General features: G+C 45.1%; 1 protein-coding gene across 1 annotated transcript; it reads right to left on the bottom strand.

The window, feature by feature from the left end:
• Nucleotides 1–46938: 46938 nt before the first annotated feature.
• MACO1 (macoilin 1) lies at nucleotides 46939–118829 on the bottom strand. The gene is made up of 11 exons (XM_056123277.1): nucleotides 118500–118829; nucleotides 97235–97376; nucleotides 93970–94096; nucleotides 89087–89210; nucleotides 85951–86129; nucleotides 83816–84317; nucleotides 59988–60146; nucleotides 58097–58279; nucleotides 54632–54752; nucleotides 52419–52593; nucleotides 46939–48093 (listed from the first exon to the last, which is right to left on the bottom strand). The coding sequence occupies exons 1-11, from the start codon at nucleotides 118577–118579 to the stop codon at nucleotides 47891–47893; spliced, it is 1995 nt and encodes a 664-aa protein (XP_055979252.1). The 5' UTR covers nucleotides 118580–118829; the 3' UTR covers nucleotides 46939–47890.
• Nucleotides 118830–128301: the final 9472 nt, after the last annotated feature.

Genomic DNA, 128301 nt, shown 5'->3' with positions numbered 1-128301 from the left:
CAGGGGGCTCCTGACGAACCAGGGAAGCAGGCAGCGCTGGGAAAATTGTGCCTGTGACTATGGTAGTCCTCACCAGGCCAGTGCCTGGATCTGGAGGCTCCTGCTGGGAGCTGTCAGCCATGCATACCCTGCAGAGGAGCTTGCTGGGGCCCCTTCTGTCAGTTCCAGAAACAGAAGCAGAAACAGAAGGTCAGCCCTATGAGGTGAGGGTGAAGTTACAGATAAGGAGCCAGAGGCTCAGAGAAGGGTGAAAACTTGCCCAAGGTCACACAGCAAGCCAGGACCAGAGCCAAGTTTCATGCTTACAAAAACAGAGCAGAGAATCTTTAAAATATGCTGGTATTCGAGAAGGATTTCTTTCTTTCTTTCTTTTTGTATTTGATCTTTGTAAAAATGTCTACAATGATCATATATTCTTTAGTAATCAGAAAAATAATAATAATGAGGGGCTAGAGTGATAGCACAGCGGTAGGGCGTTTGCCTTGCACGCAGCCAACATGGCCAACCCAAGTTCGATTCCTCCGCCCCTCTCGGAGAGCCCGGCAAGCTACCGAGAGTATCTCGCCCGCACGGCAGAGCCTGGCAAGCTCCCCGTGATGTATTCGATATGCCAAACACAGCAACAACAAAAGTCTCCAATGGAGACATTACTGGGCCCGCTCGAGCAAATCGATGAACAACGGGAGGACAGTGACAGTGACTTATGGTATTAACTGGGTTTTGTCCTAGGAAACTGTGTCAGAAGCGTCACTGCTTTCTCCCTCTCACCCCACATGGTTCCACTGAGGCAGTGGGAGAATCAGGGCTCAGGGCAGCAACTATCTGGCCTTTCAGATCCAAAATCCTGGTTTTCTCAAGTGATGGGTCCTCACTACTTTCTGAGGTTGTCCCAGCTCCTGGGTAGGCCTCAGATTTTTCATCTGTAAGGAATTTTCAGGAGCCAGAAAGACAGTTCAAAGTTCTGGAGCACGTGCTTGACAAAGGGTCCATCCCTGGTTCCTCATACATAGTCCCCCTGGGACCGCCAGAAGTGACCTACCTCAGAGTATCACACTGGGAGTAGTAGTGTGGACCCAAAACCAAAAAAAGAATGAAGAGGAAGAGGAGGAAGTCAGGGGAGCAGGAAAGAGAGAGAGAAGGAAGTAGTGTAGTTTTTACAGCAACTATATTCTCACTCTGCTAGCAGAGCACAGTGTTTAAAAACATCACGCCCAGTTCTTAACTTCATGACCATAGGCAAGTATTTCAGTTACAAAGGCCTCTATCAAAAAGACTTGCCTTGGGCCCAGAGCAGAGGGTAGGGCGTTTGCCTTGCACGCAGCCAACCCAAGTTCGATTCCCAGCATCCCATATGGTCCCCTGAGCACCGCCAGGAGTAATTCTTGAGTGTAGAGCCAGGAGTAACCCCTGTGCATTGCCGGATGTGACCAAAAAAAAAAAAAAAAAAAGACTTGCCTTGGCAAGGCTCTAGGGAAAAAGCACATTGTGAGGTGGGGCTGTAAATCAGTGCAGCCCCAATAAAAAGAGCGTGGCCATCTGTCTATAAGCAGAACTGGGGCCAGAAAGGTGGCTCAGTGGACAGAGCACATACTTTGCACGTGTGAGGTCCTGGGTTCAAGTTCTAGCATCAAAACAAACAAATCCTAAAAATAAACAATACCACTTCTAAGCATTCATCCAAAGGAGATGAAAATGCTATTTTTTTTCTCTTTTGTTTTTAATGCCATATTCGACTGTGCTCAGGAATTACTCCGGTCTCTGTGCTCAGAGATCATTCCTAGTGGGACTCTGGGACCAGTTGTAGTTCTGAGGATCAAATCCAGACTATCGTTTCAGTCTTATTTTAATTTAAGTTTTTTGAATCACCATGAGATACACAGTTACAAAGTTGTTCATGACTGGGTTTCAGTCATACAATGTTCCACCACTCCTCTCTTCACCAGTGCACATTTATTGCCACCAATATCCCCAGTTTCTCCACCACCATCCCATCCCCCAGCCTGCCTCTAAGACAGGTAATTTTCTTTCTTTCTTTTTCCTCCTCTCTCTCTCTCTCCTCTCTCTCTCTTTCTCTCTCTCTCTCCCCTTCTACCTCTCCCTCTCCCTCTCCCCCCACCATTATGGTTTGCAATATAGGTACTGAAAGGTTACCTTGTACATCACTATACCTCCTTTCACTACTCAGTTCATGTTCACTTAGTCAGAGTGATCATTTCCAACTATCACTGTCATAGTGGTCCCTTCTCTGCCCTAACTGCCCTCTCTCACACCCCCACTTGTGGCAGACTTCCAACTGTGGACCAGTTCTCCCTGCCTTAATTTCTATTGCGCTTGGGTATTAGACTCATACTATGCAAAAATACTAATTTTAAAAGATGTTTTTGTCCCCATGTTCATAGCAACAATATTTATTTCTAATCGTCAAAACATAGAAATAGCTTAAATGCCCATTGACAGATGATTGGATAAAGTAGGTATGGTATCTATGGGATATCTATGGAATATGCAATAAAGGAATAAATCAGCATTTTTTTATTATTTTAATGTAGGAATATTGCTATTTATTCAGTCATTGATTAAGCTGACTGAATTGGGCATAAACTCCACCTTACATATATATATGTATATATATATTGAATCACTGACTGTGAGAGCAGTTACAAAGCTTTTGGGTTTAAGCCTCAGTCGTACAATGATGAAACACCTGTCCCTTCACCAGTGCCCATTTTCCACCACCAAAATCCCAGTATACCCTCATCCCCTACCCTCCCCCTACCTGTGGGGCAGATGCTTTCCACATTACTCTCTCTCTACTTTGATTACACTCAATATTTTGACACAGGACCCACCATTATTATTTGGGCCTTTGTGTCTTGTCACTGTGGGCCCAAGCCTGACTGTCCAATGGCCTCTGGAGGATGGTGGCCACCGAGCCGCCAGGGGGAACAAGCCAAGGCACGAAATCTAGTCCCACCTGGGGTGGCCCGGCGCCGGTAACCTACTGTGAGGACCAGACACATTTCTGCCAAAAGCTGCTGGGTTCCTAGTAAATCAGCAATTTAAAAGGTGAATTCTTGAGCTGGAGAGATAGTATAGAGGATGAGGCACTTATATTGCATGTGACCAACTCAGATTTGATTCTAGGCACCTCACATGATTCCTCCCCACCCCAAGAACCTCTGGGAGTAGCCTCTGAGCACAGTGTCATGAGTGGTCCTTGAGCACCGCCAGATGTGGCCCAAATCTCTCCCAAACCCTGGCCACAAAATAATAATAGTGAAATCTTGCCTTTAGTGACAACATGGGTGAAACTGGATATGATTATGTTGAGTGAAGTAAGTCAGAAAGTGGAAGACAATTACCAGATGGCTTTACTCCTATGTGGAATATAAATAAACAGAGCAAACAAAACAACAGAAAATAACTCTTAGTCCCTGAAAACAATCTACAAGGTACCAGAGTGAGAAGGAAGGTAGAGGGAGAGGTAGAGGAAGTCAACAGTGTGAATGGTATTAGAATTTTGGTGGTGGTTCAGTGAAGTAAATATACATATGAAGGAGTACACATACCAAGTACTCCCCCATCCTATTTGATTTTTAAAACAATGGTAAGTCTATAAAATTTTATTAAATACATTAATTCCACGGTCCTCGGTTTTCTCATCTATGAAATGGGAAATTCCTTCTGGGTGGTTATGAGGAGTAACATTTCATATTTGTGATGCCTTTAGAACTAAATCTGGCATAGAGTAAGTGCTAGAAATGCTGCCTATACAATTTCAATCACCCCCCACACACACACACACACACACTCACCACTCACACACTCTGGATGAAGAGTGAAGAGGAGAGGTTATTCTGCTCTAGTCCCCAGGAAAAGGGGCTCTTAGAATTGGAGCCACCTGGCCCATCCTCCTGAGCCCAGCTCACTCAACACCCCCTTTTTTACTCCTGACTGTCGTAGGGCTGCCCACACCCACGCACACGTCAGCCCTGGGGAACCAGAGAGAGCTGCACTAGGCTGGGTTCCTAATGAGTCAGAAGCTCCAGGAATTCCTGCTTAGACTTGGTCCTGACCTTTCACCCAAGCTTCCGGCCCTACAGCCCAAGAAGTTGCCTCAAAACTCTTCCCTCCTCACTCTTTTCAGGCTACTTCCTCTTCCCGAAATAGCCAGCCAGACTGCTTCTCTCCCACCTTTGACCAGACCCCCACCCTACACCCCTCTGACCCTCTCCAGCTCGCTCTACCACTCTCTCCAACTGTTTCAACTTGGATTTGGAGTATCTATGCCTGGGTTCTAAAACCAAATCATCCATTTATGATGTCATCTGAGCCTCCGTTTCCTCATCCACACAATGGGGTCAACACCTGCCTTAGAAGGCTTTGTGGGGAGCGAGTGTGGGAACCAACTTCTTAACCCTATTGCTGGTCAGTGGTGACTGTTTACCATTTCTGGTGAACCAGACCACTTGCCTCCCCACACTGGAGCTGGACACCACTCCCTCCTGTGCTCTGTCCCTGGTTGTCAGGGTGCCCAGCAAGCTGACGCCCCTCTGTCTAGCTAATGGGGCTGGAACAGCATGGGCAGCGCAGACAGTTCCACCCCTCAACGGTCACTGTCTGCTCTAGCAGCAGTTGAGCTAATTAGGAATGACAAAGCACCGTGTAATTGCCAGTTATGAATGGGTCCAGGACTCTTCCTGCCCCTCCTTCCTTTGCCCTCCTTAGCCTAGAGGCCTTGAGGTCAGCTGAGCACAGCCTGGTCAGGAGACCCCAGAAGCTCTCTGCCTCTGGCACCTTCCTGCCTGGGGACCTTGTGTAAGGAAGTTCCCTGTATTTTTGACTTCATTTCCCCTTATCAAGACCTTTGACTTTGTTTTGCTTTTAGGTTGTGGGGTCACACCCTGTAGTGCTCAGGGCCTTACTTCTGGAGGGACTCTAGGATGCCAGGTCTAGGGCTCAGCAACTTGCAAGGCAAGCACGCTAACCACAGTACTACCTTTGCAGCTCCTCCCCTGAGCTTGTGCAAAGGTGAGTAACAAGGCTAAGGGCCAGGCACAGGGTGCTCTGCTGAAGGACATCAGGTTTTCAGGTTTGAGCCCCAGGCTGCGGCTCTCCTGTGTGATCTTGGGTAAACCACTTATCTGAGCATCAGGTTTCTTATCTCTCAAACAGGATTGAGGTGCTGGAGCAAGCTCAAAGGCCTGGAGTGCATCCTTTCCGATATGGGAGGTCCAGGTTTGAGTCCCAGGATTGCTTGGTCCTCAAAGCACTGAGCTGGGGTAAGAGCCCCTAGTGCTGCTAGGTGAGGCCCCAGAAACAAACACCAAAAAGGACAGCGGATTTGAAGAGAGAGAGAGAAAGAGAGAGACACAGACACAGACACAGAGAGAGAGAGAGAGAGAGAGAGAGAATATCATGCAATTCGCATTCGCAGCAATATGGATAGAACAAGAAGATGTCATGAGTGAAGCCAGAAGAAAAGTGATAGATACAGAATGATCTCTAACATGTGTGGGACTTAAAGACACACAGCGAGGTAACAAGAGGTCAAAGGCAACATAATAGGAGAATCGATCCACATAACCGAGTTAATAGGGGTGAGGGCGATTTGAAAGGAAGGGATTCTTCAGGGAGGGTTGAAAGGAAGGGTTCTTCAGGGAGGGATGTGGGTACACTGGTGATGGGTGTGGTGTTTGGAATTAGTGCATGAGAAACTACCACAGAATATCAAATCAATCAAAAATAAAATAAAGAATCAATAGGGGCCATACCCAGTGGTGCTAGGATGGATGATAACAGGGAGCAAAGGCCACCCCTAGTAATTCTGGGCGTTGCGGCTGGACCAACAGGTGGTGTGAGAGGGTCAGACACACAATAATCCAATTGAACACCTTAGGAATGTGTTCTGCCACTTGAACTCTCCCTCCTACCCCTAATTTTGAATTTTCTTTACTTTTTTTTTTTTTTTTTTTTTGGTTTTGGGTCATACCCAATGCTGCTCAGGGATTGCTCCTGGTTCTGCACTCAGAGATCACTTCTGGCAGAGCTCAGGGAACCATGAAAGGTACTGGGGATTGAACCCAGGTTGGCTATGTGCAAAGCAAGAACACTACCCACTACTATCTCTCCAACCCCCTGGTTTTGATTTTAGAAGGCCACACCCAGCAATATCCAGGGACTACTCCCAGGTCAGTGGTTGGGGGTATCATGCATTGCCAGGGATCAAGCCAGTTCCTGAGTGCAAAATATATCCGCCAGCCCCAGACACATCTCTTGGTCCTAAAATGGGAGTTGTATGTTTGCTTGTTTGTTTGTTTAAAGAGCACTTAGCTTTCATTGGATAGCACCTAGAGTATTTGTCTTAGAGTGTACCTGTAACAGAACTTGGGACAAACTCATTTATCTATTTTTTTTGGGGGGGATGGGGGGGAGTGTGGAGGGCGCTTGCGCCACGCACTTGGGCAGTGCTTAGGGCTTACTCCTGGCTCTGAGCTCAGGGATCATTCTTGATGGGTTCAGGATGCTAGATGATGTTAGGGATTGAACTCCCATCAGTCACATGCAAGGCATAGGCCTTACCTGCTGTACTTTCCTAGCCCTAAGATTCAAATTTTTGGAAAACAGATCCTTCCCCACAGAGAGTTGAGAACCTTTAGGGGATTTTTCAGACAAACAGGGGTGCTATCATTTATTTTGTTTTGGGGGTCACAGCAACAGGTGCTCAGGCTTACTGTTGACTCAGTGCTGAGGGGACCTTATTTGCTGTGGGGATTAAACCAGGCTTGTAGTGTGAACGGTATATGCCTTAGACCCTGTCTCTCCAGCCCCAAATCTGTACAGCCATCTTTCCACACCCAAATTTGCATAGTTTTAGGATGTGAGTTTCAGGAATTTCAACTTCCCTAGTTCTCAAAATTTGCAGGATAAAAACCAAATCTCCTAGCCTGGCTGGCAAGGACCTTTTCACCATAACTCTTGCCTCTTTCCCCATTCCAACCCTCCCATGCTAATCAACTCCTTCTGCTCTATCTTCTCCTCCTCCTGGGCACCTCTGGAGACTTCACTGTCTTTTCCTAGGCTTTCCCTTCCAACTGCACTTTTTCTGCACTTTGCACTCAAAGTGGCTAACTTCTCTTCATCCTCCCCAGTAGACTGCCCCTGGGAAACTAAGGATAACTGGCCTTCACTTGGATAGGCCTTGCTCCTGCTCAAAGCTGCACTCTGCAGCCCAGGATGCGGAGGTGGGATACTTCAGTTTCCATCACATCAGCTCAGGAGTCAGAATGATGTAAGTTTAGTAACTGAATCTGCCAACGGTGTGATCGTGGGCTAGGGACTTTCTCCAGTCACTCTCCGTTCTTCCCATCTGTGCAGTGGGGGCTCCTGGGAGGAGCAGAGAAGCTATGGAAAGTCAGTCTGAGAGACACGCAGCTGGGTGGCTGTCCTGAGTAACAGCCTCTGGCTGATGAGTCCCCAGGATACTTTCTCTGTCTCCCAGGGTAGCTCCTGGGAATCGGGGGCATCTGCTGTACCCGGTGCTTGAGGTGCTCCATGCAGGACTTACAGAGCTGAGTGGTCCTGGAGGAGGGTTTCTGGCTACCCGCTGCTTCAGGGAGCTGGTGCTAGGGCTCCCTTTTCAATGGGCAGCTGATTAACCCACCTCTGGAAGAAGAAAAAAAAATTCCTGATTATTTCCACAGCATAAAGATATCCATCATGGCTGATTCCAAGTTACCAAAAGTTTAAGGATCAGATTCCCAAATAGTTAACACCTTCCCTGCCAGCACCCATGAGTGGGACAGCTCTAAGCAGAAACAACCAGGGCTGACTCAGGCCCCACCCCCACACTCAGAGCCAGGCCTTTCCCCTGCCCTTGCCCAGGGCACATGAAGGACAGAGGTCAGCCTTGGCCCACAAACAGGTCCTCCCCCAAGCTGCAAGTTCTTTTCCTTTGAAATAAAAGCAAAACAATTTATCTACTTTTCCTCAAAGGAAGAATAGAAGAAACTGGGTCCAGGCCCCCATGACTTCATCCATGGCTGCATAAGGTTGAGGTGGTCAACCCCCATAGCCAGTAGAAGCCAATTGGTTGTTTTTTTGTTTTGTTTTGTTTTGTTTTTAACCTTTTGGGTCACACCCCGCGATGCACAGGTGTTATTTCTGGCTCACACACTCAGGAATTACTCCTGGCCGTGCTTGGGGGACCATATGGAATGCTGGGAATCAAACCTGGGTCGGCCACGTGCAAGGCAAATGCCCTACCCAGTGTGCTATCGCTCCAACCCCAGTAGAGGCCAATTGGCAATAGTTCTGTTTCCACAGCACCATGGGCTGGTACATGCCGGGGTCTCTTTGGGTTCAGTGAGGACCAGAAGAGCTGGTGAGCAGCCCTCTTTACTTCTCTTCTCCTTGAGTCATGCCTGGCCTCTGATTCTCACCTACTCAGCCCCTTACCCCTCCCATTCTCCACCTTGCCAATCTGTGTGTGCCCAGTGATGTCCAACTGAAAGGCCACTTCCTCCTGGGAGCTATTTAGTCACATCCTGTAAGCCTCTGACACCCCTTCTGCACCCCAGGGGCTCCTGTTTTCAGCTGCTTGTCCAGCCGCCTCACCCCTGCGCTACATAAAGCATGGTTCCGGTAGGATTGCTGGTTGAAAATGCAGAGTCCTAGGATGTACGGTCAGAACTTCTATCTCTAAAAAATCTGTACCTCAGAAGATTTGAGTGGAGGAACCAGGAGAGACCCTATCCTCATTCATACAGGACCCTGGATTCACCAGGTATTGAATAAGCCTCCCTGGACAGAACTCAGAGCTGGCTCTCCAGACTCTCCTGGGCAGAGCACTCCCTCCTGGGAATGCCCTTAGGTTGCTTGATATTCATCCCCTCCGGGCCTGAGCAGGTAGGTAGTTCCTTACTCCATACCTGCTGTTCAGAATAATTTTCTTACCTGTACCATTGGGCTGAAGTGATATGGAATGCTGGGAATCAAACCTGGGTCGCCTTACAGCAGTAAGGCGTTTGTCTTGCACGCGGCTGACCGGACCGACCCGGGTTCAATTCCTCCGCCCTCTCGGAGAGCCTGGCAAGCTACCGAGAGTATCTCGCCCTCCCAGCAAAGCCTGGCAAGCTACCCGTGACATATTCGATATGCCAAACACAGTAACAACAAGTCTCAAAATGGAGACGTTACTGGGTCCGCTCAAGCAAATTGATGAACAACGGGAGGACAGTGACAGTGACCATTGATCAATACAATAGCTGTGTGGCAGGAAATAACGTCAAGCCCTGTGAGCAATTAGCAGGTGCCTCCCCGTGGGATGCATGGCAGAGTCAGCAGGTAGACTTGATGTAGGCATGTAGACAGGGAAAGGCCCTCGGCTATAAAACTTAGGTCAACAGAACTTCTGGGAGAAAAATCCTAAAACTGATCCACCCTGTGGATACAGAAAACAGACCTGATAAGACCTTTAGCAGACCCTGAGGAGGTTGGACCCCTTCCCATGAAGTTCCTCAAACACTCGGACCTCTCTCTTAATCTGATTAAAATGTGATCCAGCCCCGAGAAGACTCCAGAATTTACGGACCAAGACAACCTGAGAAGAGCCTATGAAAGACACCTTAAACAAAGCGAGAGCGCGCATATGCTGCCCAAGCCCATGTGCTTCTTGCGCCCATGTGGCCGAGCACATGTGGTGCTGGAGCACGTGTGTTGCCCGCATCTCCCCTTGAGATGTGTACTTTTTTTTTCTTTTTGTCATACCCAGCGATGCACAGGGATTACTCCTGGCTCATGCACTCAGAAATTATTCCTAGTGGTGCTCGGGGGACTGTATGGGATGCTGGGAATTGAACCCCGGTCGGCCGCGTGCAAAGGAAATGCCCTACCCACTGTGCTATCGCTCCAGCCCCGAGATGTGTACTTTCATGCTTTTGTGTCTAATGCTGGAATGTGTCTAGGGGCTCTCTCTGCCCTTGGAGAAGACCGTGTTCTCTCTTGAGCGCATTACTCTCTCTCTCTCTGTGTCTCTCTGTCTCTGTCCCTCTCTCTCTCTCTCCCTCCGTCCCTCTCTCCCTCCCTCCCTCACACCTTCAAAAAGCCTCCAAATAAAATCTATTTACTTCACTGCTTGTCTACTCCTGAAATTCCTTTCTGCAAGCAAGACAAGAACCCAAGAACCCTGGGTACCGGGTGGCAGAGGTGGATTGGGAGAAAGTGACTGTCTTCTCCTCCCCACTCCACATGAGCCACCCGTGGGGCCCACGGACATCAGACTAAAGCTCAACCTTCCTAGTCTGCTTGGACAGAACGATGGCGCTGACCTGCCTGCCGAAAGCAAAAGCCTTCCCCTTACCTGCTGACCTTCTCTTGGTCTCACCTGGGATTGGCCAAGATGGTTTCTAAATTGAACCTCCCCCCTCCACTCCCCCAGTCCTTTTGTTGTTGATTTTGGGGTTCATCTAGTGGTGCTCAGGGGATACTCCTGGTTTGGTGCTCTTGGGGGGATATGTGGACCAGGGGACAGAACCCAGACTTTCTGCACTGAGTTATCTCTCTGGCACCCCAATTCTTATTCTTATGGCAGGGGACCTTGCTGGAGATTGAAACTGGGCCTTCCCCTGCACAGTGCTCTAGTCCTTTACAGTCTCTGCAGGTCCTCCTCAAAATGATTATATTGAAACAACCCCCTACTAAGGTGATTGATGTGGAGATGGGGCTTTTAGGAGATGAAGCTAAATGAAAGAGAGAGCGTAGGGTGCTAATTGCATGTGCGAAGAAAGAGATGTGTGAAACTATCACAGAGAGGGAGCCAGGCAGCTCTCAGCAGGAACCGAGTCAGAGCTGCCCGTCCTGGAATGCACCTCCCTGGTCCCGCGGTGGCCCCTTGTCTCGAATTTCAGCTTAACTGTCACCTGAGCGGGCACTCCCTGGCCAACCTTCTCAAGAAGCCTTCCAGTCACCTGACTGCAACTCTTGGCTGAGACTCTGGGATGTTTTTCTTGTTCTGCCTCTCTTTGCTTTTCACTTCCCTCTGCCTCACAAAAAAAAAAAAAAAAAAAAGTCAGCAGGGGGCTGGGAACATAGCTCAAAGGGTCAAGCACAGGCTTTGCATGCTGGAAGCTGGGATCCCATTCCTATCAACGGCCCCAGCAACTCTGAACACCTTTCTGGAAGTAAGCCCTGAGTAAACCATGAGATGGTCACGGTCACGGTCCTTCCATTGTTCATCGATTTGCTCGAGCGGGCCCAGTAACATCTCCATCATGAGACCTGTTGTTACTGTGTTTTGGCATATCGAATACGTCATGGGTAGCTTGCCAGGCTCTGCCGTGCGGGCAAGATACTCTCGGTAGCTTGCTGGGCTCTCCGAGAGGGGCAGAGGAATCGAACTCAGGTCGGCCATGTTGGCTACTTGTAAGGAAAACGCCCTACCGCTGTGCTATCGCTCCAGCCATGAGATGTGACCCTAAAAAAAGAATGAAGCTGAGTGTCAGCAGGCATTTTGTCTTTCCTGCTTAACACTCCAGCTTTGAACCATGGGTGGCAGGTATTGGCCCAATATTCCTTAGACTGATTGTCATTATTAACTTCTCCTTCCACCTGTCACCCTGTTTGTCCTCCTGCCCCTATAGTTTTTTCTCAACACAGCAGAAATCCTTGGAAACCTGAGTCTGAGTCTGCATGTCACTTCTTTTTTCTTTTTTTTTTTTCTTTTTGGGTCACACCCAGCGATGCACAGGGGTTACTCCTGGCTCATGCACTCAGGAATTGCTCCTGGCCGTCCTTGGGGGACCATATGGATGATGCTGGGAATCAAACCTGGGTCAGCTGCATGCAAGGCAAACGCTCTACCTGCTGTGCTTTCGCTTCAGTCCCTGCATGTCACTTCTTCGCTGCACATTTTTCTCTTCTCTCAGACTTAAAGCCTCAACCCTGAGACTGTCCTCCTGGCCTGCACAGCTGCCTCATCTATCCACTGCAGCTACAAAGTACCTGGCTGCCCTCAGCACAGCCGGCTCGGAGCCCGCACCAATTGTTGGCCCCGCTCTCCTGTCTATAACTCCACAACCGTGCTTGCTCCTTCTTCAAATTTTGCTCAATGACCACCTTAGCTAACAAGCCTTCTCAGAACACACACACATAGAACATATGGCGAGCAAGGCTAAGGCCCTGAGTATGGTGTGTGTGTGTGTGGGGGGGGGGGGGGGGGGGGAGCTGCAAACAACACTTGGCCTAAACACCAAACCACATTGGGTGCCCCTCCCACTGTCGCACCCCTGACAAACTAAAATAAAAAAACCTTTCTTCCCAGGACTGGAGCAATAGCACAGAGGCAGTATATTTGCCTTGCACATGGCCGACCCTGGTTCAACCTCCCGCATCCCATATGGTCCCTTATGCCTGCCAGGAGTGATTCCTGACTGCAGAGCCAGGTGTAACCCCCGAGCATCAATGGGTGTGACCCAAAACTGAAAAAAAAACCCAAAAAACATAAAACAAAAGACCTTTTTCTTTAGAGTTTTGATTTTGGCTTCATGAATGGACCCCTTCCCACATGTGCATGTCGTACCCTGCCAGTGCTCCCTGGAAACTCTGAATAGCTTTTGTTAGTGATGCCTGATAGGAAAAAGGTGCACACTTGAAGAACTTGGCGTCAGCTGCCCCTTGTCCTGGCTCCAGAACCTCCAGGTCCTGCTCAGACTCTCAGCTACCACCATGGTCACAACCGATTCTGTTGCTGGCAGGGCCTTGGAGCAGGCAGGGGGCTAGCTGCAGTCACACGGGCTCTGAGCAGAGCAAGGCAATGGCCACCTGCTTCCTGGGCCAGCAGCTTCACAGCATAGTTGGTGCACAACAACAGGAGACCACATCTTATGGGACCAGATTCCCATCCAGGTATTGACCATGTCTAGTATGAAGGATTAAAAACCTCTGGAGGTTGCCTGTCTGCCAAGATCCTGCTGTGACCTGAGGAAGGACATGCCTGATTTGAACTTCCCCAGCACTGCTGCACCCTGTGGGTGCTATCCAGAACCCCCAGCCCACCATTCACTAGCAGGATCACTGGGTATGTGGAAGTCTTCACCCAGGATCTCCAGTGCCTGGGTGCTTTGTCAAACTGGCTGCACCAACCATCCTGTTTCTCTCTGGCAGGATTAGGGGATCCGTGGGGACAAATAAGGAAATGCACATTGTGTCATTTCTGTGCTTCCATCTATGAGTTGTGTTCTGATTTTGCATTTAAAGCACACTGTTAGGGAGCTGGAGCAATAGCACAGCGGGTAGGGCATTTGTCTTGCATGCGGCCAACCCAGGTTCGATTCAATTCCCAGCATCCCATATGGTCCCCTGAGCACTGCCAGGAGTAATTCCTTAGTTGCAGAGCCAGGAGTAACTCCTGTGCGTAGCCGGGTGTGACTCAAAAAGCAATCAATCAATCAATCAATCAATCAAACACATTGTTAGGGGTCCAGAGAGAGTGAAGAGTAGATGGGCGCTTGCCTTGCACACAGCTGACCCTTGTTCAATTCCCAGCATGGAATAGAGGCCCCGGAGCACCGCCTGGATTGACCCCTGAGCACAGCTGAGTATGACCAGCCCCTACCCCCAGAAGAACAGTTGACATTACACAACATAAAGATGAATGGTAAAATTCCTGCTATTTATTTATTCATTCATTTCTTCTCAGATCTGGGAATAGTGTTTGCCACCCGGCTGACCACTGGCCTCTGGGTGCTGGAACTTTGGTCCCGGTAAGCAGGTGGGGCTTCGTGTGGTTACATGGAGCTTCTGGCGCCTGGCCTGTGCGCCTCTCAGGCCCGGGTGGGTCAGAGAGCAGGACAGTGGCCCAGCCCTTTGGGGAGTCCAGGACCAGCAGGTCACTGGCTGCAGGATCTTTCCCCTATCCGAGGATGCGGCCATAGTGCACCCACCAGGGGCACTTCCTGGGCACACACCATCTTCATGTCCCTCCAACTCCTTCCTTATCCGAACATCCAGGCCTGGAAACTGCTTCTTCTGGGTCCTCTGAGAAAAAGGGCAGAGGTGGCCACTGGAGTCCCTCAGGATCAACCTCTTCAGCACAACTGAGCGCGCGAGTGGATGCAGTTGTTCAGCCAGTAAGTAGTCTGTCCCTCATGAGCACCGTCTTGGTGGCAGCTCAGGCTCCTCGCAGTCTCCTGTGTCAGGATGATCCTGTTGGGACCCTCTGCTCAGAGAGAGCCCCGAGAAGAATATAAGTTTGAGCTGGTCTTTGTGTACACAGACCCTGAAGAGCAACTAAAACACAGTGCCGAGTGGCAAGAGAGACCTGTGCTTTCTCTTTATTCTGGGTCCTACAGCCTCGCGGGGCCCCACCTCTCAGTGACGGTTGCTTGTGGTGCTCTGGGCACCTTCATGTACAGTTGCTCCCCCAACTAGATTGGGAGCTTCTAGAAATCAGGGCTCAATATATCTGGGGTGGGCTGGAGGTGGCCCGTGTTGATGGTGGAGCACAGTAAGTTCCGGAAACAAAGAAGGAGTGGATGTTTTCTGGAAAGAGTGGCCTACAGGCTCTCCCCTGCTGTCTGGGCTCCCAGCCCACCCATTGTCTGTGCTGTCCACTCAGGCGCAGACAATCCACGTGAGAACGTGGTGGTTCCGGCATTTCTTTTCCACACCTCAGTGGTGCTGGGGCTGCAGGGAGCCACCAGGTGCTGGGCCTCAGCTTCTTCCCTTCCTGCAGCCCCTTAGGTCATTTCCATCCATTGTCTTGAGCTGGAGCTTCTTGAGTTAATCTTTCCACCTCCTAAGGGGTCTCTGCTGGTTTCTCCATCTGCTTCCAGCTTCAAATCCTTTTTGGCTCCAAATCCTCTCTTGGGTTTTCCTTGGCCCTTCCGCCTCTAATGGACAGGGTGACTTGGGCAAGCTAGCCGCTCTCTTTGGGGAAGACCTGGTGAACGCTTTTGCCTTCACCCCAGGGAGGGCAAAGGGGCATGAGCTCTTTATTTATTTATTTTTTCTTTTTGGCTTACACCCAGCGATGCTCAGGGTTGCTCCTGGCTCTGTACTCAGGAATTACTCCTGGCAGTGCTTGGGAATTACTCCTGGCAGTGCTTGGGGACCATACAGGATGCCAGGGATTGAACCTGGGTGGCCTACCCACTGTACTATGGCTCTGGCCCCAGGGGCACGAGCTCTTTAGGAGAATAATGCTGAATAGGGACTCAGGAGATAGCACGGGGATCAGTGTGCATGCCATGCCCTGGGTCCATTCCAGCACTGTCTCCCCTACACACCACCCATCTGCTGGTTGTCGCCTTAGAGCACAAGGTCCAAACAGTGCTTCATCCTTTTTTTTTTTCTTTTTGAGTCACAGTCAGTGATGCACAGGGGTTACTCCTGGCTTTGCACTCAAATTACTCCTGGCGGTGCTCAGGGGACCATATGGGATGCTGGGAGTTGAACCCAGGTCGGCCGCGTGCAAGGCAAATGCCCTATCCGCTGCACTATAGCTCCAGCCCCAAGTGCTGCGTGCTTGGTCCCTCACTTTGAACTGACCCAAGTGACCAAGGAGTTTCTTCACCTTGGCCATTTGAGTTCCACACCTCTGAAAAAATAAAATAAACAAACAAAAAAAAACCCCCATAAAACCCAATGCTGGGTCTAGTGAAGTTTGCTCCATTGTGCTGAACTTGTTGTCTGCTCTGCTCTCCTGATACCTCAAGACCGTCAGCCCTCCCCCTTGGTTTCATAAGAAATTATGCTTCTTTACAACCACAACATACACAGTCATCTCCACAAGTTCACAGCGTGGGCGTACCCGAACTCTGCCCCCCACCCTTTCTCCTTAAGAGAATTCTGGTTTGATGACTCAGCCAGCTGTGTCTTTGATGTCAGGGGGAAGACTAAATTGTTCAGGCAAAGACACCCCCCAAATACAGCAGCTTAAAGAATACAAAAGTGTGTTCCCGGCCTGGAGGCACTTCCGCTCCAAGGTTATTCAGAAACCTGGTCCTGTTTCCTCCCAGAACCTTCCACCCACATGGTGTTTTTGTCATCTCAGTGGACTGTCACTTTGTCTTATTTCAGCCAGCAGAGAGGAACTAGAGGGCCTGTGTGTGAGACGGCTTCCTCACTTGCATTTATAGCAGAGTCTAGGCTGTAGACCACAGCCACGCTGCAAGGGAGGCTGGGAAATGTCACCGAGTGGAGCAGCCACCTTCCAGAGGACGGTTCGTGGAAGACAGACAGCTGACTGGGCACACCTGTCCTCCCTCTAGAAGAGGAGGCTGCGTTTGGGGCTATCTGCCTTCCCAGTTCTGTGTGGCAAGCAGTGGATGAAGAGGGAAGCAAGGGGGAAAGGGATGGGGCACAGGACATGAAGGAAAGAGGACTTTTTGTTTTGTTTGGGAGGTACACCTAGCAGTGCCCAGAGACCGTTTGTGGGGCCAGGATCAAACCAGGTCAGCCATGTGCAAGGGGGAAAGAGGATTTTTTTTTTTTAAGAGTACAAGATTAACAAAACATAGTTGGGATTAAAGAAACAAACCTGGGGGCCAGAAAGATACCTCAATAGGTTGGGCACATGTTTCTCATGCCAGAGGCCCAGATTCAATCCCTGATACTGCAAGATCCCTTCGGCACTGCCAGGGATGGATTCCTGAGCACAGAGCCAGGGGTAGCCCTTGAGTCCTCCTGCAAAACAAACAAAAACAACCAACTATTTATACTTTTTTTTTTTTTTTGCTTTTTTGGGTCACACCCGGCAATACACTGGTGTCACTTCTGGCTCATGGACTCAGAAATTACTCCTGGCGGTGCTCAGGGGACCATATGGGATGCTGGGAATCGAGCCCGATCGGCCGTGTGCAAGGCAAACACTCTACCCCCTGTGCTATCGCAGTGCCAACTATTTATACTTTTTACCTTTAAAAAATCTTATAGGACCCACCCCCCGAGGGGCTGGGTCTGGGGCAGGTTTATGTTCTGCCTAGTAGTGGCAGCTTGAAAGCTCAGTGCCACTGGGGCCACATCAAGCAGTGCGCACGGGACTCTGAGATGCTGGGGATCTAACTCAGGGCTTCCTCTGTGCTCTACCACTTAAATCACCTCCCTTAGAACTGTTTCTAAATTACCCCTGGTTAATGGTCTGTGTCTTATTAAGTGTGCTGCCCTTGAGCAGCTGAGCCTGGCATCCAGGTTATGTGGGCTATACTCATACAGCACATTTAAGATTGCAGACTGACACTCCCAGAAATGGTCTCTGCCCACCAGGAATGCACAGTCCAGTTCCAGAGAGACACCGGATTAGGGCAAGAGGCAAGTGGAGCAGCAGGAGATGGCTGAGGGGATTAGCCCTGCTGGGCAGGCTGGGGGGAGGGGCAGCGCAGAAAGGGCATGGAAAGGGTTGACAAAACCAAATTTTATCTCTGCTTGCGGGAATCTCTCCCGCACCTGTTGGACTGGAGTGGTAAATAACAGAAGAGGGGGCTGGAGGATAGTACAGCAGGTAGGGCGTTTGCCTTGCATGCGGCCAACCCATGTTTAATCCCCAGGATCCCTTATGGTTCCCTGAGCACCACCAGAAGTGATTCTTGAGTACATAGCCAGGAGGAACCCCTGTGCATCACCAGGTATGACCCAAAAAGCCTAAATAAATAAATAATTTTAAAAAGAAACAGAAGGTACAAGATTAGACCAAGAAGTGAGAAATATGGGTCCTGGCATGCTAGTCTTTGTGCTGGGCTCTTTCCTGGTCCCAAATGCTGTCCCTTATCTCCGCTCCCTGGTAGGAAGTGCTGAAAGTCTCCATCAGTAGACAGAATATCAAAAAAGTATCGCTTCCAGGAGCTGGAGTGATAGCACAGCGGGTAGGGCGTTTGCCTTGCACATGACCAACGGGGTTCGATTCCCAGCATCCTATATGGTCCCCTGAGCACCGCCAGGAGTAATTCCTGAGTGCATGAGCCAGGAGTAACCCCTGTGCATTGTTGGGTGTGACCCAAAAAGCCAAAAAAAAAAAAGCATCATTTCCTCCCGGCACGGTGCTGCACCCATGCTCCAACAGGAAGTGGGCCAATATCTCAGGCCTCTTTCTCCTGGACAGCTGCCCTTGTGCAGCGCACACCCTACCTAGCAGTGCTTAGCCAGCAGTGCTGAGGGACTGTCTCAGAATCCCAAAGGTGCCTGAGAAAAGTTCTTCCCTGACTCCCCGAGGATGGCTGCTGGAAAGGTTCAGGGGCAGTAGTCTCAGTGGAGATATTTTCTGAGGGGTTTTAGCAAAAGCCCCCTATGCTTAGCTTAAGGCCCATTTCAAATGGCCTGGTGGGTCATACAACAAGCCGTGATCAGTATACCACACCTCACCACCTTAGAACCGACTTAGGCTCCCTCCGGCCTTATCAGTTTGGCCCAGCAAGACATACATTCTATACCTTTGCCTTCCAAATTCCTAGAATTGACTCCACTACTTCATTCCCAGTCTTTATTTTATTATCTTTTTTTTTTTTGGTGGGGGGGGAGTCACACCCGGCAATGCACAGGGGTTACTCCTGGCTCATGCACTCAAGAATTAATCGGTGCTCAGGAGACCATATGGGATGCTGGGAATTGAATCCGGGTTGATTGCGTGCAAGGCAAATGCCCTACCCGCTGTGCTATCACTATAGCCCCAAGCATAAGGTTTTTTTTAAATTTTCTTTTGAGGTCAACCCAGCAATGCTCAGGAGTTACTCCTGGCTCTGCACTCAGGAATTACTCCTGGCGGTGCTTGGGGGACCATATGGGATGCTGGGAATCGAACCCAGGTTGGCCGTGGGCAAGGCAAACGCCCTCCTCACTGTACTATCACTCCGACCCTTATTTTATTTTCTTTATAGAACGATAGCACAGTGGTAGAGCATTTGCCTTGCACATGGCCAGCCCGGCTGAGCCAGGTTTGGTTCCTCCACCCCTCTCGGAGAGCCCAGCAAGCTACTGAGAGTATCTTACCCGCACGGCAAAGCCTGGCAAGCTACCCGTGATGTATTCAATATGCCAAACGTAGTAACAAGTCTCACAATGGAGACGTTACTGGGCCCGCTCGAGCAAATCGATGAGCAACGGGAGGACAGTGCTACACAAATTGGTTCAGAACATGTCATGGTTGATCCAAATCACTATACGTATTTCTTACTGTTTTTGTAATTAGCCTAAAATATTTTTTTATATAATTTACATTTTTCCCGAAAATGGCTGCATATCTCCTGCTTGCCCCTCCTAGCACTAAGTAATCTATAAAAAGTAGAATTTTCCCATCTGAAACCCTCCAGATAAAAAGATGCTAGGTGAGTCTCTCTCTCTCTCTCTCTCTCTCTCTCCGGAAGCCTTGCTGTGTCTGTCTGACCATTGAACTTTGTTCAATAAATTGCCTTTGCTCTGCCTACGCTATCTTGCTCCCCATCAATCCTTTTACTGCCCCACAACTTGGACCCAGCGGCTCTGGTCTGAATCCCTCTCCTCCGAAGCCTTCACTCTGTATGTGGTGTTTAAAGAAAGGGGAGCTAAATAGTTTTGTTGAAAAGCAGGGGTAGGCCAAATCACTTGGGGTCCCTCTGCTGTAGAGCATCCACATGGCCCGCTTCCTTTCTCTGCTTGGTTGCAGCCTGAAGCTGGTGTGGAGCAGGTGAGCAGCCAGGGAAATGTAAGTTAAAGGTGCACTCCCTCGGTGCAGAGGTCACTGAGAATGGGGGCCCTGCAAGCTTCACCCTGGCCTTGGCTCTGTTCTGAGGGATCCCCCAGATATAGGTGATGGTGATGGACTGATTTTATTTATTGCATTTGCAGAGGGAGAGGGGAGTTAAGCCATCCTCAGAGGTACTCAGGGCTCATTCCTGGCTGTGCTCACGGGACCAAATGTGGTACCAGGGATTCAAACTAAGGTCAGTTGCCAGCAAGACAAATGCCATATGTCCTGTGTTATATCTCTGACCTCAGCGGGGATATTTTAAAATAAAAGTACCAGGAAACCTTTCAGAATTGCTAAAGCAGGGGCTAGAGCCATAGTACAGTAGGTCGGGCACTTGCTTTGCACTTGGCTGACCCAGGTTGGATTCCTCGCAACTCAGGTTCTCCAGCCTACCAGGAGTGATCCCTGAACATAGAACCAGGAGTTAGCCCTGAACACTGCTAGGTGTGTCCCCGCCTCGCCCCCCCCCCCATACCACCCCCCAAAAAAAGACTCACTAAAGCAATCTCTGGAGCTGAGTGCATATGGGTCAGGTGGGGCTGAATCTGTAAGAGGGGCCTTGGGGTCAGGACAGACTCTGGGCAGGTAACCTCAGCTTTCTCTAGAACAGGTGTCATGCAAGGGTGGGGAGGGGTGGACCAGGTAACCGGCCTCCTGGTTTGTGAGCTGAAGGTTTCCAGGAAAAGCTTAGGAGAAGGGAGGGGAAAAAGAACAGGAGTGGGGCTCTGGGGTGTGGGCTGGAGGAGGCCCTGCATCAGCTGCTCGGGCTGGCCAGACCTCCACTGCCGAGGGAGCACTGAGGCTGGGCAGAGGCCCCCCACTGTGAAGGAGGGTACACTGGGGGAGAGCAGAGGCCTGGCCTCCCAGGTCCTCCCCCAGGTGCCTCAGGTGACCATGAGTCAGCGATGGTGCATTCAGGTCCAGATCTTTGCAGCAGGAGAAGGTCAGGGTTCGGCCCCTGTGTGCCCATTCCCTAAAATCTTGTTCGGTGTCCCCCTTATTCTTGTTTTTCTGTCTTGGGGAAAAAGAAGTGCTGGGGTAAGGTGGAGGGTGGCTGCCTCTGGAACTCAGGAGACAGTGGGGTGCTGAGCATTGGACCCAGGGCCTCCTGCATAAAGAAATGTCTCCTGGAGCTGGTTTCTTTCACTTTCACCTTTACAGAGAGGAATTTCATGAATTGATGGGGAAAGGCCACTCATCTTTACTTAAATCATTTCTTGTCAGAGGAAAGTATAGAAATGAACAGCTGTGGGGCTGCCCTAACGAGTTGCTCCGTGACGGCATGTAGACCACAGAAACCAAGGGCTGAGCCTCTCGCTGGCTGCTGGTCCGGAGCCTGACGGAGGTTCAGAGCAGAGAGAAGTGGGCAGTGACCCACGATGGGACCACTGTTTCCCTCTGAGAGTCTGTCTCCACACACGTGGCACGTCTGCCTGCCACTGCAGCTATGAGCAGGGCCCCTTTTGGTCAAAAACTGCACCTGGGGGCCTTGGGCACGAGGCAGCGAGAGCCGACTTTGCTGTCAGCAAGTGGGGATTTGCGGCTCTGCTTCTGTGGCCAGGTTATATACACATATTTGTCTCAAGTGACTGTCAGCAAGGACTGGGAGCTTGCAGGACAGGAGGGTGTCCGAGGCCTTTTCAGAGAAGTTCTTGTGTCTACCAGGTTTTCCTGAGATACCCCTGCAGGGGCTTCTCCACATGGAGGGTCATGAGGACTCTGAGCAGGAGTGAGGCTGGAGGGCTGGCAGGGGGAGGGAAGGGAGGCACAAGGGAGGAGACTGGTGAGGGCACCCTGGGGAGCAGAGAGCAGAGACAGGCCTGAGGGTCTCGAGGCAAGAGAACCATCTGGGCTAAACATGGTCAGGGCACTGATAGGGACAAAAGAACGAACAGTCTTGGACTCAGCTGCTCTGCTTCCTGTGCCCCGCCTGGAACACCACCCTCTGTCATCTGCCCCCATCTGCCCAGGGGTCCTGGTCACCACTTTCTGAGGGAGGGACAGCCATGTGCAGTCACACCGACAGGCAGAGGAGAGGGGTCTGTCTTTGAACTTGAGTTGGACACAAGTGCCCAGCAGCACTGGAACAGACCTGGGGAGCCCTGCAGCTGGAGGGCAGCCCCCTGCCCGCTGTGGATGGGAGGCACATGCCTGTGTGTGCATGCGCCTCTGTGCAGGGTGGGCGGGCTCCCCGCAGCTCCCCTGGCCCTTGGTCAAATCCACTTCCCCTTCTGAGAAGGAAGAGGAGGGTGCTGTTCTGCTAAAATACAAACTCTACCTCACCCATGCTCACACACAGCACCCAGGCACACCAAGTACTCAAGACACACACAAGCACTTGCGCATCAAAAATCAGTGAGCCTGCATGGGGCCGTGCTCAGGAACTTGCCCAAGGAGGGGAGGCAGTAGACACGGGGAGCCTAGAAAGGGGGTGCCCATGGTCACCTTCAGTTCCACTTGCTCAGAGTTGCCCTCTGAGCCACAGTGAGGCCAGGCCCTGTGCCCATCTCAGGCGGGGCTCCCTGCAGGCCCTTCCTCACCCATCAGGAAGGCTGGAAGAGGACCCACCTGTGGGATTGTAGGGTCCCTCCCCCACTGTATCCTTCGTGAGGCAGGCGCTGTTGGATTTGCCTTCCTGAGTCTGAACTAGGAGCTGGCAGGTAGGAGGTGCGAAGTTTTTGGAAGGTGAAGTCTTTGCTTGCTTGTTTTGTTTGGGGGCCACACCTGCAGTGTTCAGGGGCTACCGGCAGCTCAGTGCTCAGTGGTAACTCCCAGTTGTGCTTGGGGGCACCATATGGTGCTACTGAGTCGACACCAGGGCTCCCACGTGCAATGCATGGGCTCGGCACCATCCATCTCTAGGGGCAAAAGGTGCAGAGTCTCGGGGAGCTGCAAGCTGACCCCTTTGAGGTGGGGGACTGGCAGTGCATCTCAGTGATGTGGGCAGGGGAGTTTGTGCATCTCATTTGTGCATCCCAATGAGGGTTCCACCCTCATTCTGGACATGGTGCCCCAGTTCTGTGGGCTTGGAGGTTCTGTGGGCAAGTGAGCCCAGAGAGGGGCTGATAATAAGAGAAGGAAGCAAGTGGTTCAGGGTTTCAATTATGTGGTGACAACTGTCTTCCATGACTTAAAACAATGCTAAAAACAGGAAGTCACAGTCGGGACCTTCCTGCCAGGCTTCAGCCGCGGGGGTCCCCCTCCCTGTCTCCTTTACATCCTCACACAGCAGGTGCTCTTACCTATCTGGCCGGGTTCATGAGACGCTGTTGCAGCGCCCCCTGTGGTTGTGGTCTCACAGAACAGCTGCAGGGTCTGGTGTGTGTGGAACCTCCCAGCTCTCCTGATTACTGAATAGAAGGGACTGGGGCTGGGGCTGGGGGCATCGCATAGGACACTGGGAGGAGCAGGGCCAGATCCCAGACAGCAGAAGGGAAGCAGCCTCGGGTGAGAAGGATAGGATGGCGGTGGATGGTGTCTATGTGTGTGTGTGCACACATGCACACAAGCTCACAAGCTTCCACTGAACAACACATGGACACACATGCTCATGCATGCACATGTGTACACTCACATGTACATACATGTGCACACATGTGCACATACGCACATGCACTCACACAGTGTGGGCACAGCTTTGTGACCAAGAGCAGCAGAATGCTTGGGTCCTCAACATTGGCTGCTGGGGACAGGGGCTGCAGAGGGCCTACAAAAGGCCCCCACAGAGGCTTCAAAGGGCTCTTGGGCAGGGAGGCAGACCAATGTATGAGAGGTGACACTGGAAATGTAAGAACTAAAACAGGGTCACCATTTTGAATAGGAGGTGAATAACTGTAGGGGGAGGGAGTATTTCTTACCTACTTGTTATTGTCATTTTAACTAAATTAAATTAAATTAATTTTAATTTTTATTATTCATTTTATTTCTTACTCATTTGTTGTTGTTATTTAAATTTATTTTTATTATGCATTTTAACTATATTTGTTAATATATAGCACAGCAGGTAGGGCGTTTACCTTGCAAGCAGCCAACATGGCCGACCCGAGTTCAATTCCTCCGCCCCTCTTGGAGAGCCCAGCAAGCTACCGAAAGTATCTCACCCACACGGCAAAGCCTGGCAAGCTACCCGTGACGTAGTCGATATGCCAAACACAGTAACAAGATGTCTCACAATGGAGACTTTACTGGGCCCGCTCAAGCAAATCAATGAACAATGGGAGGACAGTGACAGTGACAACTATATTTAATGAGATATGATTTCCATCAACTTTGCCATTTTATTTTTGTTTTGGGAGCCACAGCCAGTGCCACTCAGGGGATATTCCCAATTCAGTGCTAGGGGAATCATGTGGCACCAGGGGTCAAACCTGAGGCTCCCACATATGAATCTTGTGTACTATCCCTTTGAGCATCTCTCTAGCCCAACAAAACACACCTTTTGGGGGGAGGGGTTAGGAGGCACACCCGGCAGTGCTCAGGGCTTATTTCTGGCTCTGTGTTCAGGGATCACTCCTGGTGAGGCTCAGGGGACTATATGGGGTGCCAGGGATTGAACGTGGTTTGGTCACATGCAAGGCAAGCATACTCTGGCTCCCAAACTCACCATTTTAACCTGTACAATTTAGTGGGTCTAAGTCTAATCTCAATGCTGAGCAACCGTCCCCACCATCTATTTCCAGAGCATTTCTTACTCCCTCAAATGAACTCCAGAGCAGTCCCTCCTAATTCCTTCCTCCACTCACTCCAACCCCTAGCAACCACTAATCTGCTTTCTGTCTCTATGGCTATGCCTGAGCTGGACATTTCATATAAATAGAACATTCCCCGGGTGGTCTTTCATGACTGGCTTTTTTGCTTAGCATAAGTGGTTTATTTTTTAGATTTTTATTAGTGAAACACCATGATGTACAGTTGTAGATTTACAAATTTTTGTGCTTGGGTTTCAGTTACACAATGATCGAATACCCATCCCTCCACCAGTGCCCATTCTCCACCACCACTGATTCCAGTATCCCTCCCATGCCCCGTCCCCCCATCCCACCCTGCCTCCTTTGCAAACCACAGCACCCAAAAGGAGAGAGAGAACAAGGGGGAATGCCCTGCCACAGCATCAGTGTTTTTTAAGGTCCATCTGCGGTGTAGCAGCTATCCGCTCACCCTTCCTCAGCCGTTGGATTCCTCTCTGTCTGTCCAGAGGACACAGCACGTCATTGCCAGGCTGAGACCCTCCAGAACCACTTTTCCTCAACCCCAAGACACAGTCACCTAGGAGCACACAGCTTCCCCTTTAGTCTGTGAGACGGTGCCTTCCAGAGGCAGAAGTCATGCCACAGTGGCTGAAGACAGAGATGGAAACTTCACTATCCAAAGCCTCTGAGATGTAGCAGGCACTAGTTACTGCAGCTGAGCGTGGCCTTCCTTAACGAACCCAGGCCTGTTCATGCACATATAGTTTGGGCATCTACTTTATTATCTTTCTAAACTTTGGTTTATTAATTATGGGGTGTCAGAAATTGAACCCAGGTGGGCCATGTGCAAGGCTAACGCTCTACCTACTGTACTATTGCTCCAGCCCCCTGGACCTATCACTTGACTTGAACACTTGACTTCCCGTTAATCATCGATTTGCTCGAGCGGGCGCCAGTAATGTCTCCATTTGTCCCTGTCATGTGCTAGTGTAGCCCAATGGCATCTGTTTGTTCTAGGAACACAAAGAGCCTCAAATCGATTGTTCAGGGTCTTGACGAAGAAGTCTGACCATCTTGTAGGTGGGTGGCCACGCAGTCTTTTGATGTCCCGTGGAATCCAGTCAGTAATGGCACTAGTCCAGCGGTCGTCTCCAAATCTCATTACGTGTCCCGCCCATCTGATTTTCGACACCTTGGCAAACGAGTAATTAGAATGGTTCCTGGACTTATACTTTTTTTTTTTTTTGCCACACCTGGTGATGATCAGGGGTCATTCCTGCCTCTGCAATCAGGAATCATTCTTGGCAGTGCTCAGGGGACTATATTGGATGCCAAGGATTGAACCCAGATCGGCTGCATGCAAGACAAATGTCCTTCCCGCTGGACTATCCCTCTGGCCCTGGGCATGCACTTTAAACAGTGATGTGCAAAGCTGAATTACAAACCTAAGATAAAGACCAGCAGAGCTAAGAGTTTTACTTGGGAACTTACTAACTACTTCACTGGGCACTTTTTATGCATTTATCCTTCTAACCACACAATAGACTGTGATCACACCTGTTTTCTTTGATCTGAAGCTCAAAGAGGTTGGCACCTGTCCAGAGACTCACTCAAGGGTCCACAACAGACAAAAGAGGTAGAATTTGAATCCTGCCTTCCTCTAGAGGTATTTTTTTTTTTTTTCCCCTTTGGGTCACACCCGGCGATGCACAGGAGTTCCTCCTGGTTAATGCACTCAGGAATTACTCCTGCCGGTGCTCAGGGGACTATATGGGATGCTAGGAATCGAACCTAGGTCGGCTGCGTGCAAGGCAAATGCCCTACCCGCTGTGTGATTGCTCCAGCCCCCCTAGAGGTATCTTTTAAAAAACTATTTTTAATTTTTTTTATTGAGTCACTGTGACATACAGTTACAAATCTGTTCATGATCAGGTTTCAGTCATACAGTGTTCCAACACCCATCCCTCCATCAGTGTACGTTTCTCACCACCAATGACCCCAGTTTGCTTCCCAATACCACCTGAACCCACCCCCAACTTGTCTCTATGACAAGCACTTTCCTTCTCACTCTCTTTCTCTCTCTCTGTATATGTCTTTCTATCTGTCTGTCTGTCTCTCTCTCTCTCAGAGGTATCTTTTGATGTTGAAGTTTATATTGATAAAACATGAAGACTTTGCACTGTCTTGTTCTCAAGTTTGAAGTTAGGTTTATTTACTTATTTGGATTTTGGGGTCACACCCAGTGATAATCAGGGGTTCACCTGGATCCGTTACTCCTGGAGGTGCTCAGGGGGTGGTATGGGATGCTGGGGATTGAACTCAGGACAGACACGTGCAAGGCAAGAGCCCTGCCTGCTGTACTGTCTCTCCAGTCCCATGCAGTTAGTTCTTTTAGTTGAGACACACAATGATGGAGAAAGTACAGGACTAAACGTCAGGAGTTTTAGGTTCAAGTGTCAGGTCTAGCTTTATTTTTTATTTAAAAATTTTTGTTTTTGTTTTGGGGCCACACCCAGCACTGCTCAGGCTTACTCCTGGTTCTGCACTCAGGGATCACTCCTGGAAGGCTTGGGGGACCAAGTGGGGTTCCAGGGATCGAACCTAGATTGTCCGTGAGGAAGGCAAAGACCCTATCCACTATACAATCACTCCGGCCCTAATTGCCAGGTTTAGCTTTAACTTAGGGCAAATTTTTCTCCCTCTCTGAGGCTTACTGTACACTACACATGAAACATCCCACAAAATGGAAAGTTTGGGATTTTTGTTTGTTTGTTTTGCATTTTGGGTCATACCCGGTGATGTTCAGGTGTTACTCCTGGCTCTGTGTTCAGGAATTACTCCTGGCAGTGCCTGGGGACCATATGGGATGCCAGAGGTTGAATCCAGGTCGGCCACGTGCAAGGCAAACACCCTACCCTCTGTACTATCGCTTCAGCCCCTGAAATGGTAGGCTAGGACTAGACTAAAGGATCCAATGTCAGCTGTGCATCTTGACTAACACTGTCACTGTCCTCCCATTGTTCATCGATTTGCTTGAGCGGGCACCAGTAACATCTCCATTGTGAGACTTGTTGTTGCTATGTCTGGGATATTGAATACACCACGGGGAGTTTGCCAGGCTCTACTGTGTGGGTGGGATATCTCGGTATCTCGCCAGGCTCTCCGAGAGGGATGGAGGAATCGAACCCGGGTTGGCTGAGTGCAAGGCAAACGCCCTACCTGCTGTGCTATTGCTCTAACAAGTTGATTAAAAATACTGATTGCTGGTCCTTTTCCTAGACAGACAATGTCAGCCCTAATAATTCAGAATCCAACCCAAATCAAGCTTTGGGAACCCTAATTTTAGCATATTTTCCAGAGCTCATCATCTGAGGTTATCGAGGCAGAAAATACCAACTCTGCCAGGCAGTCTGAGTGCCAGACCAATGCAATAAATTTGCAGAATGAGCCACAACTGTGTGACTGACTGAGGTTGTGGAGTTGTTTATTACAGCTGCTAGTAGAATTTATCTTGACTAATACAATCTGGCACCCTGGCACTACTCGAGGTCTGCAGTTACCAGAAGTCCACCGAGCTGCTTATCCACAAGCTACCGTTCCAGCAGCTGGTGCACGAGATTGAGTAGGACTTCAAGACCAACCTGCGCTCCCAGAGCTTGGCAGTCGTGGTGCTGCAGGAGGCGTGTGAGGCCTACCTGGTGGGGCTCTTCGAGGACACCAACCTCTGCGCATCCCCTGCCAAGCATTATGCCACCATTATGTCACCATTATGCCCAAGGACATCCAGCCGGCGTGCCACATCCGCGGAAAGAGAGCATTTTTACAATGCTAAAACTTTAGGGTTGGGACAAGTGGAGATGCTACTGGTGCCCGCTCGAGCAAATCAATGATTAACGGGATGGCAGTGACAGTGACAGTGAATACAATCTGGACAATGGAAGCAGCACCAGAAAAGACTCTTCCTAGGTAAGATTTGGGCACATGGAGAGGGGAAAGAGCATTTTGGAGGGGAGGAAATGTTAGATCAAAGGGGTAGGAGCCAGAACATGGTGATGCATTTGCACCTGAGTTCAGTCTGAGCTGGGCTGAGTATCCGGGTAGGGACGAGGGCAGTGCTGGGGAGGAGATGAAACCAGACACATTGCAGACAGTCATGTGCTAGAGCCAGCTCAGACCAGCTCAGACCAGCTCATAGCTCAGGAGACCTATGAGCATCTTTGCCCAAACCATGCTCTGTGGGAGGCATCATTTGGTAGCTTGAAATCAGTCATGTTGGGGAGGGGGAAGTGGGAGGGATACTGGGAACAATGGTGGTGGAGAATGGGCACTGGTGGAGGGATGGGATTGAATGTTGTATGACTGAAACGTAAGCACGAAAGTGTGTAGGTCTGTAACTGAATCTCATGGTGATTCATTAAAAAATTCAAAAAATTACAAAAAACAAATCAGCCAGGTTAGGAGTAATTGCACGATGGAGCTGCCAGCACTCCAGGGAGGACTCTTTCCATGGTGAAACAGCGCTCTGCACACCCACTCGAAATGATCCTCCCTGTGCAGAGGGAAGAACAAAGACCCACCAGCACACCTGAGCTTAGTCTACCCCTCCTGAGCCCTATGGCCTTGGACAAGTGAACAAAACTCTTTGAGCCTCTGGTTCCCCATCTGCAAGAGGGGGTTCATTCCTGCAGCTCCCTCATCCCTCTGAGGTCAGTGTCAGACTCCATGTCAGCACCCCCTAAATCTCCCTCCTCCCCACCGAGGCCTCCCCACATGTCCCGCTGCCCTAGGCAGATGGGTGGCATTCTATTTTGCTGATGGAGAAACTGAGGCTCAGAGAAAAGCAGGTATTTTGCTCAAAAACATACCAGCATCAAGGATGACTGAAACTAGGTGTTTGTGTCCCGGGTCACAAATTGTTTGTTTCGAACCTACTCAAGGATCCCAGAAGGTGCTGAGCTGGCTGGCAGGGTGGTCCTCATCCCTCTGACTGTTCTGCCCTGATGGACAAGCTGACTCAGGACCCTCAATGAGCCTAGGACAGTGAAGGGGAAGTGGGAGGTGGTTGGAGTGGTTGGTTATTAAAACCATCTCTCACTCAGTGGGCCTGACCCCGTTCTGTCCAGATGAGCCTGTTTGGTCCAGAGGAGGCGGGCAGCTGACCCTGCAGAAAAGGGTAGGCAGAGCCCTGCAGGGCTGAGTAGTGGCTCAGGAGGATCAGAGCAGCGCCTCCTGCTGACCGTAGCCCTCAATACAAGGGTAGCCGGGCCCCAGGTGAGGGACAGGAGAGAGCACTTGGTCAGTGGCATGAATGGGCCTGTTTGAAGGTCCCTGCCTCTCACTCCTCCATCACATCTGAGCCACACACATTCTGAAAGCACCTAGTCCAGATTCCCAGAGCCCAGGAGCCATGGCATCCCCCTGCCCCCCACCCATGAGCACCAGCACCTTGTGGGGAACATGACATCTCCTCAGGTGATGGAGGGAACAGGCAAGCAACCGGATTCTGTTGGCGCCAGACCCAGACTGGCCCCAGGCCGTTGCTGTCTGCACTTCAGGACCACTGTGCCTTGCTGACACCTCAGTGCCTGCCTCTGTGCGGGGCTTGGTTGTTGTCTGTTTGGGGCCACAACCTGGCTGTGCTCAGGGCTTGACTCTGCCCTCAGGAATCACTCCTGACAGTGCTTAGGAGATCAAAACCCAGTCAGCCGCGGGCGAGGCAAACACCCTACCTGCTGTGCTCTCTCGGCCCTAGTGTCGGCCTCTGAAAGCCAGGGTTCATTAGCAGCCGACGTAGGGCTGGGGAGCCAGTGTGGGCATCAGCGGAGGAGACAGAGCTACAGGAGGCAGTGAGGCTCAGAGCCTGTGTCCGACTCCGGTTTGCTCCCTGGCACCACAAGGCTGCTAGACCACCGTGGGCGTGGTGCTGAGGCGTCTGGGACTCAGAGTGCAGCCCCAGTAACTGCATACTGCTTGGAGTGGCCCCCGGGATCCCTGAACGCCGCCTGGAAGTCCCGTAGCATGGGCAGAACAGGGCAGATGGTGTCTAACTTGCCCAATTTCAACTGGCCTATGAGAGGCGCAGCAGCAGTGCCAAGGATGACACTCAGGCAGGTCGCACCTCGCTGGCACTTGGTACTGTCCTGGACACTTGCCACTGGTCACCTTATTTACACTTTCAACCACCTGATGAGAGGAGCTATCAGTCCCTCTTGCACATAGGTAAGGAAGTCAGTGCTCAGGGGTGTGATGTGTTCAGCCCAGGCCACGCAACTGCTGGGACTGAGGGAGACTTGAACCTGGGTCTCTACCTCGGAGGCCTGAGAAACAACCTCCTTGTTCTCCTCGCAGCCCCCCTAAACAGCTCATCTCTGGTCCTTGGATGGATCAGCAAACTGGAACCCGCCTGGGGCTGCAACAGAAGGGGCGGAACTGGGCCTCAAACCTGTGGTGTCTGGTCAGGCCCCATTCCAGGCCAGGCTCAGCTCTACTGTAGCCTCTCAAGGCCTGGGCTCAGATCACCCACCTCACCTGCTCTGGGAGAAATTTGTAGGCCCCACAGGAGCTTCTGGGGTTTTCTCTCCCTAGCAACTGGGGTATGAAGTTCAGGGTTCCGTCTTTTCTCTTCCACTGAGAGGTAATTTGCCTGGAACATGTCAAGCACTTAAAAATTTTGGTCACATTGCAACCGTCTGGGTTGCCATGGTGACCTCACTTTGAGTTTGCTTCTAGGGGGAGTCGGTAATAATTAATCGAGCATTTAGCGCCGGCTGCCCGCAGCGAGTGTGGGGGAGCAGCAAGGTCCCAGGGGATCTCCCTCCAGAAGCAGTGCCCTCTCGAAGCAGAGCCCTGGAGCTCCCCCAAGGAGGCGGGAAGGAGGGGAGAAGACGCCCCCACCCCCTTTCAGCCGCTCCAGCAGCTGGTCACTGGAGCTGGGCAAGTCTGGAGCTGTCCCCCCTCAGATGGGGACTTCAAAGCTGGGTGGGGTGGAACTTCCCATGGCCACACAGGAGCCAGACAGCACAGGGCTCAGGGCTAAGCCCAGCCCCCAAACCAGCACCTTCTAAGTGCCCGCCTGGAGTGCTCTAGGGAGAAGGAGACGGGCCCTCTATTATTATATTATATTATATTATATTATATTATATTATATTATAATATGGGTCATTACCAGGTGGCGTCTAAGAGAGTGGGTGCAGGGCGTGGAGTGCCCCATCCTGAGCTGAAAAGCAAGGCAGGGAGCCTGGGGGCAGGCCTTGGCCATCTCTTAACAGGGGTATGGGGAGGGAAGCGCAGAAAAGGGGCTTCCGATCTCCCTGACCTTCCCCAACCCCACCCTGTTCAGCTCTACCCACTCCAGCTCCTACAGAACAAGGAGGAAAAGGAGAAAGAACTCCGCTGACTCCAGACTCCATCCCTTTGTCTAGAGAGGGAAACTGAGGCTCCAGAGGTCTTAGAAAGGTTCAGAGACACCCAGGAAAAGTCAGGTGGGCTCTTTACTTTGTTTGCTTGGGGGTGCTCCCAAGCATTGCTCAAGGAGGCCCAGGGCTGGTGGTTCATTGCCAGGCCCCAAGGTGCTGGGAGGATGGGCACCCCTCCAGGGCTTCCTGGCCCACACCCAGAGGGTGCAGTGAGAATGTGAGCCCATATAAATGCCTGATTGGGCTCTTTTCTTCTGTCCTTTGTTTTCAAGGAAGGGTGGGCCTCACCCAACCATGCTTGGGATCACTCCTGGTAGTGCTGGGGGCAGGGGAAGGGAAGCATATGGTGTACTGTATTCGGCAAACAAAATGTGTGTCACAGTCCTTTGAGCCATGGCCCGGTGGCTGGCACCCATCAACCTTCCCCTTTTATTTGTTTGCTTCTGAGACACACATCGGTGGTCCCGTCATTGCCAAGAGGTGCTCTGGAACCACAAGGCTGTGTTAGGGATCAAGTGGCACCTCCGGCACACCAAGCATGAGCTCCAGCCCCTTTCCTCTTCCCAGCTTTCCCCTGAGACCTTGGTTGCAGCCTGGGAAAGTGTTAGCACCAGCTGCAAAGCAGAGTGGCCAGGAGCAGGGATGGGAGTCCAGGAGAGAAGCTGATGGTCTTGATGGCTGGGACTCCCCGGCAGCTGTGGCCCAAAGAGAAGTCTGGGGATCTGGGAGCTTGAACTGTGAATCTGGGTTTTTTTCTTTTTTTTTTTACCTATCAAAACTTTGAAGGCACTGCTTATTATACTTACTAGTGTATATCTATCATCACAAAAAAAATCACTAAAAAAATGCAAGCATTATGTCTCTCAGAGTTCTTGAAAACCCTGATCACTGCCTACTATTTAAAAATATGAAAAGCATGAACTCTATTTTATTTCAGTTATTCTTGTTTTCTTTTTTCATTTTTTTTTTATAATTTTATTTATTGAATCACCATGAGAGCAGTTGCAAAGCTTTCGGGTTTAAGTCTCGGTCATACAATGAAACACCCGTACCTTCACCAGTGCCCATTCTCCACCACCAAAACCCCCAGTATACTCACATCTCACACCCTCCCCCTACTTGTGGGGCAGATGATTTCCACATTACTCACTCTCTACTTTGATTACATTCAATGTTTTGACACGAGACCCATCATTATTATTTGGGATTTTACCCCAACACTCAGATCTGCTGAAAAGGCAACAGTAGACAATTTGTTTTCTATTGCTGGTTATGAATAACATATGTCGCATGGCTGCAGTAGTGGCTGCATGGTTTTGAAATTTCGAAATTTTAACAATTAAATCTGAAGGGATTTCTGCCAAAACCTGCTGGGTTCGAAGATTTGTTCTTGAGTGTCTTGGATCATGGTCGTTAAGCAACTTGATCAGGAGCCAGAAAGGCTGTTCATGGGCGTCAACTCGGGGTCTCATTGGGGTGGGGAGGAAAGGGCCAGCTCTATCCCCATACTGTGAAGCCCTGCTTGTCTCATCACTGAGGGCCCAAACCTGACTGTCCAATGGCCTCTGGAGGATGGTGGCCACTGAGCCTCCTATGGGGAGCAGGCGGAGGGACAGCATCCTTCCCCCCTGGAATGGCCCAGCAACAGTAACCTACTGTGGGGTCCAGATGCATTTCTGCCAAGAGCCACTGGGTTCCGAGATTTGTTTCTGAGTCTCTGGGATCATGGCCGTTAAGCAGCTTGATCAGGAGCCAGAGAGGCTGTTCGTGGTCGATGACTCGGGGTCTTGTTGGGATGGGGAGGAAAGGGCTTGCTCCACCCCCATCCCGTGAGGGCCTGCGTGTCTCGTCACTGACTGTCCAGTGGCCTCTGGAGGATGGCATCCACTGGGTTGCCAGGGGGAACAGGCCAAGGCACAAAACCTATTCCCACCTGGGGTGGCCCAGCACCGGTAACCTACTGCAGGGACCGGACGCATTTCTGCCAAAAGCCCCTGGGTTCCTCGATTTGTTTGAGTCTCTGAGATCATGGCCATTAAATGGCTTGATCAGGAGCCAGAGAGGCCGTTCATTGGCGGCGACTCGGGTCTCGTTGGGATGGGCAGGAAAGGGCCGGTTCCACACCCATCCCGTGAGACCCCACGTGTCTTGTCACTGTGGGCCCAAACCTGACTGTCCAATTGCCTCTGGCGGATGGTGGCCACTGAGTCGCCAAGGGAAAGCAGGCAGAGGGACATCACCCTTTCCCCCCTGGGGTGGCCTGGCAACAGTAACCTACTGCATGGTCCGGACACATTTCTGTCAAAAGTTGCTGGGTTTTGAGATTTGTTACTGAGTCTCTGGGATCATGGCCCTTAAGCAACTTGATCAGGAGGCAGAGAGGCCCCCTGGTGGTCTGGTGACCACCATCCTCTGGAGGCCACTGGACAGTCAGGTTTGGGCCCACAGTGATGAGACACGTGGGGCCTCATGGGATGGGTGTGGAGCCAGCCCTTTCCTCCCCGTTCCAATGAGACCCTGAGTCGCTGTCCACGAATCTGGGGTTTTAAAAAAGGGGTGGGGTGAGGGGCAGAGGTTGAGATTGACTCTGGAGTCTCAGGTCACTCCTAGAAGTTGAATTCGGTGTTTTGCTCACTTCAAACAATAAAACGAAACCATGCTTTTAGTATGCTGCCACCAGGGGGCGGTGTGATTTGTCCGCTGATAGAAACCTCCATCAAATTTAAACGATGTTTTTCAAAAAAGGTAAACATCTAAAGAATTACTTAACTTCATACAAGTTTTAAAGATTAAGAAAATATTTCAGGGACTGTAGCGAGCATAGTGGGTAGGGTGCTTGCTTCTCATGTGGCCGACCTGCGTTGGATCCCTGGCGCGGGATAAGGTTCCCCAGGACTGCCAGGAGTGAGCCCTGAGCACTGCTGGCTGTGGCCCCAAAACAAAAAACAAAACAAAATCGGAAAACACTCCAGGTGAAAGTACCTGAATACAAGTTGGTTTGTTCTTCCCAAATCCTTAAATCTTTTTACTATCTTGAACTTTGGGTTCTCCCATGGTCTGTATATCCTTTTCTGTTTAACTTGCATCCATGCTGGCATTCACCCCAAATCTTTTCACACCAAAATGATACACTGCGAAAAGCAGGAACTTATCTGCTCCCACTTTGCTTCAATGACCTCAGCTCTCCTAAACTACAGCCTCCTTCAACTGGGTTTGAACTCTTGACTGCCAACCACACTAGAATGCATATTCCTCTGATTGTGGCCCTTGGTCTCTGCAAATGTTCCAGAGCTGTGCACAAAGCTGATGATGCACAGTTTATTGAATTTAGTAGTAAATTCCCATTTCCCAGCAGAGGAAACAGACTTTCAGAGGGAGATGATGGTGATGATGATGAAAATTGATATTTCTGTTGTACCAGTGCCAGACATATTTCTATTCTGGGGCCACACACTGTGAGCACTCAGGGCTTCTGGCTCAGTGCTCAGGGATCACCCCCGGAGATTCTTGGGGAACAGGATGTGGTGACTGAGATCAAACAGGGTCGGTTATGTTCAAGGCAAGAACTTTACCGGTGTACTGTCTCTTCGGCCCCACTAAATAGACTAACTCATTTAGTGCCTCCAGTAAAGCTAGGAGATAGGTTCTATTAGTACATTACTGAGAGAATCAGGAATGGAAGCGGAGATATTTGGGATGGCGAACAGCTGAAGGAGAAAGAAGGGGTTGGAGGTGAGGGTATGCGTCATCATCCCTTTCACCTGCTCAGGAATTAACGGTGGGTAGATGCTCAGTATTTGTGGGATCCCTGTATTAAAGCTCCATAATCACCAGGAGGTAGGCCAGGGGAGCAAGCGCCCCCTGGTCACCCCTCTCCACTCTGATGGGCAGTAGGAGGTTAATTGGCACGGCATATGGCACCTCACTCCCACCTTCTCTTCCAGTTAGAGAATTCCTAAAAGAAAGGCAAGTTCCGGTGGAAGACTAGTGGATGCCAAGAGGCATTTGTCCATTCATTCTTTTTGCCCAGGGTTGAGAATTTGCAGAGAAATGCCCCTTCCTCCCAAATCCTCCAAGGACCCAGGGCCACACATGTCCTGCCTCCCCAAACATCATCTCTGGTTGGCTGTGCAAGCTCGAACAGGACCCCCATCTGCTCACCTACAGAACTGTAGTGAGGGTCCCACTGAGAGAAGCCCTGGGAGCACCTGTCCCAAGCTCCTCCTCCTTGAGCTCATGTGCTTCGCCCTTCCCTGCTGGCCTGGGCTACAAAGTGGGTCTCGGGGTGGTTGGTTGCTGGAAGGAGTCAAAGGCTCCTCAATTCCCGCCACTCTGAGCCTCTGAGACTCTACCACCTGCCATGTTTGTTGTGGGTGTAGATGAGCCGAGATGGACCCCAGGCCTGGCTGGAGGGAAGTGTCCAAGTTTTGTGTCTTGTTACCATGGGAAATCAGAAGATGGTCTTAGAGCCCAAGGCTGACCTTCAAATTCTAGTGCCCCCACCTATTTTTTTATCCCCTAATTTAAAGGATTTTCATCTTTTCTTTCTGGTTCCTAAAATGCACTCTTCAAAACTGGCACATACTTTTATCTTTTTAAGTGAAACAGTTTTATTTAGGGCTGGAGAGACAGAACAGTGGGTAAGGTGTCTGCATTGCATGCGCTGACCTGGGTTTGATCCCTGGAATCCCATATGGCCTCTGAGTCCCACCAGGAGTAATTTCTTAGTGCAGAGTCAAGAGCAACCCCTGTGTATAGCCAGGTGTAGCTCAACACCGCCCCCCCCACCCCCCAAATAGTTTTATTTAAAGAAATTTGCTTAAGGAAACGTAAGAGGAAAGTGGTAAGAGAGAATGTGCTCAAGAGAGACTGCGGGCCTTACCAGCGGGGAGGCTGGGAACACACCTCAGGCAGGTCTGTCTACAGAGCCAACACTGGCACTCGATCGCTGAACAGTCTCTAGTGCCCGTTCTCTCAGCCTGCAAACATTTATTGAGCACCATGTGCCAGGCGCAACCCTCCATTCTAGAGGCCTAGCACTGAACAGGACAGACAACATTCCCTGCCCTCCTGGGACTGGTTACTTCTCTCAGGGGAGACAGACACAAAAGAGTGAACTGGGGCTGGAGCGGGCAGGGGGTTTGCCTAGCACGTGGCTGCCTAGGCACGATCTGCGGCATCCCACAGGGTCCCCTGAGCACCGCCAGGAGTAGTTTCTGAGCGCAGAGCCAGGAGTGACCCCTGAGCATCGCTGGGTGTGACCAAAAAAGCAAAATACTAAAGAGTAAAACTGGAAAACGCAGCAAACGGCAACTTTGCAGAAAAGGGGGACAGAGACTATTTGGTGAGCTGGTCTGGGAGGGACTCCTGGGGTTACATTTGAATAAAGATCAGAGGGAGGTGAGGATATGAGTCAGACATTCTAAAAAGAGAAAACAATGATCACAGCTAAAGGAGCCTAACAGGACAGAAGGGCCAAATGTGATGTGGGAGCCTTGAAGTCTCTGGAAAGGGAAAAAGACCATCAGGTAAGAGCTGAGGGACCCTGGGTTACCTACGCACTTAGTTCAGATCCGTCTTTACTGGTAACAAACCAACCACGTTAACGGAAGCTGGTAATAATTGGGGAAACTGGGTCTGGGCTTTATGGGAACTTCCATACCATCCAATCAATTATTCTATAAATTGAAACTGGTTTCTGTTTATTTTCTTTGAATTGGGGGGAGGCATGTATTTGACCACCACCTGCAGTGCTCAGGGGCTATTCCCAACTCTGTGTTCAGGAGTAACCCCTGGCAGTGCTCAGAGAACCATATATGGTGCCAGGGATCTGAACCAGGATGATGGCCATATGCAATTGCCTTACCTCCTTGACTATCTGCTTATTTTTTGTTTGGGGGGTGCAGCAGTGCTCTAGGACTATTTCTGGCTCTGTGTTAAGGGGTGGCCCCTAGTGGGGTACGCTGGGCCCATCTGCAGTACCAGGGTTGAACTGGGATAGCCACATGCAAGACAAGTACCTACCTTAATTGCAGTACTCCCTGGGGTAAATATTTGGATATTCTTCTGGATAAATACTGGGGTAAATATTCTTTTGGATGAACATTTAGTTTTTCAACATTTAGACAAGAAGTGCAGCCACCCAAGGCAGGTGTGTGCCATCATGAGCTTGGCAAGGAGGCACCGCTTAATGGAGGGGAGGAGAGGTGGTGAGAGAGGAGGTGAGGAAGCTGAGCCTGCGTCCTGCTCTGAGGCAAGGGACAGGGGACAGTCTGGAGCACAGGAGGGATGCCCTTGGGCGCGTGCTCGGACAGCACCTCAGGGCTGTGTTAAAACCGGACCATGTGGGATAAGGGCTTGAAGAAGGAGACCAGTGAGGAAGGTCTGCAGAGTCTAGGCTGGAAAGGGAGCGACTCGAGAGACAGAGGCTGCTAGCCTAGGTGTGGGGAGAAGGGAGATCACTGTGCCTGCTGTGGGGAGAGGCCAAGAGAACACAGGGCATGTCTGGAGCCGAGGACAGGGCTAAGCGGGGCTCTGAGTGTTGCAGTCATCCCCAAAGAAGCCAATCATTTATCCTTTTTTTTTTTTTTTGCTTTTTTTGGGTCACACCCTGCGATGCACAGGGGTCACTCCTGGCTCTGCACTCAGGAATTATCCCTGGCGGTGCTCAGGGAACCATATGGGATGCTGGGAATTGAATCTGGGTTGGCCGCATGCAAGGCAAATGCCCTACCTGCTGTGCTATCACTCCAGCCCCTATTCTTTTTTTTTTTAAATTTAGTTTTGGGGCCTCTCTCAAGTGTGTGCAGGACCTATTTCCAGCTTAGCGCTTGGGGGTCACTTCCAGTGGTGCTCCTACTAGGTGCAGGGTATGTGCACCAAGGAGATGCCCTCCAGGCATCTCCTTGTCCTAGAAACTGAATTTAATGTTAGATGTCTAGAGAGGTGAGATTACTTGGAGGTCAAGGGGACAGGGCAAGCCGCCTCCCCCCCACACCCACACACGCGCACACACGCACACACTCAGATCATCTCTTTAGGCAGATTAGACAGATATTCCCAGGGAGAGGGAGGGGAAAGGGGGCATCTGTTAGGAGCTGGCCATATCTATAGACAACTCTGGGCTGGCATGAGGGAGAGAAGGGGTTGCTTTCCAGATACCTGAAGCTGACAGGAAGAGACTGTTCACAGCCACCCAGGGAGAGAACGGATGCTAAGCCACCTGCCAACCAGGGCAGGGGCTGGCTTCAGAGTGTCTTTCTCTGCAGTCCCCAGAAGAACTGGTCTAACAGCTTATTCCATTCCAAGAAAAATCCACCTTTTTCCAAGAAAAACGAAGATAAGGGGCAGTGAGGGGGCTGGGACTACAAAAATCAGGAATGAAGTAGAATATAAAAAAAGGAAACTCGAGACTACACAGGTGATCCACGCAGACCCACCCTCCTGCCCTAGGGCCCTTTGTCACTGTTAATGCATGCAGCACTTTCTTGCTTGCCCCCTGGTCCTCATGTTCTCTTTTCTCAGGAATAAAATGGTACCAGGACTGCTTCCAGCTGTGCTAATGCATGAGTTTGGCAACTTGCATGCATTCATTTCTTCCTTCCTTGCAATAAGCCCCACCAGCCCACTTCCTGTTCCTCCTGGAACAACTCAGACCAGTGAAGGGGGGAGAGTGAGAGCTTTCTAGCGCAACACCTACAGGCTCCAATCTACCCAGTCAGCACAATCCTTGACCTGGGGGCTGTTCTCATCATCTCCATTTGAGAAAGTAAGGTTCAAAGGACTGTGGTACCATGGCTATGTTGCATCCAACAGAAAGCACCCTGGGTGTCAGGGGAGGCTTCACAGGACACTCTTCAACTCTTCTACAGAATTCTGTTGAATAAAACCAGGGCTGTGATCTTCAGAGCACCCTTGCCCATAGCCCCACTGCGAGAGGCCTGGGGCACTTCCCCTGTAATGCCCTTCCTGGGCCTTTTGCTTTGGTTCCTTGGGACACTGATGTTCAGCATGTGCCTGCTGCTGGGACAATGCCCTCTGAGGTGGGGGAGCCCACCTGAGAGGGCCCAGAGACCCAAGAAGCTGGAACATGCACCCCCCCCTCCCCAAGCTAACTCTTTCAATATTTCAAAAAGGCTGCACAAGTGGACTGAATTCGCTTGCTTTTCACCACTCCTGGGGTCGACCCAAAGTTCTATGACCCAAAGTTTTATAAGAATTTCTGCTGTGGACACATTTAAAGTTGGTAGTAATGAGTTCACATTTGCAGTTACTTTTGTTTGTTGTCAAAAATCCTTAGAGATGGAACTCATGTAAGAAGAAGACAATGAACGGGGCCTGGGGGAGGCAAGGCCTCATCGTTGCTTTGCCTTTGGCCCCAGAACTGCAAGTGGCTGGGCCAGCCACAAACCCACTCTTTTTTGTAACAACCTGTTTGCAGCCTGGGAGCAGGGGCTGGGATAGTGAAGCCGAGGGCACTCAGCGCCTCTTTCCCCACATCCTGCTTTCTACCACAGGATTTAGCCAAGGGAAAGGCCTATGAATCCAGTTTGAACTCCTTTTATCTTCTGCTGTGCTAACAAACTGCGCTCAAATCCTAGCAGCTTATGCCTGTATCGTGGACTGTCTGGTTACGGGCCTGAACGCTGGTTTCGACTGTAAATTCTCAGCCGCGTTGGGTCTCAGCCAGAGGACAGGTTCCCCGCAGAGAGCAAGAGGCCAAGTCTCCTGGTGACATTTCAAGCTGTCAGAGTTGGCGCATGTTGTCCACGCACATTCCATTAGTCAATTCTGGAACTCAGGAGGAGGCGGAATGCATCTCCCTCTCAGAGGACAAAGTGAGTGATGGAGAACGATAACACACATCTCTCAAGAGACTTGGGGCTCATTCACCCCAGGGGCAGGCCAGGGCGCCTGAGCTGCTCGGCTTCAAGCTTCAGAGAGCCCAAGGCAGCTGACTCATCTTTCCCACTGACTTCTTCAGCTTCAGTTGTCTCACCCTGGTTGTGCCCCATCCCTTTCCACTCAATTCCTTTTTGGGCTTATACAGGCCACACACTCCCTTCCACTGGCTTGCAACATAAAGAAGAGAACAACAATAACAAACTGAGATGTGCTAATGAAATTCTTTTTTTGGAAACCAAAGAGCAATTTGAATTGGTAGAGATCAGAGTGTGAAGGTGGTTGGCAAGGAGAATCCAGGGCCCAGGGTGGGGGCAGGGGTGGGAGTGGGAAGCTCAGGTGAAGGAAGAGAGAGGAGGGAAGGCCCGCTTCACCACTCCCATCAGCCAAAAGCAAAGCTCTGAAGTCCTGGTCCCAGCCCCAGGCTCAGAACACATCCCCAGCCAGGATTCAGCCTGCCTCTTACTCTCTCCCTTCCCAATTGCTCCATGCTGGTTTTACTTGAGAGACCCCTGGGAGGGGGCTTTAAAGAAATATAGGGCTGCAGCGATAGTACAGTGGGTAGGGCACTTGCAATGCATATGGCTGACCCAGGTATAATTTCTGGCACCCTGCTTGGTCCCCTGAGCACCGCCAAGGATCCAGGAAGCCTGCTCTTCCCAAGCATGTTGCAAACGGTTCCCACCCTCATGCTAAGGCAGAGACCTAGGCAGATAGGCAGCAGGTACCAACAAGGGGTCTTTTCGCTCTCTCTTCAAACTGCTCATCCCAAATTTCTCCTGACTGGTGAGTGTGGGTTTCTTGTTTGTTTTTTAGTTACATTTAAATTGTTCTTATTTTTTTAGGGTGCACTGGGGTCACACCCAGCAGCACTCAGAATGTGCTCTTCCTGGCTCTGTGCTCAGGGATCACTCCTGGCAGTGCTCAGGGGATCATGCAGTGCCAGGAGTGGGAATGAGGGTGCGCCATCTGCAAGGCAAGCACTTTATCCCATTTGCGCTCTCTCCAGTCCTTGAACTGTTCTATTATTTGCTGATATTTGGGTCATTCCCATTTATGCTTGGGGGTTACTCCCAGAAGAGCTTGGAAGACCATGCAGGGACCAAGGGCCTCCTACATGCAAAGCATGTACTCAGTACATGAGCCCTAAAATGTGCTTTTATTTTTAGCTTTTGGGTCATACCAGCAGAGCTCAGGGGATCATACTGTGTGTGGGGATCAAACCCCAGTTGGTCATATACAAGGCAATTGCCCTACTTGCTTTACTATAGCTCTGTCCCTAAACTATGTCTTTAAAAACCATTATTATAAAACAAATATTCTATTTATCATAAAAATCTTGGAACCTAAGTAATAAACAGAAGATGGGAATCATTCTGAATACAGAATCATGATGCCAAGACGTTCTGGAGGTCCAGCTGTGCACAGAGGGAGGAGGGCTCCCATAGTCTCCTTTTTTTTTTTTTTTTTTTTGCTTTTTGGGTCACACCCGGTGATGCACAGGGGTTATTCCTGGCTCTGCACTCAGGAATCACTCCCGAAGGAGCTCCGGGGACCATATGGGATGCTGGGGATCAAACCCAGGTCGACCGCAGGCCAGGCAAACGCTCTATCACTGTGCTATAGCTCTGGCCCCCTCCTTTCATTTCTTGAGGACTGGAAGGAACATTCAATGCTTTCAAAAGGCTTATCTTTAATTCTTATAGGACGACCTTAAGAACCCACCCTTTAAATTTCAAGCTCCATCTCTTATTCCTAATACATGTTAACAATTACTGTCAGGGAAAAAGTCATCTTTGGGGAAGAGCTGCTGTCCAGCAGATCTGGCAAAAGGAGGTGAAACAAGGCCTCTGCCTCAGGGGGCATGTGCCCTCTGGTGGCAGCTGGGAAGGATGGCTTTAGGGAGGGCCAAGCAGCCGCACCCCTCTCCTCTCCTCCGGCCTCCCCTACTCTGCTCTAGCAACTAAAGATGCTGATGGGGCAAACAGGCTACAGCTGCCTCACCAAGGTCCCTCTCAACCCTAATGGGGTCTGGTAGTGGGAATGAGGAAAACAAACCTTATCTTCCCGAGTCGACCAGCCCGGGCCTCCAAACAGCATGTTGTGTAAAGCTCGGGATGCTTAGACTAAATCAGAGGGATGGCAAGAGGGTGATTCCAGAAGTGATTCCTAAGTCCTGAGAGGCTGTAAGACGTGAACCTCAGGTACAAGCAGAGAAAGAAGGAAAAGCAGACACTGAGGTTGGAATAAGACAGAAATACTCATTAGAAGGTGCCAGGGAGGAGAAAGCATGGTCCAGATCAGGGAGCAGACCTTTGTGCATGCATGGGATGCATCCCTTCCTGGAACTGCTTTCTAAGTCGATCCCTGTCCAAACTCCAAGGGAAGAATCTCCACTCCGACTCTGACAGGGGTCCCCACACTGGGTAGGGATGGAAAGACCGCAAACGAGCTCCCTGCAGGGAAGTGGTGCCCGGCTGTTAGGGAATCTGCACCTGGCCGAGTCAAGCAGGAGTTTTGTAAGGGAAATTGTCAAGGAAAACAAGTCTTCAACAGAAACCAGACACAGGCAGATGGAACCTGCCACTCCGAGGGGCCTCCTTGCCTAGAAGTCGCGTTCATGCTGAATAGTACAGCACTTGCCAGAGACACTCCGTCTGATTCAGTCAGCAAAAGCTATTTCAGGTACACGGCCAATCTGCCAATTAACCCATCCATTCAATCAATACTGGGCACCTAACTATACAGACGTCACTGTTAGAGGTTCTCGGGTTTCAGCTGTAAAAAAAAAGAAAACAGACGAAATTATCCCTGACAGATATGTAATTATTAAATCAGCAAAATATAGAAAGCTTACACTCTGAATTTTCTTACTGAATGTTGACTCTTTCTGACCTGGGTGACAGTGGTTAGTCTTCAGGTTGGAAAGTCCACTCGGTCTCTTCAACAACTAATATGCAACGAAATCATTTGGGTTAAAGTGCAGATTCAGAGTCAGGCTGGAGAAAAGCCTTTCCCAGGGACTGCTGCTGCTTTTGGCCTGCAGAGATGAACCACACTTGGGGAGCGGAGGGAAAAAGGTTCCTCAGACAGTGCTCGGGATGCATAGGGCCACCACCCAGCTGATTAGGCCTAATGGTTTGATGTACAGTTCCGTTCCTGTGACCCACCAGCGCCACACCTGGTGGTGCCAAGATGGAGTGATTCGGGGATAAAACTTGGGACCTCATGTGTATCAGACATTCGCCCCACCCTTTAAGATATCTCCTTGACCCCCGAAATACCCTTTTGAGCAGAACTCCGGAGTCAGGCTCTGTGAAAGATAGAGCTAGCCTGGAACAAAAATTCTTAGCTAGGTCCCATCCTGCTGACTCCTGGCAGGTATTGCAAAGTTCTGAGTAATTTGAAGAGCACTCTTGTGTCATTCCACCTAGCACCCACTGCAACCTGTGCAAGAAGGCCACGCAGCAAGAAATAACAGGTCTGAGAGATGAGGAAATGGCACTCAGAAGAGGGGAAAGGCACTCAGGGGACCGATGGAGGCAGGCTAGAAGCTGAAGCTCATCAGAAGTGCTTACCTCTGTCACAGGGCTTTGCATGGCCCAGAGCACATCAGAACCATCAGACAGCAGAGGACTGCACTTGGCTAAGAGCAACTCCGCCCGGGAAGCAGTCAGCTCAGCTGTGCCCATCACGGAGAGAAGCCAGGAGCAGAGGGGTCTCAAAGGCCCTTTCACTAACCTAATAGAGCAGCTTCTCGGGCCCACCTGAGACAGTTCCGAATCACTGGTTAGGTTTTCCTTCAGATTCCTTCAGGAGTGAACATCTCAAGAAGCAATGACTGCAGCTGTCAGAAATGAGAAATGTGACACATATGCTGCCCGAACCTATGTGCTGCTTGCACCCACGTGCCCGAGCGCTTGTGGTGCCCAAGTACATGTGTCGCCCGCATCTCCCCTCTTGAGATGTGTACTTTCATGCTTTAAGGTCTAATGTTGGGATGTGTGTAAGGGCTCTCTCTGCCCTTGGAGAAGCCCGGGTTTTCTTGAAGCCCATTCTCCCACTTTCTCTCCCACCTCTCCTTCAAAACCTCCAAATAATGTTTTACTTTGAAAAAAAAAAAGAAAAAGAAAAATATTCACCCCACAAGGTGGTATGTCAGTCATTTTTGTTTTGAGACACACCCAGCAGTGCTGAGGAGTGACCCCAGGTGGTGCTCAGGGACCGTCTGTGATGCTGGAGATTCAAACCAGGGTCATGGCCTAGCTGGATGCCTGGGGAAGTGTTTTCCCTCCTGCACTATCTCCCTGCCCCAGTCTGACTGATGTATCTGGGGAAGTATGGGAAACCGGCAAGGTGGGGAAAAAGAGTAAGGCCCTTCCTTCAGGTGGGAGTCATGGGAAATTCTTCCTTCTCATTTTAGAGAGAATCTCTTGGGAAGATTATCAGAGAGAATGAAAACGCAACAGCTATTTCCTTATGTCAAGTTGGGCGGTATCAATAAAGAAAAGTTATTTGGCCAGTCAAAACATACTGAACCCTCTTTTTCTGTAAATATTTAACCAGCCAGCATGGCAAACACTGCTTTAACAGCTTGTAATAAATGATAAAATACGAAGTTGTGGAACTATTGTAAGATAGTTCGGAAATAACAAATACAACAGGAGATTCCCCTGGTGGAAAAGAACGTGCTAAGGAGAATGCTGTAAGCAGATCCTTCCTGTAGAAAAGGCGAAGGCAAAAGCCAAGCCATGGTGCTTTCCCCAGGGGAAGTCAGCTCGTGGTATTAAATGTGGTGTGTCTGCAAGAGTCGAAATACCCAAGACTCTGGAAAGTTATCCAGCAACAGGGACAGAGGCTGAGGTGCCAAGAGTAGAATTTTCCAAAACAGGAGCCAAAATCAATTGTAACAATGGCCAAGGGAGGAAAACAGGGGCCAAGGGAGGCAGCTGGTTCTCAGAATATGAAATGAGACCAAACTCTAGAAACAAAGAAGGATGGCAGACGTGATTACCTTGAAGTCAGTCCAGGTTCAGTAGCAGAAAGGAAGGAACCCCAACAGGATACTGGTCACAGAGTGGCCCCAGTAAGATTCTGGAAAATGATTAGAAGGAAATTTGCTCTCTTTCTCATCCACTATCCTCCAACCTCAACCCGAACTTGCTTTTCTAAGAAGGGTTTACCAGAAAACAAGTCAGCCTTGCTTCTAATCAGATGCCAGAAAGATGAGGGAGGCGCAGAGTAAGGAAGGCGGGTAGGGAAAGAGAATGAGAGGGATTGTGTCAGAAGACTAGAACTAAAACCAGCGAGAAGCTGGAGATTCCTCCCAAATTCTGTGTCTGCTCCCCACCACACGAGGCAATATCACTTGACAGGGTGCTCTGATAAGAGAATAAGAACAATAATCCAAGGCCCATATGGAACAATCTACCTTGTTGTGCCCTCTTGAAAAGTTAAAAAGGCAGAAAACTAGTTTCATCTGTAAGAAAATGTTTATTCTTTTGAACCCCACAGGAAAAATAAAATGCAGCCAAGACCAAGTTTTAAAACGAAAATGGTATTCCAAAAGGCAGCAGAATGGGGGAAACCTCAACAAAGTCAGTGACAATTTTTCATGTTTTTGCACAAAGATGAAAAAAAAAACTATGACAATTCTGGTAACACTTTCATGGTGACAAATTACACAAGATGATTCAAAAATGCAAAATGGCAGCAACATGCACACCTGGCTAAAGCTAGAAGTTTCTTTTTTTAAATCCCAAAATAAGATTTGTGATTAAAAAGGATGAGTCTTTTTTAATACTTCTATTTTACTGACTTCCTTTGTTCTACACTTAATTTGCTTTATATGAGACGTATATTCCAATTTTTAGAACTATACCTTTCCAGAATCCATGGCAAGAAAGCAAAACCAATCTATTTTCTTTTTCTAGTTTTCAATTACAATTTCGCTTTGTCCCTCCCTTTCCCAGCCCCTCCCCCCACCCCCACCCTGATTCTTAAACACTTCCAAAAGTTGCCAGTGCAAACACTTTTCTACCAATGTATAATATACACCTGGAACTGAAATCTTTGTGCAGCTTTGAGTTTAAAACTCTTTAAAAAAAAAAACAAAAACAAAACACCTCCTTGGCACAAGAGCTGAAGAATAGTCAAGTTTCTTTTAAATAGTCAAACACAAGATGAAGAAGAGTGAAAAAACACAGCTAAATGAAATGAATTTAAAAAAAAACCCAGAACCGCAGCTTTTATTAGCCATCATTACAGTCTCTCGTACACACACGCCACCCCGCTCCCTCACTGTGTGTGATCCTCGAAACAAGTCCAGATCCCTGTGATGCTTCTACTGAAGGAAACAGAAGGGAGAGCCTTAGTGTCACAACAGCCCAGCTCCCCACCAGTTTTACAGCAGGATCCGCAGTGAGCTTGAAACAGATAGAAGATAGATGATGGTATTGGGGGAAATAGTTTAAAATCGTTTCCTTTCGAAATGTCTTTTCCCAAGGCACTGTGAACAAGACTGCTGCTAGCAATTTCTCAGGGCTAAACACACTGGATGGGAAAATGAACATTGCAAACACAACCTCTGTGACAACCTCACAGCTGGTCTCATCACCTGAGTCTCCCCTCAGCTTAAATGACACCTCTTGAATTTGGCTGGTCCTAGGAGGGGATATGGATTTTTGTTTTCTCTAATACCAGTCACATCTTCTTTTAGTTATAAAATCAAAGCTGTATTAGGTTACTTAATCCTTTTTATCTAAAAACTAAGTTTCATCATAAGCCCACGTGAATCCAATCTGCAGGTTTTTCTAATTTAAAAAACAACGGAAAGGGTTGAGGAGCAAAAGACCTGACTTTTTTTTTTTCTTCAAGAGGAAACTGTAAGAATACATAAAAGGCAAAATTGGCTACTTGAAATCCAAGAATGGTTTTAATGTATTGGCCAAGAAAAATAAACTGCAAAGTTCTGTGAGGTCTTCTAAAAATTTACAAGAAAAACTGATGGGCAGTTCTAATCAGACCTGGATGTTATCTTCCCCCCCTTTTTAAAAATGACAACATATACAGTCCCACAAATACAATATAAACTTTTTTATCTTGACTGCCAGAGACGTTCCTTTGTGATGCCTTTTGGTAACCAAATGGTTGGGCTACACACAAAGTTGGCTTCATTTCTTCAGAGGTTGGTAAACAGAGGCATTGGGATCAAGTCCAGAGGGGCTGGTCTCCACAAATTTGGAAGAGTAGTGGGGGGAAACGGGGCTCAGGGGGCTGGTGGCAGCACTGTATGTTATGCTGGGCATGACGGCCATGACTTCAGCTATCTTCTGTTTTAGGTCCTTGATTTCCTGGTCTTTCTGAAGAATTTGTCCTGAAAGATCAAAGACCCACCATTAGTAAGAAGGGAGGAGTCCCCCAACACGATACCCACTTGGGTCAATCCTAAGTGGGCTCTGTTCAGAATAAAAAAACTCCGGCTTTGACAGTTTCTAAGGCAGACAAACTTATCCTGAAAAGGGCCAAGCAGTACATTGTTTTGGAATTGTGAGCCACATACTGGTCTTTAGAAAGCTTTTTTTTTTTTTTTTAAATTTATTTATTTTTAAAAAGGTAAAAACCATTGAGTGGAGTGCTATATGAATAGGCAGCAGGTCAGATCTGGACCCTGGTTAAGTGGGTGTGATGAGGATGAGGAAATTCAAAGACGTCAAAATCCAGGAGCCATGCTTTGCGCATAGAAGTCACCTACAGCAGTCTTGAGAGGGTGCTCATTTGTTTGGTATTTGTGTGTGTGTGTGTGTGGGGGGGGGGAACGCGTGATGGGGTTTTCATCTGACAGTGCTCAGGGGATCATACGCAGTACTGGAGATCAAATCAGGATCAGCTGCAGGTAAGCGAAGTGCCTGAACACTCATACCAAATCTCTCTGGCCCACTGATTTTGAACTATGGCTTCACTTCTTGAGCCGTAATACTTTTGGTTGTCGTCGGTGTTTGGGTCACATTTGGCAGTGTTTGGGAATCATTCCGGGTATTAGGGGACCATGCTATATTGGAGTTAAATCCAGGCCTTCTGCATAAAAATCATGCAGTCAGTCTGTGGAACGATCTTCCTAGCCCCAGCAGAAGTGCTTTTCTGGGAGCATACCTACCCCAAGCGTCAAACCAAGAAATACAGAACTGAGGCCCCAGGATCAATCACGGCAATTCACTCTCCTAAGGTTCTCTCCCAGCAAATGGGACTCTGGCTGTCGCACTGGGGTTCTTACTGACTTAACACTGCTCGCCCGGACTCTTGGCAGTGTCCCTCAGCCTGCACTTGGCTGTGATTTTAACATTCTCAGCCTCAGGCACACCCTCCCCATGATATTTAGTTTCTAGGTCCAACTGGCTCCTACCTGCCACTTCCCTATTGGTGCTTCCCTTGCTCTCCCTGCACTAACAGCTGAGAAAGGTTCCCCAACCTTCATGAAGCCACCCCTGATTTTTCCTGTGGTTTTTCAAATTCTCTGCCTTGACCACTAGCAACAGACCTTTCTACCTCTTTTACCCTAGGTGTAGCAATTCTCAAAACTCAGTAACAGGTGCCAGAGAGATAGCATAGTAGATAAGGTGCTTGCCTTGCATGCACTGACCCAAGATCGATCCCCAGCAGCCCATTGAGTCTCTTGCACCCTGCCAGGAGTGATTCCTGAGTGCAGAGCCGGAAGTAATCGCTAAGCATCACCAGGTGTGACCCCAAAACAAAACAAAAACACAGTAGTGGAGTCCAGAGTCAAGCTACCTTCATAATAACAAAGTATCTTTTTTCACACTTCTCTCCTCATGAGTTCGAATCTTTCAGAAAATACATGACATGTAAAAGTCTTTAACAATTTGGGTATAGAAACAGATGAGGATTAAATATATTCTGTTGAGTCTGTCACTGTCACTGTCCTGCCGTTGTTCATCGATTTTCTCGAGCGGCCCAGTAACGTCTCCATTGTGAGACTCTGTTGTTACTGTGTTTGTTATGAGTAGCTTGCCAGGCTTACCACGGGTAGCTTGTTGAGTCTAAAGTTTAAAAATTTGCTATGTAGTAAACAAAAATCTACTTTTTTCTATTTTTTGAAGTTAGCACAGCAGTAGGGCGTTTGCCTTGCACGCAGCCAACATGGCCGACCCGAGTTCGATTCCTCCGCCCCTCCGGAGAGCCCGGCAAGCTACCAAGAGTATTCGATATGCCAGACACAGTAACAACAAAGTCTCCAATGGAGACGTTACTGGGCCCGCTCGAGCAAATCGATGAACAACGGGAGGGCCTTTACCTTTACCTTATACAAAATAAAAGGATATATTATTTGCTAAGAGTATGTTTATGACTTTTTAAATAAACATGTTTGTGTTTCCTTTTTGTTGTTGTTTTCTAGGCTACACCCGGCTGTGCTCAATTGTGCTCAAGGTTTACTCCGGTGAGAGTTGGTGGCAAGGAGGTTTGTGTGTGGTGAATGGTGCCAGTCAGCCAAATGCCGGGCAAGTACCGTATCCACTGTAACTATCTCTCTGGCCGTTTCAAATTATAATGGATAAATACTGGTAGATGTAACTCACCTGAAAATGAAGCATTCTGTAACTTTATGAGTGTCAACACCAGAAAGTGAGTATCACTGTCATAACTGATCCCCCACCTCCATGGACTTACATATCTTATAAAAGACAATATAAGAGACATAATCTTGGGGCTAAAGAGAACAGAAGGTGGGATGCTTGCCTTGTATGTGGCTGACCTGGGCTTGATTCCTAGCACTTCAAATGGTCCCCTAAGGAGACAATTTGTAATCATGTACTCTAGCTCTTTGGGGGCAGGAGTAATCCGTGAGTGCAGAGCCAAGAGTATGCTCTGAGCATCACTGGGTGTGGCCCAAAGACCAGGGGGAAAAATCATACTCTTAAATTTTGTATCCCCTTTAACTTCTAATCAAAGTCTTGCACAGAATTAGTATGGATACTCTGGAAGTAAAACCTGAAATATTCCTTTCCTTCTATTACATGAACTATTTTAAAAATACTTTTGGGGTCTGAGAAATAGTACAGCAGGTAGAGGGCTGGAGCGATAGTAGAGCAGAGGTAAGGCAAATGCCTTGCATGTGACCGAACCAGGTTTTGATCCCTGGCATCTCATATGGTTCCCTAAACTTTGCCAAGAGTAATTCTTGAGTCCAGAGCCAGGAGTACCCCTGAGCATCGCTGAGTGTGGCCTCAAAAAAAAAAAAAAAAGAACACAAAGTACAGAGGGTAGGAGGTTTGCTGTGCCATGTGGTCAACCTGGGTTCAATCTTCAGCACCATTTATGGTGCCCCAAGCCCCACCAGGAGTAATCCTGAATGCAGAGCCAAAAGTAAGCCATGACCACTGCTATGTGTGGCCCCAAAACAAAAATTTCATCAGTAATTTATTGGTGGCTAATCAATTTCTTGACCAAAATCCAAATTTCTTTTGATCAGATCATGTCATATCTCTGTTCAGAAGCTGTCTGAACTATGTACATGCCATTTAAAGAGTAAAGTCCAAGTTCATTCCATGGGTACAAGGTTCAGCGGAGAGACTCCTGCTACATCTGACTCTGAGGTTCTCCCTGTCACTCAGACCTGGCTGTCCATACACTTGGTCCCTTAGCCTGAACTCCCAGATAAAATGGCTCTCCTCACCCTCTTCCCTTCTGTCCCAGCTCAAATGCTATGTTTTCAAAGTATCATTCATGTCACTCTACCAGCCCAACCCACACAATGCACACAGCCTTCCTTGCCATTGCTTTATCAGTTTCACTGCATCTCTAACCACCCGACATTTTATGAATTTGTCTATCACCTCAGAGATTCTCTCAGTGGCTGGCACATAGAAGGTCCCAGTAAATATATGCGGAAAGAATAGCCTGCCTCCTTTTAGTTAGTCTTCATTTGCAACCTTCACTATGCCAAGCAGAGCCAGCTGTAGCTCTGAATACACTGGGGCCCTTTTGGCATCGCTCATCTTGATCAAGCTTTCTTCTTCTTGGCACATCTCTACCTCTTACCATCCCCTACTTTGCTTCTTCAATGGGCTAATCCCTTCTCATCATTCAAAACCCAGGTCGGATATAAACTCCCTGGAGAAAGGGCCATTTCCAACTCTCCAGACTGGCTTAATTGCCGTTTCTTTATGCTTCTTGAAGATTCTGTACAGTTACATCAGCACCCTTTGGTGACTTGGCAGTCCTGTTTCCTCAACTCTGCAACCTCCTTAAGCATAGAAACTCAGAACTTGTTTTCTGTATGCACTGCATTTGATATCTCATCTCAAACTGTACCTTCAGAATGAATCAATGTGATGATTCCTACATGTCATTCCTTGGTAAGAGTGCATTTGATTTTTTTTTTTTTTTTGCTTTTTTTGCTTTCTGGGTCATACCCGGTGTGGCACAGGGGTTACTTCCAGCTCATGCACTCAGAAATTATCCCTGGCTGTGCTTGGGGGACCATATGGGATGCTGGGAATCAAACCTGGCTCAGCTGCATGCAAGGCAAACGCCCTACCCACTGTGATATCGCTCCAGCCCCTTTGATAATTTTAATAAACCATTGGAAAACTTTGTCTTTGGTTTTGAGTTTTACAGGAACTACCTCTGCATCCCCGTTCATTCTCAGACATATACCACAACTGGGACCCTCTATTTTCCTACCTTGGGCAATTTCGAGCTGTCGCTTTGCATCCCCCAGTGCAGAGAACAGGTCCAGTTTGATTCTTGTCTCTGCGCTCAGGCTGTTCTCCAGATGCTGTGTTTTATCTTGCATGGCTGAGAGGGCTGACATTAACACTTCGGTATCCTTCTCATTTTCCTTATACTTCCGAAGTTCCTATCAATATGACCAAAGTATGTTATAAGATAGTTTGATATGAATGTTTATAAATCAGTCTGAAATCACAAATTTTTACTATAATTGACTAGTCACAGAACAAAGAATCCTGCTGTTTCATAGATTTAGAACTTGTATTATTTATAGCAAGTACAAAATATATTTACATGATGATCTGCACATACAAAAACACATAACAGATAAATTGGCTTTATTAAGACTCTATAGAGATGACAATGGACTCTTTCTCCAAATAAAACACTTTCTTGGAGCTGGAAGATAATACAATTGGTAAGGCACTTGCTTTGCATGCAGCTGACCCAAATTTAATCCCTGTCACCCCAAGTGGTCCCCTGAACTCTTTCAGGACTGATCTGCGAGTACAGAGCCTGTAATAAGTTCTAAGCATAGTCAGGTATGGCTCTAAGACCAAAACAAAACATAACAAAAACCAAAGCCCCCAAAACACTTTCTTTACTATAAGCCTAACCCAGAACCACAAAAAACTTTCTTGCTGCTACACAGGGCCAGGGCGGGAGCTCAAAGAGCAAGTACATGATTTTCATACAAGCATCTCAGATTTGGTCCCTGGCCTGACAAGGGCCTTGGAGCACCACCTGGAGCAACTCCTGAGCAGTACTGGGTGTAGGCCTAAAACAATACTAAAGCATACAAAAAGGACAGTATGATTTTAGTTATGATTAAGAACACAAACAATTTTTTCCATGGTGTTGGGATTGTGAGGTTTTCTTTTTCTTTTTCAAACTTTAATATACTTTAACATTATTTGCAGTAAGAAATACATTTCTCTTCAGAAACATTCAGGGGTCAGGGAGGTAGCTGAAAGGGCAGGAGTGTATATTTCTAATGCTGGAACCCCAGGTCTGAACCCAGTACCATGTGGTTCCCTTAGCAAAGAAGCTGTGTGCAGTCCTCAAATATTTCTGGGTATGGCCCAAAATACCACAACAAAAAGATAAATTTAGGGGGCCAGAGCGAAATACAGCGAAGTGGGTAGGGTACCCCATATGGTCCCTTGAGCAATGCCAGGAGTGGCCCCAAAATAAAAAACTATGTAACATTTGGGTGTTGTATATGCAAACATACACACACACACAGCTATCGGTTGCTTTACCAGGTTCCTTTTTCCTTTGTGGGGGTTGTTAGGCCAAACCTGTGGCTCTGTGCTCAGTGTTTACTCCTGACTGTGCTCAGGGAACAATATGTTGTGTCAGGGAGAGAATGGGAGTTGTCTGCATGCAAGACAACCATTACTGGATATTTTAATAAGCTTTATTCTGCAGGATGCCATACTCAAATAATGAATTAATTGTTTATCATGTTTGCATTTTTCTAATGCAATTTATATTATGTACTTTATAATTAGGATGTTTACATTTTCCCCCTAAAATTTCTTTATTTATTGTTTGGGCTTTTATTTTTTGGAGGGGTTGTCACACCAGGTGATGCTCAGGGATTACTCCTGGCTCTGCACTCAGGAATTATTGCTGGGGGCACCTGGGGGACCATATGGGATGCTAGAAATCAAACAGATCAAATCCTGGTCTGTCGCGTGCAAGGCAAGCACCCTCCCCACTGTCCTTAGGCTTGGCCCACATGTTCACATTTTCAGTACAGGCAGAGATGCAAAACTTTTGCAAATTTGTTCCCATCTTTATCTGTTGTCTGCTTTACTACACACTTCAGGATCTGTCTCTAGGTCATCTATTCTATTCTACTGACCAATAATTTTTTTTTAATCTGTCTGTTCCACATGGTTAAATCACTGTAACCTTGAAATACATAGCATTAGTTTTAAATATCTCCTTGAACAGCCAAAGTCAAGTACTTAAGTAGACATAGCACCCCCGAGCCACTACAAGCTACCTACTCTATAGAAATGGCAGTTTTCCTTATCGTGCGCTGCTCCAAAGCACAAAGCTAGAGACACACCAAATGGCACCAGCTCCATGCAGATAGCGCACAAACCTAATGTAGGCAAGAGATTCAGTTGTAAGAGTCTTTTATTCCCACCTACCTGAACTTTCACTTCTAGGTCTCTGATCTGATCTTCTTTCACCTTCATGTCCATTGTGAGCTTCTTGCCCTCTGCTTCTAATTCTCTGATCCGATTCCGCAAGGTTTCAGTACACTCTCCCCTGTTGGAAAGGAAGAGAAGGACAGAAAGGGATTTTTATATTGCTGGACTAGTATTTCTCTTCAATTCCTGTGTCAGCTGGGTTTTAGTTTTTTACTCCGTCTTCTCATTCCTTCTGTTCTCTAAACTCTACAACGATGATCTAAAATAATCTTATTAATTAGGTGTCTAATATGAGCCAGGTACCAAGCTAGGTACTCTACTGATATCTCTCCTTTAAGATCATAGGGTAGGGAGCTGGAGAGCTAGTACAGTAAGTAGAGCATTTGCCTCTCATGCGCCTGACTCAGGTTTGATCCCCAGTATTCCATGTGGTCCCCCGAGCACTGCCAGGAGTGATCTACAAGCTCAAAGCAAGAGTAAGTCCTGAGTTCAGCAGAGTATGGTCCAATATCACCCCTCTCCCCACAAAAAAAGAGAAAAAAGTATATTGGACATATGATCCTGTTTTCCAGATAGAAAACAGACTAGAGAGATATCAAGGTCACATGTTTGTAGGTTAAAGAACTGGGATAAGAACTGAGGTTTGGGGAGCTAAGCAGCAGTACAGTGGTTGAGGATGCATGCCTGGTTTTGATTCCCAGCATCACATGGACCCTGAGCAGCATCTTATCTTTGAGACTTTGTGCTGAACCAATGGTCTGCACCAATGGCTGGGAATCTCCACTGGGGTCCCTGGACCTTCTGAGCATCACATGAAGCCCCCCATCAAAAATATAAAGATACCCCTCACCCACCCACTCACCCAATTTTGAAGGGCTATGCATTGTAAATTGTCACATACTTGGAGTAAGAAAAAAAATGTAGGGTGCCATGGTAGGCTGCTTCAAGACTATGGTTAGGACAAACTAAAAGAAGATGACAGCAATGGGTTAGTCTAAAGTTAATTATTTAGGTTTCAGAAAAAACCTACTGGAGCACATTGATGTCCTTTGCCTACCAAAAAGGAAGGTCTAGTGAGGGACTTACAAGTTAAAAATAATGAGACTCAAACTTAAACGGCGGGATCAGTGATGGAACACTTTATGTCAAAAACCTAACTATGAATAACTTTGTAACTCACGGTGCTTTAATAAAATAAAATTTGAGGGTGGGGGGAAGTTACTTAAAAATAAAAAGAGCTTCTACATAAGTGATGACAAACAGGGATCATCCAAGGATAAGATCAAAACAAACAAGCTTAAATGGAAGCGAAGGGTAAGATTCAGGGTAGATGCTAAAACTAATTTGCTGACTCTCAGTCACAGGAGACACTCAATAATGTGGTTAATAATCTGCCATATGTGTTTTTTAAAAAAGGGTGGATAGTGGAAGGATTAGGGACAGCACAAACTACACTAGATGACTGTTATGGAAAATCTGCAAGTAGGGTTCAGAAATTCCTTTAATGCTTTACAAATAAATAAACTATAATCCTTACATCCTAGAAGGGCGAGTACAGGGTAATATGAGCATATATATATATATATATATATATATAGATGCTGGTGGTCCAAGTGAGTTCAGCCATTTATGGTTTAGAATCTGCTGGGGGAAGGCAGAATCACACAGGGGAGGAGTTCTCTCTATTAATTTCTAAAAGGTGAAACGTTTCTCAATAATCATGCCATGCCAAACCTAAAAATTACTGAAATGACAAATACAAAAAAAGTCAAAGCAAGAAAGAATTACAATAGAATTTTTATGTTTTTTGGCTTGTTTTATAGTGCTGGGTCTTACCACTGAGTGGCATTCCCCAGCCCACAGATTAGATCACAAAATAATAAATCAGGAAACTTTAAAATGAAACAAATTATAATAATTTACCCTCACTCTGGGCTGGAGCAATAGCACAGCAGTAGGGCATTTTCCTTGCATGCAGCCAACATGGCCGACCCAAGTTCGATTCCTCTGCCCCTCTCGGAGAGCTCGGGAAGCTACCGAGAGTATCTCGCCCGCACGGCAGAGCCTGGTAAGCCACCCGTGATGTATTCGATATGCCAAACACAGTAACAACAAAGTCTCCAATGGAGACGTTACTGGGCCCGCTCGAGCAAATTGATGAACGGGAGGACAGTGACAGTGACCCTCACTCTGTGTCTGTAAACTCCAAAGTTACCTTACCATGGAGATGTAATTAAAAAAAAAAATGAAAGAAAGAAAAGAAAAGAAAAGAAAGAAGGGGCTTTGCACCCACAACTGGCCCTGGTTTGACCAACCCCTGGCACATATGGTCCTCCAAGCACTGCCAGGAGTAAATCGTGAACAGTCAGGTATGACAAAACAAAAAACAAAAAACAAAAGAAAAGGGGGGGGCTGGGGAAGAGGCCTGCTCTTCAAGTCTATGTTCTCCCTTGAACACATATCTTATTTGCGTGTCTGTCTCTTTGCTTATGTCTGCTCTGAAGAAGTCTGTGTTCTCTTTCTCTCCTATCATATCTAATATATGCTTCGCTTAAAAAAAAAAATGAAAGGAAAAACTGAAGTAGAAATTTAAAAAACTTTTAAATGCCAAAAACCAAATAGTACTTGCCTACTTTTCACTGGTGGAGAAACAGTCCACTTTTCATCACTCCAAAAATTCAATGATACTAATAGCAACTATTTATTTTTCATCCTTTTCCTGCTCATCTGTCATCTTTCTGACATTTAACAAAAACATGAGCAGGCAGTAGTTACACAGTCCTGAGCGAACCAGGATTTTACCTATATTTAAGTTAAAAAAAAAAAACACCTCTTTAACAGGGCAAGAGAAATAACTCAAAAGGGTGATGAGCACTGCTTTGTGTGTCGGAGGACCAGTTTACTGCCTCCTACGCTTGGTCCTCCAAGCACTGCCAGCACTCCCAGGAGTTACCTCAGAGTATACAACAGGTGTGTATATCCATGAGCATCATCAGGTGTGGCCCCGAAACACCCCCTTCAAAACAAACCAAAAAAAACCTCCCACAGACAGACACACCCAACAATAAAAAGTAATGACAGTTCTATAAAGGGAACAAAATTTCAAGGAATCGCTCTCAAAAAGAGTTGTAATCCTCAGTCTTATATAGAAAGTGACTGAAACCCTTTACCTGAAGCACTTTGTCCACAGACAGTAATTCCCTAATCTCACTTTAGATGATGAGATCACTGAAGGATGAAGTTGTTCTAACAGAGTTCAAGCTTCCACTGGAGGGGGTTTGAACTAGTTAATAAAACTTTATTTAAAAGCAATCCATCTGTGCAGAACTGCAGTATTTTCAATCCTGTCCAAGGAATCAAATGTCCCATGTGTGTCTTGGTACAAGGAAAGTCAATCCTGGAATAAGCAGGTGGCAAGGACATACCTAGATGCAGCAGCAAATGCAGGTGGCAAGGACATACCTAGATGCAGCAGCAAACGCAACAGCCCGGGCGGCAGTAGCTTCTTCTAACTTCTTCCTTTTTTTCTCCTCCATTAACTGTTTTTCTACAAAACTTCGAGCTTCCTGTTCAGCTTTTAGTTTTTTCTCCAACTGACTGATGTTCTGTTTGTCTTTTTGCTTCATTTGCACAGCATTATGCAATCTATATGAAAATGATTGTCATAAAGTCTTCATTAGAAATGCCCACTAGACACCTTTGGGGAAACCAGGATTCCTACCAACAGGAAGCTAGAACAGCAAATCATAAATATAATCTTGAAGGGTATCTAAGAAAACAAATGATTCACAAAAGGTAATCCACAGTAGGTTAAAGCAATGCTAATCAGAAGGGAAGATAATTGCAGAACTAATTTTAGTGCCAAAGCATCCTGAGAGAACTTGAATCCGACCAGTAAACCACAGATGCAACCAATGGCCCTGGAACTTATATGAAGGGTGAAGGGGGAAAAATACTAAAAATTGTATTTTTTAGTCTCAATACAATTAAATGCTGCAGCCTTTTCTTTACAACTGTGAGATGTTTGTGAGAGTATCAGATAGTTGGAGTCAGTATGTCTTAATTTCAAACAGAAATTTCATTTTTCTACCACTACTCCAGCTTTCCACATCAGTATAAGGCAAATTTATCCTGCTACATTTTTAAAATATGAGATGTTCTCTAAGCATCAATGCTAGAATCATCACACAGGTAAGAAGGATTGGTGAGATTATTTTTCTATAATGCTCTTGCTTTTGAGTTATATTCCTTAAAAAACGTCAAAGAAATCCTCTTCTGACGGGGAAAGCACAGAATGCTACCACAAACACACACTGCTCAGAGAGGATTTACAAAAAAAATTTAAAAAAGCACAAATCCACACTTATAGCACAGTGGTAGGGCGTTTGCCTTGCACGCAGCCAGCCAGTCCGACCCGTGTTCGATTCCTCCGCCCCTCTCAGAGAGCCCGGCAAGCTACCGAGAGTATCTCGCCCGCACGGCAGAGCCTGGCAAGCTCCCCGTGATGTATTCGATATACCAAACACAGTAACAACAAAGTCTCCAATGGAGACGTTACTGGGCCCGCTCGAGCAAATCGATGATCAACAGGAGGGCCTTTACCTTTACCTTTACTTTTATTACAAGTCAAGTAATTCCAGAATGACTTAACAGCATAAAAAAAAGAGAGAAGACTTCTTGTTTTTGACTACTTCTTCAAATAAAATCAAAGGTCAGTCTCAACTTTCAGTTCCAGAAATCAAGTAAGCAGTGTATAATTCCTACGGAATGGAAACTTTCACTAAAAAGAGCAAGATTTCAAATAGTGGTAACACTGTCTTGATTACAGTTTAAAAATGTAATTTTTACTTACATTTATAAAAAAAATTCTGTGTTAGAAGTATTACTATTAACTCAAAAGCTCTATTTTTAGCTGAGTAGTATTAAATGAGAAAAAACAAAATAGTATACTAAACTATTTCTAAGTAATGTGAATATAAACAGATTTTATAATACGCTGCGTATCTAGTATTAAAACTAAAAACAACCTCTGCAAGAGAGAGAAAGGCACCTACCACTGAAATAGGCAGGGGGTGGGGGTCGGGGGGTGATCGGAAGGAACCTCTGGTGCTGGGAAATGTACAGTGGTGGAGGGATGGGTGTTGGAATACTGTATGACTGAAGTCCAACCATAAGCAGCTCTGTAAGGGTCTATCTCACAGTGATTCAATAAAAAATAGTTAAAACAAAACTGAAACAAAATAAAACAACCTCTGCTAGGTCTGTCACTGTGAATCTTGTGTTCCAATCCCTGGAAATAGGAGAAACAGTGAGGTCACCTGGCTCACGACAAAGGCCTGAAAGGTACACATACTTGTTCTGTAGCAGCTCGTTCTCCTGCCGGAGCTGGCCCATTTCTGAGCGGATCCCTCGCTCAGTGCTTGAGAGGGAGCTGATCTGACTGCGGAGTTCTTGTTCCACTTGCCTGCTGGCTTGCAGGTCAGCCTTTAACTTTTTAATGTCTTGTTCCAGCCTAAGAGAAGGAGAGATGCAGCATATTTATTAGGTAAAGACACTGGGAGAGCCTGGCTGAAGTCCTGGGCTGCTGAACAGATATCAGAGGACTCCTCTGGCAGCTCTCGTGATTACCAGGATTCCAGCACACAATTTGCTATTTTTGTTTTTTGGGGCCACATCCAGTGGTGCTCAGGGGCTACTTCCAGCACTTTGTTCAGGAGTAGCTCCAGGTGGTGCTGAGATGGATAAGGGGAAGCTAGGTGCTGGAGATAGAACGCAGGTCTCCAGCAAAGTACTGCAGAAGCTCTCGGAGTCATCGATGATGACTGCAGTTTGCCCTTTGTTGATTGCTTCTGCCTGAATTCCATCTCTTCCCACCAGTGGATACCTTCCGACTTTGTCCCAAATTTTATGAATATTGATAGATGAATTGAGTGCTTGTATCTAAGTTGCTAATAAAGGAGAAAGGGAAAGCAGAGAGAAGGTAGCTGATAGGTAAGGAGACCTTTTCCTGCTGATGAGTTTCCCATGCCCCCTAGAAAGGGAAGTAAGTTCCTAACTGGCTCCCAGCCCACCAGGTTTTAAGACAGTTCAGTATTTCCTGAAGCAGGCAATACTTTAAATACTTAAAAAATAAAACCAGGGACAGAAAGAATAGTACAGAAGGTAACGCGCTTGCTGGACACACAGCCACTCACCAGGATTTGATCCCAGCATCCCATATGGTCCCCTGAGCACCACCAAGAGTGAATCCTGAATGCAGTCAGGAGTAACCCCTAGCCACTGTCAGATGTGAGTCAAAAATGAAAAAGCAAAAACAAAAAATAAAACCACCACGCACAAAAAAGAGTGAGGGAAGGGGCATAGCAGTTTTGGATGCAGGTGCTTTCTTTCAGAGTAGGTAGATTTCCGGGGGGGTGGGGGGTGGGGCGGAAATCTTTTTTTTTTTTCTTCCTGAAAAAAGGGCAATAGATCAAGTAAGTCTGGCAACCTCTGTGACAGATCAGTATCTACTACCAGAGGTTCCCTCCCACCATGGGCCTAGAAAAAAGTGTCTGGAACAAACTCCAAAAATTGCTAGCATCCACACTAAATGATATTCACACTTCTGGTGATTGTGAGAGGAGAGAGCTTATTAGACTTGGCAACAATCTGAAAAGGGAACAAATTACATGCTCTTAGAATCAGAAAACTCCATCTATGAGCCAAAGATAATCATTTCAATTCCTTCTATTCTATTTTTCTCTTCCTTTTTTGGTGCTGGGGATCAAACCCAGGCCTCACACCTATAAGGCAAACACTCTCTCACTGAGCTACATCCCCAGGCCCAACTATTTTCTTTAAAACAATAATATCTGCTCTGCATGATATGTATAAAGGATCTATTATTTGTACATGAAAGTCTGAAAAGATCAACATAAAGTGTAAAACCTCTGTCTCTTTCAAACTTCTTCCTCATGAGAGGGACTTAGTTTTATTAGGACCAATAAATATTTTAAATGATTACACAATAGCACAAGAAAAGCTATAAATACAAGGTAGAAAAAGTAACAGATATTTAATAAGAACTATGTGCCTGGCACTATTTTATAGGTCTTAGTGGTATTAGCTCATTTAATTGCACAACTATAGACTGGGCTTAATTATCATTCCCATTCTTATAGATGAAGAAATCTAAGCCAGAAAAGTTCTAGCCTGAGGTTATACAGTCTAGCTCCCCAGTGCACACTTCACTGCTCATATGTCTGAACCTATACACATCATCCCTAGCATGGTCTGGATGAGACTGTCAATCACTTGAGTTCTAAAGAGCAAGTAGGGGAACTGAACTGGCCTACAAGGTCGTACCAGGTTTGGAGAAGTAGGAAGTGAGGAGGTGACATTCTAAATGAGGGGGGAAGCAGTCTCAAAGACAGAATAGCCATAAGGTACCTGGGGCTACAGCAATCAGGCCAGTCTGAAGAAGACTTGTACTGAGAAGACAGTGAGAAAGGACAGAAGGAACCTGGAAGATGAGAGACTGTGAAGAGTGGCACTGACGGTCATGCCAGGGATAGCTTCCACATGAGACTTAGTTACCTTTCCTATCATGACACAAACTTTCAGGCAGGCAAGTCAGTTTTCTCTAATGAGACACTGCATCTCATTAATCCATCATACTAAGAAAGACAGTATTTCCGGAGGGCAATGTTGATCTCTTTTTGGAATTGTTAGCCCCACCGGACTAAGTCCTCACATCCTCACATACACATTTTATTAAGCACTAAATCCCCAAGGCCCAACACTTTGATTAATACCCATTTAATAATGTTGTCTGGTCTCCCTAAGAAAACCAAGAGCTGTTTCCTTTACCTATCATTAGCCAACTAGCAAGATCTCAAAATCTAAAAGTTATAAAACATTTCCATGGCACAGGAACTAGTTCTGCTATGCCTGGGAGCACAGACTTGAGACCATGTGCTCCAGAGCGATGTCTGGTGTCCGGTCTCTTGACACAGCTCATTCCCCAAGGAAGGGTCACAAGTCAACATCAAACCACACTTTCCCCAATTGCCAGATTCATTCCAGTTGAATCCACTCCCAGAGACATTCTAAACAATTACAGACTGGCAATATACCACCCCCAGACCATAACTAATTCACCTGAAGTACTCCAAGGAATATTTTCCAAAACAGATAGATGCTGTCAGGCTATCTCCAGAAAGTTTGGCTAAAAATATGTTACATAATTTATCTTTCTTCAGTAGTTAATTTCACAATTTCTGATTGTTGTTTTTAGTCAAAGGGGTGAATTTAATGATGATTAGCATGACTCAGTTATTGGTGTTTGTGATCAAGATTCCAGACTCAAGAGCTCTGGCCCACTACGCACCCTGCCAGGACTCAGTTTCTCCATCGGAAGCTAGTGATTCTAAAGTTCCTTCCAGTTTGGTCTAGGATTTCTAGACCTGACACACTTAGCAATGGCTGCTGATCTTCTGATTAGCAACCTAAGATGCATCATATGCTGAGGCACAGGAATCAAGTTCCACATAACCATCCAATTAGGACAAAGCATGTGCCATAGTGGGGATGAAAGAATTAAATCCCAGAGGCCAGATCTTAATAACTTAGCACTTATTTACTTTTCTACCTTTTAAAATTTAAAATAGCTAATTTTCTGGGCCAGAGAGATAGTACAGTGGGTTGAGCCTTGCCTTGCATGCAGTCAAATGGAGTATGACCCCTGGCACTACAAAGGGTCCTTTGAAACTCACCAGGAGTGATTCCTGAGTGCAGAGCCAGGAGTAAGCCCTGAACACAGCCAAGTATGACCACCCCCAAACCCCCCGAACCCCAAATGGTTCCTTGAGTCTCAATCGAAGTTATCCCTAAGAACAAACAAACTCAGACCAACTTGTATGCAAGGCAAATACCTTACACACTATGCTCTCTCCCAAACCCAGGTAAATTTTTTAAAGTGGCAGGCCAGAGAGAGGGACAGTACAGGAGGTAAAGTGTTTTCCTTTCATGTAGTCAACCCCAGTTCAAACCCCTCACTCCATATATGATCTCCCAAGCACTGCCACAGGACACCCCTGAGCACAGAGCCAGGAGCAGCTTCTGAGCACCACAGTTATACTTAAATAGTAAATTTTAAAAATTTTATATTTAACTTTTATTTGTTTGGGGCCATATGCAGCAGTGCTTGGGAGTTACTCCTGGCTGTGAACTCAGGGATCACTCCTGGTGGTATTCAAGGGACCAGACGAGGTGTCAAGGCTTGAACCTGAGTTCGTTGTATCTAAGAGGCCTGCCCAATTACTATCTCTCCGGCCCTTAATTTTTAAGAGAAAAAAATTTAACAGAGGGTAATCTAACTACAAAAAGAATTAAACTCAAGGATCTAAGAGATGGTACAAAGGTTCAGGCACTTGCCTAACATGAGGTTGCAACCAAGACACTGGTTCAAATCCCAGTACCACATATCCCTCATCATCGCTGCATGTGGGATTCCCCCCTACACACACACACACACACACACACAACTCCATTCACCTTCAAATAATTAAGTTTATGCTTTAAGGGCCAGAGAGATTGTATAGTTAAGTAGGGCACATGGCAGACCTGGGTTCAAACCCCAGCACCCCATAAGGCCCCCCAGCACCACCAGGAGTGATCCCTGAGTGCAGAGCCATGAATAAGCCCTAAGTAATGGCAGGTATAGTCCCAAAACCAAAAACAAGAAAAGTTCACATATTCGTCTTAGGAAGTTAAGTAGGAAACATATCTGTATCCTGAAGCATACCTGGTAATAAAACAAAAATACAGCATTCAAGTGTCAGCTTTTAGTTTAAAGGGATATTCTAAAGTATCTAAAAAGGTAAGGAGATAATATCTAAAGATGTAGTAATCATTATCTTTTGTGAATTACTTAAATTATAGATTATAGTGAATGACTTCACTTGAAAGTTTTAAATTCTCCAATGGGTACTGCCAAAAACTTCATGGATTTACAAAACTGAAGGCTTTACAGCATAGGAAATATAAGGCACTGGGCAGTATGCAAGCCCTTCAGGACTTCACCAAGTGATGATTTAGGCACCCCAAATACTCTGAGTCACGCATCATTACTGACCTCACCGGGGCCCCTTGGAGGCCCCTTGGAGGAGGGTGGGTTTGAGTTTCCCTCCCCACCACGAGCAGAGCCCCGGCAGCTGAAGACCTCCGGTTCCAGCCACAGCCATGCTTAAGACCACTCTCCACACATTCGGACGAGCCTCATGCATGAAGGAACCAGTCGAGGAACCCAGGTGTGCGGGACCCAGGGCGTAGATTTCCAAGCCTGCTCAGACTGGGACTGGGGCCTCCTTCACCCAGATCCTCCATCTTCCAGTATGTAGGTGTTACACCCACCAACTTCCCCTGGCGCCTTGTAATCCCATCAACGGCCAAGACCCAGAGACTACAAAACCCTGCTCCCGGACATCTTATCATCTAGTTCTTACTCTGGAGAACCTGGCAAGCTACCAAAAGTATCCTGCCCACACGGCAGAGTCTGGCAACTCCTCATGGTGTATTCAATATGCCAAAAACCAGTAACAATTATGGGTCTCATTCTCCTGACCCTGAAAGAGCCTCGAATGTGGCAGCTTTTGAAATCTCAGGGCTAGGACGAAGAAGATGTTACTGGGGTATGCTCGAGGCAATCGAAGAACAACAGGAAGACAGTGATACAGTGATATGCATCATTACTACTCCTGAAAACCACCTGTGTATCGCTATGGGAGCTGTCTTGAACTCATGGCCCATCAGGAAGATAAGAAGCTTCAGCTGCAAACATGATGTCCTTTTATTATCTTTACTGCAAATCATAATGCCCATAAGTAGAGAGAGTAAGAGGGAAACTGTCTGCCATAGAGGAAGGGGGAGGTGTTGGATGGGGGCAGGCGGAGGGATACTGGGGACACTGGTGGTGGAAAATGTACATTGGTGGAGGGATGGGTGTTCGATCATTGTATGATTGAAACTCAAACATGGAAGTTTTGTAACTGTAGCTCACAGTGATTCAATTAAAAAAAAAGTTTCAGCTGATTCTCTCTCTCTAAATTCTAGAGTCAGCAGTGATCAAGATGCTGCAGGCCTTGCATGACAATGTATGGAGATTACAATTTAGCTATATAAGAAAAGAGGTTTTTATAAGTGCTTTATAAGAAAAGAGGTTTCAGGGGGCTGAAGAGAGAGTACAGCAATAGCAAGGAGCAGACCCAGGAGTAACCTCTGAGTATTGCTGGGGTGGCCCAAAAATATGAGAAAGAGAGAGAGAGAGACAGAGAGAGAGAGAGAGACAGAGACAGAGACAGAGAGAGAGACAGAGACAGAGACACAGAGAGATTTCAGAAGATCATCTCCAAAGTATAGTCAAAGTAACTGGAAAAAATGGGTTTCTATAACCTGTCACACCTGACAAAATGACCCACTATTTTATTTTTTAGACATTTTCTCCTTTTAATTATACTATTCCTCCAGGAGGAATGGCCTTCAGTTTTCAAATTTCCTCCATTCCTCAGTTAACAGAAAAGGGGCCAAAGTACTAGTACAGTACTAGGATGCTTGGTTAGCATGTGGCTGAGCAGGTTTTGTTCCCTGGCCCCACATAAAATCCCCCAAGCACCGCCAGGAGCGATCCCTGGGTGCAGAGCACAGTCAGGTGAAGCCCCAAAACGAACAAGAAAGAATAAAATGAACTAAACTCTCCAACATGAAGCACTGACCATGGGTCTGAAGTACCCTTTCCTTCTGAAATTCGAAAGCCCTGGTGCTTCTTATCTGGCACACTAAACTACTACACTGTTGCTTTTTATTTTGTTCTGATTTTTAATCTTTGCCTGTGCATGCATCTTATTTATAAAAAGGCAACTAAGTTCAACCAGGAACTAACTGTGCTAAAGATTAGAAGCTGGGATTATTTTCAGAGTTTCTTCCAATAGTTATAGACTAGTGTGGTCCCTGAGTCTGTGTCCACCTCTCAGTTCTTAGAATAGAACAGGACCAATGTTACGACTTACAAGGCTCTGGAAACAACTTTTATACAGCAGGTGTCAGATATTTAAATAATGACTGAAGGAGACAGGAGTAAATGAGTTTTTGCTTATCAAGAGGGCAGGTGCACATGAAAAGAATGAATGAAGAGCAACTGCTTCATCTTGGTAAGTACCTAATTCCATTAGGAGATCCCCTGGTACACATTAATCATACAAGACAAGACTTGTTTACAGACCACACAGCTGTCGAAGTGGAGAGCTGAACTCATTAATCAAAGCTTGGTCCCCAGAAGAAGAAATATCATTTACCATCTCCAACAACTCTTCCCCTCCCCTTTTTAGGTCATTCGCACCAAGAGGATGGATGCACAGATCTTTCATATGAAAATGTGAGTGTAGGGCCAGAGAGATAGCATAGAGATTAGGTGCATGCAGTCAGCCCCATTATACTACATTGTCCCCTGACTATTGCTGGGAATAGCCCTGGAGGACCCTAGCATGCTGGGTAGCTTGGGTAATCCCTGGCACACGGTGCCCAAGGATATGAATGTACTAAGGCCCTCAGGTTGAATTGCCAGCCCAGTGGCTAATTCTGACCAGGAGTGGCGTCTGGGCCTACCCCTCCCCACAAAATGTAAATATATTTCATCTTTTTTTGAGAGATGAGGGGTGGGAAGCACTCCTAGCAAAGCTCAGGGGTTACTACTCCTGGCTCTGCACTCAGGAATTATTCCTACTGTGTTCAAGGGACCATATGAGATGCCAGGAATTGAACTCGGGATGGTCATGTGCACCTTCCCTGCTGTACTATGGCTCCAGCCCCAAATGTATTTCATCTTGAGGCCTACACTAACTCCAGGCTGCTTCAGTAAATTTTATAAACTACAGCTTTAGAAATGATTAAAAAAAAAAAAAAGCTGACTACTGAGTCTCAATGTGGCTACAACTGCTTACCAGGAACAAGAATGGTGACTAAGTGAAACCATATTACAGTGTACCTTATGTTTCCACTCGCTAATCTGTCAAACCCAAAAGGCAAACACATTCATTTTCATTAAAGAGAGCAAACAGCGACAGAAAAGGAATTCTAGAGGCTTTCAACCAACAGGTCAGTTAGAAAATATGAAGTAATTTCCCTTCAAAAATAAAGCTCTGAGTGCCAATAAGTAGTATTTTAGCAAGGTTCTTAAATAAGGCACATTGATTAGGTTCGAAAACTTGTACCAAAAGTACTTTAAAATGTTCAACTAATTTTGAAGTAATGCCAAGCCGCTGAACTGTCCCAGGTAGACTGGTGTCTGGGCTAAGAACTCTGGGACTGGGTATTCCCAGCCTTATCAACAGGCCCTGAGACCCCCCCCCCCCCACACACACACACACACACATCCTCCAGCATATAAATGGCACAGCTCCACAATTATCTCAAAGAGACACCAGGCCTCTGAATCATCCCAGCCCCACAGAGACTCCTCTGAATTTCACAGTACTAACAGCCTCGTAGAGACACAGCAAATTTGATGAGAAAGTTGTGTAGACGCCCACAAAGCTCAACAAGTGAAAACAATACAAAAGGCTCCTCAGGCAATGTCTTTATTAAAAGAATTGTGAGAGAGAGCAACTTTCACAGATTTTCTTTCACTGGGCCTTAGTGATACTGCAGCGGGCAGGGTGTCTGCTTTGTACAAGGCCAACATAGGTTTCATCCTCAGCAGCCCGTATGCTCCCCTGAGCACTGCCAGGAGCGAACTCAGAGCCAGGAGTAACACCTGAGCACCACCAGGGGTAGACCCCCCCCAAAAAACCCCAAAATTTTCTGTAACTGAACCTTAAAAAATTTTTTTTCATTAGCCATTTTGTTCTAACAAGCAATAAAAAAATAAATCATTTTGTGCCTGCTAAGGGGGCAAGCTTGGGGAATAGGTGGGGAATAGGTGGAGATACTGGTGGTAGGAAGGTCACACTGATGGCAGCATTGGTGTTGGAACACCGCCTGAAACAACCATATTATGAACAACTTTGCAAATCATGGTGTTCAGATAAGTTTCAAAGATCAAAAAAATAGTGTAGAGACACAACAAAGAATCTTGGAACCGAGCAGTTCGCTGCAGAGATGCCTCCAGACTTTGCAACAGGCCACTTCTGCCAGGCTACTCCAGATGGGAGCAGGTGTCCCTTGGCCTGCCTCCTAGGAATCCCAGGGCTGGCATCTTCCAGAACTCAATGAGAAGGCCAGGTACATGGGAGAAAACACCAGGCCTCATGGATAGGGGAGGAGCCGGTCCCTCTCATCCGCCCACCCCGATAGGACCCTGAGATGACGCCCATGAATTTCATCCAGTTACTATTTAAGTTCTGTAATGGCCATGATGCAGAGACACACAAAAGAAATCTCGGAACTGAGCAGCTTGCTGCAGAGATTTCTCCAGACCCCATTTATTAAGACTTTAGAATTCCAAGAGCGTGTGGCCATCAGAGACATCACATGCTATTCATAACAAGCAATACAAAATAAATTGTCTAGCATTGCCTTTTTGGCAGGTTTAAATGGTGGCGGGAAAAATCCAAATAATAATGGTGGGACTGGTGTTGAAATATTGAATGTAATCAAAGTAGAGAGATTCTGTAAACCGCCACACAGGCAGGAGAAGGGTTGGGATGGGGGGGATACTGGGGATTTTGGTGGTGGAAAATATGCTCTGGTGAAGGGATGGGTATTTTGATCATTGAATGACTGAAACTCAAACATGAAAGCTTTGTGACTGTATCTCATGGTGATTCAATTTAAAAAAAGGGGGGGAATAGTGTACTTAAAAAAATATTCATATCTATTTATAAAGTGCCCCAATTTCAGACATTTATTTATAAAAACTGGAGGTACAATAAAAGCTTTAAAGCACATTGCAACATTATTTATAATTTTTTTTATGTTTTGGGCAAATCCCAAAGCATCATTTTTTAAATATAATTTATTTATTTTATTGAATCACTGTGGGAAAAGTTACAAAGCTTTCAGGTTTAGGTCTCGGTCATGCAAATATCAAACACATTTCCCTTTACCAATACTTATTTTTAAAAAAATAACTACTGGGGCTGGAGCAATAGCACAGTGCGTAGGGCGTTTGCCTTGCACGCAGCCAACATGGTCGACACAGTTTCGATTCCCAGCATCCCCGAGCACCACCAGGTCCAATTCCTGAGTGCATGAGCCAGGAGTAACCCCTGAGCATCGTCAGGTGTGACCCAAAAAGCAAAAAAAAAAAAAAAAAAAAAAAACCCCAAAAACCTACTTAACAGAAACTGGCTAATTATATATTTTTGTATCTGACTGGCATGCAACCATTTAAAAAATTGATGAAAAATATTCAGTGACACAGGATATTTTTTATGATAGTAAACGAGACAAGTTCTGAAACATTTTACAGAGTGTAAGCTCCACTTTGTAAAAAGGCTATGTATGCAACAGAAAAAGATTGGGAGGATATATATCAAGAGAACGATTATTTTTTTTTTACTCACCTCAAAGTTGATTAACACGCATAACATATTTTCAATATTTTATTATTTTATAATTGGAGAAAGACTTTTTATTTTATTTTGCAGTGCCAGGGATCTAACCCAAGGTCTCATTACATAAAAGGTAATCTACATCCTTGACCAAGAAAGATTATTTTTAAAAGAGGCCATTAATCTGTTTCTGTGACATTTCAATGTTCACTGTTATTTTTAGATTTTCCCATGTCACAAATCAGTTTCAGAATGATCTGGAAGTCTTAGGAAAAATCCACTTTATGAACACTTACTTTATAAATGGTTTATCTCATGCCATAAAAAAGGAATCATAACTTTCAGAAGTAGGCAATACCTCAGTTCCACATCTTCCTGGTCATCAGTTCTTATCTAAACAAAGTCCTTCTGAAACTAAGTCTGAAAGCTAAAGTTTCTTACCCTGTCTGAGTCCCCTTCAAAAGATCTCTCTGTGATGTCACTGGCCAAAGGAAAGCAGACACTGCTCCTACACCACACCTCAAGGTACCACATGTTACAAGGAATCGTGTTGGGAAGTTCATATTCAAAACCAGCTGCCCTGTGAAACCTGATAAATGAGTGTTCATGTCTTGAGTTTGGGTGTCATTTGTGATCCAAGAATATAGAAGAAAAACATTTTGGCATAGAAGTCACCAGGCCTAAGCTGTTCTGTACCATTTAAGGTTGAAGGCAGATCACAGGTCCAAATAATCCTTATCAACAATGCTGTTCCTTCTTAAAACGCTTATGGTCAGGTGTGGGGTTTCAATCAGAGGGAGGCTCAGCAAATCAACGTTTTCCAGTAGCACAAAGAATTTTTAAAAATCCAAAAGATCACAAAATGCACGGTATTTTCATGGGATTTATCAAATAGTGACGAACAGAAAAGGTCTCTTATAAGACTTATGCTTCGACTACTGGGGCCTGGGTATGGGAGAGCACAAAAAAGAAAGTGACAAGAAAAGTTCCTTGAAGAAGTAAGCCATATCGGGCCCATAAACACCTCCTCTTCCCTTTTTTCGGAGCAGGGGAAGATGCCTTACAAGTTCCTCAGGGATCCCGGAGCCACTCCCAGTTAATGTGCTGCCTGGCTCTGTGAACCTGAGAGTCAGGACTCAGACACAAATATGCAGTGCTTCAGGTCCAGTGTTTATAAGCCATTAGCCAGGTCTATGCCCAGTGGTACTCAGGGACCACCAACGCTATACCTGGTGGTGCAGGGGGGTGGAACTTGGGGAAGGCAGGAGGAGAAGGCAGTGCCAGGGACTGAACTCAGGACCAAGTGCATACAAGGCTTGTTCCAGCTATCTCTCTGGCCCCCAAAATAAGTTTTTTCCACTAGGAGATTTCACATAAAGATATCTATTTTTTGGCATCTTCTCAAAATACTAGATTTAGCAAGACTGAGCCTATAATAACCAAGGCAACAACTGGCTGTCCCATTCTAAAGGGCACATACTCCCAAACTTCCAGCTGCAATATGAAATAGGAATGATGCCAACCCAAACCTGTCCCCTCATGCTGTGCTGTCCTTCTGTAGATATCTGAGTCCACAATGCCTGAATTGAGTCACGGGAGGGAGTAGGGCAATGAGTAGTCCTTTCCATTTCATTATTCAGAGTTTCTGTTTCAAGTCTATTATGACATTCACCCAACAAAGGTGAGATGTATCTTAGGAGAGAGAGAAATTGTTACTCTTCCCTTAAAAATGAAACTACATTTGTTTTAGTCCCAAGAGACCCAATTGGTTTGAAAAAAAGGTCTAAGAGATCCCCTTGAGATTTACACAGACTGACTATACCCACAGCCGCTGTCAAAGTATTCCAATAGTCAGTTTCTAAACGATAGCACAAGTAACATTTAAAAATATATACTTCCCATTCCTTGGAGTACCTCCCCTCAAGGAATTCACCTCCAACTGACTCTTTTAGTGAAAATTTCAATTCATTATATGCGGCTGGTTAACTGGTTTAGAAATTAACGCAAAGGTTGCAGTAAGTAGTTTCTTCTGAATTGCAGTGAGGAAACCTTCACATTATTTAAGGAGAAATTTCTTGTTTTAATAAGTCCATAACACGTTTCCAATTTGGGTTTTTTTTTGTTTTGTTTTGGTTTCATTTTTGGTGGGTGTACACCCAGCGATACCCAAAGGGGTTAATCCTGGCTCTGCACTCAGGATCACTCCAGGCTGGATCACATATGGGATGCCAGGGATTGTACCTGGGTTGGCTACATGCAAAGTAAATGCCCTATCTACTATACTATAACTCTAGCCCCACACGTTTTCCAATTTGTATTTTCACCAAATAATGTTATTTTATAATTTATTTATATTCAAAGCACAAATGATTATCTTCTTTGATCACCTGTATGGATTAAGCTCGTGAATTCCTAGTTTCTAAAATGCTGGAGAAACAGCAGAGGCTAAAATACACTTGGTGTGGCCACAACGATGGTTTGAATCCTGGCATCGCATATGGGTGGGTCCCTGAGCACAGTTCCAGGTCTAGCTCCTGAGCAATGCTGGGTGCTGCTCGGGAGTCACAAAATAAAGTGCTACACAGGTTCTAAGCACAAAAGAGCTACGAATAAAATTATTATGCTCCCATTCATTTAGAATATCACTGTTTAATTCACTGTAATGGTTAAAATAAACTCATACTATACTGTGAATTAATTAGCTCTATTAATAAGCAGAGCTCACCAAGTAAAACCTGTAAGTGCCTAAAATATTACAAGCATAGAAGGCAAGGCACACTGGGAAAGATGATGAGACAAGGAAAATGAAGATTTCCTTCATATTCTTGGCTGGCAAGTGACCTGTACCTAAGTTCCTTGGCTCTGAAGTACAAGAAACCCCACTACTACAGCAAATGGCTTTTTTGACAGCAGTCCTTTAAGGATTTTTGTTCCTTGTAACTTCCAAAAAGATTTTTGGGGGGAGCCACACCAAGCAATGCTCAGGGGTTATTCTGGGCTTTGAACTCTAGAATCACTCCTGGCAGTGCTGGGGGACATATGGAATATCAGGGATCAAACCCGGATCAGCCACTGTACTATTGCTCTGGCCCCGAAAGTCTACCCTTTTTTTGACTCTCTTTCACTGTTGCTGAGAATGCCAACTGGTACAGCCCTTTTGGAAAACAATATGGGCATTCCTTAAAAAACTAGAAATTGAGCTTCCATATGACCCCACAATACCACTTCTGGGAATATATCCCGAGGGTGCAAAAAAAGCACAGTAGAAATGACATCTGTACCTGTATATTCATTGCAGCACTGTTCACAATAGCCAGGATCTGGAAACAACCTGAGTACCCGAGAACAGACGACTGGTTAAAGAAACTTTGTTATATCTACACAATGGAATACTATGCAGCAGTTAGAAAAGATGAAGTCATGAAATTTGCTTATAAGTGGATGGTCATGGAGAGTATCATGCTAAGTGAAATGAGTCAGAAGGAGAGGGACAGACATAGAATGACTGCTCTCATTTGTGGAATATAAAATAACATGAGACTGACACCCAAGGACAGTAGAGACAAGGGCCAGGAATGTTGCTCCATAGTTTGAAGCCTACCACTTGAGCTGGGGGAGAAGGCAGCTGGAATAGAGAAGGAATCACTAAGTTAATGATGGTTGGAGGGATTGTTTGGGATGGGAGATGTATGCTGAAAGTAGATAAAGGACCAAACGTGATAGCCTCTCAGTATCTGTATTGCAAACCATAATGCCCAATAGTAAAGAGAGAGAGAATAGGGGAAATTATCTGCCATAGAGGCAGGGGGAGGGTTTGTATGCAGGGAGGGGGGAGAGAAATATTGAAATATTGGGGACACTGGTAGTGGAAGATGTGCACTGGTGGAGGGATCAGTGTTCAATCACTGTTATGACTGAAACTCAAACATGAAAGCTCTGTAACAAAAAAAAAGTCTGCCTTTTTTTAAGAAACAAAATTCATAACCTATTCAAAATTAACAAAAGTTTGACAATAGAAGTCTGGTCTTTGGCCCAGCTGAATATAAGCTTTCTACTTCAGAAGCCTTTCAGTTGGGGGGGGGGGGGGGAAGAGGCAGACAGATACAGGGGGTAGGGCATTTGCCTTGCATGTGGCTGACCCAGGTCTGATTCCTAGCATCCCATATGGTTCCGTGAGCAATGACTGGAGTAATTCCCGAAAGCAGAACCAGAAATATCCCCTGAGCATCGCCAGATATGACCCCAAAAGCAGAAAAAAAAAAGCCTTTCAATTGGGTCAAAGTGACCCAACAGTGGGTAAGGCACTTGCCTTGCACACATAAGACATGGTTTTGATCCCTGTACCACATAAGCCTGTATCCCTGTGCCACTTCTGAGCCCATACAGAAGTGATCTCTGAGTACAAGAGGTAGGAAATGTCCTGAGCATCTTTAGGTGTAACGTCACCTCCCGTCTCCAAATCTATAGACCCAATAAGCTGTGATGAAGCCAACCCTTGCCTGAAATCTACAGTCACTTGTGCAGTGAGAACATCTCTTACATTAAACTCTAAAAAAATTTCAAAGGCATATTTACAGGTAGAACAGATCTTATCTAAAGCATAATTTCCTTAAATAATGTATTGTTTCAGTTATATATGTGTGTGTATAATATATATTATATAAAAATTTGGAATTTCTTTTTTGTAAATTAAAAAAATCAGATCCCCAAAACAACAAATGTTTGTCAGTATTGAAAGATGTGTTTATATATATATATAACATATAACTATATATAACTATATATAATATATATAGTCACTTGAATATATATTATATATATATGTTATATATATAATATATATAGAGTCACTATATATAATATATATATATAGTCACATCTTTATATACATTCACAGTTTTTCCTGAAGAGCCCGGCCTCTTGGAGAGCCTGGCAAGCTACCGAGAGTATCCCACCTGCAGGGCAGAGCCTGGCAACCTACCCATGGCATATTTGATATGCCAAAAACAGTAACAATAATGGGTCTCATTCCCCTGACCCTGAAAGAGCCTCCAATACGGTAGCATTGGGAAAGATGAGTAAGGAGAGGTTGCTAAAATCTCAGGGCTGGGACGAATGGAGACGTTACTGGTGCCCACTCGAGTAAGTAAAGTAAAGGCCCTCCCGTTGTTCATCGATTTGCTCGAGCGGGCCCAGTAACGTCTCCATTGGAGACTTTGTTGTTACTGTGTCTGGCATATCGAATACGTCACGGGGAGCTTGCAGGCTCTGCCATGCGGGCGAGATACTCTTGGTAGCTTGCCGGGCTCTCCAAGAGGGGCGGAGGAATCGAACTCGGGTCGGTCATGTTGGTTGCGTGCAAGGCAAACGCCCTACAGCTGTGCTATCGCTCCAGCCCACTTGAGTAAATCGAACAATGGGATGACAGTGATACAGTGGTGTGTGTGTGTGTCTGTTTGTATGTTGGCTTTCTGGGTCACACTCAGTGATGCTCCTGGCTCTGCACTCAGGAATTACTCCTGGTAGTGCTGGGCGGGGGGGGGGGGGGGGGGGGGGGGGGGAACCATACAGGATGCTGGGGGATGGAACCTAGGTCAGCCATGTGCAAGGGAAGTGCTTCCCCACTGCACTATTGCTTCAACCCTGAGAGCTTATATTTTATATTTTATCAAAGCAATAAGTACTCCCACACGTCAATGGTTTTTTCTGCCTTTCTTTCCTTTTGTTTCTAACCCTGGTTTCTGTCATATTAATCACTGTACTATCTCTCTGGCTTAGAAACTGATAGGAAAGTCCTGGAAAATGTTTTCTCCTTTACCCTCAGACTCTCAAGGCTCCAAACGCAGAATTATATGAATTAAGTTATAAGTAGTATTTTGGGTGTACCTAAAATAAACAAAATGCATTTAGAGAGAAACAAGAGAATGAACATTTCGCATACTGCAATTTGATTCAGATTTCCATTTTTTTTCTGGAGAAGAAAATAAAAAAGCTCTTCCCCTCATTTATGGCTTCAAGCTTTCTCAGAATTTGTTTCAGGCAGTGTCCACACTCCAGGGTCCTCCAAGTTGCAGTGAGTTTCCCACGTGGTTTTACGCCTTAGATTACATGAAGGGTGGCTCTAAGCTATCTGAACTGGACCAACCTAGTGAGCCCTAACCAGAGTTGAAGTCTCAGAGACTTAAGACAAGTTTTGATTGGTAAGGGCTAATGAGGTGGGAGGAAACGAAACAAAAATTAACTGTAAGAGTCAGGTGCACAGGCTGCAAGCTGGTGAGCCAATTTGGCTCATGAATACACCCTGCTTGAATATTCTACATATGATGTAAAACAGTATTCTGGAGGATCAGTGCTTCTAAGTAATGCTCCCGGGGACCCAGGGGCCACTTCCAGTAATACTCTGCCTGGCTGTTTGGGCCTGACAGTTCAGGACTCAGGTCCAGGCATGCAGTGCTGCTCAGATTTAATGCTGTAAGGCCACCAGCCCAGGACTCTACCCAGTGGTTCTCAGGAGTCACCAGGGCTGTACTTGGTTGTACTGGCAGGGGACATTAGGTACCAGGGATTGAACTCAGGGTCTAGTGCATGCGAGGCTGAATTCCAGCCCTTTATGCCATTTCGTTGGGCCCCAGCTGGTCCCCTCTATTTGAAGATAGGAATGCCCTTATAACTTTGACGAGCGTTTTTTTTTTTTGTCGGTGAGAGTTTCTTATAGTAGTCTTTTTTACATGTCAAATCATTGTAATATATACCTAAAAACTAGCATATCAATTATATCTCAATAAAAATTTTAAAAAGCGCCGGAGTAACAGTACGGTGGGTGGGGAGTTTGCTTTGCATGCAGCTACCCTGTGTTCGATCCCTGGCATCCCATATGGTCCCCTACCACTGCAGGAATAATTCCTGAGCAGAGTAAAGAGTAATCCCTGAGCATTGCCAGGCGTGACCCCAAAACAAGTAAATAAAATTTAAAAAATTTGAAAATAAAAATAATTTAAAAAACACTTAAAACAGCATCTTACTGAAGAAAGTAAATTGATTTTAAACTACAAGCATATCTTCTATAGTAGTTATCTAGTTCTAATGCCAATCCTTGAGTCAATCATAAAAATGGTTTAAAACCATAAAAACAAAAATATAATACAGTAAAATCACTGTCACTGTCCTGTCCTGTCCTGTTGTTTATTGATTTGCTAGAGCGGACCCAGTAACATCTCCATTGTGACAATTGTTACTGTGTTTGGCATATCGAATACGTCACAGGGAGCTTGCCAGGCTTTGCTGTGCGGGTGAGATACTCTTGGTAGCTCGTCAGGCTCTCCAAAAAGCAGGATAAAAAAAAAATCAGCATGGCAAAACAGAAAGAACAGAAGGTATGAAACTTCAGTTCTGGTCCTGGCACTTAAACTCTAGCTGGTTCATTTGTACTAGTCATTTAATCTTTTAGGGTTCATTTACCTCACAATAAAATGACAGGGTGGGAGGACAGCTGGTCTATATGTCTATGTCTCTTAGATCTCTTGCCATTCAAAAAAAGAATCATACTAAATTCAACACAGTTTTATGACATGCTCCTCTACCAAGCAAACCGGTATATTCCTTTTTTTCTTGGGGGCGGGGCAGCAGGAGAGTGCCAAACTGTGCTCAGAAGGTCTTGGGGTGGGGGTGGGGGGAGAGGTAGAGTTGATTTCTTTTTTCTTTTTGGGTCACACCCAGCAATGCAGAGGGGTTACTCCTGGCTCACGCATCAGGAGCTACTCCTGGTGGTGCTCAGGGGATCATATGGGATGCTGGGAACCGAACCCGGGTTGGCTGCATGCAAGGCAAACGTCCTACCCACTGTGCTATTGCTCCAGCCCCGCAGAGTTGATTTTTACCAATCAGGAAATTAAATGTAAGGGCCTGAGGATATGATGTTGACCAGTCCTGAGGTGCTTGGGGGCTCCAGGGCTATACCAGGAGATGTTCAAGGGACACTGTGGTTCTGGGAATGGAACCACCTGGGAATCTATTTGCTATATAATCTGCCAGCCCCTAAATTTTCTTTATGACTCTTCTTCACACCAGGCAATATTCACCTTTTTAAATAAGTCCTAAAAATTACTTTAAAACAAATCTTCTTAGATGCAAAAAAGTAGAACGGAAATAAACCAAGATGAGATTTTAACTTCAACGTCTCTACAGAATAAGGATCCCTTTACATTTCGTACTCAAAGTTTTAAATTCTCTCCCTTAACCAGGAAACTGAAAACAAGTTAACAATCACCAACAAGAAACCTCACAGTCTTGGACTATATTTGAGAGGGAGCTTTGTGCCAAGTGCAAACAAAACTGTTGGCTCTTTTGCTCACAGGCCTTGAAACTGCAGGAAAGTGGCTTAGGTATCACGCCCTGAGCTGCTTGATCTTAAGACTATTAAATGATTGTACAGACCAACTATGGAATATTCCACACCAAATGTAAAGTTGGGGAAATTATTTTGATAGAATTTACATTAAAAAAAACAAAACAAAACAAAACCAGGGCTTGAGGCTAGAGAGACAATATAGCTGCTAAGGTACTTGCCCTGCACATGGCCGACCTAGATTTGGTCTCCAGATTCACACAGGGTCCCTGGAGTCCCACCATGAATGATCCCTGGGCACAGACCCAGGAATAAACCTTGAGCACTGCCAGGTATGGTCCCAAAACAAAGAAAAGAAAAAAGTAAAATACAAAAAATACACAAACGCTATGACCACAGCTACATAGTTAGTGAATATGAAGGGGGAGGGGATTCAGTAATGAATTTCAGGAAATCATAAAACCAATATATGATCTAAAAGATAGTTTCTGTTTCCAGCCCTAAACTGAAAACTAGAGATCCAGCTCAAATTCTAAGGCCAGGACCCATCAAGAAACATTCAGCAGGAACAAAGGTCCTGTTAAGACTGAACAAAGACCACCAGAATTAGAAGTCCTTTCTTGTTTTACAATGTCCTAGCAACAGACTATTATATACACAGAAAGCCCTGATCAAGGCAGCTTGAAGAGGCCTATACATACAGATTTGCAAAAGCAACTCCTGCAAACTCCATTCCAGAGTCCCTCCTACTCCCCTAGTTTGTCTGAATATGTAGAACTGTAGCACTGTCCTGTTGCTCATCAATTTGCTCAAGCGGGCACCAGTAACATCTCCATTGTGAGACTTGTTGTTACTGTCTTTGGCATATTGAACATGCCACAAGGAGCCTGCCAGGCTCTGCCGTGCGGGCTCCCTCTCGGTAGCTTGCCGGGCTCTCCGAGAGGGACTGAGGAATCAAACCTGGGTCAGCCTTGTGCAAGACAAACGCCCTACCCACTGTGGTATCGCTCCAGCCCGTCTGAATATGCAACAGATTTATTTACCTTAGGGTACTCCTCTTCTCTCTCTCCCTGTCCCCCTCTCTCCTCTACCATGTTTCCCAAATAAAACTAATTCACTACTCATCCTCTCCTGTAACTCCTTTCTGCAATACTGGACAAAGAAGTAAGGAAACTCAGGTGATTAGGCCTCAACTTTCCTTTTCTCATAAAGAGCATAAACTTGCTTCAGCCCAAGAATCACGGCTCTCTGAAAACCTACGTGGTAGGGACAAATCCCAAGCTGTGCCAATCAAGTGGATCTTGAGAAGCAGCTTGATGGATGCTTCAGAGAGGTTGGCGTACTATCATATCCTCACCATGCACAAGCTCTCCTGCCAGTCCTGATCTCCCAGGGCACGTCACCAACAAGGATCTGGCAGGCCAAGAAGGGGTGCATACTATGGCTTCCCACATACTCCACCCGCAACAAAAAGGAAATACAACACAATTTTAACAGCTAATTGTGTAAGATTAGTTTTTCTTTTCTCAACCTCAATTATTATTTTTCGCCTTTTTTTCACACCCTGCAATGCTCGGGGTATACTACTGACAGTGCTCAGAGAACCACATGAGTTGCTGGGGATCCAATCCAGGTTGGCTGCATGTAAGGCTCTCTCCAGCCCCAATTTTTCACACTTCCATTATTTTTAAATTGACCAATGAGGAAAAACACTAAGTACACATCATTTCAATTTATAATATTTTTTTCTAGCCCAGCATTTAGTTACAATAATTGATGTTCCTCATTGCATTTTTTTCTTCTTGTCAGAATTTTTCCCATGTCAGGATGTGAGGGTGAGTTGGCTGTGACATCTGTCACCACACTGATTGCCAGGGTTGATTCAGCTGATCTGGCTGGCAGGGGTTGGGGAGTGTCCCCTTCCTCCCTCACTCCTCCAATGTGTGTCCCACCTAAAGTTACATCCACAGTCCCTTGATAGAAGAGGATGGCCTTCCCCGAATAGAGATGAACCATTCTTCAGCCAAGGACATATGAGTAGCTGTGCTTCACTGCTAGAACCTCCAAACATGCTCTCAGAATTTTCTCATGTCAGAAGAAAAAAATTTTTTGGCCAAAAATCATGTCTGTTTTTAAACATCTTGGGTAAAAAAGTCAAAAATCTAGTGCCTAAATATGATAATTGTTAGTTATGTATTTCTCAAATCAAAAGAGAACTTGCAAATTCCAGAATCTGTCCTGGAAAGGATCCTACTGAAAATAATTGTTATAGGTTCCCCTCTTCCTCCATTTTTCCTTAACTATTACGGAGCGATAGCACAGCGGGTAGGGCGTTTGCCTTGCAAGTGGCCAACATGGCCGACCCGAGTTCGATTCCTCCGCCCCTCTCGGAGAGCCCGGCAAGCTACCAAGAGTATCTCGCCCGCACAGCAGAGCCTGGCAAGCTATCCGTGACGTATTCTATATGCCAAACACAGTAACAACAAAGTCTCACAATGGAGATGTTACTGGGCCCGCTCGAGCAAATTGATGAACAACGGGAGGACAGTGCCTATTGCAATCTATCCAGCACCTCTTCCTGCCCACCCACTCACCCTTTGGATATTCGGGGAAATCAGACCCTTCTCCACTCGGTTCTTTGCCTGCAAGTCATTCATTAATTTAACAAACACCAAACACTTAAATTTCCACATTCAGATATAAAAGCAAAAAAGATTCAGCTTCCGCCCACTGCCTTTAAAGTCTAGTTAGAGGGAAAAAAAAAACCCTCAAACCAGATTGGCCATGTGCAAAGCAAGTGCCCTACCCTCTGTACCATCTCTCCAGCCCATAGGTTTTTTTTCTGTTTAAATTAAATTTCTATATATATTAGGGGAAAAATTGTTTTCTATTTTCCTCATGAAACATCATGAACACTTTGCTACACTGTTTGATATGGTCCAAAACCATGATTTTAAGAGCTTGTCTTGAAGTTCAAACAAGGGTGTATAGCTACCTGAATACCCTCCACCTAAAGGATGGTCTGTCTCTAGTCAGGAAAGGCCATCTTCTTCAACTGAGGTCACAGCTTCTGCAGGGAAGCACAGGAAGGAAAGAGGGAGTATGGGGACAGTCACCTAATCAGCCATATCAGCCAAATCACCCTGATAATCAGTGGGACAACATATTGCAGTCATTCTCACATCCTCAAAAAATGATTATTTGAGGTTGGAGAGCAAGTATGGCAGATAAGGTAATTGCCTTGCACACAGTGACCTGGGTTCAACCCCAGCACCACATATGGTGAACTCCACCAGGAGTGAACCTTGAGTGCAGAGCCAGGAATAAGCTTTGAACACTGCTATATGTGGGCCAAAAACCAAAAAGAAAATTTAAAAATCTGTATTAATTTACTAACTGGAACTACTAATTTACAACTAATGGAACAATTTATTTAAAATGTCTCCCCTGGGGCTGGAGCAATAGCACAGCGAGTAAGGCGTTTACGCCTTGCATGCGGCCAACCCAGATTCAATTCCCAGCATCCCATATGGTCCCGAGCACTGCCAGGGTAATTCCTGAGTGCAGAGCCAGGAGTAAGCCCTGTGCATCGCCGGGTGTGACCCAAAAAGGAAAAAAAAGTCTCCCCTGCATTAACATTAATACTACTGTATGCATGTTGTGTAAACTACCATAATAATGAAAAACATATATATAAAAGAACAAAAAAATTATTCACCATTTATTTTTCTTTGTTGTTTTATTTTTGGTGGGACCAAACCCAGCAGTGCTGAGAACTCAATTAAGGCTCTGTACTCAGGGATCACTCCTGACAGGGCTGAGAGACCCATACAGGGTGTCAGATGGGCCTGGGCCAGATGCACAGAAAGCAAGCACCTTACTCACTATACTATCTCTCCAGTATCCTTATTTTTTATAATATTATAAGTGGAAAATAATCCTATGGGAATTTATGAAGCTATTAAATATTTTAAATTTACATATTTAACCATAAGTATTTCCCTAAAACAGTGTGATACTTTGTGGCCCTTCAGATCAAGGCAGAGTAAGACATCAGAGAAGAGGCATTCCATCAGAAGTAGGCACAAGGATAATGGACTCACATCATCACCCTAAAGTACCAGAAAACTGTCCATTTAAGTCCCGGAACTTCTCTAAAGGCAGACCTGGTAAAAGAGTCAATTAACATTACCTCTGGCACATCTTATGAAACATCTGAGATTGTGTCAAAAGACCTAGACTTGTGCTGGACAGAGAGTATGGGTTTGCCTAACAGGCAGCTAACTCTGGTCCCAACCATAGCACTGCAAATGATACCCAAAGCACTGCCAGGAGTGATCCATAAAATAACAGAATTAACTCAAAGCAAGTCAAGTGACATATAATGATATTCTTTCAAGTTAAAAATGAGAAAAGGAATATCTGTGATGAAAATCCATGTCTAATACTGCATGGATAACATCATGCATAATAGGCACAACACCAACGTAAAATTTTTTAAACAAAAGATTACCCTTTTTTTCCTTTTGTTTTTTGACCACACTGGCTTTGCTCAGGCTTATGCCTAGGCTCAGGAGACCATATAGGGTGAAGGGGATCGAACCCAGGTTGGCCGTTTAAAAGGCCAAGCACCCTACCAGCAGTACTCACTCTCTGACCTTTTCCAGAGTTATTTGGGAGAATTAATATCTTAAAAAAATGAAAACAGACACACACACAAGGTCTGGACAACTTTCTCAATCACCCACTTCCTTTGTATCTGTCTGGTGAGAGACGTGAATAGTACACAAATTTATTTTCGAATCCATGCCAAAAGAATAGGAAAGACTAAAGAAACACATCTCTCAATTGCACTAGAAAAATCAAGTTACATATAAATCTGTGAATGTGAAATGCCACCTCTTAGAATACTGGAAAGAACTGAAGTCACTGCTTCAAGATAATGGCACAAGGAAGCCAACAATCCTACATGAAGTAATATTAAAATGCCAGGACCCGGGGCTGGAGCGATAACACAGCAGGTAGGGTGTTTGCCTTGCACATGGCCAACCCGGGTTCAATTCCCAGCATCCCATATGGTCCCCTGAGAACCACCAGGAGTAGCTCCTGAGTGCATGAGCCAGGAGTAACCCCTGTGTATCGCAGAGTGTGACTCAAAACCAAAAACAAACAAACAAAAAATGTCAGGACCCAAAGAATTAACAGTTACAGTATCTAATTACAAAGGATCTTTTAGTCCCCTAGGGAAGTATTTGCTTTACAAAACTGGAGTCACTTGCAATGTGTTGGTAAAGACAAAGCATGCATACTTACCTTACCAATGCATCTGGTTTGCTTAGCTGGTTATTAGGAATACAGTTTTCCATTAAGTCCTTGTGTGCACTTGGGCTCTTGCTAGTGCATTTCTGCTTCTTCTCATTTTTACTCGATGAGGAAGGAATGCTCCCATTTGTGGCGCTGTGACTTCGAGGTGAGGAGTTCACAACTCCACTGGCATTTTTGTAATTTTTTGAGGAAGCAGTGCATGAGTCCTCTTTCAAGAGATTTTCTGTACTTCCCACAAGATCATTATTTAATCTTTTACTATTTATATGGTTTTCCATATACTCAATTTCTTGTATTTTAGAGTCTACTGGTTGTAGAATATTGTTGTTATTTATTCCAAGATTATGTTTTTTGGCATCCTTGTCCTTTTCTTTCCCTTTTTCTCGATATTCTATCTCTGGCAAAGTTGTAGAGAGTTTTTTATTGGCTGGGATACCTCCATTGTGGTGTATAAGGATTGAAGACTCCATATCAGGTAATCCTTTGGCAGCTACAATACCAAAAACAAGCCAACAAACAAAAAATCCACACCGGAATATTTAAATGTACAAAAACAGAGTAAATGAATTTAACAAAGTGTCACATTGATATGCAAACTCACTTAAAAACAGAAACTATATATTATTCAAACTTCAATAAGTAAATCAAAATAAATTTGAGAAACTACACATTTAGAAAACTGCTATCATTTATAAGGACCAAGTTATTAAAGTTTTAACCTCAAAAATAAAATAAGCAGCTCAAGGGTCAGGGATGTATGCTTTACATGGGTAAGGACTGATCTCTGTCTGATCTCTGGTACCCTGCAGGTCCCCCGACCAGGATGGAGTGTGGTTCTGGAGGCTCCCAAGCACCAATGGGTGGGACTTGCATAGCCCAGGCCCGCAGTGTTTAGGGAGCTCTGCAAAAATGATGATTTCATAATTAATTCATACTTCACATACCCATCAAATAAACTTGTCTATCACTTGGTTGGGAAGACACAAGCAGGATATACTCCTGACAGGCCATGTTTCAAAAGATACCTCAACTCAGGGGTGGAGAGAGAGTACAGCCTTGCCCGCAGTTGACCTAAGTTTAATCACCAGAACCACAAATGATCCTCTAAACCCTGCTAGGGGAGATCCCAGAGTGCAGAACCCAGAGTAAGCCCTGAGCACCACTGAGAGTTGCTATCCCTCGCTATGCTCCCCTAAAAAAGCGAAACTGTTAGGACTGAAGAGATAGTATAGTGGCAGATAGTGTGCTTGCTTGCCTTGCACACACCTGACCCAGGTTCAATCTCCAACACCCCATACAGTACTCCAAGGTCAGCAGAAACGACCCTTGAGTGTAGAGTCAGGCATAAGCCCTGAGTACAGCCAAGGTGTGGCCCAAAGACCAAAAACCAAAAACCAAGAAAAAAAAAAAGTGTGGATTAACAAATTGTTAAAACTTCACTAAGAGGTTAAGCAAAAGAGGAGTGATATTAGATATAGGATATCCCTTCTTCGTTGATTCTGGCATTAAGAAAATTAATAGAGGGGTTGAAGAGATAGAACAGAGGAAAGGCTCTTGCCATGCACACAGCCAACCCCTTTTCAATCCCTGTGTCATATATGATTCCCCAAAGCACTGCCAGGAGTGATCCCTGAGTACAGAATCAGGAGTGAGTACTGAGCACCACTAGGCGTGTCCCTCCACTCCAAAAGAAACAAAAAGAAAATAATACATAAAAATATTTAAAAACATACGGTCTTCAGATAGTAGGTAGAAAACATCACCCACAGTTGGTATAAACAAAAATCAAACAGGGGCTGAAGAGATGGTACAGCAAGTAGGGTGCTTGCCTTGCATACAGGGTTCAATCCCCCAGCATCCCACATGATGCCCTAAACACCACAAGGAGTAATTCCTGTGTGCAAAGATAGGAGAAACCACTGAGCATCACTGAGCATCATGTTCCAAACACAAAATTTAAAAAATTATGATCAAACAAAGCAGTGGTCCTAAATGGCTAAAAAAAGAAAAAGCAATGAAGAAAATCTAGCAACCTTTAGAAAGATCTAGCCACTTTTCTGGGGAAAAAAGTTCTATTGAGAGACAATATCTATTGAGGTAACAGTGTTAGAGTAGAGACCTACCTTCCTCAGCCTCCTTTTCTTGTTTCTGCAGCATCTGTTGCTCTGGTGGAAGAGCCTGTTGAAGAAGCTGCATATAAAATTCGTTCTCTTTTTGCACTTCCTTTTGTTTCCTTAACCGCATTTTGTAGCTTACATAACTTTTGAAGCCAAAGCCCAAAGTCACCACAGGGTACCCAATACTAAAAAAAAGATAATCTAATTAGTAACTACCAATTTAAAAACACGTGCAACAAAAGCACAAGGATACCTATGACTGAAATAAAATTTAATTTTAGATGATTATTGCAGTTGAATATTCAGTTGACCCATCACTGTGTTGGTACCTGCTGTGGAAATCAAAAGGAACATGCACACAGAACAAACTCCTTGGGAACAGCAGGACTGCTGGACTGTAAGAGGACACCACAGCTACTACCGGGTACAGCGGCTTCTGTGTTACATTAACATTATGCCACCCTAGGCATTAGAATTTAGGCATCTGTTTATGGTTTGGGTTTGGTCTTTCTTTGGTGCCAGGGAATGAACGCAGGGCCTTACACATACAAAGAATGTGCGCTACTGCTGAGTCACATCCCTAACTCCAAGTGCTATTGATAGTAGCAGGGAGAAGATTTTTACAGGGACAGTCACAATCAATATTGTCAGTGTTAAGCAGCAAAGGATTTCGTCTAATTTTTAATACTAGAAGGCAGGGTCGAATTTAGGTGACTAACTATCTTCTTGCTGTCTAAGGCATACTATCACCAGCTATTCCTGAAAAATGTTTGTAAACATTGTCATACGTAAATGCAAGAATAATGTAAATATCTGCTATCATTAGTGCAAGTATTTAGCTTGTACCATCAAATTAAAACAGCTTTCCTTACAACTCCAATCTCTAGGCTAAAAAGTTGATATATTTTGATTCAATTCATCAGTAAATCTAATATAGTTTTAAAACCTCTGAAAATACTATCAATACTCTTAATAATGTACATTAACATTAAAATATATCAATTATGATTAGTCTAAATGTAGCCGAACTATAAATTTTAAATGGTTTTAGTGATCAATTTACTTAAGTCAACTGTTTGTGAAAAGAATTAAAAATGGTTTTGTTTTGGGGCTACACTCAGCAATGCTCAGGGGTTATTCTTGGTTCTATGGTTAGGGATCATGTGGTGCTCTGGAAACCATACGGGATGCTGAGGATTGAACCCGGGTTGGTCACATACAAGGCAAGCAACTTACCCATACTATTCTCTCTGCTCCAGAATTTTTTAATACTAAAAACTATTTTAGGGGGTCAGGGATCTGGCTCCAGTACTAGAGTGCATGCCTCAAAAATGTGTGAGGTCCCAGGTTCTAGCCCCAGCAAAATATTAACAGTAAATACTACTTTACTTGATTCCCATTTATCTGATTTTTACCATAAATTTTAGCAAAAATTATGTATAAAAAAATTCATAGTTCAGGGTAAGAGAAATAGTACAGGAGTTAAGTCTTGCACATGGCTGACCCCAATGCAAGAGGTCATATCCTAGACCATGACCATACCCTAGGCATATGGTCCCCAAGCACCGTCAAGTGTCAGGTGCACCAGCAAAAGCCACGCATAGGACCTGGCCACTACCAATTGTGGCCCCCAAACCATAATAATAATAATAATGAATAAAAATTTATGTATCAGATCCTGGTAAGCCCTTAGCACCACAGGGCGTGCCTCTACCCCCCCCCCCCCAAAAAAAAGACAAAAAATTTTGTATGTCAAGTGGCAATTTCCACACCAAGTATCAAAAAGAATTAACCCACTTTAAAAACTGTTTCAGGGGAAGGGCTAGAATAATAATACAGCGGGTGGAGTGCTTGTCTTGCACAAGACCAACCCAGGTTGGATCCCCAGCACCATGTATGGCCCCCTGTCAGGAATGATCCCTAAGTACAGAGCCAAGAATAGGGGGTGTGCCCCGCACTTCCCCTCACCAAAGAAAACAGAGGTAGCACAGGGCTTAAGCCTCTTGCCTTGTATGCCCCTGAATACAGAGACACGAGTAATACCTGAGCAGAGCCAGGTGTGACCCAAAAACCAAAAGATCAAACTACAAAAACATATTTCAGGACCAGAAAAATAGTTCAATGGCTGAGCACATGCTTTGCATGCAGGAGGCCCTAGCTCAGTCCCTGGCACACCGCATGGTCCCCGGAGCACCACCAAGAGCTAGAATTATCCCTCAAACACAGCCAGGTGTGGCACCAAAATCTTTAAAAATATATAAATTATGGTGCCAGAGAGATAGTAACATGAATAAGGCACTTGTCTGACCTGGGTTTGATCCCTGGCGTCTCATATGGTCCCTGGAGCACCACCTGAAGTGATGTATGTGCATAAAGCCACGAATAACCCCTGAGCACTGCCAGGTGTGGCCCAAAAACCAATAAATAAAACTAAAGTTTAAAAAATACAATTATTAAGGTTAAATAATATCTGATATCATTTATATTTCAGAGGGAGAAGTAACATTTTTTAAAAAATTAATGTTCTCTTGGAATTAGACTAAGAAAATTCTAATTTTACTTAAGCTTATGAGACTGCTGTACATTTCATTAAGACTTTTTAGAATCACTATGTGATTATAATGAAAAACATGTGGTATTTATCAGAATTAACATTGTACTAGATACTTCTCAATTCATCTTTCCCACAACTAAATCAGACAGGTTCTCCAATATTATAGGTATGAGAACTACAATTCAGAACAAGTAACATGCCCAAGCCAACAGAGTATTTAAGAGACAGATCTAAATTCAAACACTCATCTTTCTGCAAAGAAAATGTATACTCTTTACTACCTTATTATACCATATTATGTTTTTTTTTTCTTTTTGGGTCACACCTTTGATGTACCGGAGTTACTCCTGGCTCTGCACTCAGGAATTACCCTGGCAGTGCTCAGGGGACCATATGGGATACTGGGAATTGAACCTGGGTTGGCTGCGTGCAAGACAAATGCCCTACCCCCTGTGCTATTGCTCCAGCCCCATATTATGTTCTTTTCTGGGTTTGTATCAAATCCCTTATAAAAAAAAAAGTTACAGTTCAACTTACCTCTACAATGAAAACAATGAATTACAGATTAAGAATATACATAATACTCACCAATGAGCAGCAAATGGACGACAAAGGTCTACATGAAAATTTTTGAGATCTTTAAATCTAATTGCTGCTTCAATATAAACAAAGAGTATCCAGAGGGACACGGTAGGCAAACACACTCCCCTTTCTGTGGGAAAGTAGCAGAGAGACAAGCATCAGTGACACATTAACATAACAGATGGGTTATTTGGGAGACTGGTTTGACTACAGTAACTTTCATTAAGACTTTCAAACTAATTTTTTCGGGGGGGCCACACCCGGCAACACTCCAGGATTACTCCAAGCTCTGCATTCAGGAATTACTTCTGGCAGGGCTCAGGCAACCGTATGGAATGCCAGGGATCAAACCCAGGTAAGTGTGTGCAAGGCAAGTGCCCTACTCACTGTACTATCTCTCCAGCCCAAGACTTCCAAACAAATTAAAAAGCAATTTGATCCAAACTGAAAGCTTTTATATGACATTAAGGTACCGTGGCATCAAAGACAAAAATATATGGCATACGGACAGAAAATATTCAGAGTATATGTACAAGAAAGGAATCAGCACTAACATACAAAAAGCTCCTACAGATGAATAAAAAGCTACTGAAGAAAATAATTTGCAAATCATGAAAAAAAATTATAGATGTCTATAAAACATTTAGAAGCTCAACTTCATAGTGACTGGAGAGATACAAACTTTAAAACCAAGACTCCCTCCTTCCCCTCCCCCTTTCTTTCAGTACTTCCTCCTCCTCATTCCCCCCTCCCACTGGCCTTCCTTTTTTTCTGTTTTTGGGTCACACCCAGTGGTGCTCAGGACTTATTCCTGGTCCTGTGCTCAGGGATCACTCCTGGTGGGCTTGGGTAACATTTGGGATGCCGGGATTAAACTTGGGTAACCTGGGTCACCGGGGATTAAACTTGGGTCTACCCACTGCTCTATCACTCTGGCCCTATTTTTCTTTTTTTAAATGGTTCTGGGGATTAAATTCAGAGCCTCGTCATACAAGTTAAGCACACTACCACTGAACTACATTCCCTAACCTAAGACTCCGTTTTCAACTTCTCAGGTAATTTAAAAGACAACGTAAAAATGTAAAGGATAGGGGCCAACTCTGTTTCAAACCCTGGCACCACATACGGTCCCCCAAAGTGCTGCAAAGAGTGGCTCCTAAGCACATTCAGGAGTGAGTCCTGAGCACCAACAGGTGTGGCCCCGAAACTCCACTTCCCCCAAAATTTACAAATAAGTAATACAGTCAAGTTTATTCCCATGCTTGGCAATAAAATTAATTGGGACAATTTTGTGAGACTGTAAAATATAAACAAGTTATAAAAGACAAGGAAAGAAATAACAAAAGTACCTGAATTCTAAACGACTTTTTGATAAGGATCTCTGGGATGAAACAAAAGAAAATCATAAAATATAATAAAGTGAGGAACTTTAAAGTCACTTTATTAAACAGTAAAGTCAGGCCCAGAGATATATAAATTGAGTGCGTAGTAAGAGAATTTGCTTCTGAGGTCAGAAAGATAGTACAGGGATTAATCCACGTGCCTTGCACATGGCCCCAGGCTCTATACCAGGCACCACATATGACCCCCTGAGTACTGCCAGGAAATCTTTCAGCCTAGAACCAGGAATCAGAAGTAAGACCTGATTTCAGACTGGAGTGTCCCATCCTTCCCTCTGCCCCACCAAAAACAAGCAAACAACCAACAAAAAACCTGAGCCTGCTTCTAAGGAGAGCCTGAGTAGCTATAAGATAACAGGTGCAACCATTCTTATTTAGCATACAAAAATAAACAACAAAAAAGACATTTTTACAATGCAGACAAACAAAAAGCATACCACAGAAGCATGCATTTTCAAAATCTCAAAATGTATTTTTTTCAGACATTAGTATTAGTATCACCTATTTACTACAGTATTTTCTAAATTTATAATAAACATAATAAGCACATTACAGAAAAACTGAGGAAAATACTTAAGTTTCTATATTTATCAAAGAAAATCTAAACTAAACAGTTTTGCCAAACTACAACAGTCATGTTGTCCATACAGTTTGCATCATTTTTACCCTGCTTAACAGCAAAAAAAAAAAAAAAATTAAGACAAAGGCTTAATATAGTAAAGGTAAGGTAAAGGCCCTCCCGTTGATCGTCGATTTACTCGAGCGGGCCCAGTAACGTCTCCATTGGAGACTTTGTTGTTACTGTGTCTGGCATATCGAATACTCTCGGCAGCTTGCCGGGCTCTCCGAGAGGGGCGGAGGAATCGAACTCGGGTCGGCCATGTTGGCCGCTTGTAAGGCGAACGCCCTACAGGTAAATCTGAGCTCAATTCTGGGCACCCCATATACTACCCCGAGCACCACCAGGAGTGATCCCTGAGCACAGAAAAAGGAGTACACCCTGAGTAATTTTAGACATGGCTCACTCCCCCCCCACCAAAATTTTAAGACAAAATAAATATTGCTCAGTGACAATTCATAATTCCATTTTTTGTATCATTTTAAGGAAGAATAATTTTAACAACTAGAAATCAATCCAAAGTTATATAAATTACACTCATATTTGGTGATCCCAATAAGACTACAATTATTATTATTATTATTATTTTTAATACAATTATTTTTGAGTAGCAATTATCTCAAATTAAAACATATTTCACAACTGAATTATTCCAACATGCATTTCTGAGCTTAGGTCTAAAGAGAAGTCGGAATCATTTATGATATTAGCTTGATTACTGTCCAATGAACTCATTTCCAAAAGTTTCTATTAATTGTACAATCAGTTTTCTCTCAACTACTAAGATGTTATTAAAGTAATTTATGGGATCATCATAGTTCATCAGAGTCATGGATTATCTGGGTTGGAAGGCTCTCATACATTATTTAGATTATTCCATCTTTATACTGGAATAAGATAAGAAACAAACCTAAAGAGAATAAGAAGTGTAAATGGCAACTCACTAGAAACTAAGTATAGGAAAAGGAGTACAAGGTAAAACTGAAATATACTGAGTTGGAGATACAGTAGTGGGTAAGATGCTTGCCTTATACGCAGCAGACCTGGGCTCAATCTCTAGAACTGCATACGGTGTCATCAACCCCACCATGAGCTCAGATCCCTGAGCATAGAGCCAGGAGTAAATCCTGAGCACAATCAGGTGTGCCCCCCAAACAAAACAAAAACTGAGATAGAAAGAATTACTAATTAGAGAAAAGCGAACTGACTCCTTAGTCCATTATGCTAACTTATAAATAAAGTCAGAGGGGGCCAAAGAGGCAGAACAGTGGGTTACAGTGTTTGCCTTGCACAAGTCAGATCGAGGTATCATACCCAGTACCATATATAGTGCCCCATGCCCACCAGCAATGATTCCTTGACACAGAGCCAAGAGTAAGCACAGCTAGGTGTGCCCCCTCCAAAAAAGTAAAGCCAGATATGAGAAAGACAAAAAATAAAATCTAGCTTATTAGAAGACACTTTAACAGATTTGATTTGTGTTTCCTACATAGGCTAATATCCTCTTACACTGCAACTGGGCCTAAGAATCAAATTCTATACAACTGTGACATTCTGAGAGTCAGGACCCTCTATCCATACATCCCACATTCTGGCTTTCATTGGCCGAAGCTTTAAAAATATCTCATCGCAGGACAGAGAGGGAGTACAAAGGTTAAGAAATTTGTTAAGGAACGTTGACTGTGGGCATAACACTGACTCAAATACCCCCGACTCAAATCCCGGCACCACAAAGAGCCCCCAGGCACACCAGGTATAGCCCCTGAGCACAAAGTCAGGAGTGGCCTGTGAGCACAGTTAAATATGCTCCCAGCCCCCAAAAGGATCCCGTTTGTTTGAAACAGCTGAACCACAGCTCCACAAAGAAGGAAGGAGACTGTGCAGCTCTACTCTCATCAGAACACACCTGAATTAGCACATTTTGTTAAAAGAACTATTCAAACATTTTGCTTAACCTTACTTAAGAATTAGGGATATCTGAGACAACACAGTTTAATAGGCTGAGTGCTTGCTCAGCATGTGTAGCTCCAGGTTCAGGACCTGATGTTCTTTCTGAGCACCACCGAGCACAGAGTCAGGAGCAACAAACAAAAAAGGCCAAACAAAAACTGTATGGTCAAAAAGTTCAAAATAGCATATAAGGAAAAGCTGAGAAACTGAGATTCTGCAAAATACGACTTCAGCATCTATGACGGTATCTTTAAATCGCTAAATTATTAACACGAATTAGAGCTTATACTCATTTCATGTGTTTCAATGCAGGAGCCACAGGTTTGCTTCAAAAATGGTATACAGAGCCCTCCCAGTCTTAAATGTTCTTCTGGAGGAAGCCTATTAAACCCACTGAAAGATCAGTGAACTCCAAAAACAGACATGTGGGGTCAAAAGCGTAAGGAGAAAAATGCTGGCACTGCAGGAAGAACTTTCTATTTTAGCTGCCCCAAAGGAATAGTAGTAAGTTCCCTGTCACTGTAGGTTTTCCATAGAGAGAAAAATCACCATTCCCTAGGGATGCTATGGAAATTCTTGTACCAAATAAGGATTCAACTAAAAACCTTGGACATTCCTTTCAATGCTGAAACTCCATGAATATTTTTCCTATTTGGCACATGGCTAGCTTCAAAGCCTACCTAAACAGAAATCACCTCAACAACCCCTCACTCTCAAAAATAGGTGTCTTCATAATGACAGTCGCTAGTGGGAAAATCTAAAATTGAAATATCAAAATATGAATGTTCAAATTTTAAATTCAACATTGAAAAATACATTTTAAAAATACTAGGTTATAATCTAGTATGAAAAGAAATTATGATAGTAAAAAGGGTTTCATCTAAGATTTCTATCCATCTTAAGAAACTTTTAAAACTTACCTGTGTGCCATACATACTGAACCCATACATATGTGCTAGCAGCAAAAAAAAGCCATTGTATGGGGATGAACAGCAGACAAATTATATTCGATGTGAATGCTACACAAACAAAAAATACTGAGAAGGCCTAAAGGGGGAGAAAAACACATCTTAGAACTTGTTAATTTCAAACAGATTATTAAAAGCAAGCTAAACAAATCCTCTAAAACATGAGACATAATAACTACAAAGCACATTACAACAGGCTATTTAAAACATTTAAAATCAACCACGTAAAAAGCAATTTAATGCTGACTAGTACTATTTATGGCTTCAACTCAAGAAAACCTAGATCAGAACTGAGGTTGGTTCAGAATGAAATCATCTGAACTCCATAGGTTGATTACCTAAAAGAACTAGGATGCTAAAAGACAAGACTTCTCTATCAGAAAACATTCTAAAGAGCCTCCTTCTTAAAGAATAGATTGTTCAAGTACAGATGAATCATTCTATGAGTAACAATTCTATTAAAGTTAATAATTTTAATAATGGAATCTTCCTCTAGATACAACGCTACTAACAATTATCAATAGGACATGAATTTGAAACCATATTTTCAAAGCACAGATTTGCCGTCAAAAAACACCAGGTCAGGGGGCTGGAGCAATAGCACAGCGGGTAGGGCGTCTGCCTTGCATGTGGCCGACCCGGGTTCAATTCCCAGCATCCCATATGGTCTCCTGAGCACCGCCAGGAGTGATTCCTGAGTGCAGAGGCAGGAGTAACCCCGTGCATGCCAGGTGTGACCCAAAAAGCAAAGACAAAAACAAAAACAAACCCACCAGGTCACATTTGCTATAACCAAGGCACCAGCCCCGGTTTAAACTGTGGCTGCAGGGCAAAACCACACCAAAGCTCATCATGGGAACAAGGTCAGTTCTATGATCACTGATCTATGGTCTATCAGTTACTTCTCCAAAATTGTGGATCACTGACTGATGCTCTAATCTTTTCAGAAGTCTTCCCAGTCAAAACTCTTTTCATAATATTGCTAATATGTTATCTACCATTTTTCTTGCTCATTTACTCAGAAATACAGTAGTTTTCTAGAAGCTACATGTGTGACTGCAATCAACCGAGTTCGTTCAGAAGTAGGAGAGAATCTAGTTGTCTTTCTCTAAGTTATACCTTCAAAGATTTGCAAAAATGTAGCTAATCATGTTATCATTTTTTAAAGTTATTTTTCTCTTTAAAAAAGTTATTTGGGGGCTGGAGTGATAGCACGGTGGGTAGGGCGCTTGCCTTGCATGCGGCAAACCCAGGTTCGGCCAACCCAGGTTCGATTCTGGCATCCCATAGGGTCCCCTGAGCACCACCAGAGGTAATTCCTGAGTGCAGAGCAAGGAGTAATCCCTGTGCATCGCCGGGTGTGACCCAAAAAGCAAAAAAAAACCAAATAAATAAATAAAAATAAAAATGTTATCTGAAGATCAGTGAGATAGCTCAAAAGCATGGGGGCACATGCTCCGCATGTAAAAACTCTGAGTTCAATCCTCAGCACTGTGTAACACCCCACCTCTCCTAAGCACCATGGGTGCAGTCCTGGTGGCCCACAAGCACTTCCAGGGTAGCCCTATTGACATCTGGCACTGCAAGGTTTAAGTACTGAGTCTTCAGATCCACACTGGGTGAAGCATTACTGGGCTCTCTGAATACTATTTAGGAAACCTGGCCCCTTCCAAACGCAATTTGCAGGACTGGAGCAATACCACAGCCTTGTACAAGGCCAACCTGGGTTCAATTTCCAGCATCCCATATGGTCCCCTGAGCATCGCCAGGAGTAATTCCTGAGTGCAGAGCCAGGAGTAACCCCTGTGCATCGCTGGGTGTGACCCAAAAAAGCAAAAACAAACAAAAGAAGTAATTTGAAGGCTGGGGAAGTAGCTCAGTGGTAGAGGACATGCTAGGCTAGGTTTGATTTCTGACACACACAGAAAAGAAAATAGAAAAAGTAATTTGCATTAACAAAGCGGTAAGTCTGCTATGGCTGTTTGGAGGATGATTTCTCTGAAGGAGTGCTTAGACCTGGGTCCACTCCCAATGACACTTTGCAAACCAGACCAGGAGGCCACTAGGGCCACAACTGGTAGAGTTTGGGGTCCTCCAGGGCTACAGCCAGCAGTGCTGGGTGGTTGAGAGCATGTGATGCTATAATTTGTTCCAGCCCAAATTTGTTCCAACTGGGGAATTCAGTCAGAGATGTAGTTTAGCAGTAGAGCATTTGCCTGTTATGTGGAGGGTCAAGGGTTTACTCCCTGGCACTACATGCCCTCACCTCCAGTACTGCCAGGTGTGGCCTTAGCAGACCCCAAGCACCACTGGATATGGCCTTGGTGACTCCTAAGTACGGCTAGGATTAGCTTGGTGGTCCATAGGGCCTAAGCAGTGCCACAGCCTCTGACCTTTGTATTAAATCACTGGCTCAGTTGACAAGGTGTTGCTGTGAGTCAACACCTTGTTGAACCTTTTTGGGAGGCCAAATATATAAAAATAAACATGTTTAATTCAAGGATGTGCCCAAGTCCTCTAAACTCTCTCCTTGTTACTATTACTTTTAAGAAAAGTATAATTTTAGTTTAATTTCTGATAAGTAAATATGAATAGCGATAACTCACATAAAAAAAAAAAAACCTCTGTGGTGACCTCAATATTTTGAGAGCGTAGAAGGTATTAAAACCAAAAAGTCTGGGACTGGAGAGATAGCACAGCGTGTAGGGTGTTTGCCTTGCATGTGGCCGACCCAGGTTCGATTCCCAGCATCCCATATGGTCCCCTGAGCACCACCAGGAGTAATTATTGAGTGCAGAGCCAAGAGTAACCCCTGTGCATCGCCAGGTGTGACCCAAAAAGCAAAAAAAAAAAAAACAAAAAAAAAACCCCAAAAAGTCTGAGAAGTACTGTTCTAACTTAACACAATCACTACACAGTAGAGAAATACTAGAGTAGGACTAGACAATTATTATTGCTTCTATTTTCTCTCGCTCCCAAAGTCCCTCTCTCCTTTTTCTTGGAAAAAGAGGAAGCACCATGATTTGATTAGTGAATTTAGATAAAATAGCCTTAGAGGGAAGTTTCCAGTCACAGACTCTAATAGTTCTACCCAAGACAGTATTCTAAGAATTGTTAATACAATCCACTTTGGTTTCACTATTCAGTTATTGACATTTTTGTGAGACTGGTAACAAAATCCCTTGTATTTGAAAAAAAATATCATTAGCAAACATACCAGTCCCTGGTATCTGAAGGAATCATAGACGCTTCTGATGAAAAGCCAGAATGGCCACAGGTATTCAAATCTGAACTCCAGAACAAAATCTGCCAGGAGGACAAGTGCCCATACCACCAGAAATTTCAGGTATAAAAAGGTACTGGAAAAACAAAAATAAAGAATTAAAGGTCATTCATGAGAAACTAGAAAAAGAAGGTACTATTTCAAAGGTTTCTACTTAAACGAGAAAGAAAATATCTTCATTTAATCCGCAGAAAATAAATGGAAAGAAAGGTCAAAAAAGATGCTGTCATCACCATCTACATTAGAAAAGATTTGGTGTTTATTCTGAGACCCAAAACTACCTAGACCAGGACCAAAAATACTCAATTCCCTTTAAAATGAACGGGGGGAGGGGGGAAAGAGTAATAGGAAAAATTTAATTCTCACCATCATTTAAAAATGTGCTAAGTGTCTGACGGCAAAATACTGCAACACACAAAATAACAGCTTTTAAGCTGTTTTCATCAGAAGAAAATGCCATAGTTGAAAGGCTTCAAAATTGCTGTTTCCCCACCCTTCTACATCTGTTTGGAGAGTCTTTGAAATTCTCAATATACATCCCTATAAGCTTGAAAAATTGTCTTTTTTTCCCCCTTTCTCCTCTTGCCTCTCTCTATGTAGTATTCATCTGTGCCAACCAAACGAAAACCAAATGACTTCTCCAAACAGAAACTAACCCATGGAGCAGATGCCTGGCGCTACTAAGAACTAGAAGGGCATAAAAAATGTTCATTAGGGGGAAAAATAAAAACTCCTAGGGGCTGTCAGATAGTACAGAATAAGGGATTTGCCTCAATATGTGCCCTAGTTCAAATGCCCAGCACCATATGTGGCACTCTGAGCCCGACCAGGAGTGGCACCAGAGCACAGCGCTAGGAGTAAGCCAAGAACGCTGCCAAATTTTCCCCTATCCCCACAGAAAGAAGAAATTCCTAAAGTTTCCCAGCCTCGCTCTAGCTGACATGTAGTCATACACACCTAGTTTCCTCTGAACTTATTTATATTACACAGAAACACACAAACCAATCAGAATACAAAGTGCACCACTGTAGCAGCTCAGAGACAAAAATTTTTTGCAGTTTTAAATTTATTTTTACGTATTTTTATTAAAACTAAGGCACCGTGATTTGCATAGTCATTCATAGCTGAGTTTCAGGTGTGCAACGTTCCAACATCAATCTCACCACCAGTGTCAACTTCCTTCTGCTACCAATGTCCCCTTACCCCCAGTCTTCCTCCTTGACATGGATTTTAAAGGTACAAATTTCACATATTCAAAAGTTCATTCTTCCAGTTCATCAGGTTTTTTGCTTGTTTGTTCATTAGTTGAATAAAGGATAGCATTCTGCCAATTCGTTTTATTTACTTATTTAGTTATTTTAAAAGAGAGTCCAAATCAGGCTCTCCTTGTTTGTTTGTTTGTTTGTTTGTTTATTTGTTTTTTCGGGTCACAATGTTCAGGGGTTACTCCTGGCTCTACACTCACGAATTATTCCTGGTGGTGCTCGGGGGCCAAATGGGCATATGGGATGCCGGGGATCAAACCCAGGTCGGCTGTGTGCAAGGCAAAGGCCCTACCCACTGTACTATCACACTGGTCCAGTATTCTGACAATTCAACTATTAAAAAGTTCCTAATTCTCATTTGTGGGATATAAAGAAACATAGTAGGGGTGTAACAAATACCCAAAGGCAGAAATTGGTAACTGGTCTTTAGCAGGAAGTCACCACAGGGGAGGGAAGAGAAGGATAATGGGACAATTGTGAAGGGAGGCAGACACTCTAGTGAAGGGTATAGTGCTGGAATGTCTCATGAATGAAAGTTCTATCATTATCAGCACTGTAAACCACAGCACCTAAAATAAAAAAAATTTTTTTTGAAGTTCCAAATTCCAAGTTCTTATCCCAGTCAATTCAGATTTTTAAAAAGAAGTATTTAGGGCAGAGGTATAGTGTCAATGGCAAAGCACATGCCTTGTGTTTAGGAGTGTGATTTGGATTTGCGCCTCCCCCCCCCACCACTCCACTAGTGGGTATGGTTGTGGTGCTCCCCACCAGCACCACCAGGTATAGACCCCTGCAGTAACAAATACACAAAAAGAACTTTTAAGATATACAAATTGAAAATAAAATGTACTATTTTTTTTCTGCTTTTTTGGTCACACCTGGCAATGCACAGGGGTTACTCTTGGCTCTACACTCAGGAATTACCCCTGGCGGTGCTCAGGGGACCATATGGGATGCTGGGAATCGAACCTGAGTCAGCCACATGCAAGGCAAATGCCCTACCCGCTTTGCTATCGCTCCAGCCCCTGAAAATAAAATGTACTTTGACAGACAAGAGTTTTGCATGGTGTTTTGCGATACAAATATTTCAACATTAGTGTTATTAGTTATTTAAATATAACCACACAAATTTTAGGTATATTAAAAACTGAAAAAAAAAAAGAGGGGCTGGAGCGATAGCAGCACAGCGGGCAGGGCGTTTGCCTTGCATGCAGCTGACCTGGGTTCGATTTTCAGCATCCCATATGGTTCCCCCGAGCACCACAGGAATAATTCCTGAGTGCAAAGCCAGGAGTAACCCCTGTGCATCAATGGGTGTGACCCAAAAAGCAAAGAAGAAAGAGAGAGAGAGACTGAACAAAAGCGGGGAATGACAAGATTAAGCCTTGCAAATTCTCTCTGTTCCCTCAGAAGTCATCCACAGTAAAAGATGTCAACAACAGGCACACAGGATCCTCAGTGATAACAGTACTCATTATCATACAAGGACCTATTTCTAATACCAATTCTTGAAAAATTTGTCTGGACTTGATAATATATTAAGGTACTTCCCTAGAACTAAGAAACCAAAGCAAATCAGGAGAAGAAAGTTACAAACACTCTTAAATCCTAAATCCCATCTATCAGTTTCATTTCACAAGTTACGTTAGCCAGATGATAAAAGGGGTTGGGTAGCGGGTGTGGAAGTTCTGCCTCACTCCTTAAATACAACAACAGGAAAAGAGAGCAAGGCATGATTTATTAGAAGGAATAACTGAGTCATGAAGGCATTTGAAAGAGTAATTGATTCTAGATTTCCAAGCTGCTTGGCTTTAAAACTCAAAAGGTTTTCTTTTCCTTGAGTCCAGATTTTAAAGAAGAAATTATAGCCTCTCTCTAACCCACATTTCTAAGGTATTTAAGAAATAACATGGAAATGTACACACTGACTTCTCTGATAAATTCCATGGACATAGCTGAATGAGATGGGGTGGCTACCTCATCATGTTGAGTCACTGCTGGTCCCCAGGTGGTGATGCAGATTACTACCAACTCCTCTCTGCCCCAGATGCTCCCAAGGCATGGCAGTATCCTAGCTTAACCATCAACATTCTGTTTCACTATTAAGATAACATTATCCACAGAACAGAAACCTGTTGAATACTTTTGAATAACTCAACTTTTAAACCAAAGGCTGCACAAAAAGGTTCATCTGTTAAAGCAACACCTCTTTTTTCAATCCTGTAACTTCAAGGGGGTTCCTTTTTGATACTTGATCCCCCCCCCCAAACAAATGCTTTCGTATCTTTAATATTCTTTAACACCCAGTTTTCACTGGGTCACAGTTTAAAGTACATATATCCAAGGGACCTTCTTCTTTCACAAAACCATACCGTATCCTCTGCTTTCCTCATACTTCCTTTAAGATGGACTTTCTTGTACAATGCAAAGAGGTCATCTAATTAATAAAGTTGACTTTACTTTTTGAACTATTCTGGACTTCTATTGGTTTCAGTCTTACAGGGTTTTAGCAAGTACAGCTGCCTGAATATTTACTTAGCCCTCTATATTAGTATGTTAAACATACCAGCTGTTATTTTATTTATTTATTGGCTTTTTGGGTCACACCTGGCGATGCACAGGGGTTACTCCTGGCTCATGCACTCAGGAGTTACTCCTGGCAGTGCTCGGGGAGACCATATGGGGTGCTGGGAATTGAACCCGAGATGGCCGCATGCAAGGCACAAAAACGCCCTACCCGCCGTGCTATTGCTCCAGCCCCACCAGTTGTTATATTTTCATGGGTAGATGAACAAGTTAAAAAACAAGTCATCTAAAATGACTGTTCAGGACCGAACAGATAGTACAGAGGCTAAGGTACTTGCCTTGCATGTAGCTTAACCCATTTTAATCCCCAGCACCACTGGGAGCAACCTCTAAACAGCTGGGAGTAGCTCCCAAGCACTTCTGGGTATGACCCACCCCGGAGCACCATAAAAATAAATATGACTGTTCATCGCCATAAAAATAAATACAACTGTTCATCTAACTCCTTTTCTTTCATTGAAGGTTTTGGATTTGAGGTTTTTTTACAAAGAGATCAAACCCAGAGCCTTAGACACGCAAGGCATGCACTCTTGCACTGAGACACATCCTAAGTCCTCCTTCTATGCTCTAAAGGTCATTAAAATTTTGTCAAATCTGAATAGATAACATTCCAAGGAGGGTAAATTAGGGCTCTTAGTTATATATCATTCCAAAATATTTGTTTTTAATTTTTTTGCTTTCCGGGTCACACCCGGCTTTGCACAGGGGTTACTCCTGGCTCATGCACTCAGGAATTACTCTTGGCGGTGCTTGGGGGACCATATGAGATGCTGGGAATCAAACCCGGGTCAGCTGCATGCAAGGCAAACACCCTATCCGCTTTGCTATCGCTCCAGCCCCTTATTTTAAACCATAAGAAGATATTTAATTGTATTTTCATATATTTAATATTAGATATTTTTTATGATTTTCAAATGTTGTTCATTATATAAATTATGATCCAAATATTACTTTAATTGTAATCCAAAAATCACTCAACTATAAAACATCCTAAACAAAATTTAAAGAAAAATGCATTTTCCATAATAATATACCGAAACAAGGGCTAACTGACAAAGTCTTTGGTCTTAAAGGCTTTTACTCTGGATGCTAATGAAATAAAGAGGTGTCATTATTACCCTTAATGGTAGTGATTTTTTCAAAGTAGGTAATTATTACGTTACCGACTATAATAACTATATTTCCCTCTTCCTTATCCTTGCCATTTACAAATGTTTTTTCATCTAAATCTATTTAGCAACACATACTACCTACAGCTCAATCATCTATGATTAATGAAAAGTAGTATTGAACATTCTTCTTTTTCCAAGTAAAGTGCACCTTGTCTTCAGTATCTCTACACTGCTTGTCACTTAAATCATTTACTGGAGCCCACATAATTACCAGAGGGTGGCCATCAATCCTCAGTACCTGACCTTTTCCCTAGGCAGACTAATGGCCATTTATTTCACTTGGTCCTCAGAAATGACCTTCTGGAACACTGCTGTGGCCATCTATCTCATTCCCTAGCTTTCCTGTCTTCTCTGTAATGACAACTGTAACTCACCTTTAGCATTCAGTATGTAGCAGGATACTTTTTTGCAGCAAACGACTTTATCTTCTCCGATATCAAATACCTCTCCCTATTGTAGTGTCTACAATATTTGTTTAGTCTCTTGTCCAACTGGGAATCCTGCTGAACTCTTATTATGGGTAATTATAGTCTTGCTACTCAGAGTGTGGTCAATGGATTAACAGCATCAGCAAGCAGAAAATGGAACCCCGGGTCTATTTAATCTAAGGCTACCATTTAACCAGATCTTAGACTATTTGTGCATATATTAAAATTTGAGAAGTACAAGTCCATAGAGCAGTGTTCTTCAACCTTTTCTCACTATTGCCCCTTCCAATCTTGTTTCCTTCCTGTAGCCCCCTCCCCACTTGTATGCAATTTCCATCTCTGTCTCCCTTGAATATCCTAGTGGCCCCTAGAGGACCAAATGGTCCCTGGTTGAGAAATGCTGGTCTATAGTAAAAGCTTATTGCCATGAAACTTTCACTGAATTTCACAATGTCTTATAACAAAAACAACGTTCCACTTATAGAAACAGAATGCTGTTTCCAAAATATTAACTCTTCTTCCCTCAACTGAGAACATTCAAATTATTCGGGGTTAAATCTTTTCTTTTTTCTACTTTCTTTCTTTAATTTTAATTGAATACACAGGTACAAAGTTGTTCATTACTGGATTTTAGTCACATAATATTCCAACACCCATCCCTTCACTAGTGTACATTTATTTCTCATCACCAGTTTCCCTCCCCCCCCCCCCCCCCCGCTTTCTTATTTTTTAGTTTGTTTTGTTTTTGTCTTGGTTTTTGGAGGCCATACCCAGTGATGCTCAGAGCTTACTCCTGGCTCTGCGCTCAGGTATCACTCCTGGTGGGGTTCAGGAGACTCAACAATTTTTTGAATAAACAATCTGTAACAAACAAAGAGTGTCTAGCAGGACTGACAATATGGCCTTATCAAAGTACACACTTAGAATGAAGATAGGGGCTGGAGCGATAGTACAGCAGGTAGGGTGTTTGCCTTGCACACAAATCCCATATGGTCTGCCAAACACTGCCAGCAGCAATTCCTGAGTGCAGAGCCAGGAGTAACCCCTGGGCATCGCTGAGTATAACCGACCCCCCTCCCCCCAAAAAATGAAGATAGATAACTGATGTCCAAGTGACTGAAGACGTCTAAAAGCAACATCACCAAAGAAAACATGTACAGACCATATGAAGGATTACCAGGCACTGACCACTCCCTATCCACTCTGACACTTCTTCACTAGGAAGAAAGAAATCTACTGAGCCTTGTTCTGAGTGCCAGACTCCACTGGCTTTCCCGCCACTGGCTCTGACTACAGTTTTCAAAGTGACTTCTACCAAATTGGACATTTAAAAAAATCTGCAAAACTGAAAAAAAAACCCTTTTCTGAGAGTATTGATAATTTCCATTTAATTTCTAATTGTTAGTACTGATAGATATAATCCAAATCAAAGTTCTTAGAGATTCTCCATCATTTTTAAGAGTCCAAAAAACTTCAGAATAAAGAAGGATTTTCAACCTTGACTTCCAACCATGACCCCTTTCCAACCTCATTTCCCTCCTGTATTCCCTCCCACCAGCAGTTAGGCCCCTAGTCGCATACTCTGGTCCATTATTTACATGGTTTTCATCTGTGGTACCCTTTGGACCATCTGCATAGTCCCCAGCTTAGAAATGTTAGACTAAAGATTTCCTGAAACAAAAATATTTTTTTTTTATTGAATCACTGTGGGAAAGGTTACAAAGCTTTCAGGTTTATGTCTCAGTCATGCAAATATCAAACACATTTCCCTTTACCAATACTTATTTTTTACCATGAAGAACCCCAATAAAACCCCACCCTCCACCCCTCCCCGTCCCTGTGAGGCAGATGAATTCTAGTTAACACTCTATCTGCTTTGATTAGATTCATTGTTTCAATAAAAGATTCACCACTATTATTTAGAGTTTACCCCCCCCCCCCCAAATCAGACATGCTGAAAAAGCAGTGTGAAGTGATTTGCTTTCTACAGCTGGGTTCAAGAATTAAATGCTGGTTTTGGATTTCTGCTATTTTACCTATTGACCCTGGAAGTGTTTCTACTGAAAGTCAGATAGTTAAGAAATTGGTCTCTGTGCACTGGAGACGTGGCCGTGCTGGAGAGCCGCTCGCGGGGGGCAACCGGTGGCCTCGGTAGGGCATGAAGGGCGGACCGAAACGCCCCCCTTCCCATGAGGTTTTAGTCGCCCCCACACTCCCGGCTCATACCTGCTGTCCACAAGGCTCCCATGTGGCCGCCATCTTTCTTTCCAGAGAGGAGAGGGCGAATGGGGCAACACCCTTTCCCCTCCGGCAGACTTGATGGGCTGGATCAACACATAGTCCGTTCACTTTTCTGCTCCAAGCTGCTGGGTTCTGCATTAAGTCCTTGTGCTTCTGGGGCCATGGCCGTGCTGGAGAGCCGCTCGCGGGGGGCGACTGGTGGCCTCGGTAGGGCATGAAGGACGGACCGGAACGCCCCCCGACCCATGAGGTTTTAGTCGCCCCCACTCCCCCGGCTCAAACCTGCTGTCCACAAGGCTCCCATGTGGCCGCCATCTTTCTTTCCAGAGGGAGGAGGGCGGAAGGGAGCAACACCCTTTCCCCTCTGGGCAGAAATGATTGCCTGGATTAACGCATAGTCCTTTCACTTTTCTGCTCCAAGCTGCTGGGTTCTGCATTAGGTCATTGTGCTTCTGGGGCTGTGGCTGTGCTGGAGAGCCGCTCATGGGGGCAACTGGTGGCCTCGGTAGGGCGTGAAGGGCGGACCAAAACGCCCCCATTCCCATGAGGTTTTAGTCGCCCCCACACTCCCGGCTCATACCTGCTGTCCACAAGGCTCCCATGTGGCCGCCATCTTTCTTTCCAGAGAGGAGAGGGCGAATGGGGCAACACCCTTTCCCCTCCGGCAGACTTGATGGCCTGGATCAATGCATAGTCCGTTCACTTTTCTGCTCCAAGCTGCTGGGTTCTGCATTAAGTCCTTGTGTTTCTGGGGCCGTGGCTGTGCTAGAGAGCCGCTCGTGGGGGGCGACTGGTGACCTCGGTAGGGCGTGAAGGACGGACCGGAACGCCCCCCTTCCCATGAGGTTTTAGTCGCCCCCACACCCCCGGCTCATACCTGCTGTCCACAAGGCTCCCATGTGGCCGCCATCTTTCTTTCCAGAGGGAGGAGGGCAGAAGGGAGCAACACCCTTTCCCCACTGGGCAGAAATGATTGCCTGGATTAACGCATAGTCCTTTCACTTTTCTGCTCCAAGCTGCTGGGTTCTGCATTAAGCCCTTGTGCTTCTGGGGCTGTGGCCGTGCTGGAGAGCCGCTCGTGGGGGGCAACTGGTGACCTCGGTAGGGCGTGAAGGACGGACCCGAACACCCCCCTTCCCATGAGGTTTTAGTCGCCCCCACACCCCCGGCTCATATCTGCTGTCCACAAGGCTCCCATGCGGCCGCCATCCTTTTTTCCAGAGAAGAGAGGGCGAATGGGGCAACACCCTTTCCCCTCTGGGCAGAAATGATGGCCTGGGTTAACTCATCGTCCGTTCACTTTTCTGCTCTAAGCTGCTGGGTTCTGCATTAAGTCCTGAAACAAAAATATTTTGAGAGCTGGCTATAAGAGAAGTATAGCCTAGCATGTGCAAATCCCTGAGTTTTTGCACTTGACTGGTACCTAAAAATTCCAGAAACAATGAACTATAAAAGCTGCATGTGGGCCACAAGAAAAAATGAACTAGAACTAGTGCTGCACTCTGCAACCACATCCTCTATCAAACCCAGAAGAGAGAAGCAGCAAGTGAAGACCCAAGCCGTTCCATAGTTCCCTTCTACTTTAGGCCTGATAGACTGCTAAGGAGCCTTTTCTAGAGACAGTAATACAGACACACAAAGTGACATTGCAATGACAAACATAACATTGATGAATGTATCCAATTTAAAAGGGAAAAAAACTAGAATGGAAATTTTTTTTGGCAGAGGAAAATAATAATAATTTAATAGTATAGCAGGGGAACCTACAATGCTTGTGTACGTTCCACAATAATAGATGGGAGAGAAAGATTTCTAGAATGGAAATAATTTTTTAAAACTTAAAAGAACTGGGCTGGAGCGATAGCACAGCGGGTAGGGCATTTGCCTTGCACGCAGCCAACATGACCGACACAGGTTTGATTCCCAGCATCCCATATGGTCCCCCGAGCACCGCCAGGAGTGATTCCTGAGTGCATGAGCCAGGAGTAACCCCTGAGCATCGCCGGGTGTGACCCAAAAAGCAAAAAAAAGAAAAAAAAAAACCTTAAAAGAACTGTATGGTTATATATATGTGTGTGTGTGTGTGTGTGTGTGTGTGTGTGTGTGTGTGTATAGTATATATATTAACATTTTATTTTTTTGACAGTGCTAGGAATTGAACATAGGGACTCACATAAGCAAAACCAGGGTTTGACAGCTGTGCTGCATCCCTAGTTCAGCAATATTTTTATAAGGGATGCAGACTGAACACAGAACTATGAACTACTGGGCTGGAGAGATAGTACAGCTGGTAGGGCATTTGCCTTGCACACATCTGAACGGGGTGCAATCCCCAGAGCCATGCCTGGAATGATCCCTAAGAAGAGAGCCAGGAGCAAGCCTTGAACACTGTTGGGTGTAGCCACAGAAAAAGAAAAAAATAAAAGCCTCCCAGGACTGTGAGGTGAAGGGAACTTTGGTAATGATGGAGAGAGCTGAGATTCTGATGTTGGGCATGAATGAATATATATACATATGTATTTATATGTGTACATATATATACATATATATACTCACAGCACTGCTTATATATAACAGTATTACCAGTTCAATTAAAAACCATGACACCTCAAAATAAACCAGTTGGGGAGAGACCTTAACATGCTGAGTGCATGCTCTGCATGTGGGGAACCCAGGTTCAATCCCCAAGCACTGCATGTTAGCCTAAGCACCAAGCACCTGGAAACTAGAAGTGGCACTCAAGCACTGCAAGAATGTAAATCAAAACACCTAGAAGGGGCAAGAGCAATAGTATGGCAGGCAGGGTGCTTTCCTTTCATACAACTGACAAGGGTTTGATCCCCGGCACCCTATATGGTCCTCCCCAAGCACTGCTAGGTGTGATCCGTAAGCTCAGAGTTAGGAGTAAGCCCTAAGAACTGCCAAAACCAAAAAAACTTAAACCTATTTGGGGGAAGAACAAACTAAAAGGGAATGACAAAAAATTTTTAAGAACTACTGACTACAGAAATATTAAAAAATAGATACTATACACTAATTTAACTAAAGATTTTAAGTTTTAGAATTTCTGCTTTAGTAACCATATGGAATCCATGGGGTTTTGTAACGTATCTAGGAGAGAGAAAATCTGCAGGTCCTTAAAAGTGTGTTAATACTGACTGTATAAATGTCAAAATTTCATTTCATAAGTGAATAAAGTATTATGTTTCTTATCTTCAAAAATAATAATCAGGGGCTGGAGAGATAGCACAGCGGGTAGGGCGTTTACCTTGCACGCGGCCAACCCAGGTTCCATTCCCAGCATCCCATATGGTCCCCTGAGCACCGCCAGGAGTAACTCCTGAGTGCAGAGCTAGGAGTAACCACTTTGCATCGCCAGGTGTGACCCAAAAAGCAAAATAATAATAATAATAATAATAATAACAACAATAATAATCATTTACCTAATCACATCTTACATTTATATCACACTTGTAACTTCTAAAAACCTTTATATTATTTTATTCTTACAACTGAATCAGGTAGGGCAGTTATTACCATTTTATAGAAAAGAAAACCTGAGGAACATGGCACACTAATGGACAGGCCCTCAGGTACTGTTGAACTAGCACAGAAATAGGACACTGCAAAGAACAATGTGCATTCTATATGGAATGCTGTGTTGGTGCAAAAAAAAATTTTTTTTCAGGTAAAGAAAATGGCAAGGGGGCTGGAGTGACAGCACAGCGGGTAGGGCGACTGCCTTGCATGCAGCCCACCTGGGTTTGATTTCCAGCATCCCATATGGTTCTTCGAGCACGGCCAGAAGTAATTCCTGAGTGCAGAGGCACGAGTAACCTTTGTGCAAAGCTGGGTGTGACCCAAACAGAAAAAAAAAGAAAGAAAAGAAAAGAAAAAGAAAAGGGCAAGGGATTAAGTGGAGTCAGGAAAAGCCTGAACTGGAGGGAGTAGTACATTCAGTAGGGCACTTTCCCTGAATGCTGCCTATCCAGATTCAATCCCTGGAATTCCATAAGGTCCCCTGAGCACCACCAGGAATAATCCCTGAGCAACACTGGGTGTGACCCAAAAACAAACCATTCTCTTATGATAATCTCATAGTGATCAGGATAATGATATTAACAGTAATCCCTTGCTATCATATAAAGCTATAATCTATAGATTACTATCTTCAGGTTTTATTCAAATTTACATAACTATCTCCCTAATGTCCTTATTAGTGACAGCTGGATAGCTAGATAGTCAAATCGAAAGACCAATCTGACAACTGACCAATCTTGGTCCCAGACCACATTTTGCATTAAAATTTCACATATGCATTAATTAATGAAGATTACTAATCATTAATTTACGTTTTTAGAAGGAAAAAAGTTTAATGGCCTTTGAAACACAACTCCTGGTACTTGCTGCTTCTCCTGGAGAGGGAAGGCAATGCCACTTACCCAATATGTAATGAAGTTTGAGAAGATCAGATGAGATATCACACATAAACACCATTCAGAAAGGATAAGTGGTACAATACAGTATGGGGGGGAGGGTAAGTATGACATACTCTGTGAACCGATATGGGTTAAATTAATATGGGTCTCTAATTAACTAGGTAAACCTTTGAAATCGAAGCCAATAGCCTAACTAGAACTAAGTAAGAAAATTAAAATTAAAATATGATAGCAATGCCAGTACTGTGTTGAACGCTTCTTTTTCTTTTTTTGTAGTGCCAGGGACAAAACCCAGGACCTCATAAGTGCAAGGCAATTGAGCCACATTCTGGGTCCTAACATTTGAGCAATAAATCTGTGCTAGACACCAGATTTACAAATTTACAACGACAACTTCATTATAACAATCCTATAAAGAACACTTTATCCTCATTCTACTGGTAAGAAAACAGAGCTAAAGCAGGCAAATCACCTTTTCCAGATCACATAACTATTATCAAGGAATCAAGGACAGTACTTGAACTCAAATTTAAATAACCTCAAAGACCATATGCTTATTCAGCACATTGGACTTTCTCATCTCAAGTTAGATGCTCAATATGTACTATTTTCCTTCCGACATACATAGCCAAGTTATGTAATTCTTTAATCCTTGGTGTGCTGGTTTTCAGTTCTGTTTTTTAGCAGGCAGTACTGGACGCCACTTCCATTGGTGCTGGGAGACCATGTGGGATTGGGGATGGAACCTGGGATCTCCCCTCTGAGCTAAGTTTTTGAAAAATGAACAGAGATTATAAACAAAACTTTTAGAATCTTAATTCGTAATTATATAAACTTAATTCACAATACTATGAAGCATTGCAAGAAAAATTAAAGTCAAATATTAAGAGAAATAGCTATGGCACAAACTATGGGAGAACTCAAAACTGCTCCCCAATAACATTCACATTCCTAGAACGATCATTGTAATAGAGAAAAATGCAATTCAAAAATAAAAAGATGGGGCTGGAGCGATAGCACAAGCGGGTAAGGCGTTTGCCTTGCACGCAGCCAACATGGCCGACACAGGTTCGATTCCCAGCATCCCATATGGTCCCCCGAGCACCGCCAGGAGCAATTCCTGAGTGCATGAGCCAGGAGTAACCCCTGGGCATCGCCCGGGTGTGACCCAAAAAGCAAAAAATAAATAAATAAATAAACAAATAAAAAGACAATTTTTTTTTTTTTGCTTTTTGGGTCACATCCGGCGATGCTCAGGGGTTACTCCTGGCTCTGCACTCAGGAATCACCCCAGTGGCACTTGGGGGACCATATGGGATGGCGAGAATTTAACCCGGGTCGGCCACATGGAAGGCAAACGCCCTACCCACTGTGCTACTGCTCCAGCCCCGACAATTGTTTTAAAATATCAGAAACACAACAAACCACCAAGCACAATCTGTCAAATACAAAAAAGAAAATAATACTTAACAGATGAACAAGACAACTCTAGTTTCAGTATTTCTCTCACCTGAAAAAGTTTTTAACCATGAATACAGCATTTATTCCCTCTAAAGTTCTAGTACTCTAATTACAAGATGTGCAAAGTACCATTTTTAATACCAAGCAGTTTATATGGTTATTAACGGTGTCTTAGGGGACTGGAGTGATAGTACAACAGGTAGGGTGTTTGCATTGCACACGCCAACCTGGGTTCGGTCCCTGGCATCCCACATAGTCCCCCAAGCACTGCCAGGAGTGTAGAGCCAAGAGTAACCCCAAGCACTGCCAGGTGTGGCCTACAGACAAACATCCTAAACAGCACAGATGAATCAGTGATGTCTAGAGATATATCTAAAGCAAACTATTTGTACCATTTAATACACTAAATGCAAAATCTCTTTAAAAGAAAGGCAACAGAGAAGAAGGGGAGAGTAAATTAGTTCTGATGTCATAATCCCATGGCTCAACATGAGTACATCATCCTTAAGGGCATCAGAGAAAAAGTACAAAGGGATAAAGGCTAGAGCTAAAAAAGGGGCTTCTATGGCCAAGGATGCTAGACATCTTCGAAAGGCTGATGAGCTGAGGCCAATTTGCTGTCAGTGAAGTTTAATGTTATAGCAAAACTTAGAAGTCCCAAAGAATACTTTTTTATTTTAATATATAATCTTAACAGCTGATTACATATTTTAAAAGGTTTCCATTACCAGGATATGCCTGAAGGAGAGAGATGTTAAGGAAAGTCACTTCTTAGATATTTGAAAAAGCGTTCAACCACTGTATCACTGTCATCCCGTTGTTCATCAATTTGCTTGAGCAGGTGCCAGTAATTTCTCCATTCGTCCCTGTCACGTGCTAGTGTAGCCCAATGGCATATTGGGGGCTCTTTCAGGGTCAGAGGAATTAGGACCATCATTGTTACTGTTTTTGGCATATCGAGTACACCATGGGTAGCTTACCAGGCTCTTCCCTGCAGGCGGGATACTCTGAGTAGCTTGCCAGGCTCTCCGAGAGGGATGGAGGCTTTTGGGGCAGCCTTTAATTACCTTTACAGGTGTTCCCAGTCAGGCATATATGCAGGCAGGATACTTTTAGAAGCCTGCAAGGTTCTCTGAGAGCAAAAATTTGACAATAAGAGGTTAACGCGGCCGCAAATGTGGCAGCGCACTTCCGGGAGCTTGGTTTTATAGTCTCTGGATCTTGACCGTTGTGGATTACACGGCAGTTGGTGGGTGTAACTGTCTACCTACTGGAAGATGGGGGATCTGGGTGGAGGAGGCTTAGCCTCGATCTGAGCAGGCTTGGAGATCTCAGCCCCGGGTCCAATAGGGAAAAAAGGAAACTCAAAGGTTAGATGTTGCTTTCATTGGTATGTACCATTTTACTTATGTAGCTTATTAAAAGTCAACTTTTCTTCTCAACATTTCTTGAAAATGATCTAAGGAAAATAATTACACACAAATCTAGTAAGCTTTATTTAGTGAATAATCAAACTACAAAATTATATTAAGTACCCCAATCACAGAATTTCACTTTGAGGTAAAAAATTGTTTAGAAAATTTCTATCTGGCTGGAGAAATAGTACAGCAAGTAAGTGCTTGCTTTGCAACTGCCTTGAACCCAGGTTCTATTCCCAACAATGCATATGGCTCCACAAGTATCAGCAGGAACTATCCCTGAGTGCAGGGCCAGTAGTAAGCCCTGATGGATATGGCTCCAAAACAAAAAAAAAAAAACCTGTCTGAACATCCAAAATCCTATTACCTTTAATATCTGGGTAGAAGCATAGAAAAATGAAACAAACTAAACACAGTCAAATTCAAAGGGTTAAACCAGTGGAATAATCTATGTTAAACATAACTGGGAGAAATATCCTCAAAAAAGACTAGGAATATAAATGTTTATACATCATAGATTAGGTCATAATGCAGACAAATAACTAGCAAGAAAGTGAAAATTAATTATTAAATGTACTATTAAAATCAATACCCAAATCTAGTAAGATTCACTAAAGGCCATGAGCAATCTGCTTTTTTGGGTCACAGCTGGCCAGGCACAGGGGTTATTCCTTGTTCTGCACTCAGGAATTACTCCTGGCGGTGCTCAGGGGACCATATGGGATGCTGGGAATCGAACCCGGGTCGGCCACATGCAAGGCAAATGCCTTACCTACTGTGCTATTGCTCCAGCCCCGCCATGAGCAATCTGAAATAATAATAATAATAATAATAAAGCTGATAAAATAGGAAACTTTTAAGCAAACAATCTGAAATAGTTCAGTGTCCCTTCTTCCTCTGGGTCACCTAGGAGCAGCAAATTTAAGTTTGTGGGTCACACCCAGCGATACTCAGGGGTTACTCTGGTCTCTACACTCAGGAATTACTCACGGCAATGACTGGGATGCCAGGGGTCAAAGCCGGGGTTTGCCTCATGCAAGGTAAGCATATACCCATTGTTACTATCTTTCCCAGCCCCAAGGAGCAGCAAATTTAAAGGGATTTTTTCACAACATCTAATGATACTAAATTGCCAAGAGTGCTCAGACAAGGATCATACATAAAAGTTTGAAAAAAGTACCCCTTGTTTTAGAAAAGAAAATAGTACTCTACTAAAACTAAGTAGGTACAAATATTTCTCTATGGCAGATTTTTGAAAATTTATTTTATATAAATAGCAAATAGGTTTAGTTAAATACTTCTCTGGACAGGTTAGTAAAAACACTTTAATTTCTTGGAGCCGGAGATACAGTATAGTGATTAAGGTGCTTAGCTGAAGTGCTTGGGGCCCATTCTATCCCATGCCCCACATATGGTATCCTAGCACCTCCAGGAGTGACCACTGAGCACAGAGCCAGAAATAGCCCCTGAGCACCTCCGGCTGTGATCCAAAACACCCCACCCCTATTTTTTTTATTTCTCTATTACATCTACCCCTTCCCGAACACCTCTCTAAAACAACAATAACATTAGTGTTATGTCAGATCCAGCATTGTTGAAGTTAAAGCTTAAAGCTTACCAAGATTGCCAAAATGCTTTTAGGCTATGAGGTTGCAACAATGGTATCTGGGGTTTCGATTGCAGAACACATGTACAATCACGGCAGCCAAGGGTCATGTCAGCCTCCAGAGGCTTTAATAAGCATAGCCCAAAGGAGTCTAAAACTAGGCATAGGAAACATTAGGAAGGTAGGAAAAGCAGTAAAATTAATCTCCAGAGACCAGATTATTTAAACAGGAGTATGAAAAAGGAAATAAAGAAGCTAAGAAGAATGTAAACTTTGATCATTTAAAAAAGTTAAGGGCAAAAAGTTCCTCTGATATAAAAATGTGAAATACATGTGTGTATGCACACATACACACACACACACACACACACACACACACACACACACACACAAAATCCTGAATCCTCAATCCGAGTTTCATAGCACTGAGCTATAAAAATGAGCAGAATTGCACTACAGGCACCATGCTTTAACACAGCAGAAGCCAGCAAGTGAAGACAGGAAACATCCATAAATTCACAAGTGAATGGGCACTTCTTTCAACAAGTATCTAGAGTAAAATAGTTTTCTGAAGCTTAAACACAAGCCTTCTTACTATGGGTTTTCCCTGTTATCCAAAAGCAGAACGTAAATATTTAATACGTTATTCTGGGGAATGCTAGAAAATTTTCCATATGTTAACGTTAATAGCATTCCCAGATCCAAAACAATCTACCAAATAATACCCAAATGGAACCTACAATTTTCCAACAGAGAGAGAAATGTGTAGATTTACACGAATAACTATTTTAACTACAAGAACTTTAAACATGTCTCTGCTCCTGTCTTCTATTTAATCTCATTTTCATATCATAAAGTTAGTAATTCTCAGGGGAAAGGAGAAGGGAGTACAAGGTGAAAGGTGGGTGAACCACACAGAATCCCCTTAAGGCTTTTAAAAATTAGACAGCACGCCACCTCCACCTCACCTGGAGAGTCACTGCTTGTAATTAGATACTACTGTTGGGAATGTTGGGAACATGTGAAGACAGACACAGGGAATCACTGCCATAAAACCCTAGGATCTCAAAAAAGTAATAGTTAAATTGGATTATTCATTTTACTCTCTCTTATTAATAACTTACTTCCATAATTCCCAAAGTAATTTTACATCTTATCTGAGTTGAAAATATTCCCTCACTTTGTCTACTTCATCATAAAATAGAATAGGGCAAAATTAAGCTATAAATTTACCTGATAAATTTACAACTAAAATAGAAAGCTAACATTTAATTCAACAAAAATGATTTTATATGACTAGAGTCTAAGTTCCTTGGAACCTCAAAACCTCTATCCAACTATAAGTATTTTTATAGCCTAGTAGATTACAAACTCCTTGAAGATAAATAACCATGTTTTACGCTGTACCTTCCATAATTCTCTGATCAGAGTAAGTTCTTAAGATAAAACAGGAAATTTTTAAGCAAACAATCTGAAGTAGAATAAATTTTTTTAAATGCAATGGATTAGCTTACATTCATTTATGTATTAATACACTCACTTGATATTTACAGAGCACTAAATTCTTTGTCAGGTACTGTACTGGTTCAGTTTTTAAGTACGACAGAATTTTAGTCTTTATTAATATAAAATTATCACCAATCTTGAACCTTTTACTCTTGATTATGAACCTGAAATAAATTACCTATTTCTATGTTTCAATTTTCAAATGACGGGCATATAAATCTAAATGGAGGTAACATTAACATGTCCATTTTTCTCCTTACCTAGCCTCTGAAACAGAATTCTACACAGCCATTAAACTAACAATAAGTGGTACAATCTGACAATCACTTCAGTCACAGTTGCTGAATTAAAGACCATGATTAGAAATGTCTCAGCAATGGGATTTTTACCCCCAGCAAAATCGAGCAGCAGCTGCCTCTTGTTTTGACTACTCAATTTTTGTTTTTAAAGTTTACCAAACCTTCAGCTCTGTCTTCTAAAATTAAAAAAACAAAATCACGTGAACTCTGAGAACACATTAAATATTTGTATATCACATTAGAATTTATAAAGAATTTCATAATTTGTAGCTCAAAGCTATTGATGCCCTGCCTATTCAAAGCCTCAGAGCTGGGATTTTGAGACTGAAACTAGATTTTTTTTTTCTGATGCCAGCAATCCAGTGTTCTCTTCATCACAAGTGTCTCCTTACCATGACAGAATTCTGAAAGTTGTACAATTTGGGAACATGAAAACAGTAAGTCCATGAAGCGTTCGGCTATGAGACAGCACTGTAGTTATCAAAGTTGTCAACAAGAGTCTCAGAATAAAACAAAATACAGCTCTTTGTAAAACAAGACCAAAATTTACCAGATGCTGAGAAACAAAATAGGCAGTAGACAGTGTAAAAGTGACAAGTTAAATTTAACACAGGCTCAATCGGATGGTTAATAGAAATCTATATTCATAACTTCTCGAATCCAGCCCATTCATTGTGTCTGCCTAAGTAACTGAACATTCCCTGAATCCATTTTTTAAAACAGAAAAAAACTATATTGTTCTTTAGTTGATAATACTCCATAACATATAAAAAATACATGTGAATTAAAACATTCATCTGATATACCATACAATGTTTTAATAGGTATATATATAAACCTTTTACCAATACATAAAGAGCACAACAGAGAAGAATGCTCTTTGGTGAATAGAATGAGAACTGAGGCACTACTTATTTTAAATTTTACAGATGACACTACTGAGTAACTGGCATAGGATATTTACTATTAATCTTTGGGGCAAGAAAATTCAAATTCCAAACAATCATTGGTAAAGTAATAACATTTAATAGGCAATCAATGCATTCTTCACAATGATTCACATCAGTTAAGATGTTACTATGGGAGCAGGTACTAAACTGGGCAAATGTGTTCAAAAAGGAAATTGAAAGACAACAGAAGATTTGTAAACCAGGAATTCCCAATGTTCTTGCTATAAATGGAGGTACATCATCATGTTACTCTAGCCAGCATTTCAATGACAGTTATCTGTAGTCTACCAACTCTGCTTAATACATTTTTTTCTGTTCTTGTGTCACTAATTAATATTAGAGGGTTCAAATCTTTTTCGGAGGGGGAGGGAGAGTAGAGAAACATCTTTTACTCAAGAAAAATAAAGCATGAATGAAACTTGGAAGGGATTTTCCCTCCATCCACTAAACCTGTCAGGAAAAACTGGATGTGCTTTTACAGTTTTAGTTAAAAGGGTCAAGTTTGACGGACTCTATTTGGATTTTAATCTGTTTTCACTCACTACTATAAAGTTTTTAACCTTCTGGCCAAAATAGGGCCCTGGCACATTATCTGCTGAATGAATGAATCCATCCTACAACCTACTGCTCATTAGTAAGGCCACATCCAAGAACCTTTTAACTTGAACATTTCAAACGTCAAATGAAGAAATCAACAATGTCTTCATCAATCAGCTGCTTGTGAAACTGCAATCATTCCATCTGCGTAGACAACAGCATGTGCAAGGTGTACAGTTATGCCAAGACAACTCGAATGTCATCAGCTACCTCCCAGGCCTCTCTCGGTTCCACTAGAACTAAACGGTAAAACACCACGAGTTCTCAATTAAACCTATATATCCACAGGTTGAGAATCTCCTCTGCAAACCACCCACTGCAATAATTTCCTAAACCAAGGACAGTACCATTTAAGAATGGACATTCTGAGACGAATCAGAAACTAACCATGGACAGAAATTCTGCCTAGGGAAGCTGTGATTGCCCCTAAAAAGCCTCAAAAATCTGCTTCTTGTCTGCTCCCCGCCCTCGGAGTTACAGAATCCAATTTTTACTTAAAGGGCATTGCTTTTCTTTTGGAGGAAAAAAAAATTTCTGGGCTGGAGGAAATTTCTTTTCAATGGTTCGAAGAAAACTATTCGGAATTGTCAAGAAGATACTTGATCTGGAGCGAGAGCGCACGGGGCATGATTCCGGGGTGTCGCTTCAGCCTTGGTGCCAAGTTTGAAATCCCGTAAGAGAAGTAAAAGGAGAAAGACGAGGCGACGTGGCCACCTGCCTGGTCGGTCGGGGGACCTCGGGCACCCCGGCTGCTCCCAACTCGGCCAGCCTTTCCCCACCCGGTGCATGTGGTCCACGCGCCTCCCGGCTGCGGCCGGCGTCCCCCAGGCCGGAACCGGCTGGGGGCGGGGAGAGGGAGGGCAGCGGCGGCCGGTCGGGACCCGCGGGGGCCCTCGGTGACCGGCGGCGCGAGCTGGGGGGCGCGAGCTGGGGAGGGGCTCGGCGCCCTTCCCCCCCGGCGGGGCCCGGGAGCTCCCAACGGCGGCGCGGCGGCTCCCGGTGCCCGCGCCCGCCGCGCCCTCCCGGCCCGGAGCCGGCCCTCGCCACGCCCCGCGCCCACGGAGCGGACCCCCGGCCGGGCGGCCGCCGACCCCCTGGGCAGCGCTCCCCCGGGGAGCCCCCGGCGCGGGCATGCGGCCTAGTCGGGGTTACATAACGGGGCTCGGCCCCTCCGGAGCCGGCCGGGGGCCGCGGGGCCCGCGCCGGCGGGGGCGGGGGCGTCGCCGCTCACCTGCCGTAGATGCCCTCGGTGATCCGGTTCCGCTTTAGGGGGCGGCGGAGCTTACTGCAGTCGGCGTTCCGCCGCTTCATCCTCCCGCTGGGGGGCCGGGTGCCCGCGCCGCCGCCGCCGCCGCCGTCCCTCACCGCCGCTGCCGCCGCCGCCGCCGCAGCCTGCCCGCCCGCCCCGCTTCGGGCCTGGACTCTACCCCTGGGGCCGGTCACACAGACATGGAGCCAGCACCCGGGGGGAGGGGGTGGGACGGGGAGGGGGGGCTCAGAGCCTCCTCCGCCTTCGGAAACAAAGAAATGACAATTCCGGGGCCCGCCCGCCCCAGCATCAGCCAGCCAACTGCCCCGCCTCCTCTGCTTCGACGGACCGACCGCAGGGCCAATAGAAGGGTCGGCTGCGCCTCAGCTGACCAATCGTAGGACCCGCGGAGGCAAAACGGACTCTAGAACCCGCCTCTTTGAAGGACAGAAGAATGCGCCAATCATTATGGTGTCTGGGCCCACGCCTGGGCCTATCAGAAAAGATTTAAATAGAGGCTTATAAATAGGCCCTATAAATATAACATCCTATATTAGCCTTGTTGCGAAGGCACCGTCGTTGTTACCGGACTGCGTTTTAATGTATGATAATCTGCACTACAGCGTACCGTGATACATTCATCGTAGGCTACATTAGTCCCGAATGAAACCGGGAGGCCCGGGTCTGTGGCATGTGCGGTTTCTGAGCTGACATGTGCTTCAGTCAGTCGCGTCATTATGTAAGGCGCTCGCAGCATCCTCCCCACCCGGGAGCCTCGGAGGCAGCGCCAAGGGCCTTCTCTGCAGATTCTGAAGCTCTCGGCCAGGAGGGCCGCGTCAGAGCGCGACGGGGGTATGAATGACAAAGCAAACCCCGCACAAACATACACATACGCGCGCGCGCGCGCGCACACACACACACACACACGCACGCACGCCCAGACACCCTTGCAGCTTCCAGCGACGTGGTGACAGCACGGCGGCCAATCAGATGGGGCGTGGGGCGGGTCCACTCCGGACCCGTCCCTTGGTGGTCGCGTCACGGAGGGCGGGGCTGTGGGTGCGCGCGACCTCGCGCGAGGCTGCGGGGGGTGTGTGGAGCGGCGGGACCCGGGCTCCACGTCCGCAGAGCGGGCTGGGCGGCGGGCTTTTCGGGCACCACGCCTGCTCTACTCCGCCAGCGTCGGCGTCGCGGGGTGTGTCCACCCCGGGCTGGGGGCCAGCACCACCGCGACTGGTGGCGTGGCTGGACGCTGCTATTCTGGCCCGACGAGGCCGGGTCTCAGAGCCTGCGACCCTCCCCACCTAATTCTGCTAGAGCGCTCATTTTGTGCTTGGCACGGTGGTGCTGGGTGCTCTAGTCTCTTTGCTTATTTACACCTCCTTACTCTCCAGCGAAGTATGTCAAGATAGCATTTTTTTTTAAGCCAGGAAAGTTTGGGGTTTTTTTTTTGTAGTCAGAGGAATATGTAAAAGAAGAAATTGCAGCAAGCAGGAACACCTTGCATCTTCACACCTTAACCCCCACTTTATTCTTACTAGCCAAAAAGCCACTGGAAATTCTATGGGGTTTTTTCTCCAGTTTTCCCCAATGGGTGATATTATGATATTGTTATTCCTATTACTGTTAATATTAAACAAGACAATGATCATCCTTGATAGCGACTTTTTAGCCTGCTTTTTACTATTGAACATATGCGTTTTTACATTATGCACCCTCACTTAATAGATGGCTGTGTTAAATCACAGGGACCTGTGAAGTGGTCTTCCCATACATAAAAAACTTCCTGGAAGTGAACACTATCTTGTTTTGCCCTAGAACGGTTGGATCTCTTCCTGCCCTATGGGCAACACCATCCCAAGGAGGAATTTGGTCTTACAGTACTGATCCTTTCTTCATCCTGCCACCCAGTCTTAAAACAAACACACACACACACACACACACACACACACAAAACAACAACAACAACAAAATGCTTGGGAGCAAAAAAGCCCATTGCCTTTATTAAGGATTTCAAAGTAGGTCAGATAGTGAACCATCTTCCATTTCTAGGCCTTCCATAGCAAAAAAGCCTTAATGATTCAAACATTCTCAAACCCACTACAATTTTATCTTCACTCCTTCCTGCTTTTGCTTTCATACATAGCTCCTCCATCAGTGCTGCTCCAAAATTGTAGGTTTTTTGTTCATCCAGTTAAGTAAAAGTTTAGGGGCTGGATCCGTACTCTGTAGAGGTGCAGTTTAGAAAAATGGCAAGAGTACCTACTATTTTAGTTGAGGATTGAAATTCCAGCTTGGCTACTTACTAGCTTGGGCAAGTTACAGAATCTCTCAGAGCCTCTGACTCCACACAGGTATGTTTTAAGACTAGTGGGATAATGAACTTTCAGGGCCAGGCATGCAGAAGGTAGCAGCAAGTAATTGCTTTAACAGTACACTTGATTTTCATTGCTCACCTCTACTCCAGTATGTTGATAAAGTGGCACTGAGAAGCCAAGGAAAACATACTCTGTAAGCTCAAAGTTTATCTCCAAGGCTGCCCATCATTGTGAAAGGATCTGAATGAAATTCTGTGCTTCGAGCAGCAGAAAAAGATTTTAGCTGCCAAGGATTGATTCATGAAGGACAATACAGTTGGGACCAAAATCAATATGGTTGGAAGCTTGAAAGCATAGGAAGGACAAGCTCATGTTGAGGTTCTATCTCCACATTCCACAGGCACTCCAGATCCTAGGAGGGGCTCATCTCTGTGATTGCAGGGGTATAGATTACCTAGGTAACAGTGTGGAGTAGCAAAAAGCTATCTCCCGGGGCTGGAGCAATAGCACAGTGGGTAGGGCGTTTGCCTTGCACGCGGCCGACTCGGGTTCGATTCCCAGCACCCCATATGGTCCCCCGAGCACCGCCAGGAGTAATTCCTGAGTGCAGAGCCAAGAGCAGCCCCTGAGCATTGCAGGGTGTGATCCACAAAGGGGAGAGAAAAAAAAAAGGTGTGGCTGAGAGCAATACACAGCTGAGTAAAATCAAGTCTTACACTCTGGGCACATGCTCTGATGTCTGTAAGTGGTTGTCAATCTGTGATTGGCTAGAGAGGCATAGTGACTACCTTTCTATGAGCTCACCCACTGTAATACGGCTGTCTCATTCCCTCTCACTCACTCTGCTCCACATGGCCCTTCTCTTTTCTTGGCCAATCACAGCCAAAGTCCCATTAGCTCTAGCCAAATGCAAGCCTCTCCCCTGTCAGCCCTGAAATAACCCTGTGAAATCCTCAGAGCACAGCACTGAACTGAAATGATGCAGGTTTCCTGTCGGCCACAGAGTCCCTCAAAACTCTGTACCTAGGGGTCAGAGCTATAGTATAGCAGGTAGGGCGTTTACCTGGCATGCAGTCAACTCAGGTTCAGTTCAATGCATCCCAGATGATTCCCCAAACCCTCAAGGAGTGATTCCCGAAAGCAGAGCCAGGAGTAATCCCTGAATAAGCCAGGTGTGCCCCCCAAAGCCAAAAACAAACAAAAACACCTATACCTGGACGGGCTAGTCAGAATCTAAAGGAGACAATAGCAATTCATTTAGAGAGGGCTGGAGCGATAACACAGCAGGTCGGGCGTTCGCCTTACAAGCGGCCAACATGGCCGACCCGAGTTCGATTCCTCCGCCCCTCTCGGAGAGCCCGGCAAGCTACCGAGAGTATTCGATATGCCAGGCACAGTAACAACAAAGTCTCCAATGGAGACGTTACTGGGCCCACTCGAGCAAATCGACGATCAACGGGAGGGCCTTTACCTTTACCTTTAGAGATGAATGAAACAAGGAAAGGCAATCATTTGCTCTAGTTCGAGAGACAAAGAGTCATATAAGAATTTAGAGATGTCACTTCTCCTAGGATTTCCTGGTGGCCAAGGGTTTGGGATTTGCACTTAAACTGAAATAAAATAGCTTTGCAGAGAGATTATCACACTCATTTCACAAAGAAGGAAAAGAAGGAAACTGCATTCTTACCTTTCAGCAGTGCCCTTCCCCTCAAGCCCATCATGCAGTGCTGTCGAAGCTGCCTGAGCTTTGTCCCTGCCCCACAGGAGGAGAAAAGTCCAGATAATGTGATGACTACCCCTTATGCGTGTATGGCCCCCATTACCACCCCCCAAAAAATGTGAATGGAGGGGCTGGAGCAATAGCACAGCGGGTAGGGCATTTGCCTTGCACGCAGCCAACCTGGGTTTGATTCCCAGTATCCCATATGGTCCCCTGAGCACCGCCAGGAGTAACTCCTGAGTGCAGAGCGAGGAGTAACCCCTGTGTATCGCCAAGTGTGACCCAAAAAGGAAAAACAAAATGAACAGGTACTGTTTATTACAGTGTTCAGAACAGATACAGTTTGGAAATAACCTATATATTCCATGAAGAGGCAGGGTCAAATAAGAGGTGGCCTGGCCTTATCATAAGCGCTCACTATTCTAAACACTATGTGCATTTTGATTTAATACAGCAACCTTATTTAATACACACAATGACCAGTAGATTATGACTAGTGCCATATTATAAATTAGAGGGAAAAAAAGTTGTGGCTCTGAGTAGTTATGCCTTTTGCCTAAGCTCACACAGTTAGTAATAGAGCTGAGCTGGAATTCAAACATAGGAGGTCTGGGAATATTGCCCATTCTCCTGCATTATACTATAGTGTTGTAGAAAGATTTCCCTGGCTTGGAAACTGCTTATAATATGCTTTCACGAATGAGCTGTTCATGAAAGAAAAAGGTAATTTACCAAACATCATGTGCTATATATAACCCCATTTTTAAGGCGGGGGGGGGGGGACAAGGCACAAATTCACATGAATAGAAAAATATCTGAAATGATAAACATAAAATAGTAGAGTTGTTTTTGAAGATATTGAAATCACGGGTACATTTAAGCTTTAGGTGTTTCTTCCATTTCAATGTTTTCTACAGTAAATATGCAAAGCTAGTACAAAATAATAAGGTAAAGGTAAAGGCCCTCCCGTTGATCGTCGATTTGCTCGAGCGGGCCCAGTAACGTCTCCATTGGAGACTTTGTTGTTACTGTGTCTGGCATATCGAATACTCTCGGTAGCTTGCCGGGCTCTCCGAGAGGGGCGGAGGAATCGAACTCGGGTCGGCCATGTTGGCCGCTTGTAAGGCAAACGCCCTACCCGCTGTGCTATTGCTCCAGCCCAGGTAAAGGCCCTCCCGTTGATCGTCGATTTGCTCGAGCGGGCCCAGTAACGTCTCCAATGGAGACTTTGTTGTTACTGTGTCTGGCATATCGAATACTCTCGGTAGCTTGCCGGGCTCTCCAAGAGGGGCGGAGGAATTGAACTCGGGTCGGCCATGTTGGCCGCGTGTAAGACGAACGCCCTACCCGCTGTGCTATCGCTCCAGCCCAAAATAATAATTGTACAAAATAATAATTGAAAACATTTATAGAGACCTTTCTACTTATGTGTACTCCCTTACTTAACCTCTACAGTCACCCCATGAGATTGGCACTGATTTTCTCCATTTACAGAGAGGAAACAAGCTCAGGGAAAGGAATTGTATAGCTAATAATATGCAGAGCCAGAATTTGAGCTCAAGTTGCCTGACACCATAGCTTATATTTGTTTAATGGATGAAAGATTGGCATAGCAACACTTCAACCAGGCATGCCCAGAGAAGAGCCACACCCTTGGGATGGACAAACTTCCAGCCAAGAATGGAGGGCCTACGTACCTCCAGGGTGACTGCCCACAACTGAGCTTTCTGAAGCTGAGTCAGGCAAGGAAAACTTGAGGAGTATTCTCACAGAGTCCTGTGTGTTACTAAAAAATGCACAATTACACAGTAATGCTGTAGTCTCAGATCTGACCCGAACTGGTCAGAGCTGAAGGAAGCCTGGACACTCAGATCATGACTCCACTGTCATGGCACCACCTGCCCACCTTCATTTGTCCACCCCAGGTTGCCAGTTTTTCACATTTGCAACAAACCTGTGAGGAAAGCAGAACCACGCATCGTCTTCAATTCTGGAGCAGATTGAGACTGCAGGTAATTTAGCAGATGGAAGACAGAGGTGCAGAGTACTTAATAGCACCAGCCATGGTATCCATCAGATGGTTAGGTTCCAGCTCTGCCAGGTGACTTTGGGCACTGATACCACCTCTCTGAACAGAAGTCTTCTCATCTGTAAAATGACAATGTGAATGCTTATAACTCGCAAACTTGGAAGAAAGATAAAATGAAGTAAAGTGTGCAAAAATGTTTAATCTTGTGCATGACATTCAAGAAATGGCAGCCTTTATCTATTTAATTGATTTTTTTTTTGTTTTTGTTTTTGTCTTGGGGTCTTACCCAGAAATGCTCCTGAGGGTACTCTGGAGACTATGGGATGCCAGGGATCCAGCTCAGGTAAGCTGCATGTCAGTTAAGCACCCTACCTGCTATACCTGCTATACTATCTCTCCAGCCATATTTTATCTTATTTTTTTGTTTTTTGTTTTCCGGTTTTTTTTTTTTTGCCACACCCAGCTTTACTCAGGGCTTACTTCTGACTCTGCACTCAGGAATCACTGGTGCTGGGGATCTAAGCCAGGTCAGCTGCATACAACGTCAGCAACCGCTATACTATCTTTTCAGCCCAGAAATGGAAGCTTTTATTGCTTCGGTGATTATTGAGCATGGGCTGAGCACCAGTACTAAGGACACCATAGTCAAAAGATCCTGTTCTTGGATCTGAGCTGGTAAAGGCAAGAACATGCAGATATCTAGCAAATGTGTTGCAGGAATAAAAAAAAAAATGGTACAGAATATTTTTTTCAACATTTTTATTAAAAAATTTCAGATAGCACAGTAGCATGGTCCTCCAGTTGTTCATCGATTTGCTTGAGCGGGCCCAGTAACATCTCCACTGTGAGACTTGTTACTGTATTTGGCATATCGAACACGTCAGGGGTAGCTTGCCAGGCTTTGCCGTGGGGGCGAGATACTCCCTGTAGCTTGCTGGGCTCTCCGAGAGGGGCGGAGGAATCAAACCTGGGTGCAAGAAAAACGCCCTACCTGCTGTGCTATTGCTCCAGCCCATTGAATCATTAAGGAATAGAAACTAATATTATATGCGAATATACCAAAAAAAAAAAAGTTGAAGGATAGGGGAGACAGTACAGAGGTTAAGGTTCTTCCTTACATATGACCTACCTGATTAGATCTCCTGCAATCCATATGTTCCCTAGAGCCCCACCAGGACTGATCCCTGAACACAAGAGCCAGGAATAAGAATTGAGCACCACTGGCTGAGAGTATCCCCCTACCAAAAAAAAAGTTGAAAGAACTGTAGAGTGAAAAGACATTCACTTCTCCTAGGTTCAACAATTAATATTTTATCCTATTTGTTTTGTGTCCTATCTACCCTGTGCTTTTCTGTAGCAGGTGACCTACATAAAATGTTTGGAAACAGAATAATCCAAAATAATCCAGAAGCACAGTCAGAAAACAGGGGCTCTTTGCAAGAGTCAGAGGAGGAGAGAGAATCTCCCCTTTGACAGATATATTGTGAGAAACCCATAGGAAACACTTCCCTCAGTTAAGGAAAAGCCTGTGTCAAATGAACAGCTTGCCCCTCACTGGGGCAGCGTCAGGATACAGAGGGTCAGACTGCCAATCCAGATCCTATCCCCAGCACCTTTGATGGTACCTTGAACCCTACCAGAAGTAATCCCTGAACACAAAGCCAGGAATAAGCCCTGAGCACCTAAGGTGTGACTCAAAACAAAAATAAATAAATAACTGTTATTTATTTTACTCAAGCCCTCCCATTGTTCATCAATTTGCTCGAGCAGGTCCAGTAACCCCTGTAACATCTCCATCGTGAGACTTGTTGTTACTGTGTTTGGCATATCCAATACGTCATGGGTAGCTTGCCAGGCTTTGCTGTGTGGGCGAGATACTCTCAGTAGCTTGCCGGGCATCTAGAACAAAAAATAGATTTTAAAAAATGAAAAGATTCTCCAAGGTGATAAATTCTCCAATGAACCATATATTAATGACTTATAGATACTTAACAAGTAACCCCCAGATATCTGCTGGGAACAGGATACAGAATATTTTCTGCCTCTCAAGTAGCCTATTGCTTTGGGCAGATATAATGGTCAAGATATTGTTCACTTATGTTGGACCCAAATCTGCCTCTCTGAAACTCTTAGCTTAGTTTTATCTCATCTTGCTGCCCCTGCCCCCAAATTCTTTATTCAGTGGTCAGTGCTTGGAGTCAGTGTAAAAGGTAAGGAAACTTTTATTCTTTTCTTCCTCCTGCTTTCTTTCATCCTCCTTCCTCTCCTGGCCTCTCTCCTACCTCATTCAGAACCTCCATTCCTTTTTGTTTGTTTATTTGTTTAGAGGTGCTTAGGGACTACTCCTGGCAGACTTGAAGGACCATATGTGGTGTTGGGGATCAAACCTGGTTTGGCTGCATTCAAAATAAGTGTCCTACCTGCTGTACTACTGCTCTGGTCCCCTCCCTCCCTTTCTTGATGCGTATTCCCTAACCTGTCCTATGTGAGACACAAGGGAGTGATCCTTAGGAGAAATTAGCTACCATGTCAGAACTAGGCCTTAAGCATCCTAAATACCATCCCAGGGGTCTGTCCTCCCCTGTGAGTACTGATGTTGGTACTATGGGTACCTTTTCCACCTCATTACAATCTCATGACCCGAGTAAAGTCTTGGACATTGTTCTGTGAGGAAGTGACCAGATTGGGGGTAACCTCAGCCCAAGTCTGGGTCAGTCCTTTTTCCAGGTTTTATCTAGCACTAGACCCAAGTCTTCTCCCCTATCCCTCCCCTTAAACAGATTAGAAACAAACATATTTAAATACAGCTTCAGATACGAATAATTTCAACTGTAATTCTGCAGAGTTAGTCCTCCAAGGTCTATCTGTAGCCTCCCCAGGATTTAATTCTGCTCTTTGTTTTCACCCAATTGATTCATTCTTATTCCACACATCCTGATTAAGAGCTCACTGGGAAGCCTGTCTTGAGGTACTGATCTTAAAGAGAATTTTTGCCAGTCTCAAGCTTTTGAGCTTGTTTTCCCAGTTGTAAGATAGAAGTCTACATTCATTCTCTGCTGTTCATGCAAGAATATGTATAGTGAGGGGGAATGGAAGTAATGAGTAAAGGAGTGTTCTATTTTGGTGCCCAACAAATGAATTTCCTTCGTGTGTTTTATTTTCCCCTTCCCTACCAGTTCTTTTTGTTGCAATGACCAAGGGTCATATATAGGCTGGGTTATTGTGCTCACAGGTGACACACCCTGAGGTAGCAGTGGGCTTCCAACAAAGCAGTCACCCTGATCACACTGGGCTCACACCTGCAAGGGGCCACTCCTCCTGCTCTTGGGCCCATGAATACCCTCCTTTATTTGTGTTTCAGGGGCCACACTCTCTGGTGCTCTGGGACTATCCCCAATGTGGTTCCACCCACCTCAGCATGAGCACCAGCCCTCTGAGCCATCTCCCTTGTCTGGAATGTCCTCTTTTAAATGAAGCCCTTTTGGAGCCAGTGTGATAGTGCAGTGGATAAGATGCTTGCCTTGCACACAGCCCACTTGGGTTTGGTCCCTGAGCACCACCAGGAGTAAATCCTGAGCACAGAGCCAGGAGAAAGCCCTAAACACACCCGGGTATGACCCCAAAACAAAAATACTGAGTTTCTTTTGTTTACCTGCCTGTCTGCAGGAATGCAACATCTACTTGTTGGATGAATTAATAAATGAAGAACTGGGAACT

Source organism: Sorex fumeus, unplaced genomic scaffold (genome assembly GCF_029834395.1).
Source record: "Sorex fumeus unplaced genomic scaffold, SorFum_2.1 ptg000047l, whole genome shotgun sequence".
NCBI classification, from domain to species: Eukaryota; Metazoa; Chordata; class Mammalia; order Eulipotyphla; family Soricidae; genus Sorex; species Sorex fumeus.
This window is presented reverse-complemented; position numbering and strand designations above follow the sequence as displayed.

Excerpts from the sequence above, each read along its gene's own strand:
- MACO1 (XM_056123277.1), bottom strand. The coding sequence starts at position 118,579 with ATGAAGCGGCGGAACGCCGACTGCAGTAAGCTCCGCCGCCCCCTAAAG. Across the intron at positions 94,097-97,234 it reads CCTTCAGATACCAGGGACTG|GCCTTCTCAGTATTTTTTGT; the intron begins GTATGTTTGCTA and ends CTCCCCCTTTAG. Across the intron at positions 52,594-54,631 it reads ACCTAGAAGTGAAAGTTCAG|GAACTTCGGAAGTATAAGGA; the intron begins GTAGGTGGGAAT and ends TCATATTGATAG.